At 40.3% G+C, this 144179-nt stretch overlaps 10 protein-coding genes and 2 long non-coding RNA genes across 14 annotated transcripts; 2 read left to right on the top strand and 10 right to left on the bottom strand.

The window, feature by feature from the left end:
• Positions 1–9058: 9058 nt before the first annotated feature.
• On the bottom strand, positions 9059–16028 carry rpz4 (rapunzel 4). Its single transcript, XM_084053277.1, has 3 exons — positions 15948–16028; positions 11911–11974; positions 9059–11437 (listed from the first exon to the last, which is right to left on the bottom strand). The coding sequence occupies exon 3, from the start codon at positions 11403–11405 to the stop codon at positions 10221–10223; it is 1185 nt and encodes a 394-aa protein (XP_083909403.1). The 5' UTR covers positions 11406–11437; positions 11911–11974; positions 15948–16028; the 3' UTR covers positions 9059–10220.
• Positions 16029–16322: 294 nt separating this feature from the next.
• LOC311042500 (protein rapunzel-like) lies at positions 16323–19887 on the bottom strand. Of its 2 annotated transcripts, none has more exons than XM_084053275.1 (2): positions 19743–19887; positions 16323–18077 (listed from the first exon to the last, which is right to left on the bottom strand). In XM_084053275.1, exon 2 carries the CDS (start codon positions 18007–18009, stop codon positions 16825–16827), a length of 1185 nt encoding a protein of 394 aa, XP_083909401.1. In that variant the 5' UTR covers positions 18010–18077; positions 19743–19887; the 3' UTR covers positions 16323–16824. The 2 variants fall into 2 exon arrangements, with proteins under 2 accessions (XP_083909401.1, XP_083909402.1); XM_084053276.1 differs by having other exon boundaries at positions 19748–19783.
• Positions 19888–30571: 10684 nt separating this feature from the next.
• LOC311041682 (protein rapunzel-like) lies at positions 30572–31846 on the bottom strand. Its single transcript, XM_084052164.1, has one exon. The coding sequence runs from the start codon at positions 31788–31790 to the stop codon at positions 30603–30605; it is 1188 nt and encodes a 395-aa protein (XP_083908290.1). The 5' UTR covers positions 31791–31846; the 3' UTR covers positions 30572–30602.
• Positions 31847–44148: 12302 nt separating this feature from the next.
• On the bottom strand, positions 44149–47140 carry LOC311042683 (protein rapunzel-like). The gene is made up of 3 exons (XM_084053578.1): positions 47005–47140; positions 45810–46306; positions 44149–45579 (listed from the first exon to the last, which is right to left on the bottom strand). Exons 2-3 carry the CDS (start codon positions 46301–46303, stop codon positions 44892–44894), a joined length of 1182 nt encoding a protein of 393 aa, XP_083909704.1. The 5' UTR covers positions 46304–46306; positions 47005–47140; the 3' UTR covers positions 44149–44891.
• LOC311042685 lies at positions 47068–62996 on the top strand. Of its 2 annotated transcripts, none has more exons than XR_014600534.1 (4): positions 47068–47255; positions 54718–54789; positions 55451–56509; positions 59492–62996. It is a non-coding gene; the product is annotated as an uncharacterized lncRNA (long non-coding RNA). The 2 variants fall into 2 exon arrangements; XR_014600535.1 differs by lacking the exon at positions 47068–47255 and adding an exon at positions 47278–47542.
• On the bottom strand, positions 49750–55910 carry rpz (rapunzel). The gene is made up of 3 exons (XM_084053579.1): positions 55853–55910; positions 53229–53305; positions 49750–52207 (listed from the first exon to the last, which is right to left on the bottom strand). Exon 3 carries the CDS (start codon positions 52165–52167, stop codon positions 51487–51489), a length of 681 nt encoding a protein of 226 aa, XP_083909705.1. The 5' UTR covers positions 52168–52207; positions 53229–53305; positions 55853–55910; the 3' UTR covers positions 49750–51486.
• Positions 62997–69052: 6056 nt separating the features above from the next.
• LOC311042787 (tubulin beta chain-like) lies at positions 69053–75485 on the top strand. The gene is made up of 5 exons (XM_084053791.1): positions 69053–69186; positions 71982–72090; positions 72372–72482; positions 74143–74387; positions 74536–75485. The coding sequence occupies exons 1-5, from the start codon at positions 69130–69132 to the stop codon at positions 75346–75348; spliced, it is 1335 nt and encodes a 444-aa protein (XP_083909917.1). The 5' UTR covers positions 69053–69129; the 3' UTR covers positions 75349–75485.
• Positions 75486–77439: 1954 nt separating this feature from the next.
• Positions 77440–82031, bottom strand: LOC311042115 (uncharacterized protein). The gene is made up of 4 exons (XM_084052674.1): positions 81427–82031; positions 80472–80774; positions 79673–79769; positions 77440–79438 (listed from the first exon to the last, which is right to left on the bottom strand). The coding sequence occupies exons 1-4, from the start codon at positions 81800–81802 to the stop codon at positions 78979–78981; spliced, it is 1236 nt and encodes a 411-aa protein (XP_083908800.1). The 5' UTR covers positions 81803–82031; the 3' UTR covers positions 77440–78978.
• A 1607-nt stretch (positions 82032–83638) lies between these two features.
• Positions 83639–87347, bottom strand: LOC311041780 (uncharacterized protein; the record flags this gene model as incomplete). Its single annotated transcript, XM_084052267.1, has 7 exons — positions 83639–84856; positions 84950–85034; positions 85162–85246; positions 85635–85794; positions 85910–86052; positions 86906–87102; positions 87304–87347. 7 exons carry the CDS (start codon positions 87345–87347, stop codon positions 84365–84367), a joined length of 1206 nt encoding a protein of 401 aa, XP_083908393.1. The 3' UTR covers positions 83639–84364.
• A 732-nt stretch (positions 87348–88079) lies between these two features.
• Positions 88080–88838, bottom strand: LOC311041486. Its single transcript, XR_014600419.1, has 3 exons — positions 88726–88838; positions 88295–88363; positions 88080–88174 (listed from the first exon to the last, which is right to left on the bottom strand). It is a non-coding gene; the product is annotated as an uncharacterized lncRNA (long non-coding RNA).
• A 2664-nt stretch (positions 88839–91502) lies between these two features.
• Positions 91503–104508, bottom strand: il21r.1 (interleukin 21 receptor, tandem duplicate 1). Its single transcript, XM_084051822.1, has 9 exons — positions 104413–104508; positions 103335–103450; positions 102249–102357; positions 101174–101343; positions 100439–100584; positions 100162–100345; positions 99905–100004; positions 96756–96849; positions 91503–92762 (listed from the first exon to the last, which is right to left on the bottom strand). The coding sequence occupies exons 2-9, from the start codon at positions 103393–103395 to the stop codon at positions 92145–92147; spliced, it is 1482 nt and encodes a 493-aa protein (XP_083907948.1). The 5' UTR covers positions 103396–103450; positions 104413–104508; the 3' UTR covers positions 91503–92144.
• A 3630-nt stretch (positions 104509–108138) lies between these two features.
• On the bottom strand, positions 108139–117932 carry LOC311042372 (uncharacterized protein). Its single transcript, XM_084053068.1, has 7 exons — positions 117484–117932; positions 115876–116139; positions 114746–114842; positions 114069–114268; positions 112619–112765; positions 109658–109754; positions 108139–109175 (listed from the first exon to the last, which is right to left on the bottom strand). Exons 1-7 carry the CDS (start codon positions 117776–117778, stop codon positions 108917–108919), a joined length of 1359 nt encoding a protein of 452 aa, XP_083909194.1. The 5' UTR covers positions 117779–117932; the 3' UTR covers positions 108139–108916.
• Positions 117933–144179: the final 26247 nt, after the last annotated feature.

Here is a 144179-nt window from a genome sequence, read left to right as displayed (position 1 = left end):
TTAGACTTTTTTTTAATAATTATTCACGGAATTTATTTTCTCATCATACAAACAAGAGCAGAATTACATACATCAGAACACAGTTGGCCAGATCTACTCTAAATATCATACTGACAAAAGAACAAGACAGCATGGCTTCCATGGATCTCAGACGGCAAATGTGGCCATTCTATGATGTCAGTCATCCATGATATCAGTACTATGACATCAGTCATCTCCAAATTTTGGGCCGATTTTCAGTCCAATCCCAGTTTTTTTTAACTTGGTGTATAACATTTTAGTTCTAAAAAGTCAATGATATCCACAGTATGTGGAAAGAAATACTACTTCCTGCACAATACATTTGGGCCCAAAGCCCCACTACTGCCTACTACAGGTTGTGTTGCTCAAACCGAACCAGACCAGAGTTGTTTGAAACCTTAAGGTTGGCAATAGATACTGTGTAAGGCTGACCAAATCCTCTTAAGTGCATGAAGGTGCACAGGAAATTCCATGGCAATCCAGCCAGTAGCTTTTGAGATATCTTGCTTGAACAGACGGACGGAAAAACATTGAGAAGTTAAATTTTGGGGATTATACAGTATATGTAAATACATTCTGTATTGCACAATATTAACCTTTCAAAATATGAAATATTTGTTTTGGTAACAGCACTGTAGCCTATAGACAGGAATACAGTATATGATTGAAATACCACTTAACATGCTGAAAAAGAGCAAAAATATATGACACATGGGGCCTTATGTCAAGTTATCTCTCTCAACAGACCCAACAGCTTCCTGTTCGGCAACAAGATTTAAAAAAAGCCTGGGTATACCCAGGCTAGGCAACAAGTGACTCATACCAATGTCTTGGTGCCTATTATTAATATTAATGTAGTTATAATTTTAGACAAACATAGCCTGTATTGTATGTGGGTGCTTTTGTTTATGTGAGATATTTGTCTTGGAAACTCCAGTGTGATTGTTCAGTTAATATGCAATAAACAGGCATGCACCTGCCAAACATTGTGCATATTAAAAACAAAGCTCTACTATTGTAACATTAATCCAGTGTCTGCAACAGGTGCTTCACTTAGACTTGTTCATGCAGTCAGAATTTCTGTAGCACAATGAAGTAACAAAAGCAGGTAGAGCGGCTCAAAGGCAAGGCTTAACCACAGGTATGTCTGTGTTTTCCATGTAGTATCAGTCCTGAATGGGAAACCTGTATCTCTTACGACATTTATTTATCTAGAGAGGGTTGCCCAAGCTTGCATGCTCTTTTCTTCTTTTTTTACACAAGCTTTGAATTCCTACAAATTCACACCAGTGAACTCAAGGCTGTGTCCAGTATAGCCAGAGTATTTAACAGATTGTCAAATGTTTCTCATGATGATTTCTCCAGTCCTTTCCTGCAGATTCACAGCAGCAAATGTATAGTCTGGTACCTGCTTCTCTAACCTTTAATTTACAATTGTCCCACTGCCATATGTTACCTACAGTAGTTAATCATGTACTGCCAGAGAGGGTGTGCAGAATGTTTAAAATTCTGTTGTGTGTCTGTGTTAGTGATCTCTTCAGAGAGAACTGGTTATTTAAGGTGTCCTGACACCACGTACTGCTGTTACCCACAGGACATTTACAAATCAATAGCTTCAGCTTGTTAATCATAACTGAGTGGAGAAGTGGAGATAGTTACCTGAATATAGTTTTCCATGTCCTGGAAACAGTTTTTGTTACTACAGCACAGTGGAGCAAGAATGAGGACACCGTTAACTCAGTATTTGAAAGGTAGAAAGTCTGAAATGTATGAGTGACAACAGCTCATGGTGACAGAAACTAGAAAATTCCATTGAATAGAATTCCGTTGCGTGTAGTCTGATGGTAGTGCCAAATATGCTTGTCGGGTCTTGCACAAAAACTGGTATGCAAAGAGAGACCAATGTGACCAATATGAGTGGTGCAGACGTTATCTGAGAGCAGATTAAAAGTCCAAAGAGCTTACCATTTTCAAGGCCTCACAAATTCCATTTCTCTGTTTACAAAAAACAAAAAGGCCAAAGTCATAACATTTTCCTTCTCTGAAGATTTTCTTCTAGTCAGTATTAAGTGGCAGTACGTGGTTTTGAAAGGTTTTGGTTGGTTTGGGGAAATGGAAGAGATGATGTCTGTTGTATAATCCATACAGACAAAACAGTGTTATGTTCTTGAAACAGATTGCTTTTTCCTGTAGGTCCCCTGGGATATCCCAAAAAGTAAAAAACAAACAAACAAACAAACAAACAAACAAAAACCCTATCATTATTTGTTTGTCTTTTAAGTACAAGCAAATACATAATGCTTTAAAATGCAAAAAAGTTATTGAATGTCTCATCTTTCGGCCAATCTATCTTCATCATCACCAGCCTACCAGCATCCAGCAACCCTGGCAGAACTTCCAAACATCAAATGGCATGGGAAGAATCTACTGTGAGCTAAATGACTTAATGGTTGTCCCTGAACATGTTTTGATGTTTGGAGGCCAGAGGAGGAGCTTGGCAACTAATTAACTTTATCGAGTTTTCTTTGAGGCATCTCCAGTGATGCTTTGCCTCAATTCCTTCAAGCATCAATGAACGCCGTCAGGTTCCTCCTGTTCAGAACCAAATATATTCTATTCCTACCATCTAATTTGTAATAAATCCAGTGTCCAGAGCACATGATACATCTCAGAAACCCTTCCTATGCTCAGCTCCTCCCAGCGGTGAGCGTCAGGCCCTTGTGATGCAGCCAGCAAATTGCTGGAGCCCACCACCTGATAAAGATTTGTGCCCACTTTTTTCAGGGACAAAATGAATGTTATTTCCATTGAGACCGAATTAAGGGTTACGGAGAGGTGGCGAGTTGGAGTACAATGTATCCCTGCATGGCGGCTGAAACTTTTCGTTGCCTCGTGATGTTTTTCTGCGTTCCTAAGGTCACCTGATGGGCCGGGCTCAATGCAGGACTGTGTGGCCAAATCATATTCATGGAAGAGTAATTCTGGTCTGATTAAAAGCATCTCTTTGCCTATTCACTAGTTTTATATGGTCAGCCCACATGGCTCCACCTGCAAGAAGCAGAGGGTGGCTTCAGAGGGCCTATGAAGATGGAGGATAAACAAAGATAAACTGAAAGCACAGTGGAAAACCTTCTACCTGCAAGTTTAATTGGCTGAAAATGACTAAGACTTAAGGGTTATATGATATTATTTAGGATAAGGACACCTTGGAGATGGTAGCAGAAACATGGATAAAGATAAGCCACTTAAACCCTTTATTCTTAGTAAAACATGTAGTTGGAGCGCTTTTTTCCCCTCACCAAATGTCTTTGGCAAATGTTCCCCCCAGACTAGGCCCGCTGGGGTTCAAGATGCTGTGATGACTCTCTAGACCACCATTGGTCTCCAGTACATCTCCAATCTCCATCCATCCGACATTTACCAAGGAGTCATTCAAATGTTCCTTCATGCCATTTGATTGTTCTATGCTTCCTAGCACACTTCTTCAGATCACTTACAACGGCCCAGTTCCTATGCTCTGGTCTACATCTGCCTGTTTGTACACTATTAAAAAAACTTAAGTGTTCAGATAACATTATTAGGCTAACAAAGCTGTATTGACGTAGCGCAATACAGATCCACTGAATCTGGCTGATCAGCTTTCTCTGTTAAATCCCTGTGCAGAGGAAAGCTATCAGACATAATCAACATAAACTAGTATAGTCAGCCAATCTCCTGATCAAAAGATTGACATGCTTGCTTGTCAATCTTTTGATCAGGAGATCATTTTGGCTTGTGAGGCAAACACGCCTCCAGTCTGATGATGTAAGACACTGGGGCACTTTAAATGCTTTGGGAAAATTCATTATTTAGTCTCTCGTGAGACTTAAAGATAATGATTTTGGACCACTAATCTACAGTATGGTCAATCAGAAAATAGTGCTCATGCGTGAATATGTGAACGTGTGTGTGTGTGTGTGTGTGTGTGTGTGTGTGTGTGTGTGTGTCACACGCACGCACGCGAGCGTGCACGCACCCACGCACGGACGCACGCACGCACACGCACACGCACACACACTCACACACACACGCACAGCATGCTTGCATGCACACTTCCACACTGAACTTGATTTGCTTTTGTCATCTCCTGTTCTGCATACTAAGCCAGACACTATCTTTTAATAACGTGCTCTAATAGTAGATTTGATTTCAAACAACTGGAACATAAATTCAGTTTAAGGCTTTCACCAAAGCAATATCAATCTCAAGTTGACATATCGTTGCCTATTTTTGCTTAAGTCACACTAGGGAGTTAGGCCATTATACTAAAAGGGGAGGGAACAGCATGATCCTTTTCAATTAGGAGGAGATGGGCGATTTTACCAGAGGTGGCCAGTGTCATGAGGAGCTGACTTAGGCAGAAATAACATTTTCCTAAAAAATAACGTAGGCCATTAGTTTAGCAAGGTGACGATATCACAAGTTGCCAGATGGTTACTAGATCAAAAGCATGCAGTGCGGAATTTAAATATGAGTTTGCCACTAGGGTTGCAGTACTGTATGTCTCCTGAGATAGATTAGAGTTAGAGATTCCTCTGTAACTGCCCAAAATGAAATGACTATACTACTCTGTTCACAAAAAAAAAGTATGTTTGACACACAGCTGTTGGTGCACTTGTTCAATGTTAGGATATTGACCCACATGTGTTTACAGGCAAAGAAATCTACTAAAAATAGGCAAGACCACAACCACAAAATTACAGTGCATGGTGGGTGTTTCCAAACTAGCAAGCCATAGCATTCCTTTTCTCAGTTTCATCTGTAAGGGCACGGCCCCACCGCACTTTTATTTTACCTCTGGGGCGGAATCTGCCAATGCTTTGTCAATGCATATGTGTGGATTCATGGTCTCGCACATTTTTCTGGAGAATCCACGCATTTGCATTGACAAAGCAGATTCCGCCCCAGAGATAAAATAAAAGTGTGGTGGGACCGCACCCTAAGGCTTTGAAATCCTTTTTATTTTCCTTACAAATGTAAGGTTCAAGCATTCTGCTCAGTGCTGGTGCCTAAACACTACTTGTTGAGGGGAACAGAGAGCATTACTCATTTACTTTCTCTATCAAGGACTCCTGAAAATCAAACAGGAGAGTCAAATGAGTAGGCTAGTATCTCCGGTTCACCACACTGGTCTTGAAAACGTTAACATTTTACTACAATAGCAGGGAGGATACATACAATAACCTCCAACTGCTCCAGTGGGGCCACTCTAACCTTGACCAATGACAGTTTGGCATCATCATGTCAAGCCTAAAGCCCAATTCATACTTTGTCGCATAACGGTGTTGCACATTGTGAGTTTGTAGTTCTGCTATTTCGACACGCTACAGAAAGTGTAATTTCCCCCCTTAAAATGTGACTAATTTAACCCCCTCAGATTGTGGGCTCTCGTCCAAAGTGTGAGGGCTGATAGATTGACAATGAAAATAACAGCAGCAAGAAACAACCAGCAAACTCTCCTATCAGCTTATCTAATCTGCAATGTCTGGACTCCAGGTCCACCTCTTCCATTGTGATTGCCTGATTTAACTGCAGTGTAGATAAACTGGACTTACTGTCACAGGCTGTCACACAAAATAAACTAATATAGGCCTATACATGTAGCCTAACCTTGATCCCAGCATTATCTCATCTCATGAGGAGAAGCCTGCATGTAGAATGGTTTCATCTAACATTAGAAAATGAAAGTGTTGACGGATAATTGTGGTCTTGGCTGTTACTGCAATACAGTTCATTTATATCACACACAAAAACAAGCTGCTAGTGTCACCATAGGCTTACATCAACATAATGCCTAATGTTAGTCAACTTTTAGCTTGCTAGAAAACTAGCTACTTGCATGATTTTGTGCAAGACAGGCTAGTTTATCTGGCTGCATGCAGATCTGCAGTTCTGGACAACTGCCAATCCAACCGACTTCGAGCCAGGCACTGCACTCCCTTGGTTGAAGTCGATCGGTCGGGCGGTTCTCGAGATGTGTGAAGGACAGGTACGCACACAAGATTTTATCCATTTATAGAAGGATGCTGGTACAATCAGCAGGGCAGAAAAGAGAGAAGTGGAGCAGAAATGGGAGGAAGGGTTTAGTTTGAAAGTGGTCTGTAATGTTGATCATGTTAAGGCTTTTACAAAAAATGATTCCACTGGGGGAAAGTACTCAAGTCATTTTGAGGTACTTTGACTTTACTTGAGTATTTCCATTTTTCCATACTGGATCTCAGAGGAAAATATTTTACTTTAAAGTTTTTCCTCCTCTACAATTATTTGAACTTAATAACTTAAGCCCTTTGGCTACTGTATGTTTGAAAACATTTATGAAACGGGCCATTCATAATGAGTACTTTTACTTTGGTACTGTGAGTATAGGTATTTTGATGCCAGTACGTTTGTACTAATAAGGCCATTTACTTGTAACAGATTATTTCTACATTATGGTATTGCTACTTTTACTTAAGGACAACGTCACCCATTTTCAACCTATTCTTCATTAGTCTGGAAACCAGACAAATCTGAGACTGCCAGGGCAGATTAGTCTGGCCATGCCAGGCTAAGTCTTCATATAATTTGTTCTCACTAATGCTCATAATAATATGGTACCATTTTTGTCTACTCGGTCTGTGTCTCAGAGGAGGGTTGTGGACAGTTCAGAAACCCGCCTATCTGTGACATCATCGCTAGGCAGGTTTGGACATTTCAAACAAGAACAAATAGCAAGCTAACTTTCCAGGAATAGAAAGCCGGTAGTTTCTATAGCTTTGATTCCCCATCAATGATTTCACTGGTAGACGGGTTTCTGAACTGTCCACAATAGTACACAACTGTAGACAAAGATGTCATATTATAATCAACCAATTACATGAAGATAGGTTGAAAATGGGTGACGTGGTCCTTTAAGTAATATTTCTGAATACTTCTTCCACCACAGATCTTTTTTCTTTTAGACACAGTCAGACAGCAACAGAATGAAGACAGAGGGAGAGACAGGGTCTCAGATGAGGTCTCTCAATGGCTAATGTTCTATTCTCATATATAGGAAGTTGTTTCTGGGCCCGTAATAAAATTGGTTGTAAATTACGAAGCTCTATCATTTTGTTTAGTGAATAAAATGTCATTTTGCCAAATCTGTATGGTAGAATATGTGAAAACAATATAACGTATAGTCTTATACAATTGGGGTGGTTGTATTTGGTCTCCCTGCTCTTCTATTGAGACATTTAGATCCTGTGTCTAGGTTGGACATGACCTTTGACACAATCCTGTTTCTGGTTTGACACAAATTTTTACCTTAAGGTCAAAATGTATTTTCTCTACTGAGCAAGCAGGCAGGCTCTGTTCGATCAGTAGTAAAAATGTCAGCACTTGCACAGGAGACTAGGGTTGTTACATAGTGCAGCTTTAAGCAAGGGAAAACTATTTCCTATAAATGTTGAAACCAAACCTATGCCCTTGGGTACCCCCTACAAACACACACACACTAAATAAAGTCTGTCTGTATGACAAATTGCTATTGAATTGAATCAGTTCAGTGCTGATGCAATTACTGTGATTTTGCATGTTCTCTCTTGTTACAGAATCTGGAGCAGTGGTTCTCAAATATGTACCAGTCAAGTACCCCCCAACCTGATCCCCATTTGAAGCAATTTAGGAAAACCTGTTTGTCAAGTACAGGGTGAAACTACCGTATTTCAATACTCCAAGTATTCAAGGTAGGGTAGAGGGAGAGGTTACAGAGGTCGCCCCAATAGAGCTCCCCAAGGCTTACGACACAGAACTCCTCAAAACTGGCAACACGGAATGCCTCCCCCACCTACTCCAAGGAGCCGATGGATGGGGGGCCACCAGCAATAAATGGTCCTGAGCAACCCTCCTCTAGCTATGGAGATAAGGGACATACCAGGTCCCCAGTGAACCCAGGAAGAGGTGAAGGAAAGCCATGAATCAAGGGCAAGAATTTGCATCCACAATTTCTCAGAAAACAATGAGACCATTCACATTGGCCTGTGCAAACTGCTCATAGGAGGGTTGATTCACCGACCAAGGTCAGATCCGTCTAAAGTAACTACCCACAGGCAGGCCCCCAGGAACCTACTATGGCCGACGGGAGGATACCACCGGAATGAAGATAGGATACAACTAGACGAAGATAACAAGAGAGCAATTACTTTATGGCCTTCATGGGCTTTCAGGAGCTTAATATCAGACACATTTATTTTGCCAACATCATTTTGGGATTGCTTGCCCATATTGAGTTCTGTCTGGCATAAGTGAGTTTGTGACATGGATGTGTAATGAGGTGGAAGCCTTTCTTTCTCTCTTTTGCATTTAATTCACATAATAACGACATGTATTTATGTCTTTAATACCTATAACTATTATTGTGGGGGCAGGTGCCAGTCAGGGGCATGTCGAACGCAGATCTCTGCCTAGGAACTACATAGTACTCAGATTTTTGACTTAAGTTAAGTATAACTATACCACAGTAAGAATACTTAGTATTCAAGTGACTTACTTAAGTCCAAGTACAAAAGTAATAGCAACAAAATATACTTAAAGTTGCCAAAGTACTCATTATGCAGAATACCCATTTCAGAATCATAACTATCATTTTATATTGGCTATAATTATAGATCATTAACAACTTCCTATCTTATACTATCTGAAAAGATCCGATCTATAAGCTCACAACGTGTGGGGATGCAACGTGTTGCGAGCTTGTAGATCGGCTATTTTGGATATACAGTAAAAAGTACATTTGCCTCCGAGATGTAGTGGAGTAGAAGAATAAAGTATCAAGAAATGGAAATACTCAGGTAAGGTCAAATTACCTTGAAATTGTACTCAAGTACAGTACTTTACACCACTGCATATCTCTGTTGTTAATTAAGTACACTCCTAAAATGGGTATGAATGCATTTAGAACAATATCACTTCAGCTCATCATTTCTCAAAGGATTAACTGGTCTGCTTAGCTTTCCTAAAAACACACCACACAATGAAATGTTATAAAACTGGGTTTATTTGTAAAGACTGGGACATTCATTGGCATTGTGCTTGTACCTATTCAAGGCATAATAGCAGATATATTCTGATGTAGTATCTGTAATGGGTCATGGATACTGTACTGTATCGTAAAATAATTCCCATTATATGAAAAGTGAAAAAACACAATGTAAGCATTCTATAAAATATTATTAGATTGTTCCTACTCAATGGGGCAGGACAGAAACATAGAATCAACATTAGCCAATTGAATTATTAGCTAATTGGATTATCCTATGTTTTTGTATCCCTTACTGTAGGCCTACACCTTGTAGTATGGAAGTACCAATGCACTTCAACAAATAATCTTATTTAATTTAGATTTAGAATTTAGAAAAATCATCTCAATAAACAAGATGTGATATGATATGCAAATATCTACAATTAAGGACAAGAAGAAGAGGATACATGTGCCATTACACTGCTATAATCTTTTATAGAGGCACAATGTGGATTCAAATATTCATAAAAAGACTTACATTCCACTCTCTATTGTACAACATCACAGGTAAAGATGTGACACCTGTTCTAGACATTACTCAGTAAACAGACATTCCTGCGATCTTCATACCAACATAAGCCTTGACATGCCCTTGGTGTAGGTGGAGCAAATGTAATGGAATTATCGCTTAAAAGTGACGATAACAAAAGAAAGAAAAGAAAGGCACACTGAATTCATTGTAAGTGGAAGTAAACAACTATATATCAAATGCATTTACTATGTGAGATGTTAAAACTGTACAGCACTTATATACGTAAAATATACAGTATACGTAAAATAGTGGTCAACAAAATAAAAATATGTTCAATATAATTGAACATAAAAAAAAAAAAATATATATATATATATATATATATTTATTTATTTTTTCATTTGTTTTTTCCCCCATTTAAAGCGTTCCTTTGGTGTTCTCTAATGAGGTGGAATCCCATTGACACTATTTTGGTCCTGGTAAATGTCTGTTATCTTCTTGGGGGAAAGCGATGCACTGATTACATAGAAACATTGAAGCAAAAGGTTGTATTATTGTTCTGCTATATGAGAGCAAAGTGGGCAAAGGTGCTCTGGAAGCCTGTTAGTTTGATTGTATAGCGTGCTCCTTTTTGAGCTCATCAAAACTTCAAGCAGAGTGAGCACAGACGTAGAAGTTCTTCCCAGTGAATTCCTCCCAGTAGTGCAGCTCATCTGTGAAGCTCCAAGAGCAGGCCAGGTCTTTGCAGGTCTTGACCGTGTGGACCACACAGGGGCCAGGCAGCTCTGCAAACAGGAGTTCTGCTACACTCACCAGAGTAGCTTTCTTCTGACCCTGGATCAGACGCTGGATGTTGTTCCTGTCCACAGGCTCTGGCGAGGCACTGTAGGATACCATAATATTTAATTTCTCATCGCTTGAAGGCACCTGGAAACGACTTTTCCCTGTTCCACAGTGGAATTCCCCCCTTTTGGAAAACAACCCTGAGGGCGACCTGTATATGCGAACAGACCAAAACACCCAGTCATACTTCTTCTTCAGCTTCTCTATGATGGCATCAGCCAGCTGTTGGTTGGTTAAGTCAGAATGGTCTCTGACCAAACGACGGGAATCCAGCTCGGACTGTTTGGGAAAGCTAACAATGCAGTCCTCAATGACAGTATTCATCTTGTTTTGCACATCCTTCATCTTCTCGCCCCAGGCTTTCAGGAGCTCTTCCACCTCATCATCATACCCTTTTAGGGCAGTGTGGCCCATCAGGGCAATGATACCAATACAGAAGAGCTTCTTTAACCTGAAGCAGAAGTCCTCCATTACTCGCCGACTTTTCTCCTCATAGTTAAGAGTGATCTCCAGGACAGATTCACCCGCAAAGTTATCTCCTGTCACTGCGTTGTAGAGGACATGAAGGTTTTTGTCACCACCGGTCTTCTCAAAGTGATCCAGGAATTGCTTTTTCTTGGCTTCCCGAAACTTGGGCTTGGCATTGAGAATGTCCATGTACTTCCGGAATTGGTTAGTGATATTCTCCTCCACTGAGAAGTACTGGGCATCCACACCACTTTTCTTGATCTCATCAGAGACCCGCTGAATCTCCTCGGAAACAACATCCAGACGATCACGCACCTTCTGGAACTGCTCCTTCATGAACACAGCCTCTTTGCTCTCCACATTTTCCAAGCACAACCTTACAATTGGTGCAGCAACGGCAAAGACAGGGAAGAGGTCACCAACAATACTGGCTGCTACTTCAGCTCCTTGTTCAAAAACCTCCATCACAGACTCGACCAAGCCCTTCTTCTCTGCAACAAATTTCTGTAGCTGGTCAGCCATCTTTGTTGACACGGTGAGAATCACAGGAGAATCTAATAACACAAACAAATTATGACATTAGAAGCAGCTATGTGTGATTTTGAAGATATGACAGAACAAATCAGATTGAAAGTACAATAGTAAACATTTAGAATAGGAATGTTGACAGTTAATCAAACTAATCAATTTAATCGATTATACAAAATAATCGAAAATCGATTTTAATATTAGCAAATATAAAATGTCCCTTTTTTAACTTTTTTTAAATAACGAAAATAGCAGATCGTGACGCACGATGTGACAAGTTGTGAGCTTGTAGAACGGCTATTTTTGTCACAATGTGGTTAATTAGACTAATCAATGTTGTTGATTATCAAAGAATAGATTTTTTTTTTTGCATTGATTCGTTGATATATAAAGAATGAAACAAAAAACAATATCAAATAATCACAAAGGAAATGATTTACAGTTCCAGCCATAATTTAGATTAAAGTAAAAAGCACAAATACTGTCTTGTTTTACTTACAGAGTTATCGAGGTACAGTTGGACTCTGGCCTGCTGTCTTGCTCTTCAGTCTTCACAGTGAATGCTGATAAGGAAAGACAGAGACAAACATTGAGTTTCAGTGTGTAGAACATGCAAAGCTTGCTGGGACTGTAGCTGGACACACCCAGTGAGTAATGCATGAACAACACAAAGGGAATCCACCAGTGAGAGAAGACCAGTAAGGTACAATTACATGCAGGAGTTGCAAAATGTTTGTCAGTGATCTAAAACAAAGAATTTGCTAGTTTTACATCATCAATTTCAGCGGAGTTCACGTCAGGATATACACAGCATTCCTTGTGACAGTAACCATGTGGAAAATAACAAAACAAAAGGTAGCTACTAGGCAGCATAAATGTCTTTATTTTTGTAAAGTTAACCCATTAAGATCCAAGGCCGATTCTACAAATGCCTTCTAAATTAGTAGTTCTCACACTTTAAAGATTTTTCAAAAATGTTCAAAAATAGCAGATGTACAAGCTTGCAGTGCACCACAAAGTGACGCGCTGTGAGCGTGTATATCTGCTATTTTTGAATAGCCAACACAAAACTGACACAGATGCTTTCCCGGTTTTAATGGAGGCAAATACGTGGAGCATTTTAGAATAAACGTCTTGGATCAGCATGCTGCTGTGCGGAACTTTATCGAATTTATGGATTTGACTTTCTCTTCTCCTCCACCAGTGTGAAGGTGGAGGCGCATAGCCTAACATGAATCATTATTTTGTCCTTCAGCATGTCAGAAAAACATTTTACATTTTGGAAAGTCATTATACAAATGGAGGGAGTTACATTACATCATTAAAACGTGTCATCTATTTAAGCAAACATGGTGCTGCTCCTTCCTCTCTGTCACCATACTGTACGTTTCTCTTTTTCAGTTTTCTTGTCATCTTTGTTACATAATATAAAATGTGAGGGCATTGTTAATTTGTCTTTAAATATAGGTAATTCTCCCGTTTCCTTTGGAATGTGTCATCTGTTGAATACATTTGTAAAAGAAATGGTTACATCTTTAATTTGATTGTTTTCATCTCTGGTACATGCGAATCATTTATAGGTTGATAATAAATCATTATAATGATTTCCTGTCCAGTCTGATGCAAGTGCAATGAGAGGTAATACCCTGACCTTTAACGGATCTAGCCTACGTTTACCAATCTCCTCTGCCCTTTAACCCATTAAAACCGGGAAAACATCTTTGTATACCACTTTCTCCATTATTTTATACTTTGTCTATTCAAAATAGCAGATGTACAAGCTCATGAGCTTGTAGATCTGCTATTTTTGAAAAATAGTGAAAAATATATTTAAAAAGCAAACATTTTTAACTCAAATCTTTACTTCTGGGGGTCCCTGGAACACAATATTTTGAGATGGGGGTCCGCGGCCAAACACATAATTTTGGGGGTCCTTGGGGGTAAAAAGTTTGAGCACCACTGATATAGCAATATACGTTTTTTTGAAAACTGATAGCATTTAAAGACATTTTTAGAATTGGCCTCATGTCCTAATGGGTTAAACGATAGTGCAGTCCAGTCCAATCAAAGACGGAGCAGCATGTGTGGGAAGTGATTAACCGTAGGAGGTTAAACTTGCTGGGCAAGGGTGAGTTTTCCATTGCAACTCAGCAAGTAACCATGGCAACCAGACAATGGAAACTATTTTGTCAGCTCTCTGGTATATCTGCTGAGGCTTGTCCCAAGGGGGGTTTCACATAGCACAGATTGTAGTGACAGGGCATCCATTTCTCCACGTCATACATCACACACCTTACAGTTGTCAGAGAAGGCTGCCTTCTCTCTCTAATTGTGAATAGATGATATCAACAACACTGCTTTACATTAACCTATATACATGTTGGTGGAGCATTAGTGATTTGATTAGGCCATGTTAAAAATGAGATATTTCTGGTTTGATGTGCTCTCTCACTCTCAGGGTCCCAGGGGTAGTTTAACTGCATTCTGAGTGCTTGTGAAGCACCATCACACAGACATTACAGACAGTATATAATTCCACTAGGAGGAAGTGCTGGCCTGGAAGAATTCACATTTTCAGAGACAATGGACTTATTTGCAGTATAAAGAATCATTGATGCCATGCCAGTCCACTAACAAGAACCATATACACGTATACAGTGGGATTTGCCTTTTATATTCAACAATAGCATACAAACAGCATCATGTGTTTGTATGCTGACAGTAGGCTATATAATTTCCATGACATAACAAAATACACAATGTTACAGTGATTCTCAACCTTTTTAAATATTTGGAGTCCCAATTTGATATGCATTAAACAAATGCTGCAATCTAAGAGCAAGAGAGAGTATCGCTAGACATGATTTGGTCCGATATGGTCCAGAATTCCTTTACAGTCCATGTACTGCAGGTGTGTTACGTGTAGAGATAACAGTGAAACTCTGATTCACTAGACCTTGTATGTTAACTGTCAATCATTTAGCTGGTGACTCCCTGGAACACCCACAAGGACCCCTGGGGGTCCATGGACCCCATACGTTTAGAGAACCACTGACGAATATCAATAAACATCCATAAAATATATAGGTCCATTTTCACTTCTAATACAGCCGCACGAATACTTTGAAAGTTAACATGTTGGTCCTACAATCTGTCATTTATTAATTTCAGCCATCGTTCGCATAAAACAGTGGTTCTCAACCTTTTCAGGCCGTGACGCGCGACCCCCCAAAATAGTAATCATATTTTAACTGGGGACCCCCCACCACCCTGACAAGTACTTGGAATTATAGGAGTTGATAGATTACATTTAGTTTGCCTCGGTTCCACAGACAAATATTGTGAAAATAGCCGATCTACAAGCTGAGCGTGGTGAGCTTGTAGATAGGCTATTTTCACAATTGTTGCCTCTTTCTTATATATTTGACAAATTGGACAATGTTTGACCAGCTTTTATAGTATAGTTTGTTTAAAAGTCCTTAAATTGTCACTTCACTGTCATCTGGGGACCCCAATCCCAAACCATGACCCACAGGTTGAGAACCACTGGTATAAAACGAAGGAAAAACTTGAATTATTATTCAATATTCATGTCTGGACTTGTCTCATGACAGGCCGTCGCCCTGGGGAGGAGGAGGAGGAGACAAGTGGCTAGAGAGAGAGAGGCGTTATTATGAATCCCACGCCGCGTCCTGGATTTAGACCCGCCTTACGTGTCTGATTGGCTCCCCGGCAGGCATAGTTTTACTGAGGTTAGGGTTAGGGTTAGGGTTAGGTTTAGGCATAGTCTTACTGAGGTTAGGGTTAGGGTTAGGGTTAGGTTTAGGCATAGTTTTACTGAGGTTAGGGTTAGGGTTGAGGTTAGGTATAGGCATAGTAGCAAAAACGAGAACTGTCAATCACAGCGACTACTGACCAATCACAGCGCCCGCTCAGCGGGTTTGCCACGACGCGGTGTGGGAATCATAATAACGCGAGAGAGAGAGAGATTGTCCTGAGCTCAGATGGAAGTCAAGATCAACTTAACGCTCCGTTAATGCGTCTCCCTAATGGAACACATATCGATCAACTCAAAACAAGGGCTCTAATTGTATCATTTGACCCGTGTTAAAACAGCGAGCTATAAACAAACATCGCATTAAGATGGCGTATTGTTACACACGCACCACCTACGTCTTTAATAAATTGGGACACTTCCTGGATGAAAACGGAATGCTTTTCCTCGTTATTTTAACCAACGCCCTTTACATAACAAACGTGTTTGCAGCCCATACATTAACTTATGTCATATAAACATCTACTTAGAGATGTCAACAACGAACAGTCTGCTCTGTACTATATCATATTCAAAGAGAATAACGCACAATCTGTCGTGCAAAAAGTTTTAGGCTCGCTTATGTAACCAACGAGCTCGACCAGAACATACATGGTCATTGAATCTTTATCCTTGAAAATTAGGAGGACGATATTTGAGTCCCATAATAGTAGCCTACTATTACAATTACAAACAAATAGTCTGAGCTGATATGGACTCACCTTAGAAAGTTTGCGGAACAGCTATTGTGTCTCGGGTTACAGAGAGGCACACCCACAGTGAGTGACACGGGGTAAAAACTAGGGCGGTGGAAAAAAGTTGATGCCCAGATGGTCTAAACGAGAAGCCTCCACCCATTTGATAAATATATGCGTGTTAATATTACGAAGCTTATGGTGAACACATGTGTAATAATATGTCCCTCAGAAATAAAACGGCACAACGTTTTGACAGGCAACCAAATGTAAAACGCCTATCACAGGAATAGAGGTTTCAGTCATTATCATGTACAGTAGGCCTATTTAGTCTGTAGCTATCTGAAGGCAACATCAATTATCATTCTAACTGTATAATGAAGACCAGTGATAGCAAAAATCATTAATACATTTGGTTTATTACAAATTAAGGCAGAAAAAATGTAGAATATATGAGAAGATTGTCTGCAGTAGGCTGCTAGTACTGCCCTAAATCTTTTGCATGTAAGCAGCTTGAATGTTTGGAATGCAACTCATTTTATCGCAGTATTTGTCAATAGAAATATGTGGTTTTCCCTAACCCTGAACACTATTACATTAAGATATGTAGGCTCTGATCAACTGAAACACAGATGCAAAAATGTGAATTTGTTGTAAAAAAAAAAAAAAAAAAGAGTAAAAAAAGGAATTAACACACAAGAATAATATTTTTTTATCACTAGAGAAAAGAAATATACATTTATAATCGTAATGTAAAAAAAGAAAGACAGCAATTTACATTCCAGCCTCAACACAGAACAGATTACAAGCATACTGTATAACATTACAATTCAGGTATAAACATTCATGAATTGTATTTGGTACTTTCCCCATTAAAACAATCTGCATTACTCTGAAGTGTGCACTACTCAGGGTGAATGCAGAGGTAGGCTCTTTTATGTTTTCCATAGTAGTAACAATCCTCATGGAAGTTGTTGGTCTCCACCACCTCCTTATAGTGGCTGACAGCGTGTACCAAACAGTTGGGGAAGCTTGTGCTCAAAGATAGGGCCACATCCATCATGTTCCCCTTCAGCTTTTGCCTCTCAATCTGCTCCTGAATCTGGCTCTTGTTGATAGGCTTTGGGTTCACACTGAAAGAGATCACCACTTTGATGTTGTTCTTGGTCAACACATCAAAGTAGTTGGCTCCTCCCCCACTGCCATGGTATTTCTTCCCTGCCAACCAGTTGAAGAAGAAAATGCGCTCCTTATCATTGAAGACTCTGATGGACCAATTCACCCAGTCATATTTCTTAATGAGGGAATCCAAAAGGGATTTGGTGAAGTCAAGGTCAACACTGCCAGGTTTCTGCTGAAGCTGGTGCTCCATGTCCAGCTTGGCTTGATCTGCAAAGTTCTCAATGCAGTCGTCCACTGCAGCTTTCATACGCTTCTCCACATCCTCCATGCGCTCCTGCCACTTCTTCACCATGTCATCCCCAACTACCCCCTTCGTTAGGGCAGTATGGCCCATGACTGCAATGATGCCCACCACGAAAAGCTTCTTGAGACTCGCACAGAAATCCTCAACTGCTCTCCTGTTTCTCTGCTCTGTTGCAACTACTGTCTCCAGCATGGGATCTCCTGACATGTTTTCTCCGGTGACAGAATTGTACAGGGCATCTAAATTCAGGTCACGACCTGTGTTTTCATATTGGATGAGGAACTTCTCCATCTTCTTCTCTTTAAATTTAGGCTTAGCTTTGATAAAGTCCTGGAACTTTTCATACTGGCTGAGCATCTGGGCCTCTTGATCAAAGTTCTGCCTGTTCATGGAGGACTTCTGAAGCTCCAACGCAATTTTATCAATCTCATCTTGGATACCCTCAAGCTTCTGGTTGACCTGGTCAAACTGTTCAGTCAGGTAGCGAGCCTCTTGCCCATCCGGGTTGCTAAGGATTTCAGCTGAGGCCACAAAGACAGCCTCCAAGATAGGGTGAAGCTGGCCCACAGTGGCTGCCAGAACCTCAGAAGCTTGCCCCATGATCTCCACACCTTTCTCAATCTTGCCCCTGTTCTGTACGAGCCAATCTGCCACACTGGTCATCTTTAGATAATATGTATGAGATTTACTAATCCAAACTTGGTATGTCAACAGCCAGACTATGCAGTTCCCTGAAAGGAGAAGAAACATAAAACCACTGTAAACTTCATTGTAGTGTGATTATATGGCTTACAGCAACATTGCCTTTTCTTTTTTACGAAGCCGAGGGACAATGCAGGTTCAGTATCTAGAGAACATTCAATCTAAAGTAATATTTTCACAAGTGTTTCCTGACAAACAAAACCCCACCATAAAAAAACGGCCGGTCATGTCAGTACTTGCAGGCCTCCAGTTTCATGCCGCACCCTGCAAGTCTCATTTTAATGACAGGGACTTGATTAGACCTTTGGTGGCATTGTCACACATTACACATTGTACGAAAGTACACAGCGTACAGTAGGTACACAGAAAACCCATATGGCAATTCAGAGCAAATATCAAACATGGTATGTGTACACAAGCTAAATGACATCAAAATTGCGCAACACTGCAGTACTGGCCTTTTGGGATGTAATATACTGCTCCAACAATAGCCAAGACCCAAAGCAAACACAGATGTTCGCAACATGGGAAATAAAGGGGCTTTACTTGGGTGACTATATCGTAGTTTTCAATGTAAAATACACAAGAGAGATGAGCTCACACACATATATCATTCCCTGGTGTCCATATCCAGTTCAGAAAAAGGCACACCCTAGTCTGAGAAAAGAAAACCCCCACAACTGCACTTGTTCTGGTAAGAACCATAGTCCTCTTGTTTTTTTTTTGTGTGCAATAATTGATGTTATGATTGAAGCCCAAATCACCAAACCAAAATATGAAACACAAATTGTATTTGCTATTACAATGGTGTGATGACAAGTTATTTAGAAAAATACAGGTTTGAACATCACAGATCACAGGCTTACCAGTAATTGCTGCAGTGTTGAGATCAATGGTGTCATTTTACAAGCTGTCCTAAGGACTATCACTGCACTAATTACATTTTGCCTCGTGTAGTCAGATAATATCACTGCTTACACAATTTCTCACATTCCTATTTGAGCTAGCCGATCAAAAAATATGAAGACGTAGCTTTAATGGAATTTGGAATTCTAATTTTCCAATTTGAGCAAAAGGCATTCAATTATAAAATACATTTAAAAACACTATGAAGTAAAAAATACTTACTGATAGATTTTCTTTGTTTGTGCTAAAATCCAAGCAGTTTAGAAATTAAATTTAAAAGGTGAGTATCAGTTGATACACCACCCAATAAGATAACTTCTGGCCTCTCCTTCAGTGCGATATGTTTCTTGGCTTTTCACATAAGTGCTGCTTAAAACACCATTATGATCCGTTACTTTCCACTTAACTGGTGGCAGTACCAACCTATTGAGCTCTTATGGAGACCACATCCTCATGTCATGAAAATCACCCATACCACATCCGTGGACAATAAGATCTCCACATCTGCTCTACTTGAATTTAAGCTGTTTGTTTTTATAATGAGAATTTTATTGTGCAAACAAGTCAAATTGAGATATGGATGTCTCTAGAAGTCATGTCATCAAAGGTCTTCAAGCTCCCATACTGTAGTTCTTAGTCAAGGTCTGTTTGCCATAGTGATAATAAAATCTAACCAAACAAAATATACATTTCTAAATACAATTTACATTTCTTTGTTTTAATGCATAAAAGTCAAATAATAATAATAATAATAATAATAATTAAGCACATCAACATATCAAACTTACCTCACAAGTTCAATGCTGTGGATACAGTCCAGTTATCCAAAGGTCTAGCTGTATCATTTGAGTACTAGCCTGCATGAGATGTATATATAGACTCTCTCTCTCTCTCTCTCTCTCTCTCTCTCTCTCTCTCTCTCTCTCTCTTTCTCTCTCTCTCTCGTCACTCCCCCTTGGAACTCCTCCATCCCCTCCAAGCATTCCACGGGAACCCACTCGGAGAGATGGTGGGGGCCAGGCACAGACAGATAACATCCTGTAAACACTCCCCATGCAGGGACACCACAACACTCTGGGAAAATACTGGTTCTCTCTCTCTCTCTCTCTCTCTCTCTCTCTCTCTCTCTCTCTCTCTCTCTCCTCTCAGTCTCTATGTCTCTCTCTCTGTGGGTGAGGAAGAGAGAGAGGGGGGGGGGGGGGGGGGGGGGTAGAGGGAGTACAAAAAGAGAGAGCAGTCACACAGGGGCAGCTAAACGGCTCTGTGCCACATGCACAAAACCCTCCTTGTTGTGTCTCCACCAAAGTTGCCATGGTTACTGTTCTTTTTGAGCAAGTGTGCTCGACAAAGTCATCTCCTGCGTTTGTCACCTGATGTTTAATTCACAGTGCTGTTGTCTCAATGAATAAATGAAAAACTAAAATTAAAATGAGACATTTGAGATGGGTTGAACTACTGTACTTAGAATCCTCAGAATCAGAATCACAACTGAGGGAAAACGTTTGGTCACTGGACCCAGCTCCAGTAAAGAGCGTTGACATTTTGTCCAGCAGCAGTAAAATCACTCTGTCACAGTGCTGCGCAGCCCAGTGAAAGGACCTCTGTGTCTCCTGGGACCACACCAGCCTTCCCTTACCGCCTTTGTGCTTCAGAAAGTAGACCATGACCCACACACACACACGCACACACGCACACACGCACACACAGCCTGATGATGCAGATCTGATCATCAGTTTAAAGGAACACGAACGTCAAAGACGCAGAAAGAGGAATTAAGGGTTAGGAAGGGACATTAGTTGAACGTTAATGGTCAGCTGGTCAAAAGAGGGGTTGGCGTGCACGAGTAGTACCGCCCTGTTTCTGGGTCTCCCTGTGTCGTCCCGCTGTCAGATCTCGCACCATGCTAACTCGTTGCCATCAGAAAGCGGAGAATAGGCTTCGCAGGGACTCAACGGTATGTGGCGTGATGGCTGGTACAGACTGACACTGGTAAACACACTCACAGCAGAGGCCGAAGCATGATAGTAGCCAGCTGGAAGAACTCACTTCCTGTCTTCTGTGTCATGTGTTGCTCTCTTACAGTACTTTACTTTTCATCTCCTTCCTTTCCAAGCAACATGGTTCTTATGTGAAACACATACTTCAGTTTACACATACTGTACACACACACACACACACACACACACACACACACACACACACACACACACACACACACACACACACACACACACACACACACACACACACACACACACACACACACACACACACACACACACACTTTTTGCAGTTTGGAGAGCAGAATCAAAAGCATCGTACCTTTTTTTAACGAGACGCATTGCTTTTCATTTTATGTGGTCAAACTCTCCAGGTGAAACTCTGGGAAAACATTTAAGGTAATCACAAGCGGCTGTCAGAAGGTGTGGGCCAGAAAGCACTGTGGTACTGTTTTCTTGCTGACACACTAAGTAAACTTTCCTGTTGTCAGCATTTAGATGTGTGGAGAAGTTGAAATGCAAGTTTCCCTCTCATGATGTGATTTCGTGTTCATGGTGAATAGTTATTTAGTGTTATTTATCATGTATTTCATTGGGTACCGTACACTGTTGATGATCCTTTGTAGCTTTGTAGCACTCAAAATACTTCCAAGTATCCGCTAACCTCTAAAAATACTTACTCATTCTTACATTGTGGTGTATGATCAAATAAAAAACTGGCGGCTTAATTGCCTCTGGCTAAAACCGGGCAGGTATTTTACATTGTGTTGATCCTAGCAGGACATGCATCCTCTTGACTCATTTGTAATTCAACTTATTCAAGTCTTATCTCATCTCTTTTCCAGACAGTTACCACACAAGCTTGGAGTACAAGAATTCACTGCCTGCAATGTTGCTACCGATTGTATGTGTGTGCAACAATAAACACCTTGAACTTGAACTTCCTTTGTGTCCAGTGCAATTAATAACAGTTTTATCTCACAAGACTTAACGCCATCCCGAAGGTTGTGCTGTCTTTGCCTTTGGGATTAAATGATAAAATGATGGATCGCCTTATTATGCAGTCAAGCTATTGACCATGTTTGATCTTTTTGACCTTGGCTGATGGCTAGTGTTTCCTCCCCGCCACAAGATGTCACTTCAGTTCACAGGAAAAGCCCCCATGGCACATCATGATTTGGTGGACCAAGCCGACAGGCTGTGTGTTCAGTTGTCTGTGTGTGTGTGTGCGTGTGTGTGTGTGTGTGCGTGCGTGCGTGCGTGCGTGCGTGCGTGCGTGCGTGCGTGCGTGCGTACGTGCGTGCGTGCGTGCGTGCGTGTGTGTGTGTGTGCGCGCGCGCAGATAATCTCTGACACAGCTGGGCCGATCTAGCCTGGTAACCCCCCCCCCCCCCCCCCCCCCGGAAATCGCATTGCAATTAATAATTGCAATTGCCCAAGGAGGAGCCCCCCTTGTTTCAAATCAGCCTCATGGTGGCACTATAACAGCCCGCTTCACATTGTGCCCTATAACTCTTGAACTGTAGGTGGTACAATAAGATGTATCATGTGACTCCATATATAGGCCATTGACCATTTCTGCTATAATTATAACTATATAATTTTAACTATAATTGATTGTATCATTACATCATTACATCATGTAGAGTATGATGTAGAGCAAAATGGCCACCATGTGAATAGGGTCAATTGTCTTGTTGAAAAGGATATAGCCTGTTGGTGGACATACAGTACACTACTGTATTGGGTGTTTGTGGGAATTCACCACAATGGAAACAAGTCCCCAGGACTTTTTTTCTGTTATCATTTTAGCCTAATGTCTGACTGTACTTCGTACTGTTTACATTTCTGACTAATAAAGTATTCAATCTCTAAAAAATGTTATCCCCGATGTAACCCCATTTTTTACACCCAGTGCCAATTGTCTATGTAATCCTGGGCACTACCTTCCCTCTGCCAACCAGGGAGGCCAGGGCCAAAATGAATGGAAACTCAAATAAGGTGAAATAACGTTAGGTCCACAAAGTAAATACCATCTCTATACTGTAGATATAGCCTTAATTATAGATTTCCCTAAAGTAAGCAGATTATTATGAATAATACCAAAAGTCACATGATGGCAGTTAAACACTAAGCAGTAGTTGCATTGCAGCAATGAGTCAAGGTAACACAAAAAATAGAACGTTGTTACCACTAAAGACATGGCTTAGAGACTGTCATCCTGGATTTGAACTGCTCCCATGGGACAATGTGGGCTGGAATAACAGGTCCTAGGAATACAGTTAAGCCACAGAATTGAAAGTGTGTGTGCGTGTGTGTATTTAACTCTTTATTTATCTATAGGGAACAATCTTTCCTTAATGCTTTGCTTAATGATCAAATATTTTATTCACACCTCAAAAAACTGTTTTTAATACATGGCTACTGAGGAGCTCTAGAGATTCAGTTTGTGTTTAAATGACTTGTTCAGTTGTGTGTGTGTGTATTTCCATGTAACATTTTACTGCCGTGGAAGAAAAGCCTTGGAAACTTTCCCAAGAGCAAACTGTAACTTTTCATACTATTTGAGCTCCTATAGGCCTTTAGATCAAGCTCTAGCATTGTTTCATTAATACCCTCAAGTTTCTAGTTGACCGGTAACTGTTGAGTCAGCTAGCGAGCCTGGTATATGTATACAGCTTGTCTAAGCAGTTTCCTGAAATCAGTAGCATAATACCATTGTAAAGTTAATTATAATGTGATTCTACATTCTACAGCAAAGTTACCACCCAGTGCCTTTTTCTTTTTGATTGAGCCAAGGGACAATGCAGTTATCTAGACAACATAGAACCTGAAGTCATATTTTTCTGACAAACAGAATCCCCCATATAAACGACCAGTCATGTCGGTACTTGCATTCATCCTGCAAGACTCATTTTAATGACGGTGTCTTGATTAGATAGTTGGTGGCCTTGGCACACATTACAAATTGCATCAAAGTACACAACGTAGGTAGTAGGTACACAGCAAACCTGTATGGCAATGCAGAGCAAACATCAAACATGGCATGTGTACTCATGGCTTACAGTAAGACATAACAAACAGAATCCACCTCTAATAACTGGCATGTTCTGCAGGCATCCGGTTTCATGCACAGCTCTATTTCAGATTTATATATTTGTCATTCTTGATAGGCTGCAAATACATATTCATTAATCTATTCACTGTAGATTATTTATATTTACTGATAGACAGTACACATGTTCACTCATTCAGAGATCCAGTGCAGATATCTAAGGCCAGCAGCTGAGTATTATTTATTATAGTCTTTTACTCATGACAGTAACACAAATAGAAAGTTGTTAGCAGTAAAGACATGTCTTAGAGACCATCATCCTAGATTTGAACATCTCCCATGAGACAATGTGGGCTAAAATTACTAGAAATACAGTTGAGAGAGAGATAAATAGCTGATGAGAAGGTGCTAGGGGCCCGGGGGATGTGTGAGCTTTCATCCACAGTTCGGAAGCCAGGAGGAGCTGGGAGGAAGAAGATTCTAGGATGCTTGGAGTGTGTGGCCAGGGTGTTTAACTTCCTGTTAGATCAGCTAAAGTCCTGTGTTAGCTTATCTAAGAGAATGGTAAGGGGTACAGTAGGTGGGTGGATCATATCCTGATGAAGGCCTAAAAGGTTGAAACGTGGCACCCCTTACCTCCCTGAAGGTAAGGGGTGCCGTGCCATTGATTGCCTTGTAGGTAATCACCAGTGTTCTGAACTGAGTGCGAGCAGCATGAAGCCAGTGAAGGGAACACAGAAGGTCTTGTGCGACGAAGTATAAAATAATGCTAAGTGAGTAATACATTTGTTTATATATATGCTATATAAATGCGCTTCTCGATTATTAGATTATTCTGAAAATGTATCAATAGAATAACTACTAAGAACATAATTGATTGTTGCAGCGCTATTTAAATCCCAGACAATTACATCCATTCATATTATCATGCTCAGGTTTTCGCTTGTTTGAATCTGAACCCCAACTAATCATATCGGGGGAGCATATCGACGTGTTTAGTATTAGGCTACCTACTACTGTGTTTCAATCACAACTAATGCGATGAGACATCAGTAGAATGAGTTTGGGAACAGACGCCATGAGACAAAAAATACAACAAATGTTTTCATCATGTGGAATGGGAAATGTATTTGACTCATCAGTAACAACTACTGTATGCGGCAGCAGCGATGATTAAAAAAGGGAACTGGGAAACACACAATCTTAGACGACTGGAGAAGTCTTGTCAAATGATTTGTGGTTTGTCTGAACCACAAATCATTTGACAATCATTTGACAATGAAAGAGGGAAGTGAAATCTCAACCATACATATTTGTACCGTACATGAAACTAGTGCTGTCATCAGTATTTTAAGTGTGTATTTGTTTAATCAACTAGAACTTTGCAGTGATGTGTAAGAAAGAGAACTTGGAAAGTCACTTTCAGAAAACCTCAAATCATTTAACTACTTTTTTTCCAGCAGTGTACTCAGAGATTTCAGTTGCCTTCATAAAATATACCTCTGTATGTAGGGCGTTTTGGTTCAGCTTCTGAAATTCAAGGTCAGGCTCTGGAACAGTGGTTCTCTCAGTTGGCCCAATTTTTTAGAGGATCCCCCTGACCTTTGGGCCCCTTGGCCTGGGCCTGACAGGCGTTCAGGGATCTAGCAGATGAGTCGTGGAAAATTAGCTGGGCAGACGCCTAGGTGAGGAAGGATCTGATCCCCCAGATGTTGTACAGTGCAAACCTACAAGAGTGTGTGATCGCTGCATTGTGTAGGACAGCTGCCTGTCCAGGATCACTCAGGTTCTTGTTGGAACAGTTGGAACAGGATCTGCAGGGTGTTGGCGATGGAAATGGAAAGATGATGCAGGGGGGCAGGACTTTCCAGAGAAGAGCAGAAGCTCAGTCCTATCTGCTCTAGAGGATACGTTTGTGTTTAAGTGTCCTGCTCTGCTACAAGTTGAGGCACGCATGCACGCACGCACGCACGCACGCACGCACGCACGCACGCACGCACGCACGCACACACACACACACACACACACACACACACACACACACACACACACACACACACACACACACACTCACACAGCAGATGTTTCCAGGTCACAAAGATCTTGGCATTTGGTGAGAGATAGAGTGTTGCTTCATCTGACGAAGTTAAGGGAAAAGGAAGAGAAACATTGCTTCCTGTGGATTAAATGCTATAAAGGCTATTTTCACACCATATAAGGCACAATGAATGAATGTTTATAGATATCTGTCTTTTACAAGCTAAAAGAGTAATAGCATTATCCTGGAAGAGGCCGGACAAACCAAGCATTGCACAGTGATTCAGGGAACTGACTTTAGGTCTACCTCTGAAAAAAAAACATATTGTGGAGACTGAACCAAACCAACACTCGGAGACAGTATAAACATAAGCCTCAAATGTGCGTTTTATTTAGTATTGGCACAGGGGAAGGGGGGAGAGCCCCAATGGCATTCAATAAATAAATAAATAAATAACACAAAGTTCATCCCAGTCGGGGTTTCTGTGCCTTGCTTTGTCCATGCGTTTCTCCTTCATGCACACTTGTCATGGGTTACATTTCATGGTAATTTCCATAGCTTTTTCAGCCGGGTCCTAAGTTGCCTATAATAGAAAATACTGTAATTAGACTCTGATATAAAACACCAAGAAATAAGGAGGAGAACTAGAAAAAGTGCTCCTCGGAGAACAGGCCTCCGCCAGGTCAGGTAGGTTATTGTGGCCTCCTGGTGGCGCTATAATAGGCCAATGTGAAAAGGGTAGCATTTCTTCTTCGGCCTAGTGGGACTGTGTGTGCATTCATGATTTGAGGTATTTTGTTGCAAAAATGTGTTTTGCTAAATTAGACCTGCTGGTGGCGCTATAACAGGGCAATGTGAAAAGGGTGGCATTTCTTCCTCGACCTAGTGGGAATGTGCATTCAAATTTTCATGGAAATTGCACGCTGCGTTCATGATGTGAGACATTTGGTTCAAAACGGACCAATCCTGCAAACTTTGGAAGCCAACCTTCAGGATGGAATATAAAAAATCGGACAGATCTGTGTTGATCACATGACTATAGAGATACTGTGTACAGTGTACACACGGCAGAGGTTCTGAATTTGCATCCAGGGAGTGTGTGTGCACAGTTTCGCAGCGACCGGGCCAACAGCACCGGAGATTAGCTGCTCGCAGACAGATGGACGGACGGACGGACGGACAGACAGACAGACAGGGTGTAAAATATAATATCTCGCCATGCCTCTCGGCCTGGGGGAGACTTAGCGCCTGAGCACCCGTCTGGTCAACGTGGAGAGTCAGTGACATACTGAGGCAGAGACCCGCTTTTCTTCTTAGGGTGAGCTACCCAGCTGGGCAGCGCAGGTGCCCCCAAATAAGGTTGATTCAAGATGTAGATTGGTATGTAGCGTCCCTAAATGACACGGCCCAGCCGGGGGCGTGGCCTGCTTGGCCTAGCACCGCCTCTGCCCCACTGCCTCTCCCCGTTGAGGTGCTTACCTGACAGGCGGTTGCCTAGCAACACTTGACTTCACATATCCCCCCCTAAGCTCGCCGCTTTGGTCGGGAGCTTCAATTCCTTCCTCTTGTGACTTGGTCGTTGCGATCCTTATTTCTGGCCATCCACTTCAAGAGGGGTAGTCCGTAACCAAAGTGAAGGTCCGGCCCCACAGGTGGTAGAGCAGATGATGTATGGCCCACTTCACTGCAAGGCACTCTTTCTCCACCGTGGCTTAGTTTCTCTCGTGTTTGAGAAGTTTTCTGCTAATGAAGGTGACCGGGTGCTCATTTCCCCCCACTACCTGTGCGAGCACGGCTCCGACCCCTGTGCCCGACGCATCCGTATGGAGGAGGAATGGCTTTTGGAAATCGGGGGCCACCAACACTGGTTCCTCACATAAGGCCGCATTTAGCCTCACAAAGGCTGCCTCGGTCTCCGTTGTCCAGGAGACATTGTGGGGCAGCTTTTGGCGGGTCAGCTAATACAGGGGGCTGCAATAGTAGCATCATTTATTATGATTTTTTGATAATAGGAGATTAGGCCCATAAATTACTTTAATTGTTTTTTTGTTGCGGGCCGGGGCCATTCTCTGATACACTCCACCTTCCGGATGTGTGGTTTCACGCAGCCCCGTCCTATTGTGTAGCCCAGATAGTCGGTCTCGGCCAGACCCACCTGGCACTTCTTTGGCCGTGGTCCCGGCTCGTCTCAGGGCTCCTAGGACGGCCTCGAGGTGCTGCAGGTGAAGGGCCCAGCTGACGCTGCGTATGACGATGTCGTTTAGGCGGCGGCGTACTCGCGATGGGGCTGGAGGACCCGGTCCATCAGCCTCTTGAAGGTGGCGGGGGCCAGCAGGTGGACAGCAGGATGTGGTACTGGAACAAGCCCTCTGGGGTGGAGAACGCCGTCTTCTTCATCTGCAGCCTGGACTGCTTTGACTGAACAGTTCTGTTCATGGCTACGTATGTATGGGGCGGAGACATGGACCGTCACAGTACAGCAGGAAAAGGCCCTGGATGAGACCTACACAAGGATGCTCCGAATGGCACTTTATGTCACATGACCAGCTTTTATAGTATAGTTAGTTTGATTACTTTTGGTGCAGTAATGGTCGTATTTATTTTATTTTTTCCTTTCTTTTTGAGGTATTAAAAAGGTCTTAAAAGTCCTTAAATTGTCACTTCACTGTCCCCCCCCCCCCCCATCAAGACCCACAGGCTGAGAACCACTGGCATAAAACGAAGGGGAAACATTCAATATTCATGTCTTGTCTTGACTTGTCTCATGACAGGCCGTCGCCCTGAGGAGGAGGAGGAGACAAGTGGCCAGAGAGAGATTGTCCTGAGCTCAAATGAAAGTCAAGATAAACTTAACGCTCTGTTAATGCGTCTCCCTAATGGAACACATATCGATCAACTCGTGTACAAGGGCTCTAATTGTATAATTTGACCTGTGTTAAAACAGCGAGCTATAAACAAACATCGCATTCAGATTGCGTATTGTTACACATGCACTCACTGTCACATGCACGCACCACCTGCGTCTTTAATAAACTGGACACTTCCTGGATGACAACGGAATGGTTCTCCTCATTATTTTAACCAACGCCCTTTACAAAACAAACGTGTTTGCAGCCCATACATTAACTTATGTCGTATAAACATCAACTTACAGATGTCAACAACGAGCAGTCTACTCTATACCAGAGCTCTGCTCTGTACTATATGATATTCAAAGAGAATAATGTACAATACAATACATTAAATCTTTATCCTTGAAAATTAGGGGGACAATATTTGAGTACTATAATAGTAACCTACTATTACAATTACAAATAAATATTCTGAGCTGAAATGGACTCGCGTTAGTGTTTCTGTAGCATCTCGGGTTACAGAGAGGCACACCCACAGTGAGAAAACACAAAAATCTGAAAAAAGGTGGAAAAAAGTTGATGCCCAGAGTCTAAACGAGAAGCCTCCACCCATTTGATAAATATATGCTTGTTAATATAACGAAGCTTATGGTGAACACATGTGTAATAATATGTCCCTCAGGAATAAAACAGGCACAACATTTTGACAGGCAACCAAATGTAAAACGCCTATCACAGGAATAGAGGTTTTAGTCATTATCATGTAGGCCTATAATGTACTGTAGCTATGTGAAGGCAACATCAATTATCATTCTAACTGTATAATGAAGACCAGTGATAACAAAAATCATTAATACATTTTGTTTATTACAAATTAAGGCAGAAACAAATGTCTATAAATGATTATATGAGAAGATTGTCTGCAGTAGGCTGCTAGTACTGCCCTAAATCTTTTGCATGTAAGCAGCTTGAATGTTTGGAATGCAACTCATTTTATTGCAGTATTTGTCAATAGAAATATTTCTAGGTTTTCCCTAACCCTGAACACTATTACATTAAGACATGTAGGCTCTGAACAACTGAAACACAGATGCAAAAAGGTGAATTTGCTGTAAAAAAAGAAGTCTGACTTTTTATCACTAGAGAAAAGAAATATACATGTACGTATAATCATAATGTAAAAAAGAAAGACAGCAATTTACATTCCAGCCTCAACACAGCACTAGCCTGCATGAGATGTATAGTGTCTCTCTCTCTCTCTCTCGTCACTCCCATTTGGAACTCCTCCATCCCCTCCAAGCATTCCAAGGGAACCCACTTGGAGACCACCTGGTGGGGGACAGGCACCGACAGATAACATCCTGTAAACACTCCCCATGGAGGGACACCACAACGCGACCACAAGAGGTCAATACAATACAAGCAGTAATACCTTTAGCATAAACACCTTGCCCTCTAGGCCCTCGTATCTCATGCACTTTCCCACAACTGCTTATGGAGAGAACTCATTTTATCGCAGTATTTGTCAATAGACAGGAAAAAAAGGAATAACACACAAGAATAATAATTTGTATCACTAGAGAAAGAAATATACATTCATAATCGTAATGTAAAAAAAGAAAGACAGCAATTTACATTCCAGCCTCAACAAAGAACAGATTACAAGCATTAAAACAATCTGCATTACTCTGAGTTGTGCACAACTACTCAGGGTGAATGCAGAGGTAGGCTCTTTTATGTTTTCCATAGTAGTAACAATCCTCATGGAAGTTGTTGGTCTCCACCACCTCCTTATAGTGGCTGACAGCGTGTACCAAACAGTTGGGGAAGCTTTTACTCACAGATAGGGCCACATCCATCATGTTCCCCTTCAGCTTTTGCCTCTCAATCTGCTCCTGAATCTGGCTCTTGTTGATCGGCTTTGGGTTCACACTGAAAGAGATCACCACGTTGATGTTGTTCTTGGTCAACACATCAAAGTAGTTAGCTCCTCCCCCACTGCCATGGTATTTCTTCCCCGCCAACCAGTTGAAGAAGAAAACGCGCTCCTTATCCTTGAAGACTCTGATGGACCATTTCACCCAGTCATATTTCTTAGCAAGGGAATCCAAAAGGGATTTGGTGAAGTCAAGGTCAACACTGCCAGGTTTCTGCTGAAGCTGGTGCTCCATGTCCAGCTTGGCTTGATCTGCAAAGTTCTCAGTGCAGTCGTCCACTGCAGCTTTCATACGCTTCTCCACATCCTCCATGCGCTCCTGCCACTTCTTCACCATGTCATCCCCAACTACCCCCTTCTTCTTTAGGGCAGCATGGCCCATGACAGCAATGATGCCCACCACGAAAAGCTTCTTGAGACTCGCACAGAAATCCTCAACTGCCCTCCTGCTTCTCTGCTCTGTTGCAACTACTGTCTCCAGCATGGGATCTCCTGACATGTTTTCTCCGGTGACAGAATTGTACAGGGCATCTAAATTCAGGTCACGACCTGTGTTTTCATATTGGATGAGGAACTTCTCCATCTTCTTCTCTTTGAATTCAGGCCTAGCTTTGATAAAGTCCTGGAACTTTTCATACTGGCTGAGCATCTGGGCCTCTTGATCAAAGTTTTGCCTGTTCATGGAGGACTTCTGAAGCTCCAGCGCAATTTTATCAATCTCATCTTGGATACCCTCAAGCTTCTGATTGACCTGGTCAAACTGTTCAGTCAGGTAGCAAGCCTCTTTCCCATTAGGGTTGCTAAGGATTTCAGCTGAGGCCACAAAGACAGCCTCCAAGATAGGGTGAAGCTGGCCCACAGTGGCTGCCAGAACTGCAGAAGCTTGCCCCATGATCTCCACACCTTTCTCAATCTTGCCCCTGTTCTGTACGAGCCAATCTGCCACACAGGTCATCTTTAGATAATATGTATGAGACTTACTAATCCAAACTTGGTATGTCAACAGCCAGACAATGCAGTTTCCTGAAAGGAGAAGAAACATAAAACCATTGTAAACTTCATTGTCATGTGATTATATTTCTTACAGCAACATTGCCACCCACTGCACCCAGTGCCTTTTCTTTTTTAGCAAAGCCAAGGAACAATGCAACTGCTTACACGATTTCTCACATTCCTATTTGAGCGAGCCGATCAAAAATGAAGACAAAGACATGGCTCTAATGGAATTTGGAATAATATTTTTTTCAATTTGAGCAAAAGGCATTCAATTATACAATACATTTAAAAACACTGTGAAGTAAAAAATACTTTTACTGATAGATTTTCTTTGTTTGCGCTTGGAAATATAAAAAACAAGCATTTTTAAAAATTAGAAGGATAACTTCTGGCCTCTCCTTCAGTACAATATGTTTCTTGGCTTTTTACATAAGTGCTTAAAACACCATCATGATTCGTTACTTTCCACTTAACTGGTGGCAGTACCAACCTGGTCTCTTACAACCTGGTCTCTTATGGAGACCACATCCTCATGTCATGAAAATCACCCAGACAATATCTACCAATATAAACCAAGTCCGCTCTACTTGAATTTAAGCTGTTTGTTTTTATAATGAGAATTGTATTGTGCAAACAAGTCAAATTGAGATATGGATGTCTCTAGAAGTCATGTCATCAAAGGTCTTGAAGCTCCCATACTGTAGTTCTTAGTCAAGGTCTGTTTGCCATAGTGATAATAACATCTAACCAAACAAAATAAAAATGTCTGAATAAAATGTAATTTTTTTTATTTTGATGCAGAAAAGACTAATAATAATAATAATAATGATAATAATAATAATAATAAGCTCATCAACATTTATCAAACTTACCTCACAAGTTCAAGAATGCTGTGGATACAGTCCAGTTATCCAAAGGTCTAGCTGTATCATTTGTGTAGTGTACTAGCCTGCATGAGATGTATATATAGTGTCTCTCTCTCTCTCTCGTTCGTCACTCCCCCTTGGAACTCCTCCATCCCCTCCAAGCATTCCAAGGGAACCCACTTGGAGACTACCTGGTGGGGGACAGGCACCGCCAGATAACATCCTGTAAACACTCCCCATGGAGGGACACCACAACAGGTCAATACAAGCAGTAAATACCTTTAGCATAAACACCTTTAGCATAAACACCTTAGGCCCTCTAGGCCCTCGTATCTCATGCACTTTCCCACAACTGCTTATGGAGAGAGGATTCTTTTTGGTATATTTGAGTTAATTTATATGTTCACATCTCAGACTTATTCAACACTGTTCAGAAATCTGGTGCATATTGCTTACTGTGGTATCATGATACACATTTATGGACTTACAGTATATAGAGCCCAATTTGAACACACACACACACACACACACACACACACACACACACACACACACACACACACACACACACACACACACACACACACACACACACACACACACACACACACACACACACACACACACACACACACACACACAGAGAGACATAGGCTGATACTGGTCTACAGCGCACATTCCAGAGAACCTACAATTGTCCAGTACAAAGGATGCTTCCCAGAGGGCATCTGACCTTAGCTGACCTCTAGGATCTTGGGGTGTTGCTCTTCTGCACAATGGACACACACACACACACACACACACGCACGCACGCACGCACACACACACACACACACACACACACACACACACACACACACACCAGCATTACATTCCCCTCTGCAGATGTTTCCAGGTCACAGAGATCTTGTTATTTGTATTTGGTGAGAGATAGAGTGTTGCTTCATCTGACGAAGTTAAGGGGAAAGAAAGAGAAACATTGAATTGTGTCTTCAAAGGGAAAAATGTAATATATTAAATATATACCTGTATCCGTGTTTATTAATCATTAGTTATCTCAAGCTATCGACTGAACTCCTATTCATCTCACTCATCTTGTAACATCTTTGTTTAAACACGTGTAGTATATAGGCTACCGTCTTCATGGAGGAATAATCAATCATACACTTCAGTGTGCTGATCATTAAAGACAAGTAATCAGAATCAATTTGACTCTTACATAGATCAAGCTCTACTTTTAGCACCATAATCCAATGTCATGCATGACATACATTCAAAATGCATTGTTTTTTTATACGAGCCTGTCCAACACACTAGCTATAATTCCTGTGTCCAGACTGTTTGGCTGGCAATTACATTTCCTAGCGCGACCTCTACATTGGTGATATATTGGTGTCCCCCCAAAATATACTCTTGAGAAAAGTCCTTGCTTCTTGTCCCCCCTAAGATTTTATGAGATTGACGCCCTTGCACACAGTGCAAGGACGCAAATCTCATTACATTACACGTGTGTGTGTGTGTGTGTGTGTGTGTGTGTGTGTGCGCGCGCGCACACACACACACACACACACACACACACACACACACACCCCGCGGGGTACGTAAATGAAGCACAGTCACATCCCCTTGAAATCAAATATTTCAACAACTTCTCAGTGGTTGACGTTAAAACTGCATTTATTTTAAAGAATAAAATGTAATTTGAACCAGTCTGTATGGTAGAGTACCTTAATACAATATAATTACATCTGTAGCCTATGGTAGAGTATGTTAATACAATATAACTGCCACATCTGCATGGCAGACTATACGTTAATACGGTAGTCAGAGTATGTTAATACAATATAATGTAAGTAGTACATCTGCAATATAGTATAACTTGTATAATTGGCCACGGCACGAACAAGGCCAATTGTGTTTGTTGGAGTGCCCGGAAAGGCTAGAGGAAGCGCAGAGGAAACTACGGATCGAACACCAGTCTCTATGTTAGTTGGCAAGAACTTTACCTCTCCACCATCCAGACGCCCACAATTAAAAGTCCTGTAATCCAGTGTTGATGTATGGTTCAGTTGTATAGTGCAACATAGGAAGAAGCTGTTTGTGTGCCTGTTGTTTGTGAGAATTTCAAACAGCTTGTAGCCAGGATGGGAGGGATCAAAGATGATCTTTCCCACTCACTTCCTGGCTATGGAAGGGTATAGTTTGTGGATGGGGGCAGGTTGAGGCCGATTATCTGAGCTGTCCCACTCTGTGTGGCTGTGCTCGGCGATGGAGGTGATTACAGATTAAATGATGGCACTGTACATGAACTGGACCATGATAGCTTGTGGCATGTTTAATTTCTTTAGTTGCCACAGGAAGTACATCATCTGAGCGTTTTTGACGGTGGAGTCTACAGTATATTGGCGTCCCATTTACAGTCCTTGGAGTTTGTAAAGTTCCAAGAAACTTGAATGTGTCCGCGCTCATGACTGTTGTGCTCTTGATGGTGATCTGAAGTCTACAATCATCTCCACTGTCTTGAGCTCCATGTTGTTCCAACTGCACCAGGACACCAGCTTTGCCAACCATAATGAATCAGTCTGATCGCGTGTGTGCTTGGCACGTGATGGGCGCCCACTTGCAACCAGTCTGTATTATGTAGCTAGCTAGCTACCCTGCTAACATTAGCTAGTCTAACGTGACGTCATTGTCCAGTATGTGCAATTTCAAAACGGGTGATAACCTATTCCACCCACCGGCTTGCCAACTTGGATGCCGCACTTGATGAGGACACTCACTCGCCTGGCGGTTCACTCGAGCGCAACTCACAAGCCTCAAGGCCTCGTTGTCGACGAGCCTGCCTTGTTGTCAAGTGATCACTGCGATGGGGCCGTAGTTTTAATTACTACATTTGGCGAAAAGCATAGTCTGATCAGGCCATGCATGTCATCTGAAAACTTGAGAAACTTGACAGAGCAGTCCATAGATGTGCTGTGGTGTAGAGAGAGTAGAGGAAAGGGCACACATGGTTCCCCTTGTGCTTTCCCAGCCACACATGCTGCTTCCTGTCTTTCAGGAAGTTGATGATCCACTGAGAGAGCGGTTCAGGTACAGTCAGCTGGCAGAACTTGTACGGCGGGAGTTCTTGCATTGATGGTATCGAACGCAGAGCAACAAGTACAAATACGAAAGTCTCCAAGACACTATTTCTACATGTTTATGAAAAGGTTAACTATCTGGAGTTAGGGTTATTGTGTATATCTATTTATTTTTTTTTGCAAACTGCGAGATACTCAGCCAAAATGTCTTGTGAGTTGGCTGGAGGCAGACTCTGGACATTCTTCAGTCCCATGATACAATTTGTTACAGTTATTCCAGAGTAACTTACTGTATCAACTCTTCTTGATTAACACAAATGGCTCATCTTCCTTAAATAGTCACATCTATCAACTCTGAAGAATACTGTACATTGTTCACATTAGGGTTGTCTTTACATTGCAGTTACTTTTTATCCTACATACAAAATGACTCAATATGTATAAGTCAGTCAGTCTTAAACAAATACTTATATAATAATAAAACCCTAATGACATTGTAATGCTAAATTATGCTGCTATGTTCAAATAGTTTATGATCCAAAATACACCTGAACTTTGACCTACTGTATCTGATACCATCAACAGTCACTCCAATGAGGCACCCTCATCTGTCCTTCCAACCAGAGGAAGATACAAGCCCATCTGTCACTCATGAATCGATACAAACCGTGGCTTAGATCAGAGGAAACAGATTGGGGCTCAGAGGCTGAGCGAGGGCAGCTTATTGATTGCAGTCAAATTCACCCCCTGAGTCCATTCTTACACCTACAGATACAGAACCAAGTGAAACCTTCAAGCATTAAGTTCCAATGCAAATTGTAAACTCTGTTACTCTACCAGGCACTTTGTAGAGTAACATATAGTTTTGCTCCCATTGGCTCTTTCTGAAAGCTTCCACAAACATAGCTTGACGTGTATTGTATTGGTACACCTACTTGATCTATTTCCTTTACTGCTGTGATGGATGATGCACAAAATATGCATATTTGTGGTCAGCTTTCGCCTCATTGTTCCATTGGCTATCTGATGGGACCTCAAACTGGACCCAAACCCACGCTTCGCCAGCCACACAGCTACTGCCATTCATAACGAGAATGGAATCTCTGGTGAATAGACTTACAAACATTTTAAATGGTTTTTAACCATAGGTATAAATGTAACTTTGAATTTGGTGTGTGTCAGGACACAGTCCGATGGGGTAAGTCATTTCTTTTTAAACATTAAAAAATAAATTTAAACATGTTTTGCAGTATGGTTTGTATAATTGTATGTTGCATACTCTACGTGTGAAATAATGGGATGTGTATGCTGTAGTAGGCCTATATGTTTATCAAAGTTGTACTAGAGAAAAAGTACAGAAACCACATTTTGCCAAGCATATCAGTGCAGATCAATTTATCGATTACAGTTGTAATTCGCTAATGGATTTGTGGACCGTAGAATTAACCTGAGGGACTAGAATGTGAGGGTGGGGGTGCCTGGCTGCCTCAGCCTCTTGACTTGCATTCAAATCTGTCCCCCTTCCTAAAACAAATCCACTCTGTTGTGTTTATAGGGAGAATCTCAACAGTGTAAATCGGTGTTGTAGAAGTGCAGCATAGGTGAGTGTAAGTATTGATGAATGATTCTGGAACACCATAATTTACAGTCGAATCTTGACAAGGTGCGGTTGACCTAATGTTGCCTTTTTTAATGAGAGGTTCCCCTTCCATAACCCCAATGGGCCTACTCTCACCTATCCCCTACCCCTGCTTTCAAACAGTGCAAATCAGGTGTTTATATTGGCTATAATTCTTATTTGATGCCACACTGAATTATCATGACAGATTCAGATTGTTTATTGTGGTCCGTGGGAATTACTTGGAGATTCTAAACTGTAACTTCCTGTGTACAGAAGGTAATTGGTGCCATATTTCTTGGGTTTCCTATCTTTCATCATTTCCCCTTTCTCATGCTTTTACTTACAGTTTCTATATCCCATGGGGACTTTATCTCAGACTCCTCCCCACACTGGACAATCCTGAGTGTTAATTTATGGGTCCATTTGTACACTCTCAAGGTTCTGCAGTGCAGTGGTGTTTAATAACCTCTCTCGCCCAGTTCAGTGGTGGTTGCTCCCTAAAGACTAAAAAACATACAACAAAGTAAACCAGCTACAAACATCAAGTAAAGTCAATTCTGTATTTTGTACAGAACACTTTTAATAAACAGTTTGATACATCATTTAAGTTAATAAGCCAATATGCTAAGTTCAAGTTCAACTAAAAACAAAAGAGCACAGATTTAATAATTGGTGTTGCAAAGGTAATTGTTTAAATGTAATCCCTTACTGATTGCTTACACCTGTAAATGGTAATGTCAAAAACTGTTTTCATGATAATATTTAAACTGAACAGCTAGTGAGATAGGAAATGTTTGGGTTTTTGCAGTAAAACCCCAGAATCAATCAAGAATGCGATTATTGTTTCTTAAGTTATTGTTTCTTAAGTTAATAACTGATGTCAGTTAGCATTTTTGTAGCCTAATTATATATTCTGTTGAACTTAATTTGTTAACTGTTGGTAAAATAACCACATACGGTTCTGGTTTTACCATTATAACATTAGCGACACAGAGAATGATTTGAAAGAGTGAGATAGGAGTGATTGGAAGAAATGAGGTGTAAACAGAGAATGGTGAAAGACAGATTAATTAGATGTGTGACAGAGAGGGAGGAAGATCAGAGAAACAAATGGCAAACGTGTTCACATTCCTGAGTGCTGACAGGACTGTGACCCAATTCATGGGGTGAAGAATCCAACTGGGGGTGTGCGTGCGTGCGTGCGTGCGTGCGTGCGTGCGTGCGTGCGTGCGTACGTGCGTGCGTGCGTGCGTACGTACGTGTGTATCTGTGAAGGGTGGGAGTGAGAAGGGGGTGGCGGGGGAGAAGGATAGACATGAGACAGACTAAGAAGGACAGATACTCATGACAGAGTCCTTACTCCTTATCAATCAGTCCAAAGTGGACTGCTAATCCTCCAGCCAACACAGTGATAGTATAGGAGCCAGGAGAAAAGGGGAGAGGAGGTGAATTTGCCCCAGTGAAGGACAATGGACAATTACCTTTCTCTCCTTCACACAGACACAAGCCAGACAGGCGCCCTATGGAAGTACACTGATTGAATCAACAGTGGGATTATTAACATGGATTTAGCCAGCGTCAAGACGTCTGAATTAGTTGATCAGCTATCCAATGACAGTTTGCTAGTTGTGTGTGTGTGTGTGTGTGTGTGTGTGTGTGTGTGTGTGTGTGTGTGTGTGTGTGTGTGTGTGTGTGTGTGTGTGTGTGTGTGTGTGTGTGCGTGTGTGCGTGCGTGCGTGTGGGTGTGACTTCTTAAAACTAGTTACATAAAACTCAATTGAAAACATCTGTGACAACTCAAATAAAAACAAGGAGAAGCATGGGGTCACCAGACAACCAGGAGAAACAGGAAGTGTTGTCAAACTTAGAGTTTGAGACATGCCAGGTGGTCAAGACATGCTTGACCACACACAGATGTGTCCTCTAGACCAGTGGTTCCCAAACTTTTTAGCTCAAGACCCAAAAGAGTAATTAGACGTTTGCCCGGGACCCAAACTAGTGAGAATAGCAGATCTACAAGCTCACAACACAGCGCGAAGCGACACGTTGTGAGCTTGTAGATCTACTATTTTAATTACTTCTAAAACTTAAAAAATATATATATCTATGGAAATTATTTGATTTTTCACATTTTATTCATGAAATACTTGTTTAATATATGAAAAGTTGTAATTTCTTTATTTGTGTTTTTTAAATCTTTTGATTTTTGAGTGGTGCCAACCACTCCTATATTTGACTTTGTCCGTGTGTCCGTATGTCCGTCCGTCCGTATGTCCGTCCGTCCGTATGTCCGTCCGTATGTTTGAGCACGGCTGATTGGTCAAGCTTCACGCGACACGTGACAATATGTTGTCACGTGTCACGTGACAACATATTGTTGCTGATTGCAACACACGGATGCAAACAGTTACACTTTCAAAGGCACCACTCTCTTCACACTGGGTGTGATTTTTTTTTTAAGTAGGGAAACGAAAAAGGGGGATATTTCCTCCCTCCCGACTCACTATTTGGGAAACAGTGCTCTAGACTTTCCACATGCTATTATATTGAGTCAACACACTATAAGCAATTGTTCAGTATAACCCCAAGGATAAATCATGGAGCTGCTGACCACCTTCATTGTCTTCCAAAAAGCTTTTGACACCATACACTGGGGGAAACTCATGAACATTCTCCGGGCCTATGGCGTTTCTGAGGAGACGGAGCAGATGATGGCGGCAAGCTATAGTCAGACTTGAACCAAGGTTCTTCAGACCCATGATGGTGAGACTAAAGAGTTTATGATTATCATGGGAGTCCTACAAGGTGGGTGATACCCTTCCTGTTGGCAAGGGACCATGCCCTGAGACTCAAAATCAGTGGCAGGGAGGAGACACTGGGGTTCACGCTGATCCCGTGGCAGACTAAGCGAGTACATCCCATCACAATCACCGACCTCGACTATGCAGATGACATTGGGATACAGCAGAGGAAGGAAGGGTACTACTACTGGCAGTAGAAAAGGAGTGAACGAACATCGGCCTTAAGCTCAATGCTAAGAAAACAAAAATAATGGCATTTAACACAGAGGACTGTAGTCGAGGATTTCAAGTATCTCTGTGCCTGCAGCCTGCACTGCCTTGACGGAACAGGATCTGAACGTCTGCAGGGCACTTGCCTGGAATGCCTTGTAGAGGCGGCTGTTCATGGCTATGTATGTATGGGGTCGAGACATGGACGCTCACTGTAAAGCAGGAAAAGGCCCCAGATGCCACCTACACAAGAATGAATGGCACTTGATGTCACATGGCCGGACCACGTAGACCTCTACGGAGGCCTCCCAGCCGCAGGTCGCGCACAAGGTCAGGGAGAGAAGGATGAGGCTGGCAGGACACTGTGTCAGGCACCCAGAACTGGTGGCAGGCCCACTGACTCTGTGGGAGCTAACCTAAGGCACAGCTGGGGAAAGTGGTGCACCACCTACAGTACATAGACACACAGCAGAGCTAGCATCCCTGCAGATGGAGCTCTATACACTGATCCTGGATAGAAGGGAGTGGAGGGTGGACTGCACTCGGCTGGACCGCACTCTCGCTTTGCATTTTTTTATATATTTATATTTTTGGGGTATTTTTGGGCTTTATACATAGTCTAACAGCAGAGACAGACAGGAAACAGGGAGAGATAGACGGGGAGAGACACGCAGCAAAGATTGTTGGGAACGGGACCCGAACCCGCGACGCGCTGCCAGGCTACACCGGAGTCTAGGCGCCCGGATCGCCACGCCAGCAGTCCGGGTCGACGCAAAATGTTTGATTCCCACTTTGTACATGTACAATACAATGTTTTGGATTTGGAAGTGTCCACCCGATTGGCATGTATTGTTCAAGATAGAAGAGATGAATAGAGCACTTAACCACATGAACCCTACGGTCTCTTTTCTGGACATGCATGTCATAATAGGTGAATCGTCTGTGAAAATAGGTGATCTACAAGCTCACAATGCATCGCGATGCATCATGTTCCAAAGTTGTAGATCAGCTATTTTTGGTGAAGAGATGTAGAGGGAAAATGGAGGGGACCAAGTATAGACCCCAGAGGGATCCCGGTCAATTAAGTGTATAATATGGTTTAAGTGGTTAATTTCCTGTAATATAAATAGAGCTGTGTTAGTTTACAAGGTCAATTGAGATATACAGTATGTCACAATGCAGTGTCCACCAGAGGCGGTTACAGATTCAGAAGCTGGCTGTTGAGGAACCTGACTAAAAATGGGTCTAAAATGTTACTGACAGATCACCTTGCCAGGAGGGACTATTCAAAGGGCCAGTCCAGTCCAGAGTGCGGGGATGGACCTGCAGCTGTGTGTCACAGAACAAATGTTTTAATGCTTTTTATCGGATTAGACCACTTAAAGAGCAGCAGGCTGGTCGATGGTCCACTCGGACTGATGGGTAATAGCATTATCCTGGGGCAGGATTGGCAGACACCAATGGACAGAGCTATCCTACCATTGATCGACTTTTCCCTTCAGGGCCACTCTGATGCTAGCTTCCATCCAGTCTTTCATTTGTTTATGAAATATTGATATTGGCTGCTATCTTCTCTCTGAGATTAGGAGATCTTGCTTGATGGATAAGGGGAGTGTTTCCAAGACACAAGCTATTTTGGGTTTTGTGTGTTTTTCAGTAATTGGTTTACAACCACTAGAGAGGGGACAAATCTTTAGCTTTTGCCCTCGATGTCATACTGCCATTTGTTACATTCTGACTCAGGGTGTTATTGATCTAAATGGATCTCTGTCCCCTGACAGCTTTGACATTGACAAGAGCCATGTCTTTACACACAACCTGTTTGTGTTCTGATTCTGATGTGGGTCTGAATGTGTTAAATAATATCAATCCAGACTGCACTATTGTCAAAACTAGATTTTTGGCATCCAAAAGTATGTAACAATGGGAAAAGGTTAATCATTATGAGAGTGATCATTATGTGGCAGAATCAGTGAATCTGCCACCCTGCTAGTGGCATAGAATTAGCAGTTTACATAGCTGAGCTGAAATCTCAGTATACTGATTTGTATGTTGACAGTGCCCCCTGTCTGCAGAGCAGCTTCATCACCAATTCTTCATCAAAATGTTGAAGAATTGTTGTAGACAGAAACAAACCGATATAATCCCCTGAACCACAAAACAAGCTAACACTGGCTCTCTCTCCATAAGATGGATGCAGGCAGCAGTTGATGATGTCACTAAGCATGCCTTGGTCTTCCCATAATGACAGAGAGGATTGATGCATTACCACAACCAGAGCCTTTCTTGTAGGGGAAGAGCCTCTTGGATCAATAGTTGTTACCTAGGCAAAGCCCACACAACCACAAATGAATCCACTGGCTTTTAGTATAGGCTGCCACTGCTGTCCATGTCTACAAACCTGCGGAAACAAATTAGACAGCTGTAATAATGAATGATTTCCTTTCAACTATACCCAGTACATACCCTTTCCATCACATCAAATCTACAGTGATCAAGGGCACAATTATCTCCATAATTTTCTTTTTTTTTCCTTTTTCTTTATAAAGTGGACATTATAGCAAATAGGACAGAATGCCTTTGAATGCTTTAGGATACCAGTCACACCAGATACACATTTAAGAATTGCGTGTCCTGTGGCTTTGTGACACCTCAGTGGGACAGGTTCTGTAGTGTGTTTGAAAAGGGATTGTTTTTTACCCTTAACTATTGTCTGGCACACCCATCTGTGTGTCTACCAACATTCTATTTGTTTTCAACATAGGATTAGTGTCATATCATTTGTAGTCATGCTTGTTAGTCACCTGTCTGTCTGTCTGTCTGTCTGCCTGTCTGGCTGGCTGGCTGTCTATTTTGTTAAAAGCCATTATGTCTAGATAGCAAGTTGAATATTGTGTATTCTATTAGACCACCCGATATAGATAATATTTTTGAAGGAGTATAATACTATAAATGGTGCTTGCATGCTGATGCTGCAAAAGCGCATCTCTTTTGAGCAAAAGCCTTGTGTAATCGCAACTTCATCTTCTCAACATCCCACTATAGAAGCCTTCGCTGCTTCATGCAGGGAGGCCTCTGGATGATTCAACAAAGACCATTTCCTCCTCCTGCACTGTATATTATAGATAGTACCTGATGGACCCTGACAGGCTTGATTTACGATAGGGAGGCACAATGGCTAAACACCCTACTGATCTATAGAGCTATGAAATGATGGCTGTCTCCCCCTGCTCTGTGTCTCAAACAGGCATAATGAGTGGTTCCTGCCTGCTGAGCCAAGCACTTTGCAGCTCGTCTTCAGTATATTAGCTCAGCCAAAGGTTATTCATAGCCTATCAAACTAAAACTGTGGTCAGGAATTGCTGACTTTAGTACAAATATCAATTAAATTAGTCGAGGCCCCTGTTTCTCAGGGTGTGTTGGCTTGCCTCAATGGCCACACACCAACAGTGGTTTGTAAATCATCTTTATAGGGGAAAGAAGAGACAGATATTAGATTACACTGCTATATATGTCTGTTAATCGTTCATGTATAGTTATTAATTGCTTTAAAGGAAAACAGTTACACAGGACAATTGTAAAGTTTTTATTTTTTAAACATGACTCATTTTGTAGGAACTATGAGACAGGTGCATACTGTACGTATGAAAGAAAAAATATATATATAATCAAAGGCACTGTGCTGGCAGTGCTAGGGTTTAATTGTTGCAACATGCCTGGTTTAGATTCAACAGTAAATGGTTGAGAGTAGTTGGAACACAAGGCACATTGCAGAGATCTGAGTGCCAACTCCTCGCCTCTTGTTTTCACGGTTGAAAAAGTAACCCCCATGCTCCCTTTCAGTGTTATGTAGGCCAGCCTGTCTTGCAGAGACAAAATGGGACTACAGCTCAGCAGCAGATGCAGTATCAGCAAAACCATCTTGTTGGAGCGGTATGGCTGCAGGGTTATTTCTCTTAAGAGCTTGGGGGGTGCGTCTCTGTGCGCAGTAAAAGCATGCACTATTATAATTTTATACATTATAGGCTAGAGTGAAATATACTGTGGGAAAAAAGTGGTTTTGAGTGAGGTGGTAACTCTTCAATATTATAAAGATGAATAGATGGTAGTCTTTACAGCGCTAGTGTGTAAATAATTCAACAGCTAACACAACATACATTTATAACATTGAAATATTGATGTTTTTGTTCATAATTACAAGCAGTAAGTAAATCATCAAATGATGTTGATCATAAATTTGAGAGCCTGTTTATAAAATTCAATTCTCAGTGAGAAGATAAGGAACCATTTAAAGTTATGTTATTAGCTACAATAAATACTATTTCTTATCAATACTTTTCATGGACTTGGATAGCAAGTCTGTTCTACTTCAACAATTAAGCATAGTTAAGCAAGCATTTTGGTATTATCATGGTATTTTTTATAACACAATATATTATTTATTGTTCCCACATGGTGTTATAGTATTAATATTTGTCATTTTCACTCAGAATGCACACACACTGCTACATTCTTGTGTCTTTCCCAGTAGTGGCAGTCTTCTGGAAAGCTCCATGCTGCCACACTTTCTTTGTGGCGACTAATGGCGTGAATGACAAACCCACAGAACTGCTTCTCCAACACCTCCACTATCGCCTGGGAACCTTTCTTTGACAGGCCCTCCATTACCTGCTGAATGCAGTCACGAGGCACCGGCTGTGGACTAGTGCTGTAGGACACCACCAGGTTAGTATTGTTAACCTGGAGTACCTCAAACTTGTTCTGACCAGCTACATGATGGAAATGCTCCCCAGCTCGCCAATTCCGGTAGGTGCTTCCGGAGTCGTTAATCACTCGTACCGACCAGCTGACCCAGTCATACTTGCCTGTCAGAAATTTGAGAAGTTCCTGGGCATTATCTTGAAGATTTGGGTCTTCTTTCTGTTGGAGGAAACGTTGGGCATCCAGTTCGGCTTGCACTGGGAAGGCTGCTACGCAGGCCTCGATGGTTGCCTTCATTTTGGACTCTACTTCTTCAATTTTGCTGTTCCAGTCTCTGATTTTGTCCTGTTCATCATCAGGACAGTCGGGCAGGGCACAGTGACCCAACAGAGCAATCAAACCCAGGCAGAACAGTTCCTTCATCTGAACACAGAAGTCTTCCAGCAGGCGCCTGTTTTTTGCAACATACCTGCAACATGGTTGGAATCGTTTTAGACTGCATTCATATTTTAGGCATTTAACTGATACTTTTGCATTGTATTCAGGGTCCAGGGACAATAAGAATACATCCATGTTGTCATCATTACAAGCAACCAACATAAAGGATGTTCTGAGCCAATGCAATTGCTGTAGATGATATTAGTATTGACAACAAAAGTTAACACACAAGGTAGCAATAGTTGCATAGTCTAATTTTACCTTTCCACCACCTCCAATACAGACTCCCCAAAGGTGTTGTTTCCCATCAGAGCATCATACAACACATAGAGATTCTTCTCTCCTCCTGTGTTGGCGAAGTGTTCCTTAAAAAGCCTGATCTTAACATGTCTGAACTCATGTCTGGCCTCCAGGATGTCCATGTACTTCCTGAACTGGTTCCTGATGTTCTCTTCCACAGAAAAGTACTGGGAATCCAATCGCCCTTTCTTGATCTCGCAGTCAATGTCATCCAGCTGGTTGGAGAGCACATCGAGGCTGTTCCGCACAGTCAGGAACTGCTCCTTGACGTAGAAGACCTCTTTGCTCTGAACATTGTCCATGGCCAGTCTTAAGACAGGTGCTGCGGCCTCGCATATGGGGAAGAACTCCCCCACAGCGCTGGCTAGCACCTCAGATCCCCTCTCGAACATCTCCATCACTGCTTCAATGGCTTTCTTCTTCTGGGCCACGACCTCTTCCAACTGACTTGTCATGGTCTGAAAGGGGATTATGAAGGTCAAATAATATTGTATTAATAGTTCACATAAGTGTGGTGGTATTCTTCTCTGTAATAACAGGGGGGGGGGGGGCAAATACAATACCAGCAGGGTTTCAGTCAAGCATATCATGATTGATTGATAGATGACTGTTATTATGTATAAATATTCAGTATATGACCATGACACATCATGTGACATGAATTGCCCTTGTGTCTGTCTATGACTTCACTGCAGAGCAGACCAAGGCCAAACCATCTTTAAAAATCTCCTTTCATCCTTGCCTGCAACCTGTCATAAATCACTGTGTCCTCCCTGACCAGACGTTTGCATCAACATGGTACCACAATTAAGAAGACAGAGATGGACGCCTGCAGACGCTGCGTCATGGCGATATGATGACATGACATGGACATCACATTTCTTTACAAATCATATTGTAAATATATGACAAATTTCCATTATTTTAATGAACACAATCAATGGCTCAATTGCACCCAAATTAACTAATCCATTCAAGTTAGGACTACAATGAGCAAAAACAGCTTTGTACATTTGTGAAGGAAAAAATCCAAAATATCCCGTGTCAAATGCATGCGCACCTAAAAGAAAGAAAGCCGCAGTGGAATTTTACGCACGAGTATCCTGGGGGAGAAACAGACACACCTCACTATTATTTTTTTTGTTTTTTGTTTTACCTCTCTTGGTGGATGAGAAGTCCGTTCCTCTGATTTCTGTTCCTGAACGAAATGGGTCGAATTTGTCCTTCACGCCAGATCAGCTCCAACAACAGCTGCAGTCAAGTTTCACCCCCAAGTTTAGGGACAATTCCCACGGTTCTCCTTTTCGCCGAGGAGGGGTCCAAAAAGCAGATCCACTGAGAGGAGGGGTTCAAAAAGCAGATCCACTGAGGAAGATGCACAGATTGCACACCCTATATCTGCAATATGTGAGTATGTGCAAAGGAGAGAGAGAGAGAGAGAGAGAGAGAGAGAGAGAGAGAGAGAGAGAGAGAGAGAGAGAGAATGTAAAGAAGAAAAAGAGCGCACTATAATGTTCTGCCATGTTCTGCTTCTGTCCGTCTGTCACAAATGGGTGATTCTTTTCCTTCCCCAGTGATATTTTTGTTGCCATAAATACTTTTTTATTGGTTTATTTTTGTGGTATTGCGCACTTAACGCAAGTCATAAAAATGGAATTTGATGTCTAGCTTTTGGATTATTCAACAAATTTGAGGTAAGAAACAGAAAACTATACTGTAATGACATTTTCCAGCATTGGAATCGATTGCTTGATAAGCTATATATGTCAATTTACAAGTAGTATACAATTACTGCCATAGCCTACAATCGTGCGTAATATGATGACATTTTCTACGAACACCTGTTTTATTTAAATGTAGGGCTATATGTATGTTTAACCCATAAGAAAAGAAAACACTTTTTTATTATTTTATCATTTTATTATTCTTCAGTCATAATAGGAAATATGGCTCTAGCCAAGGCTATGCCAAGGCCATGTTTTTTAATATATTTTTTTATCTAAACGGCTCATAACTATCGATCTAAGCCCCCCCCCCCCCCCCCCCGTCTCTGTGCGCACACGACGCGCCCTGTGAGCGTCCAAGCAGAACCAACCTCATCTAAAAATCTAAAAGAAGAAATGATTTACAATGGGTTACTTGCTTTGCATTATTATAGATGCGAATTCGACTCGTGAACATTTCGTTGTATTTTAGGTCTAGCTACTATCTGGACCCTTTGCCCATTTTGAGTTCCATCACAGGTAGATTATGGCATCACATCACGGGCTATGCGCATGCAGCCTACTGGTCGTGTAGGCACTAGGCAGTGGTGGAAAGTAATTAAGTACATTTACTCAAGTACTGTACTTAAGTGCAATTTTGAGGTATTTTTTACTCTACTGGAGTATTTCCAATTTTCAGTAGCCTACTTTTACTTCTACTCCACCAGGCCTACACCTCAAAGGCAAATATTGTGCTTTTACTCCACTACAATTATTTGAAAACTTTAGTCACTACTACTAGTTACTTTGTAGATTTTGATTATTATTACAAAACATACATTAACCATCTACAAGCTCACAATGCCTCAAGATGCAAGCGTTGTGAGGTTGTAGATCTGCTATTTTCAAAAGATATTTATACATTTTATACAGCTAAAAACGTGTGAAATGGCCAAATGGGGCAACATTATGCATAATGAGTACTTTCTACTTTTGGTAGACCTACTTTAAGTACATTTTGATACGTTTGTACTTTAATTCAAGTAAATGTTGAATTCTGGACTTTTACTTGTAACAGGGTATTTCTACATTGCAGTATTGGTACTTTTACTTAAGTAAAACATGTGAGTACTTTTTCCACCACTACGTGTAGGTCGACCTCATAGCGGTCGTCAACCCATAATGCAGGTTAGGCAGGCACTGCAACCTTTTATGTAGGCCAGCCAGCCAGTGCCATTTGTAAGTGAAATGCTTTTTAAAACGCAGTTCGTTTTGCTGAACTAGCCCATTAAAATTGCCTACTTGGGTCAATAAATAGCATACCAAATACCTTCCATAACCCCTTCTCAATAATCGAAAGGGGATTTTGCTTTGATTATGGATGGGAATAGCCCTACGGTCCCCACATGATTTTGGAGGGGTTCCCAGATGACAGTGAAGTGACAATTTAAGGACTTTTAAGACCTTTTTAATACCTAAAAAAATAAATATATATATTTCTACATCAAAAGTAATCAACAAACCATAGCATACTATAACAACTGGCCAAATTATCAAATAATATACACATTGTGAGCTTGTAGATCGGCTATTTTCACAATATTTATCTGTGGAACCTAGTCAAACTAAATTGAATGCCTCAACTATATTCCAAGTGCTTATCAGGGGGGTCGCGGCCTGAAAAGGCTACACCACAGATTAATCACTGGTTTTGGCAGGAGATGATGTTTGTCTGGTCTGGTAGGCTACTGGGCTGATCAGCCTGGTTACTAGTAGATTGTGTTCCAAGTTGATAAATTCAGTGCGCAAGGAGAGTTGTTCACAATAGTGAGGTAATAGTTCCACCTTGTGGACGCGTTGTTGAACTGCATCATTGCTTATTTATCTCTTTTTGTATGGATGTAGGTAAATGCAAATTCCTTCCCTGCATGCAAATTACATCCTTTTCTTTTGAACCTCTTTCTGTTTCGGGTTCCTCATCTTGCTTAAAAGGAGGAGTAAATCTACAGAATGTATGCTGCCACTAGATAATAATAGTGTCCCCTTTCAATCGATTTACTATTTGCCAATTAAGTCTGCTAATACACTTTTGTTTAATGCTTTCATTTAGACTGAGATCTAAATGTTTGCTCTTTATTTGCATGATGCAAACTGATGCTTTTTTTTTGCATACAAATGAATGACTCCAACTTCAAACATTTCCCTAGGCTATATTTATTTATCTATATCGTTCTGCATAGTATACAACCAGGCAACATAGATCCATTACAAAATTGGCAAAATATATTCACAAACTTAACATTCCAAAGAGCTCCATACCCTCCCCCCAGCATTTACATAATAATTATACTTAGCAGTTGTCACATTATAAAGCAATGCCATGTAACATACAGTATAGATATCAGAGTATAGTTGTGTATCATGACAGCATTAATGGATCACAAAGTAAAGTTGTCAAACTGTACTTGTAAAAAAAAATAAAAAAATGTCAACCTCTCACTGATGAGGGATTAACAGTAAAACCTAAAAAGTGGAAAGCTCAATTTCTTATCAAGTTCCGCAGCAAGACAAAAATCCTTAAATTACATCAAAATCTAGGCAGATGTATTTAGGCACTGTTGGTCTGACTGACAAGCAAGTGCATGGGACGATTATGAAATACGGAAACTGATGTTATATTTATCCTAACGACAAAATAACAAATAGAAATAACAGTCAAATGGTAAATTCCTCTGATTAAAACTGATCAAATCAAATAAACCACACCTCATACATCATTAGTGTTAAACTACAGTGTTCTGTTACAATTGAAATCTTTATATGGGGCAACGGTTACCACTGTGGATAGATAAAAAGAACAACAATGGAAGCACATTCAAAGCAAATGTATACTTTGACCTATTGTTTTACAAGACATGTTCAACTAGCTATTGTCCATATGTATCTTTATGATATATAAGTGTTTGTTGTGGCTGCCATATGTCTAGTATGTATTAGTGTTGTAATCAGCTATATGTAGTGTCAATACACAAAGGGAAATCAGAAACACTAAAATAATGTAAAATGTTTTTTTTAGTGTTCAATGACAGTTAGATATTCTGACCTGTAAATAAAAGCAAAATTATACAAAATATCAAACTCTGTATATGCATAGCACAGTGAACATTAAGAAGCTCACTAAAGTTACATTCATAACTTTGAAAACTTTGGGATGATGATTTTAAATTCCTTTTTTCTTTTGGTCACAGCATTTTATTAGATTGATTTGCCCATAAAGCCAAACCCAAAATTCTCTGTTCCTACTGTACTGCTGCCCTCTAGTGGTTGTACATGCATTTGACAAACGGCCTCTTGTTAAATCCTTTGGTGAGGACCATTTCACTGAATAATTGTCAATACAAATTACATTGAATTACTTGAAAGCAATGTGACAACTTTTTTTAAAGTGCATTTGTTTCTTTAGTGAATCATTTCTTCACCAAGTTATCATAGGTATTGAAGCGTAGATATGTGGATATGAACCAGTAAAATAATGTATTCGCAATATCTAGCTAGCCAAACCAAATACGTACAGTATATGCCCTGGTCAATTGTCCTATGTTAGTGTTTAATGAGTTTTGTGTAAGCACAAACATCTCATGTACTGTATCCTGTGTCATCTAAGAATTCAATATGGAGATAAATGACTGTTGATTATAATTGAATAAGAAAACTTCATAAACTATACATATACATATGAAATAGCATTCACCTCTATGATTAATATGCTCATTCACACTAGTTTTCTTCTAGTGAGTGTGGATGCATACCCAGTACTCAGTGAGGGCAGAAGATGGCAGGATATAGCAGAAGGAATCTGCAGGATAGATGGGAATGTGGACAAAGTCCTAAATATCAAGGACAGGTAGCAGAAGTGAGATAATGCCTCCTCTTCCTCACTTGCACCTCTGCAGAGCCTCCTGCATCTTCTCCTGCACATGCTCCATCTTCTCGGCCCACTCCTCGCTCAGGCCCTCTTCGTCATCTCCAATGATGGCGGCGTAGCCCATGAGGGCGATGAGGCCGATGCAGAAGAGGTAAGTGAGGCGGGTGCAGAGGCGCTCCATGGTGCAGCGGTCACCCTGCGAGTGCTTCAGGTACACTTCCAGGATGGGTCGGCTGAAGATTTTACGCTTGCCTACCACGCCCTCGTAAAGGGTGTGCAAGTTCTGGTCGCCGAGGTCGTTGCTGTAGCTCGCCTCAAAGTCGTCTTTCTTGCGCTCCCGGAGCTCGGGCCGCGCCTCCACCATCTCCATGAACTTACGGAACTGGTTCCGCAGGTTATCCTCCACCTTGGAGTACTGGCCATCAACTGTTTCCTTCTTGATCTGCAACAGGGCATTGTGGTTCTGCCGGGACAGGTCGTCGAGGGCACGGTTGACACTGCCAAATTCGCGCTTCAGAGTGCGGATGTCTTCATCATCCACGTGGTGCAACACCACCCGGATAAGGGAGCCAGCCACGCCGAAAATAGGGTTCACCACGGCTGCTGCCGAGGAGATAGTGGCTACACATTCCAGTACCTTTATCAGGCCCTGCTTCAGCTTGGCCTTATCATCCTCAATCTCTTCTGACATGATGGCGAGGTCACCTATGCTGCGATGTCAATATGAACCTCTATAAGACACAGAGACATGAACAGAATGATGTGCATACTAATCAGTTACCGTTCACCACTCATTCATCAGTGGTGCATTCCTTTTGTGAGATCACAATTTTAACCACCGTCATGTCCTCTGACACGTCACTTGATGACGTCGCGTCTACGTAATTTCGGTTTCGTGTTATGTCAGATGCAGTTGCCTCTGCAACAACCACAATTTGAACCATACTTCATCATATGTCAAACAGTGAAAATAGCTGATGATCAGCTATTTTTTAAGATTTAAATTTGGATTCTTTTTTATGTTGGACATTTTCACATAAAGGTGGTCTTAAGTCTTTAGGTGCTGCTTTCTCTCGATCAGAATGTATTCTGCTACATGGCAAACGTTTGTCTATGGATGCCTTATATGGGGAGGGCCTGCAGTGTGTCTCATGAACAGCTGTTTCACAGCAGCTGCATAGAATCATTATGACAAGACCAACCCAAGAAATAGCCACATTTCTTTTTTTATGGGGGGATTTCTTTATACTGTAGTACATTTTAGTTTTATTTCTACGCAAGCAGGTTTATTTGCAAGTCAGAATGCCTTTATTGGGAAGCTGTGTGGAAGTCCTTGCCACGACCACCCCCCTCCCCTGTTTTTGTTGATTAATATTGAATCCCCCAAAAACCAATCAATTGAGAAGCCTCTGTAAATTTGTAATTGGCATAATTCAATGCCTCCTTTATGTATGCAATTATTTTATGGAAGTTTTACTGATTTACTTGGATGGTACAATGGAGACACACAGGATGGCAATGACAGAGAGAAGAGATTAAATGCAACATATACTGTCGGTCTCTGGCAGCCGGGAATCGATTCAGGGAAATTTCAAGTACGTGGTTGTCATTCTACCAAGACACCCTAATTTCAAATGGACAATGACAGTCTACTCTACTTAAATGTGCTATACTGAGATGGACATTAGCTTTATTTTAGGTGAAACTCAGGGAAGAGAGACAGAGTAATCTTTTCCTGTTGTAATGCCTTACATTTAAATTCTTTTGAAGCTCACAAAGAGGTCTTGTCCTTTGGATGAGGAAGGGTTTAGTCTTGGGAAAGATGATGCCTAAAACACAAAATACATAATAAGAGAGAGAACAATTATTTCACATCAAGACCAATGTTTTTTAATTTGCCTTATACTATCACCAAATGCTGTGGCCACGTCAAATGCATAATAACAAAAGGAATACAATTTAAATGTTAACCATTATGAAGGCATCTCTGAAGCAGGAAGTCAACTAACTGTTGTTCCTGACTGGATGCAGACTTCGGCAATGAAGGAGTTAAGTTATTTTTGTTAACATAGCAGCTGTCCACGGAGCACTGGAATACTTCAGCACCAGGCAGTTTTCAATGAGTTTCTATGGAGGGAACAGATAGCTCCCGAACAGCGATGGTAGCATCAGTAGGCTAGCAATGGCATGTTGAATGAGTAGTAATTCTAGCAGCACACAGATAGCACACGACTACAGCAGCCCCTACGCACTCAAATGCTGAGTGTTAATTCAACTCTTTAAGTGTAAAATTGTTCTTAAAGAGAGTGAAATAGTCAGTAGGGTTAGTCAGTAGGGATTTAACCATTTAGCCTAATGTTTACAAAAACAGGCCACTGCACTCAGTTGTCTCGACAGTAAATGTACTGGTTTTATGCGGGTCAGCTATGTGTCTGGTGGCTGCAGGGCTATATTTAGCCGGCCACAGGAGTGTTAGTAGTGCAGAGAGGAGTCAGGTCTGAGAACATGCTCATTCATTACACCTCACTGACTTTGACTTACAATTATAGCATACAGAGCAGTGCCATGCTTTATCGCAGCTATCACAAACACCTACCACACTGAGATTACAACATGGTTGAACACATGTGAGCCTTGACTGTGGGCTCAGGCAGTGAATGACACACATAGGTTGCAAAAGTTCAAGCAGGGAGCAGAAGCAAAGCCCAGTAACGCAAGGAACACCCTGCTTTGACTTCAGTGGGCTGATGTTGCTTAATATGCATGTCCACCAGAGGGGGCAGTGATTACACTTACAATGCCCCACAACCCCACCTGCCTCTTATGTTTCAGCACCAGTAGAATGGACTGAGAAGCAAGGATGGTCCTTAAGGATTTAACCCTTTATCTTCAAGTTAATATTAGTTGATGTGCTTAATAAGTTATCAGTGGTAGTATGAACAGATTTTTATTGACAGATTTATTGGTGGTGGTCGTGGAAGAACAAGGCACTTGCGAAATGATGTAAGGCCTGAACCCATACTCATGACTCATGAGATTTGTATTTAAGAGACTTTGCTTAAGGTTAAATATTGCTTTTCTATTGCCCTCTTCTGCTTTCTACTATCAGAGTGGTTTACTATTTATTTTTACATGGCCGCTACTAAATGTGTTTTTTAATTTGTAATCAAAGTATTTTAATGTCATGAGGTTAAGAGATTTTGTTTTTGTGACATATCTTTTTTTGTTAATGTCTTCACAGATGGTGTTCCACATGAATGAACATGCATCCCATGGATTCCTCAACCAAGTACCAGAACCCAGCTGTTTAAATGTAGGTAATGAAAGGGTTAATCGTTTGTTTTTGTTTTTTTGCCTGTAGGGCCTGTCTGAAACTTCAAAATTGTCAGGTATATATTTAGCACCAAGATAATCTTTTTGCAAATTAGCCAAGATTTGGTACTGATGTAGCACAAATTGGAGAAAAAGTTGTTTAAATAAGCAGAATGTGTGAACAGTGGTGTAAAAGGCAACTTTTACACCACCTTTCTCTTTGGGACAACCAATTACTGGTGTGTTCAAGTCTGGGCCTTAAAGTAAAATGGATACAACAGCACTTCTAAATCTAAATCCATAAATCCTGGTTTGATTCATATTGTACTACAATTATATCTACCAAAATTAGATCAAACCAAAGTTAAATGTTGTTATATATGCAATTATCTTACTCAAATAGGAATTGTTTGTAAACAGAGTTGCTGTAGTTCACTAATCAGGAAGTAGCCAGTTGTTTTCACCAGTCCCCAGTTCAGTGGAGAGGCCATCTTGAATTATTTTCTCTCTATGATCATATGCTAAGCTAATCGAAATCCAGATACAATCTTACATTTAAAAAATAATAATCTAAAAGTATGATTTGCATGTTCATGGCTTATTTGAATGTTTTTCCCTGCCACCCAGGCTTGTACCATGACAGTTCTCTCTTTATTTTGCAGTACTGACTTCTGGCAGTTGAGACACTTGAAGAACAACCTTGAGCCAAATAAAGTTCAAACAATATATAACCTAAAGTAGACTAAACTCAACAACAGACGTTCTTCCGTAGGGTTTGATGTGTTTGAGTACTCAAATCAAGTCAACAGGCCCTCTCCCAACAGCCAAGAGGCAGAAGGCTGCCTTTCCCATGCTAGCAATGGCTCCCCCTAGCCGTCTTTCCATATTTCCTTGTTAATGCACACCATAATGCTCTGTCCCACCCTTATGTATTACACTGTACAGAAACTTAAATACACCTGAAAACCTCTCTTTTGTCGGCTAAATTTGGAGTATACATTGACCATTTGCCTTTTGTCCAACATTGGGCACCATTGGCCATGGGAAAAGATAGGATTCCTTACCTTTTAAGTATCTCTCTCTAATACACCTCCCTCTCCAATGTCCCAAACACGAATGCCTCTTCTTCTTCCCAGCAATCCCTGCAAAAAAGGAAACGTCCATGTAGGTTGAATGTGTAGGGGTGTTCAAATTTGACTAAACCATTGCCATACACTTCCAAGGGCCCAAAATGTCCAGAAAGGGCCCAATTTAGCACATAGTCACACATGCTCAAAAATGCCCTTTTAAAAGGTTTTCAATGGGCTCAGATAGTGAAGCCCACTCCTCAAATACATTCTGACCTCCCCCTAAGATTTCAACTTATTCTGGTCCATCCAGTAGTCATACAGTCCATACTAAGAAGCAATTGTCAGTCAGTACACTGCTGCGTATTCAGAGACTTTCCACTGCATCTTGTGCATTTGCCAAGCCCTGGAGCATCTTTGGGTGGACCAAAAGGCACCATTTTGTGGGGAAATTATTAAAAGAGACCCTTTCAGAATGGATTTCACAAAGAAAATTAGAAAGAAAACGTTTTCTTTTAGATAGGACCCAAGAAAACCAATGGAAATCTACGTTTCCAAATACACCTCTCCAAAAGTGCACAGGTGTATCCACAGCTGCAGAGAGCTCTCCAAAAGCTCTAGAGGGAAAAATAGAAGATTCTTCTGTCTAAAAAGGTAATTATTGAACATTATTTTACCATATGATAAAGGTTTTGGGCTATTATCACATTTGAGATGCATTTAAGAACAAAAAAAACAAAAAATGTAACCAAAAGGCACGACCTGAAATGCACCAGTTATTTATCACTGAATTAAAAAAATATTTGTTTTGTAGTGGGTTTGATATTTGTTCAGTATATAGCCTAAACTGAACACTTATCAGAATAATGAGTTTCAAAATCAAGTTGGCAAATAACGTGGTGCCGCTGGATTAATTTAATAGGCTGCAGCTTTGCGCCAATGTGGAGCTGAAAGGAGAATACTCCTGGATAATAATAGCCCTACTCACTCCAAAAAAAAATACTCAGACCAGTAAAATAAAATGATCAAATAAAAAAAAGAAAATAGGCCTAAATGGAATATAGGCAAAACCGAGCAAAATCCTTCCGAAAAAGAACCCCACGAAATGTCAAAAGAGAGCATGTGATCTTCGACGCCTTTCAAAAATGCCCAATGCAAATTCTGTTAACACCACAAGCAGGGATTTGAATGAAACCCACGGAGAGGCAGAATGCTACTAGTATTTCCACAGCAAAAACATAGAGCAAAATAGATAGGCGTTTGTTTTCCTTAATGTCCAGATCTGTCTCCAGTATGTAGTAGGATAGATCCATCCGTCAACTGACAACATCTAGCCTATAGTATCAGCAGCCTTGTTGTGGACGTTAGAGAATTGCTATTTGAAATAAAACACGAGTCTGCATGTTAAACTACATAGTCGTCCACATACCTGCTCGGAAACGAAGTCAGTGACGTATAAGTAAGCAATATTTCTTAAATAAAACGGGCGCTGTGTGTGTGTGCGCCCGTTGCGCCACAGTTTCCAAATGACAACCACAGAGTGTAGAAGGTGCAAGGCTGCACGGCACGCGACTCACTGGTAGTGGTGGAAAAAGTACTCAAATGTTTTACTTAAGTAAAAGTATCAATACTGCAATGTAGATATACTCCGTTACAAGTAACAGTCCGGTAATCAACATTTACTTGAGTAAAATAACAAAAGTACTGGCATCAAAATGTACTGTCAGTACCAAAAGTAAAAGTAGCCTACTCATTGTGCAAATCTTTTGAAAATAACAGATCTACAAGCTCACAATGCGTTGCAACGCATTGTGAGCTTGTAGATCTGCTATTTTCAAATGGCCGAAATGTATGCAGGGCAGAAGAGGTTAATGTGTCTTTTTGTAATAATAATCAAAATCTACAAACGTTAACTAGTAACTAAAGTTTTCAAATAATTGTAGTGGAGTAAAACGTACAATATTTGCCTCTGAGATGCAGTGGAGTAGAAGTAAAAGTACTGAAAATTGGAACTACAGTTAAGTAAAAAAAAATATCTCAAAATTGTAATTAAGTAGGCTACAGTACTTGAGTACATGTGTAGCCTACTCCGTTACTTTACACCACTGGTGCTGTCAGCTGCTGCTACAGTCTGGCGCACGGCTGTCGCTATTGTTCATCAGCCGCTGCAGCTGTTATTCCATTCCACAGACCTTGCTTTCACAACGACAAGTAGACAAGTCAAAGCATTAGTAGTCTACACACGTGACACGATGATAAATAGACTACGTAGATAATCCGTTTGATGATAAGCTTGCCTTGTGCAAGTTGAGTTCGTTGTGCGGTCAACATCATGCGCAATATTTATGTTTACCAATGCACCCTCTGTTGCAAAACGCCATTAGCGTAGCCTAGGGGGGCGGCAGACAGTAGGGCTTGTTTGTGGTTCCTCATCTCTATCTCCCAAGCGTGTTTTAGGTTGACACAGCAGACACACTCAGTGTGTAAACCTCAAACACGCTTGGGAGATGGCGATATCTAACAAGTTAGCCAGTTGTCAGAATGCACATCAACTCAGATGAAATTCAGAATATATATTATGTAAACTGTCTTTATTAAAGGCTACAATGTCAAATTGGATAGAGACAGGCAATGCCAAGACACATTTTGTGGTTGATTATTTAAAAAATCACACCTGTGTGAAGGTAGCGGCGCCTTTGATACATTTTGTCATCAATAAGTGTTTATAATGTGTTTATAGCCACGTGTCACGTGAAGCTTGACCAATCACTTTGTTGACGTGTCTGACCAATCAGAACGTTGACGCAAAAGCCAGGTATAGAGGGCTAATATCCGCTCGCGCCGCTAAAAATAATTTATTCAGAGATGAAATTTGTAATTTGTTATGTTTATGTGCTATCAGTGGCTATTTTATTTTTGGTATCAGTTTTTGGTTAAGGTGCCCAAAGAAGAGTTTACAGAGGTCTGATTGAATGCAATTTGTAAATGCAAAAACAATCTTTACACAATATTTGCTATATCAGGGTTTATTTAACCACTAGGCCTATTTATTGTAATCATTTTACAGCAGTTGTCTCTAACTGATAAGGAATGAATTATGATTATGATTCTAGTTGGTATGTTAAATCATTCACTGATTTGTTGCTGGATGTCCTAAAATTCTATAACATATCAATAAATATAATATTTAATCGATCTATGAAAAATATTTAGCGAAATTCTGTGTATAGAAGTTTATATATTATTTGATTGTAGGTGCATGGCATCAGAAGTGCTCATAGAATGCTACGAGCAACCCCAAAAGCATTCAAGCAGTCTTTCTGAGCTACATACTGTAACTTGAGAGAATATAGCAAATCAATGTGAACACATTGGCTATTCTTAGCCAATCATTATTACATCAGTGCACTTCATTAAAATACAGCAATGCTCAAATGCTCAAATATATTTTAAGTTGGTATTCAATAGGTTTTATATACTGTATATAGAGTATATATATATCTCCAGGGACACCAGAGGGTAACCATTAAGGATTAGCAGAGAGCCCCCCCCCCCCTTATTTTATTTTGTGTATTACAATAACAGGTCAGTAACCCATATTTCCTATCTCTCAATTTATCGATTACATTTCCGTAGGGTTCAGGTCATCCTGCCCACAGGAGAAGATGGCTTCAGAGCGGTGCATATGGGGCGGCAGTAGCGGTGCAGAGCGGCCGCTTGGGAACCCGGAAGGTTCCCAGTTCGATCCCCGGCTCCCCCAGAGTTAGTGTCGAAGTGTCTTTGCGCAAGACACTGTACCCCTAATTGCTCCCGATGAGCAGGTTGGTGCCTTGCATGGTTTCCTCCGCCATCGGTGTATGAATGTGTGAATCATTGTAAAGCGCCTTGGATAAACGTGCTATATAAATGCACCATTTACCATTTTATGGGCATTACACATACTCCACACAAATCTGGAGCCCCCCAGGGCTGTGTGCTCAGCCCCTCTTGTACTCCTTGTTCACACTTGACTGTGTGGCCACAATCAGGTCAAACACCATCATAATGTTTGTTGACGGCACCACCGACATTGACCTGATCTAGAGACAAGACGGCTTACAGAGAGGTCCGCCACTGCCCACAGGGTATGGGACTTTTGAACTCATACGCTGTGACCCCCCCAAAACAAACCCCCCCCACACACACACACACACACACACACACACATGCACAGGCTGTCACCCGCTCTGCCTCCCTCTCATGCCTATTGACACACCCACATACTGACAGTATTCATCATAGATATATAAAAGTGTAGATACTGTACTATATCATAAACAACCTACTTCTGTGTTCATCTACTTTGCAAGGGCACCTGATGCCACTTATTGCTATGGAAACAAACAAAGCAGCACGCACATCCGCTCAGTAAAGTACCAGGTGCCGGGCAGAGGTCAGAATCCAAAAACAATAAAGTCCGCCCACTGGATCATGCTCCAAAGTTACAATGTATTTAGCCTCGATCTCCAGGCTTTCAATGTATTGGTTAGGCGGGTGCATATATGAAAAAAAAGCACCTTACCCAAAAAGTATTTTGGTAGTATGTGGTGTCCTGAATAACATACTAAAAGTCTACCAAAGTCTGACCACTTTTAAGGTGTTATTTTCAAGATGGCGTCCAAGATGGGCAAAAAAACGTTAAAATAGCTTAATTCCTTCATTATTTATCCTAGACAAGTACTTTTTGTGTCTAAACCCATGTTTTTGGGGCTTGGGAATCCATTGGACTTGTCCACATTTCAGAGATACAATTAGATCATTGTGAAATCCTATATTTTGTTTGAGACTCCCCTTAATACCCTCTAAAATGGTCACCCGTTTCAAGTTAACTTAACTAATTATATAATAAATGTCCAACAACTTATATTTATTTTTTACTGGAACAAGGCTTTAAGATATCCTCAAAACACAACACAACTAATAGTCACAATTTGCAGAAGGTGGTGGCAGAGAATATTGTCAGTTGCAATATAGTATTGTTTTCAATATCGCCCAAACTAAATTCATCTTTGACTATACATCCCATCCAAAAACAATTTCTTGCATTTTGAACCAATCTCTCTGCACCCCCCCCCCCCCCCTTACCCACCCCACAGGAACTTCATAACTCCTCCCCTACATAAACGAGAATATTAATTTTTCTCGTGGACAAGCGCAGTGTCATCTTGTAGACACACGATTTTGAAAAACATTGAATAGATGTTTATAGAACCTTTTAACACATTAGGAAGGCAATCAGTGTGAGTGTGCAAAGAGAGGGATGGGGTGGTTATGGAGGTTAGTGTAGAGCTGTCAGAACTGGGTGCCTAGACAGAGGGGAGTATGCGGGGGTGGGTCTGGTCTAGAGTTTAGTGGGCCTAGGGTTCCCCTCAGGTCGGAAGAGGGGAGTATGGGGGTTACTGGGTTGCTCCCTGGGCACTTGGAGCACAGAAGAGCAAAGTTAGGAGCCAAGGAGACCCTGAGCTTCTGATCTCCCCCATGTCCGATGTGCAAAACCTCCAACAGAAATGATACGCCATTTCAACAAAGACAGTTCTGCAAACGTTACATGAAAGATAAACTTCTTTGCCAGATCTCACTCCAAGTGGCTTAGAGAGCCTGCGCTCTCCTCGTTCTCAGCTCCTCCAAAAGCAAATTAGCATTTGGGATGCAAACGATTCCCCCCCCCCCCCCATAGTGGTGGTTGTAAGACCTCCACGTGGTGGTGCATGACTGTGTGTCAGGCAGATAAGGGTGTCTATGTCGGACTGGCTCACTGGAGTTGGTGGTGGCTGACCATTAATATTCCCAGGGGCCCCAGTGACTTAACATTATGGCTCAGAGCGTCCTCTCCAGAACAGCTCCAGAACAAACAATTGGTGTATGCCGAAAGCAATGCTTGTTTGTTGGATAGCAGCAGACAGCCCCTTATGGGCGTGGAGGTCGGTTAGATTGGGATTCTATGGGGAGACTGGAGCCCAGGGCGTCATGGGCTGTCCCCTATACGTACCTTCTTGCTGTTACAATTATCCAGAAAAAAAGATCAAGGTTCAAGCTTATTGCCAGCAGTACCAATCATAAAATAAAGACATGTGAAATTAATTTTGCACTACTCACACAACTACTCACAGGAATAAGGAGATGTCTGTGACAAGCAAATCTGAACCTTATCCACGCCACACTCCTCTACCACCCCTGTCTAGACACCCAGTAGAAGACACTAGCTACATGTTGTGATAGCTCTGTACTGACTTGCACACCCTCTCTAGGCCCACAAGTGGCCATTTTTTTCCTACAGAGTGTAGCGTTGTGAGCTTGTACATCGGCTATTTTCACAATGTTTGCCTCTTTCTTACCTAATATTTGAGATAATATATATATAGATAACATAGTCTTAAGAGTAATTCAATTGTAACTTTATAAATGTGCAGATACCCTGTATACACTGCATGTTGGTTTGTTTACTGTTGAGTGAGAAAACAATGTTGCACATTAAGCTAACCATCTGGGGACCCCCCAAAATCATTTGGGGGACCCCCAGTTTGGGAACCAGACACATTTACAAACAAATTGGTGAAGACATTTCTCGGTAAGGAATTTCTTCCAAGATTTGTGTAATATTCCCAGTCTATCACTTGGCAGCCATGTTCTTTTTACAAAATGTCACAGTACCACCCAGTAATAATGAATTTATTCCTTATTGGTATCCAAAGAAATTTTGAAAGCTTCAACAGAATGTGAATTACATGTATAGGTGATGAATTCACCAATCCTGGGCATTATGGCATGTAGAAAAGGGAGAAATGTCCAATTACATTGTTAAATATGCTTATAACCAATTGCTTCAATATTTAATTGTACTTATAATCACTTGACTATAATGTATATATGCTAATTGGATTCCTAGATCACCAAAACATGGGGTTAGGCACCATAATTACTTGTGTAGGGCAAATAATGAAGGAGTAATGGTCTTTTAAGGAACTGGTGGCGGCCATCTTGGAAATTTGACATTTCTAATGATCAGATTTTGGTAGACTTTTGATATGTTATTAAGTACACCTGATACTACAATAAACCATTGAGAAACCTTTTGTTCCAATTTTTTTTGGGTCAAACCATATTTGCACCCGCCTAGGTTTCCACCATTTGGACGTGACGTTTCAAGCCTCACCGGCTGATGAAGAGCCGGTGAGGCTTGAAACGTCACGTCCAAATGGTGGAAACCAATACATTTTAAGTTAAACTTCGGAGCATGATCCAATGTGCAGACTTATTTCTATGGATAATATAACCAACACATCATGGAAGCTCCCATGGATTGATTTAAGTGAATTGATTTATTTTGATTCAATAACAATTAAAGGTAGTGTAAGTAACATGTTTTTGGTTAAAACCAAATGTTTTGTGTGAAAAAGTTAAAGCTCTATATTCTGAATCAAGTATTTGTTCAGTAACAGGGGTCTTTGCAGGTCTTTAATAAACAGAAAATAGATTTTCAGGTGGGTCACCAAATTTCATCCAATTATTAAAGAGTACCCATTTATCAGCTTCAATTTTGATAGTGTTCCAGTTCCAACTTTATTCACTTGTTTATCCTGTATACTGTATGAGTTCTCATACAATCAAATGAACTTGGTATCCCAACCTGAACTTGTTTTGTTTGGTAAAGAGCTGGAGAGGCAGGGGGACTCCTGTTACCGAACAAACACTCTAGAAATGATTCCTAGAATATAGAGCTATTTAACACTTATTTTAACCAAAATATATCACTTACTGCACCTACCGTGTATCACCATGTTTGACACTGGCACTGAAGGAATGGAAAAGTATGTTCTATACATTCATAGATCTATATAGATCTATACATTTTGCACTTTACTGCCACGATGTGCCATCATTGTTGCCAATTTAGTTGTCTCTCTCTCTCTCTCTCTCTCTCTCTCTCTCTCTCTCTCTCTTGTTCTATCCTTATTTTATCTTGCTAATCCTAACCTCTTTTTGGTCTTACATGCCTTGACTTAAATATTTTAACAAGTCTAAATTTTTACTCTAATGAGGAACGCTTAGAGTAAAATCTTTTTACTGCCTACAGTAACTAGTAGGCTACTGATTGTATTGTGAGCACAATAATTAAACCTTGAAACTTGAAATCTGGTGGTATGGCCTGTGTGAGCCACCAGATCTTCCTCTGGGACTCTGATTGGGGCCAGTGTGCCAAATGTGACAAGTGACTCTGAACAAGATCTTGCACACCGCCTTATCCCTTATGCCTAAACCTTTTTTTTTTTTTTACTATTTTTTAAAAACATTTTATTATTGTTCAAATAGAAGATCTACAAGCTCACAATGTGTCGATGTAGATCGCTATTTTCACTGTTCTAAAATGTTTTTCAAAATATTAAAAAACGGCAAGAAAGTATAGGCATAAGGGGTAAGGCAAGATTGGGCCTGTCTTCATGTATTTATTTAAATGTATGTACATTTTTCTTAGTGATGTTGTTCATTAAAATGTGTTAAATGAGCACAGTAATTATTATTATTATTATTATATATTTGTGGTTCATTTAAGGGTTTCATACCCAGGCCAGAGGTCAATCTGCTGAGCTCCTCAGAGGAGATGTGAAGAGGAATTTAGTCTTACTTACCAAATGGGTTCAGACTTCAGAGCGATGTGTAGATGTAGGGAAAAGGCAAAACACAAAAAAGATTCTCTTCAAAGTATTTACTGAAAAATCTTCAGAGCAATACAAATACAGACTGGTTCCATGGAATGATTTTATCAGCTAAATTTAAAGTTGCTTTGTGAAACAGAGACTTATACTACCTATCGACTTATACTTCCTAGCACCCTACACATTTGGACCTCCTCACAGAGTATGTAACTCCGTGCATGTGAGTGTCAACAAGGCAACAAGGTCAATGAAACAACTCACACTGATGTTGTAAACTGATTCAATCATCAGATACTGTACCAAAGAAAACTGTGATCATGTGTCTGTATGCCATTAGAATACAAGGACCCTTACGGCAGTAGGGCAGTTAGTTACCCCCATAACATATATCTGACGAAGCATAATGCATTGTATATGAAAATTAAAACCTATGCATCACAAAATAATATGTTAAATGAAACCTGTCAATCCTATTCGGAGTCTGGACGGCAGTTCTATTTTTCAACTATCCATGAAAATAAATGATAAATTGTGCCTACCTGCTTGCTAAATTACATTTTATTCATAAAAAAAGTACATACCTGTAGTGCCGCTTTAACTAAAACAAGTCACAAATCATTATTTTTTAACAATTCTTGGACAATCTGAATGCATTCTCCAAACTCCTGCAAGTGTTAACATCAACCTGGAGAAGAGGATGGACCAGAAGGGGTTATTTATCTTTTCCCAGTGATCAAACTGAACTGGGAATTAGGGATAGTACAGTTTGATTGATTGAATACTTTATTATCAAGTTTGACATGTGGTACAGTCAAAAGTTAAAAGGATAACACAAAATTCCTCAGGGGCTTATTTTCATTGTGGTCCAGTGTACTCAATTCATCAGTAAAACATACAATACAATACAATACAATACAATACAATACATATCGGTAAAAGCTCCAGTAGCAGCAAAAGGTATATTTACAGAAAAAGGAGGGGTGGGGGCCGAGGTGTTCCTATGTTCTACTAAGCCCAATTGTGTTTCGAGGTCAGCCACTCTTTTAGGTTTGTTTTGAGTTTGGGTAGGGAGTCGAGATCTTGAGTAGAGTACTGTACATAAATTGGTCATGCACAGTATGTGTCATGCCAAGATTAGGCTACAGTACAGACTATTATTATGCCATTCCCAAAACAGTGGGTCTTGACTTAATGGTTAACCCAAAATTCAGGTTCAGTTAGCTTCACCATGGGTGTGAAGCTATTTGCAATCAACTGCTCTGACATAGTGTAGCAGAGCTGTTTTATGGTTATGTTTGCAGTGTATGTTATGTGAACAGGACTGGTGTTTGGGAACGATGACAATCTGTCCAGTTAGCAACCAGGAGAAGCGACAGCTGGGTATTCCTGTTTCTATTCTTTTTAGTTGTCTAGCCTCTTTGTCATTTAGTTTTTGTATTCTTGTTTGAACTTTCTTTAAATTATTCTTTGAATTAGATATTTTCCTTTGCTCTGTCATCATGCATATGAGGTTGATCAGCAGGGAGAGGAGAGTTGGAGGTAACTAGTGTAGGAGGATGCTTTCAACTGGAGTGGAGGGTTGCCATTAAATTGTTCTGTTAATGTTTTGAACTCTGTGTCATGCGAGAGTGATATATTTGATGTTTAATTTGTTCACTTTGGTGGCAGGGCTGCTGATTTGATTTTTAAGTCTCCGCATGTGCTTCCTGCCGGTCTCCACACTTGCAGGAGATCTTACTGGCATCTGCTGGCTGTGACTTGTTACAACACATATGTCACATCATTTTAGAATTATTTCAGCAGCTATGCTAGACAGAGGGCATAGGGAGAGACTGAGGATGAGAGCCGTTGGCTGTTGATTGTCTGGAATGTTTTTTGGTACATTCCTTTTTCAAGTCTGTGTTGAAGTTACAAGAGGCTGAAGAGAGGAAAAATATCTACACACCATCTTTGGCCTCTTACAGGAGGCTTCACAAGGTGGTTTGTCCTGGTTTGGCAGGTGCAGGATGTTGGGAGTGTTATGTACTGATTGGGGCAACATTGCTATCATTGACATCCTTAGAAGGGGGGTCAATAAGTTGTTCACTTGGGTTTGATGCTTTGATGCTTCTTTGGCACCTTTCCCTTCATGTGGACTGTTCCCCTATTTTCCACAAAGGAACTACTTTTCCTTTGTGGATCTACGATGTGAATTGTTACCATGTATAGATTGTTACCTGATTGTTAACCCCATGTACATACATACCTGCTGCTTATTATGCTGTGTATATATGTACATTATGTAGATATCATCTTTGATTTAGATATTTCTCCTGGCTCTCCCTCTCTCTGCCCCCCCCCCCCTTTATTTATTTCCTAGAAAACAACAAAATGATGGCGCTTGCACACGAACAATTTCACCCTCTGATTTACAACTGTAACCCTATAGATCTGACAACAAAAAATGAATCAGATTTTTGGTGACCCATTTCCTGTAGCTACCTATATACTGTAGCAAATGCTTTTTGTCATGAAACTGCTCTGCAGGGACACCTCAACACATATGTCAGGGTCGGGAAAGTGTTTGTTCAGTAACAGGGGCCTCTCTAGCTCTCTATTAAACAGAAAATAGCTACCTACATTTTCAGGTTGGGACAACAATTTTATCCATTCAGGAGTGAGACTAACACATATTTGTAGTCTGCACATAGGTAAATGATACAATGCAATATTATACAATGCAATATAACTAGCTGAGTTTACGTATGAATTCATTCATCAGGACATACAATACGATACAATACAAATCATCATCAATTGGGGAGGGGGGGCTCAACTTGCGGATGGTACTCTCTGGTGGCAAGCTAGAGGACTTATCTATAGGTCCATGTTGCAATTGTTGAACAGTTGCTCTGGGTGGTTTTAAATAAGGATAGGGAGTCACAACGTTTGATGGCGGTAGGACATTCCACATTTTGGTGGCAGAACTAGTAGAAAATTACACTGGATGAGGGCTCCAGCTAGGGTCCTCAGTGCACTCTTATTGATAAACAACAGCTTTAGTTGCCAGTTATTTTGCAGAATTAGAATATGAATGACAAAGTTACAAAACATACATTAAATGATAAATGATGATGTATTATTATAGGTTAAGCTAAAACGTTAAGCTTAAAAGTTAAACAGAAAACAAATAAATCATGGCCACCTTTACAAGCTACAAAATGAATGTGATGAACACATTAACTCCAATAATATGATTGTGAAATGAGTGAATGAGAGTCAAGTCAATTTTTTAAATATATTATAGATAATATAAAAAATAATACATACATTATATATGTTTTTACTTCCACATTAGTATTTTTACAAAAACAAGTACTTCTCTCTACACTGGTTCTTTACATACTCATATCTAGTGAATGGGACACATTTTCACCTCAATTAACAACTTGGCTCTCAGCCCACCTACAGTAACTGCGTTGAGAGGTCCACCCACAAGAATTTTTGTTCCAATTCTTAAAAAACCTTATGGGTTTACGTATGAAAGGCATGTACATTTTGAATTTTGTGTGCTGTGTGGGCACAAAAGGGGGCATGCCCATATATAGACATACTGATGAGGGGTCTCCATATATGGGCATAAAAGGACAAGGACTGACAGATACAGAGATCTCCATATACAGTCTATGGGCATATCGGATCGGCGGTGCAACGTAGATGTGACTCTAGATGTGAGGGCCGCGTAGCGCCCCGAACCTCTAGTATATGTATCTAGATAATGTATTGGTATTTACAAATTGCCAATATTTGGCATAAAGGCCACTGTGGCCTTAGAGCATATCATTTTTTGAGGGACATACTGTACTGTATATGGTGCATGGTCCCATCAGTTTGGCCTTTATGGCCTCCATGACATTCCTGCTCTTTGGCCTCCAGGCTCCATTTGTTTATTACTGCAGACACCCCTGTAAGCAGGTGACCTGATGAAAATGATGAATAACAGGACATTCACAGCCAGTAAGACTCTCATCATGGACAGCCAAGCATCACCAGACACAGGGCCATTAGAGCATAGTCTCAGTAAAAGATTCTTGAAATATATATTTGCTGCTCCATGCAAAGCTTATGCCCCGATTTCCTTAGCATAAACAAACAAATCTAATAAAATATATCTGTAAATAAATTATATAGGTATTTTTATTTTCAATATATTTCTTTATATTTATTCATATATGCATTTTTAAATGTATATTCATGATGTTTTGCATTTGTTCGTAGGTGTTTTTATTTATTCAAGTATTATTTATTTATTTATTAGACGAGCCCCCTCTGTAATTTTCGGCACCGTCGTACGGCTCTGGTACATCCTAACCCCGCCTAATAGCTCTGGGGGTCATCTCCTCTGAGCCAATCCCAGTCCACAACTGCGGGGACTACAGTTGGCCACGCCCCGTCTCAACCACAGCCAGAGATATAAAGGCTTTGTCCTCCCTCCTAGATGCGAGATATTGGTCGGCGGCCGGTCGTGGTGTGGAAGCATCCTAGGTGTCTGTCTTCGTTCTGTATCTGTTCTTCGTTGTTCAAACACTTTTTACAATCACAATGAGGGAAATCGTGCACATCCAGGCAGGCCAGTGCGGTAACCAAATTGGTGCCAAGGTAAGGAAGAGGTTACCCTCCCATTTAGGCTATAACATATATATAAATAAATGTTAACTTTTCTTCCAGCTGTTGATACGTGTCAGAAAAGAGCATTTGATTAATTTGTCTTATTCTTTGATTCTGGGAATAAGGCAAAGCTGGTATATTTTCCTCAGACACATATATTAATTTAACACAGTAGATTAAGTAAATATTAAATAAAGTGACAGCCAGTGACTTGAGCTGTCACTGTATTGTGTAAGCTTTTGCTCTGCGGTAACCGGGTGGATGGATGGGGCCAGTTTCAGTGTTGCCATATTTTGAGAGAGAAACAAGCAACAAGTCTATGAAAACAATGCGATGCGACGCGTTGTGAGATTGTAGATTTGCTATTAAAAATATATAGGTATATATTGAAGACATTTTGAAAACATGTGGAATATTTGAAACATTTTGACAACACAAATCTTGTGAATGGGGGGTTCCTGGCATAAAACATTTCAGTTGAGGAGTTATAGGGACAGTTATAGGGACAAATAATTTGGGGGTCCATGTTTGAGAACCACTGTTTTAAATAATGATTCAAATATATTTGGGAAACAAGCTCAAATAAGCAAGTACACTTTAGAAACAAGCCAAAAAAACGCAACCCGCAACTACCAATATTTACAAGCAAGTTAACTTTACAGCAAAACAAGCCCAAAGTCGCTTATAAGTGGACATGGCAACAGTGGTAATAACAGTAACGTTCTCTAGTCTCCACGGGTTTTGTTCACACTACGGACCGGGTGCGTGTCTGCATTTCGACAGTAGGGATTCATTCAGGCTGACCTCAAGACAAAAAGTCCGGAGAAACCAGCCTATTGTTGACTTGTCAAGGTCCGTCAGACTGTCAGTGTATGTAGCGCTGCCCTGGTCCCTTTGTCTGCCACAAGCTCCTATTATTGCTGTTTAGGACAACAATGTGAGTTAGAATATGCGTTCCAAGTCATTTCACCTCACAATATTGGTGGATCAATATCCTATATCGATCACGATAATTATTAATGTAGACTGCGGATGTACAGTAAGCGCTCTATTAGTGAGGGGGACGGGACAGGGGAAGGGTGGGGCAGCCTAATTAACAAAGACACTATTTTCCCTTTTTAAAAGGTGCCATTTTGCAATGGATATCATGTTTCTCATAAAGTAGAGAAACACATTTATAACAATCGTTTTTACTAGATGTTGTCTTTGTCATCTTCCAGTCTACTGGTAGGATAGTTTGTTTTTCAGTCTACCAGAAGCCTCAGTGAACAATATAATTATACACATAGTCTGTCATTATGGATCATTATTTTTTCCCCTTCTTTTATATATATATTTAGGCCTAGCTGATGAGCACTATCAATGGCCAACATAGAACATACTGTATGGATGAGCCGGGTAGCCAAGCATCTTTAGCCATTAGGTAACCACACTTTTGCAAGGCCCTGTATTACAGGATGCATCATTATCCCACAATCTGTGCTGACAGAGATTGTCCAGGAAAGTGGGGTCTGACTTTATAATCATGTCTGCTTTCCTCTGCTCACTAAACCAAATTAGGGATGGGGTGGGGGAGGAACAGGGGAAACAGCTGATGCCCAGTGTGGGTGAAATCACTGGTCTCTACTGGGCTGACTTAATTTTCCATTACTGAAGAGAAAGAAACGCCCCAATAGCAGAACAAAGACCATGTGATAAAGAGTTCATGTACTACCACTATGTACTACTTTTTTTTGTAATTTCAAGGTATCTGCATTGAAAATGAGAACTGTTGTCTATCACTGTATATCAAGGCCCAAGAAACTGCAATGAAAATGTCACTAGTGTCTTGTATTGAAGATGTATTGGGGTCTTTGTCAGTACGGTGTTAGAACAATACTATTGATAGCCCCCCCCCATCCAATCATATCCAGTGGATATGATTGACAGGCTTGCTGGAGTGCTAGTGTAGTAAATTAGGGTCAGGATGTGGCATTGCTTCCTGCTTGTCCCCATTATTTCACTATGATTACTGCCCCGATCTACACTTTAGCTGTCCATAGTTTGCCTCTGACTCTGTTATTGTTTGTCAATTGCCATCTCTCTCACCTCCTCCCAGCACTTTGTGTAGTTATTGCCATCAGATTAAGGTCTCTACTTTCTCCTTAGATGGTTTTAATAATGTGCAGTGATATTATGTTGTCTACAGCTGACTCCACTCTCTTAAATACGGAGCTGAAATACAGCCTGCTTATCCAGATTACTCTAAATCCCTTCCTTAATGCTGCTGTCCACAGAAAATCACAGTGCATACATATAAATGCATGCATGCCTGCAAATGGTTGCCTGCACGTCAGCAGTCACACCAGCCCCTATGAGAAAAACACATGAAGATCCAAGTGTGGTCTTTTAAAGAGTGAACACGATGTGAATACAGATCTTAAGACAATCGGCTTCTTCAGTGTGGTGTCAGTGTGACCGCCTGCAAATAGAGTTCATTTTAAGTTTTGCCCCGGGACTGATCTATAGATCCTTTGTGCTTTCTCACTTGCTTTTTGAGTCTGAAAGAACCATTCACCGCTGTCAACACAGCCTATGAATATGGAAATATACAGCTGTATCGGTTTCAATGGTTAGATGATGTTAGCAGTTATTTTTCTCAGAACCCCCTAACCCTAACCTCAATAAAAACAAAGTCACTGCTGTTTTCCTCATCTAGTCCTCCTTCCAGTAAACCACATGGCTAATGGAAAGATACTTTCAGTGTTAGTAATTGTCATGTGATACCTTCCATGTTGTGTCTGTAGTTCTGGGAGGTAATCAGCGATGAGCATGGCATTGACCCTACTGGAACTTACCATGGCGACAGTGACCTGCAGCTGGACAGGATCAGTGTTTACTACAATGAAGCTACAGGTAACCACAACCTCTGACACTTGGTACTTTATATAAAAGAAAGTCAAAGTCAAGGCCATATTAAGCCTGAGTTATACTTGGTTGTACGCCGTGTCATGCACAGAAAATAGCCGATCTACAAGCACTGCGACGCGTTGTGAACTTGTAGATCGGCTATTTTCGGTGCACGACACAGCCGTGCAAGTATGTATAAATCCCTCATTACTGTCTACTCCCGTCAGAGATGTTTGCTTAGTCTTGTCTGCTGATGGCTACTTTCTCCCATTCTCTTTCTCATGGAGGAGGTAAATATGTACCCAGGGCAATCCTGGTGGATCTGGAGCCAGGTACCATGGACTCTGTGAGGTCTGGGCCGTTTGGGCAGATCTTCAGACCCGACAACTTTGTATTTGGTGAGTGGAATGAAAACTTAAGGATACAGGACAAATAATATGTTCCTAAGAAAAATACCCCAAAGTGCATGTAAAACATGTATTAGTGTCTACACTACAAATAAAATAAAAACAATACACTATAGAGCTCACAAATGAAATAAAAATAATACACTATAGAGCTACACAGCGACCGCCCACGTTTTGACCATGTGCTAATGCCAGAAGAGAATTTCTCATTAATTTACTCCATACGTCTGGAATCAAGTCAGCCAGTGAATGTGATGAATCATGACCATAAAACATTTGATTAGGGACGAATTGGGAAAACGCAAAAAAGGCGAAGGCACAAGACTGTGTACTGTAATAAATCAGTGTTATTGAACACCCTTTACGTTTGTGTGTGGGTTTTACAAATTTGTAAAAAGCGCTTCTGACTAAACCTCCTAACTCCATTGGATCATCAAACTGTCGGTCAAACCAGAAACCACCTAACTCCAACTTGTGGAGAGTTGTTTTTGCCACCATTGATTAGAATGACAAAGTCAGACGGAAAATAAACTCCACATTAATGCTAAAAAACCATATAACTCCACTTGAGCTGTATTTAGGCCTTTTTTTTTGGCTTTATTGATATTACACAGTAGAGAGAGACAAGAAACCGGGAGAGAGAAACAGGGAGTGACACACAGCAAAGGTCATCAGGCTCGGGAATCGAACTTGGGACTCGCTGTTAGGCTGCATTAGAGCATAGACTAGAGCCTATATACGGTATGCGCTTAACCACTAGGCCAGTGGTGCCCCAACTGTATACATATTTTAAGAATGGAGGAACTACTCTTCCCATAAATGATAAACCACTGTGCACACCTTTCCAATGCTTCCAACCAAAGGATAATTTAGCTTGCTTCTTTTTAACTTTAACCGTTGTCGTTACTATCAAATAAAATACAATTTTATTTATATAGCACATTTTACAACAACCAAAAGCTGTTACAGTGTTTACATTGTACGGTGTTGTAAAATATTATAGTTGACTTTTCACTCACGTGACATTCACAGGGAGGTAACATTTCCATGGTAACATGAGCTCCACCAATCAGAGACGTTGTCGTCGTTGCTGTTGCACTTTAGGATTGTGGGTAGTATTTCTCGATGACATCGCAGATTATTCATGTTTTTCTTAAAGCTAGCTTTTCTTAATTGCATAGATACAGATGTGTGGCTTCTACAGGAGCGTATAGCATTGTTTTACAACCATGTTGCTTGTGGTAAGAGTACATTGGATTGTTATGACAGCTCATAATACAATTCTCTATGCAGAAAATTAATGGGACTTTTACTTCTGACACTGCAACAAAAACAAATGTCTGAAGCACTGGCACACACTGTATGCAGCACTTTTATATAAACTATTATGCATAAACACATTACAGTGAGTACAAAAGAATAATAATTTCTAACAAACATGATGCGTCTCAGCTTTCCCTGGGGCCCTGGTGAGAGCCCATATTTACTATATTTGACATGAATAAAGGCAACTTCTCTACTGCCACCAATGTTTACACTCCAATAATGTGGCTTTTTAAATTTACAATAAAAATCTTACATTTAAAAAAGTGATGGGTGGTTTTGAAGTTTTTGTTTTTAATTCCATTTTGTTTCTCTCCTGCTCCTTCAGGCCAGAGTGGTGCTGGAAACAACTGGGCCAAGGGCCACTACACAGAAGGAGCAGAGCTGGTGGACTCTGTCCTGGACGTGGTCCGCAAAGAGTCTGAGAGCTGCGATTGCCTCCAGGGCTTCCAGCTAACCCACTCTCTGGGCGGTGGTACTGGCTCTGGCATGGGAACCCTGCTCATCAGCAAGATCCGCGAGGAGTACCCAGACCGTATCATGAACACCTTCAGTGTGGTGCCCTCCCCCAAGGTCAGCTACAGCTACGCATGTGATTAAATGTGATGGTTGCATGATGCTAGTTTTTATTTTTGGATGCTTTTTTTTCCCTGTCATGGTTTGAATTAGTGTTCTAAGGAACTGAGAATGAATTCCTTTCTCTGTTCATTTTTGTCTCCAGGTATCAGACACAGTGGTGGAGCCTTACAATGCTACGTTGTCGGTCCACCAGTTAGTAGAGAACACAGATGAGACCTACTGCATTGACAATGAAGCCCTCTATGACATATGTTTCCGCACACTCAAACTGACCACACCTACCTATGGAGACCTCAACCACCTGGTGTCGGCCACCATGAGCGGGGTGACCACATGCCTACGGTTCCCCGGCCAGCTCAACGCCGACCTCCGCAAACTTGCCGTCAACATGGTCCCTTTCCCCCGTCTTCACTTCTTCATGCCGGGCTTTGCTCCTTTGACCAGCAGGGGGAGCCAGCAGTACCGCGCCCTCACAGTGCCTGAGCTCACCCAGCAGGTGTTTGATGCTAAGAACATGATGGCTGCCTGCGACCCACGTCATGGCCGCTATCTGACCGTGGCCGCCGTGTTCCGCGGACGCATGTCCATGAAGGAGGTGGACGAGCAGATGCTTAATGTCCAGAACAAGAACAGCAGCTACTTTGTAGAATGGATCCCCAACAATGTCAAGACCGCCGTCTGTGACATTCCACCCCGCGGCCTCAAGATGGCCGTCACCTTCATTGGCAACAGCACGGCCATCCAGGAGCTGTTCAAGCGCATATCTGAGCAATTCACAGCCATGTTCCGTCGTAAGGCCTTCTTGCATTGGTATACTGGCGAGGGCATGGATGAGATGGAATTCACAGAGGCAGAGAGCAACATGAATGACCTGGTGTCAGAATACCAACAGTACCAGGACGCCACCGCTGAGGAGGAGGGAGAATTTGAGGAGGAAGCTGAGGATGACGCTTGAAGAATGCGCTGTGAAGATGAAGAGATCAAAGTCCAAATGAAGCAGAATCAAAAATGGAAAAAAGTGACCAGAGCAGTGTTAGAATTGAGAAAAGTCTAGAGCACATTAGGAATTATTTTTAATTGACTGAGAATAAATTGGCGATTGAGAATTTCTTGTCTTTGTCCTCATTGTGTTTTATGTTGACTAATGATAATGGATCCTCAGATTTTGTCTGTAATATCTTTTGAGTCATGTAAGGTTGCACTCTTTCTGAGACCAGTATATTAATGCAGTTCTCTGTTGTGGTGCACGGGTGAGACGATACCTCATGAAGCTATACACTCACTTTCCACTTTCTTAACCCATTCAATCCAGGAAAGCATCGCTGTCATTTTAGATTACATGGCTATTAAAAATAGCAGATATACAAGCTCATAGCGCAGCACAGAGTGCCACGCTCTAAGCTTGTAGATCTGCTATTTTTGAAGAATCATGAAAATGTGTGCAAATCTTTGAATATACATTTGTTGTTTTTTTTCTATTTTTTTTTATCCCACGATTTTGTAACCCTTATTTCTCACCCGTGCCAATTTTCTAAGTGATCCTGGGCACTACACTCCCCTCACCAGCCTAGGAAGGCCAGGGCCGAGCTCATGCCTCCTTCAATGCATGAGAGCCAACTGACCTTCTTGTCACCTGACAGGAGGGAGTTTCCCTGGTTGGACGTAGCGCGTGGAAGGAACACGTTATTCCAACCAGTTCCCTTCCCCTCCATCAGGCGCCCCGGCTGTCATGGGGGAGGAGTTTAGTGACCAGGATTACTACATGTTTTTGTGAGGGTATCAACTACCCTGAGAGACACGGGGAGAACATGCAAACTCCACACAGAGTGGGCCCTTTCGCCAACCCCACCTAGGGTATGGGCGCTGATGACGCGGAGGAGGAGACACGCCCCCAGCGCCCACAATATACATTTGTAAAATATTTTGTTCCAGGGACTTCCGGAAGCAAAGATTTGAGTTACAAATGTTCCCTTTAAAAATAATATATGTATTCAAAGATTTGCGCACGATTTAAAAAAAAATAGCAGATCTACAAGCTCATAGCACGGCCCTCAGTGCCACGCTATGAGCTTGTAGATCTGCTATTTTTAAATAGCCTAAGTATAAAATAATGGTTATAGCTAAAATCTAAAACTGACAGATGCGTTCTCGGATTGAATGGGTTAATACTAATCAGTTCAGTTACTAGATAATGGGTCGTTTTGATACTACAAATTAATTTGACTACAGACAGGAAGTCTGTTGTATAATTACTTACTACTCACTGCACATAGTATTCAACGAGCACTGGCAAACAGAAAAGCAGGGTTGTTGCAGCTCTCACAATATGATGTGCATAGTTTAGGTCCACCGATCCACTTAAAAGGTGAGTTTAAGGCTAATTACTCTATGATCACCAGGTATTTCTATCTTGATGGAAGCTGTTTTTTAATAAGAGTGCTTATCAAGCAATGAGTTGCATAGACCATTACCATAACTTCATGTTATTAATATCTTGCACCCAATAAAACAGAAGAGATTCTGGAACTGCAATCACTGAGACAATATTGGTGTCTGTTTGCTTCACTTGCCACTTATCCAAAAACCACACTTAGTGTTTTAAGGATGATATTGATAGTCTGTTATCAGTAGAATTAAATGAAGTACCTGCAACTGGCTACTAAATATTCAAATGTTCTGTGCAATTAAGAACCTGTGTGGATAAGAGCATCTGCTAAATTCCCAATTAACTCACTGAGTGCCAGGATTGACAGAATTATTTCAGAATTGATTCTGAAAAGTGCCAGAGTTTTTTTCACAGAAAACAAAAAGTGCTTAGGAAGCGAGATACAGCCTTTTTCAGTTCTAAGTTAAACAAGGAGTGGATGGAGCTGCACATCTTCAGATGATGATATCTTGGGTTCTGAACATGTATTTAATTTTTTTTAAACTATTTTTTCAAAAACACGTCAAACACGTTAATGGCACCCAGCGCCATAGCGGTAAAAACACGTGAAACACGTTAATGGCACTCAGTGAGTTAAATAACTGAAATTCAGACTTAAAGTAGAACTGTTAGAACTTCAGTTTAATTTGGCCTATCTGTGAGTGACCATCAAATGTAGTCATATTTTGTACACACATGCGTGGAACATAATACAACAAATCACTCAAAAATAAATACTTCAGTCAGTGGCAAATTTTAATGCAAACAGGCTGAACCCAAAAACAAAGGTGGCTTACCAGTATTTTGACTCATATCACACATTACCTACAGTGTGATTCCAGGTCTAACCCACCAGTGATAGAAGAATCACAACCACTTGAATCAACGTTTAATTATAGCTGCTGTGCAGCAGTATGTTGGGTCGGCCATTTTGGGGAGGAGATATGAAAAATAGGAAGAAAAGGAAGACATGAGGGTCAATCAGCAGAAATGTCCTGATCAAGATTATTAACCACTTAAACACTATATACTTCATTGACAATTAAGAAACCATAGATGACTTCACACTATGACATAGGCAATCACCAGGGTTGCGTGTAAAGGCAGATTTCACACTAGTGTCACAAATTCAGTTAGGTCAAAATTCTAAATACTTTTAAATTTTAAGGACTGACCAGGTCGACCTATAAGGGTCTATTTGGTTCCATTTGTATGCTCTCAGAGCTACAGACCTGTAAGAGTCCATAAAGGAGCCCTGAGGGTCCCTGGACCTCTTCTCAGCACTGTGCAGTTTCAGTGCTCTCGGCCAGCATTTTTTGGTGGAGCGCCCTGGGCACTTCAAGTAGAAAACAGTTCAAATATTGGAGGGGAGAGCCGCTCATCAATGTCACTTTGTTTCTCCTGGCTGTGTGTGGAGTATTTCCCCCTCAGCATCAGGAGGGTGGATCTACAGAAGGTCGGTGCTATGTGCTCTGACTGATAGGGGCGGCCGTAGCTTAGTGGGTTAGAAGCCATCTGGTAATCCGAGTGTCACTGGTTTGCTTCTCGGCCCCGGGCTATGTGTCAAAGTGTCCCTGAGCAAGACATTTAACCCCTAACTGCTACCCCCCTCCAAAACCTCATAACCATCTGAGCAGCCGTCAGCTTGGTGAAGCTCGAAACTTAACTTCCCCCACGTGGATTAATATAATTAAAAAGTAATAATCAAAAATCTATTTATTGCAATAGTTTACACAGATTAAAAAAAGATACAATGCTGACATTTACCACACTACATCAAAATGTTGTCATTTCTTTTCATGAACAGGAGATTCATTTAGCAAGAATTTGCTGTAGTTTACAGTAAAACATTTGAATGCACTATGAATTCAAGTTTTGAGAATTCACAAAATCTGTCTGGATCATTTGTGGACAGTAAAGAGACACTGTAGCAAATTTGGCTACCACTGTCAATCGATAAAATAAAATAAAACAATTGTGAGGGGGAAATAGGTTTACACTGAAAAACAGTGATGATATAATACCTGCCAGGTTGAAGCATGTGAACATGCGTCATCATCAGCACTACTAGCCCACACTACCAGTTGAGGACGTTTTTCATAGGACAGGACCTATGTGCAACGTTTTGTTTATTTTCATGCATGGGACTTAATGCTCTTATTAGCTACACACTATTCCTCCAAGCCCATTGTTGTTCTGCCCTGAAGTCCCTTCAGTTGTGTCTGTATTCTGTAAGAGGTGGTTGAGCTGGGTGGGATCTGCCTGAAGACGAGCCATTTTCCTTGCATAATACCTTCTGGATGCTGCTCTCCAGGCCTCCCTCTGCATAGTCTGAGTGTCTTTGGGCAATTCGGATATCAATGTCCTCCTCCGTTTATCCATGAAAGGGACTGGCAGCGAGCATGGAGTGCACTGAGGAATAAAGCCAGAAGTGCACTGAGGAATAAAGCCAGAAGGGCACTGAGGAATAAAGCCAGATGGAGATGCGTGTGTCGTGGGCGTGTGTTGTCGGCCCACTTTTCGGGCATAATAGCGTCTGGAAGCAGCTCTCCAGGCGGCTCTCTTCTGCCTCTGGGTCTCTTCTGGCAGTTCAGACATCGGTACACTCCTCTTACAGTTCCTGGGAAGAGACAGGAAGTCAGTATGTATACACCACATACATGTACGTAGATCCTAAATGGTAGCAAATTCTGGCTTTGATATTGTTATACAACCATGGTGGCTGTGTCTAGACACCCGCCCCCAAAGAGCTTATTTTGCTTTACATTATTCTACCACTGTTGCAAGCCATCAATCAATAACAATACATTGTCACAATTCCAGTCAAACATGTAAAGTTGAAAAGCCAGCTTACCGAAGTCGTTCCCTCTCCTTGAAGACACGATGTTTTTCAGGGTTTGCATATAGTTTCTCCCTGAACTTCTTTAATCTCTCTCTGTTTTCCAGTCTTCCTAGAGGGGGAAAAATGGAACGGCTCACAGTACAGCATGCACTCACTCCATTGCCAAGTTTCTTTTTAAACCATGCCACTTTAACCACGCCCCCATGTTTTCACCTGCCTTCCGTAGTGCCATCTATATGCATTGCCACTTTTTCTTTTATACTGGACTTTGTATATTTGATTTGACTGTTCCTTCCTGTCATTTGACCTGTTCTGTGTTATGTTCCCTTCTCTCATTCTCTCTTCCCTATTTTAACTCTTCCTGTAACTGCAATGGTAAGAGCTTGATGAAGCAAAATTACACCATTTTGTATCCCATCCATTAAACTTTTTTAAACCCGTTATATCGTGTGACAGGACAATGAAGTTTGATTCATGAACACAACAATGGTGCCCTGAGCAACAGAGGGGATTGATAGTTAGACACAGAGCTGGGAAATCTGAGTTAGCCACTTAAACCCTCTAGACATTTGGCCGAGTTGACTCTGTACTTGGATCGCTTTTTTCAGTCTACACTAAATCTCTTTGCCAAAAATAGCCGATCTACAAGCTCACAAGCTACAAGCGTTGCGAGATTGTACATCTGGGATTCAAGTGGTAAAAGAATTATCAGGAAATACTCAAAACTCTATATTCAATCTCTTCTCTAAATCCCTAAAAAAAAAAAAAAAATCCCTAATTGCCCTGTGAAAAAGAAATGAAGATAGCTTACTTTTTATGCTGGGAATCTTGTCATTCTGATGCAAATCACCTACAGTTTCCTGGTGATCGTCAGTATTGTGCTCACTCATCTCCCATTTAATTAAGACAGCCTGAGTGTCAATATCACAAGGTTCTTCCTTTACTATTAGGCTGCTTGTTGATATGGACAGGTCACTTGGTCCCTCTGGTACAACTGGAGCCTCCACAGAGTTTGAGACACAGATCTGTTCAATGCTCAGGCTGTTGATAGATGAAGAGAAAGCCAGCTCATGGCTTTGAGAAGAGATCTGCGAAGGGGTTCTTGCAAAAAGGCCTGTTGTGAATGGACAGGAATGGAGGGGTAATTAAACCAGACACGTTTTGACCAGTGAATCATATTGTTGCATGTGTTCTCATATGATCTACTATCAGTGGCGTAAAGTAACTAAGTACATTTATTCAAGTACTGTACTTAATTACAATTTTGAGGTATTTGTTGTACTTTACTCAAGTATTTCCAATTTCCAATACTTTTATACTCCACTACATCTCAGAGGCAAATATTGTACTTTTACTGCACTACAATTATTTGAAGACTTTAATTACTTGTTACTTTGTAGATTTTGATTATAATTACAAAACATACATTAACCCCTTCAGCTCTATATACATTTCGGCCATTAGAAAATAGCCGATCTACAAGCTAGATCTGCTATTTTCAAAAGATTGTTATACATTTGAAAAATTGTGAAATGGGACATTCTGCATAACGAGTACTTTGTGCTTTTGATACTTTAAGTACATTTTGATGACAACACTTTTATACTTTTACTCAAGTACATTTTGAATTCCAGACTTTTACTTGTAAGTAACATAGTATTTCTACATTGCAGTATTTATACTTTTACTTAAGAGTTAAGAAAACAAAACAAAAAAGTGAATACTTTTCCCACCACTGGATCTACTGTTACACAGTCAAATCTTACATGAGATGTTCATCTCGGACTCTTGCCCTCTTGTCATCTCGGTGTCAAAGTTGATGTCTCCCATCATCTCCTCCTGAGTGTCAGAATGCTCTCCACCGACATGATGACCCACTTCATCTCCGAACAGTCCACAGCTGCATCCGTCCTGTCGCAGTAACTGCAACTCATGTTCGACATCCTTCGACCTGCACTCCAGCCGTTGGATCTCTTTGTCCCTGTCGGCCACCATCCTCTGGTATTCGTGCGTCCTGGCGGAGTTGACGCTGTACAACACGTTTATGATGGAATCTATGGCTATTCTGATGGCATTCTCCATCACGAGAACTTCGTCCTCACGTAGATCTGGATGCATGGTTCTGTTCCGAATGATGTTCATAATGAAAACAACAACTGTGTCGTTTACCAAGCTAGGGTAGCTACTAGGCACCACTTAGATAATAGTGCACCACACTGAGCTAATTTGAGTAAATCACACTGGATTAGTTAAAAAAACTAAAACGCCGAATACCTGGCTTTCGTACTATATCACATACAGGATTGGCAACAATACAACAAGAAAACAGGGCCAGATTCTCATTCTTCATAACAACAAAGATGGTTAGTAGGATGCCGCTTCCGGTCTTTCTTCCTCTTTCTCATCACATTTATTTTGGTGCCGTCTCTAAAACAGGAAGCCACAGCGCTCTCTAGTGGTTGAATGTGTCATCTATATAGGCCTATAGTTGTTTTCATGCATGTTTTACCTCAGATATTGTCCTCTAGTTTCATATCCATTTGAAAGTTCTGCCAGAAAACGGGTGTTAATTGTCAAATACCTCCAATTTCCACAAGCTGCACACGGACGACTTTCTGTACGGGCGAGGGGCCTGAACTTGAGTGAAGGACCGAATGTATCAAAACTTCCTCTGATCACCACAAATGACATCACACATTGACACAGGGAAGCACAAACGAATGGGGCACGCAATTGACAAGTGCGTTGTGGTTAGTGGGGGGTAATGAATCACACCACCTGCAATTGTGCGTCCCAAAGGAAGTTTAGATAAATTCAGTTCTGCACTCATTCCAGGCCCCTCGCCCGTACAGAAAGTCGTCCGTGTGCAGCTCGTGGAAAAGTGGAGATATTTGACTAAACACCCGTTTTCTGGCAGAACCTTCAAATGGATATGAAACTAGAGGACAATGTCTGACTCCAAGTCTTATGAATTCATTATTGGGTGAGTACAGACGGAGTTTAGAGCAGTTTTACAGCGCGTAGATCGTGCTGCTCACGACGCGGCGGTTAGAGCAACCTATGACTGTGTATTTGGAATACATGAAAAGGGGAGGCAGACATTCTACTCTAGGGCTTTATTTGCGAGAGACGGCTCACGTTACACAGTCTTGACAGCCCATACTTACAAACGATGTTAAACTCACCAACATTTCAGCAGTATGGAAAGCTTAAATGATCCTCTTTCTATGAGCTACTTTCTGTCAATAAATTCCGTGCAGGTGATGGAGTTTGGAAGCGCTCGTTTTCAATAACGCAACGTCCTGCTGCCTCCTGCAATATTTGCAATTTCGAAACCTGCACGGAATTCACGGAATTTATTGACAGAAAGTAGCTCATAACATGTCTACGGTGGATTTTTATGAAACAAAAACTTTGCAGATAGAAAGAGGATAATTCAAGCTTTCCTTACAGCTGCAATGTTGGTGAGTTTGTTGTTTAATACAATCAGATAGGACTTTTCTGTTTGGATGTATGGGCTGTCAAGGGCAACTCTAGATTCCAGGAATTAAAAATAGAATCTTAGAGTTGCTTGTGGCTAGTTTTACCCTACAATTGTATTATTATTATTTAATTACATTTTTTATAACACCACTTAATGTCAACACCTAAACCAGTGTGAACCAGCCTAACTTAGCAATGTGTGCTTGAAGTTCCTTGATGTATGTGGTTTTGGCAAGTTGATAGGCCAAAGAAGTAGTAATAAAGCTATTCTCATTGCATAACACAATCCACATAGTATAGGCTAGCTAGCCTTTCAAAGTTTTGTGAAGTTAGTTGACTCTCCATGTGGTCCTATGAGTCGAGACTCCCTCACTGTTCAGTTGAATGACGAGCTCGGAGACAGATGACACCAGGCAGTCTCACACGACAAGTTCTGAAGTTTATTACACACAGAGAATATATAGTATATACAGTAGGCCACTGGATACTTGACCAGAAGATATGAGACATGGAAAAGAACAGAATGAGTAGGAATAGAACACGCATCTTGTATCATTGAGCACAGATCAGTCTGATAAAGTATTCGATGTTCATGGTATCAAAGTGTATCAGTATGTGCTTACGCAGATGAGAGTGATTCAACACATGTATGTACTGGGTCAAGCAGATAAATGTCAGTCCTAATCATAACACTTTTTTTTTTCAAATCAAAAATATAACTAACACATGTCTCACTTTATACTCTGTGACAGGCATTTATTTAATAATCCACACATGATCCAAATATCTGTACAATATTTTTCAAAGGCTTGAAGACAAAGTTTTGCTTAAAAAACAGAGAGGCCACATTGGTCAAATATACAGTACATGGGGAGAGGTCAGAGCATAAAGGATATATTTGAGTAAAGTCTTTCATTAGCCTTTTTAAAGGCTTTCATTATTTAAAGATCTACCTGGGGATATTGTCAGATTTTGTTATAAACCTGTGTATAATGAGGAACCACCTTTCTTAATTGTTTTAAAAGATGTCATTGCAGCTATATAAAACAGGCGTGTGTGTGTGTGTGTGTGTGTGTGTGTGTGTGTGTGTGTGTGTGTGTGTGTGTGTGTGTGTGTGTGTGTGTGTGTGTGTGTGTGTGTGTGTGTGTGTGTGTGTGTGTGTGTGTGTGTGTGTGTGTGTGTGTGTGTGTGTGTGTGTGTGTGTGCGTGGTGCTTTTTAAGTCAGGACTCTAGTGGAACATTTACACTCATTGCTTTTGGCACTAAAATTCCTTCTGCTGTTTTGCTAAGAATGCAGTAATCAGTACAGAATAATTTGGGGCTAGCATGTAGAGGACTGTTTGGGGCACTGCAGTCTGTGCTTAGGCTGAGCTCCTCACTCCCACACCCAGATTCAGCATGACTGGTGGTGTCCAAGACGTCTTCAGCCAAAGAGGTAACAATGGTTAACTCAAGCTCAGTGGTGAAGCATGGAAGAGGAGTATAGGTAGTCTTCCTCTGACAGTTTGCATGTAAATTAATGGAGGTCAAATCCATCCCTGGTAAGCCAACGTAAGGCGTTTGACCTGGAGTGAGTGCTGGTGTCATGGTGTGAAAGTCCTGCTTGTCGGGATCTTTGTTCATGGATGTTGGCACAACAAACAAAATATCAGTCGTCTCAAACTCTTCTGTCTTAAATGATGACATAACGCTGCTTGGTGATGAAAGCCATTCCTGGAAAGAGTAATTATAGTATTCAGCTGATGACCAGAAGGTTCAAATAAGGTACAGTAATAAAGCAGGGAAACCGTGACATTTAAAGCTTACCTGTGGATTCTCCTTATATTCCTGAAATAAATGTTGGAAGAAAGGGGCTGGTGATGGTATATAGAACAGAGCTTTAATCTTCCTTCTGCAGAATAAAAGATCATTTCAAGCTTATACTGTCTACAGTCATTGGAGGGATACAGCACGGGAGGGGGCTATTGTAAATGTTAGTCTTACTAAGGGCATTTATAAAGTACAGACAGTTACAGTACCTTGTTGCAGGGATGTAGAAAAAAAACAGAACAATGCCAACAGCCACACACACGGATGCCACAGACTTGGTGAGGAGTGAATTTGCTTGATATATGTAAAAAATAGTAACAAGAAATAGTGAGCCCTACTGTAGAAATGACAGATATCAAGTAGATGGTATAGTACAAGTCAAATAATTATTCAAATATCAGTATGACAGGGGTGGCAAGACTTACAACAGACGGTACATTTAATATATTATAGTATCAAAGTGAGACAAGTTGTCTCAAGACACTTTACATATAGAGAAGAAACCTGACATTTCACCCCTGGGCAAGGATTTTGGGCAGTGGCAAGGAACTTCAAGCACAACCATTTACTAATGGTGGGGGCCTGGGCGGCCATCTGCCTTGACTGTGTTGGGGGGCAGTAAAGTATCCAGTGTACCATGATATAGTTCAATTAAAATGAAATGAGCAGCTTTTTACTGTACCTTCACTGGCTTCGGTCTTCCAACATTTCAATGGACTCCATTTACTCCAGTGTCCAGCAAATTTACGAACAGGATGTGACTTTACTTTTATGCAATATTCTGTGTCTAGAGCAAATTGAGATGTAGCAATTGAGTAGAATTGTTCGTTGACATCGATGACCTAGATAATCAGAGAACACTTTTTTTTAGTTATTAAGCAAAATCGAGCTACATTATTGGTTGATCTTTACTAGATTAAAAACGGATAATTAAAGTTTCATGACAGCAGAGCTTACCGGATTAGGAAATGTCTGAATCCAGAGTTGATATTTCAGTTTATTTTTAAGGTGGCGATGGTTTTCATACCCATTCTTCCATGTAATATTGTAGACCTCTGGAGTGGCATGGACCACAACATTGACTGGTGGTGTTGGCTCAACTAATAACAAAATGAATTGTTGAACACATGCTATATATATTATTATGAGTTATTTTTTCAAATCAATATTACACTTTCGTGCCATCGATCATTTTGTGAGAGTAGGAGCCATATTTACGACAATCTAGGCTATCACTCAGAATCACGCCTTCCTCTTGTAGCCTAATATCTCCTGAGCCGTGTCCAAGAGTCGTGTGTGATATCCTGACATATCAACTTAAAAATCACATGTTCATTCTCAGTTATGTAGGTTCTTTATTTGAAGCACTTGTTAAAACATAACAGTGATACTGTGCTTCTGTGTCGAAACTCCAAAATGGATATTGACGACTGTCTGAGACATATGAAGAAAGCAAAAAAGGCTATGGATTCATGACATTCTTACACGATGGGAGGTATTTGAGCATTTTCTATCGGCAATAAACTGTAGGCTAATTACTGAAAATCTCTTTTTCTCTCCCTTTCTCTTCCTCTCTCTCTCCTCATCTCATCAGGACATTTGGGGGTGCAGGAGCTTCCGAAAAAAAACGATCAGAAATTCTGAAGGACGTCAAAATGTACGTAGTTATTTCACAAAAAAAGTTTGGATGTCGGAACGTGTATTGTGCTTTATGCGTAACCTTTCCCACACTCCCTAAGATACGATAATACGCCGATGCACCAGACCACACCTGTTATACCAATAACACCCATCAGCACACAGATGAGCCAAGGTCATTGGGCACTGGGCGTAAAAATGACCACGGCATCGGTTGTAAACTAGCAAAGCAAAGAGTGTGTGTGTGTGTGCGTGTGCGTGTGCGACGTGTCACGTGTGTACAAAACAGAGTCTTCAAACGCTATTGTCACGTACTGTTCTGTGATGGTTCAAAGCTGTTTGTTACATCATGGCAGTCAGCATCATCACAAAGCTGTATAGTCAAATTGTGAAGATTTGTGAATGATTCCTGGGACTGTGCTGACACATTCTTGGCAGCAACTTTACAGTTGTAACTGTACTCCAGCTTCACAAGGGAACAGATGAACTGAATAAACTTCTTTCTTCTGAGGCTAAAACAAATCGCATATGAAACATTAATTTTCCTTATGTTACAGATTACACTTTGCACCAATCTTAATACTCGTCCAATTACCTTTCTGTCCAATTGAATTTCAGCCAGTAATTGGTCTTTGTAGCATGTCCTACTGGTTTGTCAGTGATGTTCAAAACACATGTAATCATAAACCAATAATCAGTTACACACATTCGACCTGGAGGTGAAGAAAAAGATGCCATCTTTAGAAAGGTGTGACATTTTCACATATGCATGTCTAATTATGATTTGGCATTAATTTACAGTTATTACAAATGAAAACACATTTGTGTTCAGTTTTCTCAACCGATGTCGATAAGGATATAAATATTTAAATATATTGTTCATACAGTACAATATACTATATCAAATTCATATAAAATATTTGCCACAAAAGCTCTATTCACAGTTAGAAATAGCAGGTGCTGCCTGTGGGGTCCATTGAATCATACAAATTGTGAACTTCAAACAATAACCCCCACACCCACAATCCTCAATCCTTTGGGGGCTACATTACAAAAGGAAGCTATTTCATTTGTGTACAGCATAACACCGGCACTGCTGAATTCAGCTTGAATTAAATTTGAATGTTTTCAATTAAATACTTATTTTTCTTATAGCAATTCTTCTTCCTAGAATTCTTATACTGTATTTATTTTTAATAATTGGTAAAATTGACATTTTTTTCAACACAGACACAGTTGGTTGACACTTCAGCTGGTTCAGGCTCAGCTTAAATAGAAGTACATACTGTGTAAAAAAAAATAAAAAAAATAATAAAAGAAGTACATACTGTAAGCAGACATAGAGTCAATAAATAATAACCGGAAAACTGTTACCGTATGATACTGACATACTGTATATCAGCATTGCCATAACATGACATAAAATAACATTATTAATATTATTATTATTATGAAATTAGTAATTCAACTATGAATTTAAAACTCCCTCACCAACAGTAGTAGGACCAACTTGGGAATGCAATGCTGGGTCTTGTTGGGTTGTCACTGTAGCTGGGTCAGGCTCAGCTTGAATAGAAGGACCTACTGTGAAACATATACAGTAAGAGACAATAATAATCAGAATACTGGCCTACTGTATAACAACATTGTCAGACATGACATAAAATAACACAGGTAAACTATTAACTATTAATTGGGCCTTACCAGCAGTGGTAGGAAGAACTTGGGTTGTCATAGCAGCTGGGGGCCCACTCAAAAGTGTCAACATAGCTCCTATAAGATAGAAATACAGCCGACACATATATATAGGCATTCTGTACCATAAGTATACACACATGTATACAGTATTGTGCCCAATTTTATTTCCCAGTGAATGGATTAATTATATTTCTGAACTGGAATGCAAATGCAAAATTATATATAGTGAAGTTGTTACATGAAGCAACCTTTGTTGCTTAAAGATAAACAGGCACAACAACAGCTTTAGACTTAGCCCTATTGATTCATGAAAACAATTATGTAACTGCGCTAACATTAATGTAACCATTGTAACAAATATGTTATATTTTTACACTTTCAAGAGTTCTGGACTGTACAGTAGGGTTTTTGCACTTTATACCACAATTGAATACTACCTCCAACATGGTATCTTTGAGCAAATAGGATGGAGCTGCAGAGAAGAAATAGTAGCTGAGGAGGTTTCATATTTGTGTAGACATGTGGACGGGGTTTAGGACGTCATTTTCATCATCATACAATAGGCTGAATAAACAGATCAAATGCATTACTATAAAAATCCACATCAAACACACCCATTACCCTCTGATCATAGACACACAAAAATGCTAAGCAACCCCAAAGTAGGTACAGTAGTTTAAAAAAGATGACACTGACACATTACTTCAAAAATGTTGTTCTACGCAATAAACTGATTACAGAGAAAATAATGTTACTCTACCTGGGAGACCATCCTGGCCATGTTGACATCTCAGAGTATGAATGAATGTGACAACTGGTCGTATTTATCAGTGCGGTTGCGTGACAGGATGTCTTTCCTCTCTCTGACTTTCCTCCCCCTTTCATGTAATGCATTTGCATTCAGTATCGGTGTTTTAAGACTACCGGTAAATGTCTTTAGATTATTTTGTGATATATTTTAGGCTTGATCCTTATCTGTTTAAGTGGTAAATATACGGAGTCACTTTCGTCTGTGTAAGTAAGCACACAGATAAAGCAGTGATGTTTTATCTATATGGTTACAAAAAAAAATCCCCACTTGCATTTCTGCTTTATTTTGATAGCAACAGAGAGTAAGACAGGAAAGGTGGACAGAGAGCAGGGGAATGACACACAGCAAACAGCCCCGCCGGTCAGAAGTTGAACCGGGGACACACTGAAGGGCAGAGAATAGAATAGAATAGAATAGGCTTTTATTTGTCATTGCACACAAATGCATACACAATTGTCACAACGAAATTACTAGGGAGCTCCCATGTACCCGTAGCACACACACAACATACAACAATACAACACAGAGTATAAAGTGCATGGTGATATTTTAAAGTGCATGATGAATGAATAGAGAAACAGAAACCAATAATAAATGATCACAGTCCGGTTGAAATGCATATGAGGGGGGACAGTCAATGTTCATTTAGCAGACGTACTGCGTACGGAAAAAAGCTGTTTTTGAATCTTGAAGTGCTAGCACTGATGGACTGGTATCTCCTCCCTGAGGGGAGGAGATGAAAGAGATGATGTGCAGGGTGTGATTGGTCTGTGATAATGCGCTGGGAGAGGCGGAGGCAACGGGAGGTGAAGACGGAGGTGATAGATGGTAGAGGGGATCCGATGATCCTGCTCGCTGCCTTCACCACCCTCTGCAGGGCCTCCTGCTCTGCCCTTGTGCAGCAGGAGAACCACACAGCCACACAATATGTCAGTACACTCTCTACTGCACAGTGATAAAAGTTAGCAAGGAGATTTTGTGGTAAGTCAGCCTGTTTCAGCTTCCTTAAGAAGTATAAGCGTTGTTGTGCTTTGCCGATCACACGAGTGGTGTTGTTGCTCCAGGACAGGGTCTCACTCACACTGAGACCCAGAAACTTGAACTCCGAAACCCTCTCCACTGCCTCGTTGTTGATAAGCAGAGGTGTGTGGTCAGGCCTTGACTTCCTAAAGTCCACTATGATCTCTCTTGAAGTGCACTTGTGATTGGAAAAGTAAAGAATTAAACTACCGTTGAGGTTCACTTGAGCAAGTCACCTGCAGTAGCTCACAAGCTGCAGTAGTACAGCAGGTGATGAGGTAGCAGTAGTGGCTTAACTGAACAGTGACTTTATTTGGCAGGTGTGAATGTCTACAGCTGTATACAGAAAAGGAGAATGAATGCTCAGTTAACCTGTCCTAGAGAAATAAAGGCTTAAAAATAGGAAAGAATGGTGTAGATCAGTGATTGTCTTTGGGGAATGCAAGAAGTCATGCTTTGCTTTGACTAATGTATTATTGTGATAAATCTCATATACAACTACACAAGAGTACATTTATTTGGCTTTGGTTCCTCAACATTGTAGCAGCAATAACAGCAACAATAGAAGGTAATTGTTTGTACATTAATCATAGGACACTTTGAGGTGTGTGAAAGTGCTGTTTGCGAGGGTCTACTTCTAAATATTATATCCATATGTGCACTGCACAGTATATGTGTACACTGTAAGTATCAATTTACAGATACAACAGCCTCCTATTTAAAAAAAAATAAGAAAAGAAAATAGTGGCATTACTTTGTGCGGATCATAATGAGGCAAAAAAGTGTAGACTACCATGGAAGCCTAAAATGGACACAAATTTGCTGTGGTTACTGATAACCGTGCATGTGCACAGATTGCTGGCATATTATCAGACTACAGAATCTTGATTATGTGCCATTGTGCCAAGCCAATATTGGTGTCATCAGTTATTGAAACATGCAAGACTGTGAGACCAGTACATGCGGTTAAATACAAATACTACAATACATAAGCATGAACAAACTATTAACTTGATGCACACTTGCCTATTTGGGGTCACAGTTTTGACCAGACAGATTATAATTACAGTACTTTGTAGGTATGATGACTTGAAACAGCAGAAATACGTGGAAAGTGCACAAGTTAGAAACTTAAAGATGAATGAAAGTCTTCAATAACCGTGTTTATAGAATGGTAAAGATGATCAGGTTTGACTTGTTTTTCATGCAAACAACTTACTGAAGTCATTAATTCAGGGAGTGTATAAGGTCTATAACGCATCCCTCTGGCCACCAGCAGTGTCATGTCCTGCAGTTTTCGTTGAGCAATAAAGGAAATGTAACCTCCAATCTTATGTGCCATTGTCTACAAACTGAGGTCAATTTTATTTATATAACAAATGTCATACAGACTCAATGTTCTTAAAATAAACAAAGAATAAAAACATATACAAAGATATACTACAGTACAAGTACATTAAGTCTTAACAATATATACAAAATGTAATACCTTTATATAAAAAAACACATGACACTGTAATCTCTCCCACACACACACACTTAAAATAAAGAATGTAAAATGACATCCATCCACATGCCCTACCCCACTACAACTCATGCATACACCCACACAGGATCCTGCAATGCAATGTTACAGTTCGTTCCAGAAAGAAGAACCATAGAGACTAAATGCACCTTTACCAGAATTACATTTCCTTCTACGTACAGTTATGAGATCAGTATCTGATCTAAGAGGTCTGATTGGTTTATAAGCAGTAAGCAGTCTGAGATGTGCTGTATTCAGGAGCTACTGTAAACCACTTCAATTCTGTACTGAATCAGGGAAGTCATTCACATTACTGAGGTAATCAGGGGAAAGTGAGCCGTGCAACTGTTTATTGTCAGCATAAGAATGATAGGATAATTATGTTTCTGTATGATGTTAGCAATAGGGAGCATATTGTGTGTAGATTAAACAGGACCAGTGTACCAGGATCAATCGTTTACTGGACATGAACTGTCTTTAACTACTAGACAATCCACTTGTCAGATGGGTTTTGGAAGTTCATTCCCTGAGTCACTGGTGCCACAGATCATCCACTGCCTGACGTAGTTTGAGTTTTCTTGCTTATTAAATACAACAGAGTCCATACGGCCCTCTGCGTTGGACTCGGCGTTCACAGAACTGCTGCATTCAGACTCTCCAAAACCACTATCAATGGTGTCCAAGTCCACACAGGGGTAGCCGTCCTCTGACTGCTCGTTTGAAATGAAAGAGTCAAGTGAAACCTTCTCTGGTTCAATATGTTCTTGGTTCTCAGCACATTCCTTTTTGTCTTCTGGGTATGGACTGAAGCCTGCTCCAACTTGATAAGTTCTGAAGGTGTTTGTAGAGCCCCCTGACACAGACTCCTCAGATGCTTCTTCCCCAGACAGAGTGACTGTGTGTATTGAAATGTGACCAGTGGAGTGGCCTGTCCCCTGCCAAGAGGCGCTGTTAAGGGGGAAACTGTCATTGTAAAAGTCACATGGATATTTTTCTTTATCCTCAATGAAGCTTTCTTTTTCTGTATTCCAGCCAGGGAATCCCTGCTGTTTCTCAGCTTCAACAGGAGTGTTGATCATCTGGATGTCAATCTCACTGAAGTACGGCTTCACCCAGTCCTGCAAGGAAGAGCAAACACAAGGCATGGATGAGTATAGTATACTGTACACACTGCCTGGAGTCTTACAAAGAAACAGTAATCACCATTAACCACTTAAACCCTATTTACTCAGTTGACTGCGGTCCTCCAGGGCTCTATACTAGGTCCGCTCTTTTTTCCTCATCTCATTTTTGATTTTGCAAACTTTCTTATCCAGAGCAACTTTACAAACAGCTACTATATTAAGGACTTTGATGTTCAGGTCCACTGCAGTGAGATAAACATACTGTACACACTACAGTACAGTATATAATACACATGATTATATCCTTAGAATGATTCCCTGTAATAGTTTCAGGATCACACAAATGATTGTTTCAGGATCACACAAATGTATTTTCACACAAAAGCAGATCATCTCAGTCCAAGAATAAAACCAGTAAATACAGACATTTCTCCTCTATTTAACTTTACAAAACAATGTAACCTGTACATAAGTACAGTATGATATGTACCCAGCCAAGAGTGCTGTTTCAAACAAGATGCTTCTCAGATAAGCACAAAGTTCATTCTTCATCAAAAGAACACCACATCCTCAGGTGGAACTTCTCAGCATAATTTAATCAGCTCTCGTCATCATCCAAAACTGCCAACAATCACCACAGAAGTGAGATTGTGTGACGGTGAACACCAGTTCTGGGTCACATGGATATTTTTCTGGGCTTATGTATGTATTACATGTGTCCTTTAAACAACTTTGCTATCAGCTTTGGATGAGAACTATTTAGCTTAAGTACCCCAAACGATCAGCATCTTTTTACTTCTTTGTAATTCTCTCTCCTCTTTTGTTGATATATATATATATATATATATATATATATATATATATATATATATATATATATATATATATATATATATATATATATATATATATATATATATATATATATATAAATAAACTATTATTTGTTTGTTTTTTGCAACCATTGAAAATGTATTACATATTACAGGGAAATTATGTATGCATGGGTTAAATTTGATTTAATTGTACCCTTTTTGTTTAGTTTATGAGGAAAGGAACAGAGGAAAGGATTAAAGAAGCAATTGCATATAGAAATCGTGAATCATGGCATGGAAAGAAAAGTGAATCACATCACTCATCTATCTGTACATTGTTATATTATATTTATTGCTATAAAGTAAGTCTTATGTGAGAGTATTAACCATAAGAACCCTAGTGTCCGTATTCTGGGGTGATCATTCGGCAAAAATAGCCAACATACAAGCTCCGAGTGTTGTGAGCTTGTAGATCAGCTATTTTCAGCAAATATATTTAATGTACAGCAAAAACAGGAGCAGACTTAATATCCGTTGGGGACTCTGGTCAGCTAAGCATATAGGGTTATACCACTTAAACCCCAGCATTCATATTGTGGGGAAAACCTTGTAGATCGGCTATTTTCAACAAATATATTTAATGTACTGTAGAAAAGTCACTCCGCTCAACAATGTAGGCATATGGGATTTAGGAAGTCTGAACAAGGCTAAAGAATGTGATTCAAATCAGATTTGGGCTGGATTTGGGCTGCCAGTCTGAACAGGGCCTTAAGTAAAGTCAGAACAGTTCTTTTATTCCTTACACAATAAGCAGTCGGACTCATCAATAGCAATAATGAAAGTCTGCAGCTCTGTCAAGACAGTCTTTTTTACTCTGCAGTGGCATTACTGATAGCTACTCATGAACATTTTTCAGGACTCAACATGCCTCATAAACTGAAGTCAGTCAAAACATTTGGATTTCAGTCTTTGAATAATGGCAATAGTGAATATAATAATAATACAAATATAAGCAGGTGGCTTGATGTTTTTTTCTGTAAATTCATGAAGAATATCTTAATTTGTATTTGCCTATACCAGTTGTTGCACGTACTGTATGTATTATTTTGGAGGGGTGACTGACGTTTTGACTTCAGAGTCAAACAGAACAAAGGCGATTATGTCAATGTCAGCACTTTTGCATAGAAAAAAGTGAGCAAAAAAAAAAATACAATATAAAAAATAGATACATCCTCCACCATAGACAACCAACTGTATACATGAATATACAATATATGCATATAGCTTTCAACAGTGTTTCCCCTTTTGTAGGGCAGGTGATTTAAGCTTTAGACTTTAGAGTGTATATTACCATATTTTTCACTTTTTAAAAATAACGGTTAAATTTAACCCACCTGATAAACACTTTAGGCTAAAAGACAAAACTAATAAATGTGAGTATTATAAACCTTGTTCTGGGTATTATTTCCACAAAAGAGCCTAAAAGTACCTGGATAGAGAAAACTAGAGATCACAAGAAACAGGTAGAGTATGCATTAGGGGTATAAATACAAAAGGCTTCCCTTTGCAGACTTTTTTTGATGATGCCTCCCCTAGGGGAACCATGGTTTGAATCCACATAGTGACATGTCATAGCATAGTCATACCAATTTTGCTCACCAAACAAAACATATTGATTTGCTTTGGCCTTTAGCCTACAGTGTTTATCAGGTTAAAAAAAAAACTTAAATCACCTGCCCTACAAAAGGGGAAACACTGTTGAATGCTACAGTATATATTGTATATTTGTGTATTTATACAATTGGTTGTCTATGGTGGTGGATGTCTCTATTTTTTATATTGTATATTCATTTTTTTCAATGCAAAATGGCTGACATTGACATCATCAAGGGAGAGTCCTCCCCTCTCTCCTTTGTTCTGTTTGACTCTGAGGGGGACGCAAGTTGAAACTTCAGTCACCCCTGCAAAATGATAAATACGTGCAGACCAGTCAAGTACTCCAGTATTTTATTTGGGTAGTGTCTCCTGAAGTGCCCAGGTATTATTCTCTCTGATTCAAGGATAAACAATCCCTTCCCTCACCCTGAGACCAGAGATAGCCCCAACACAATGAATAAATTCATATTTCACTAATACATTCATCACTAGTACTTTCAGATTTCTGACTACCATTGAATAATATAATAATAATCATATATATATATATAAAAATGGACAACAACGTCAGTTTCACCTGCACTTTGAAAATATGCATATGTCTGGCTAAAATCCATATTACAGATTATCATAATAATATAGAACAGTCCTACTTGTAAAACAACAAAAGATGTGTCCTACTGATTTTGGTGACCTCATGGCCTTTCCTCTAGCGCTAAACTTAGGCCAAAGTTTCCACAGACAATGTATCTACAAATCAAAGGGGTAGGTTGCCATGAAACTTGCTCCATGAATAATTGAAAGGAAACAATTACATGAGCCTTCATTTGTGATAGCACACATAACAGAAACACTTACAATACAATTGTACGATACAATATTTCCCCCATCATATTAGCACCATCTACTGGGTGTCTTTGTAACTGCATGAGAACACAGCTCTAATGATGAATTTGTTTTTAATCCAAATTAATACAAAGAAGGAACAATACAGTACCAACTACTTAAAAATGTCAAAGTTAAAACCTTTAACCTTGAAAGCAGTCCATGTCTATACAAGTTTCTGCAAATGTGTGACCAAACCCGTACCATGCTTCCACAACACCCGTGGAAGCATGGTAAATAGCCCTCAGTTCAATAACAGTTCAACACAAATAGACCTAAATCTTATATATCGTATAAAACACACATTGCTCACTCTGTACTCCCAGAGTGCACAACAGAAACTTAAAGTTGAACATTTAAATAAACACGGTATTTTCCATTTGGGGGATATCAGCTCTGGTGACTCATACACAATCATCTACCCACAATACTTTAGGCAGCTGTTTTATCTGCCTCTTGAAGCCCCCATGCGTATACTGACTCAATCTCCGCTCAACACTCATCTATGGAGTCAGGGAAATTCCCAAGAGCCCAGATGTGCTGAAGTCCCCTCATGGGCAACACCTGCTGGGCAAATCTGGAAATTACATAAGCACTTTTGAGCAGTTTCTATATAATGCATGTCTCTTACCTTGAAGTTCCCATCATAGGTGTGGTAGAGGGGCGAAAAATAGCTGTCTGCCTTTGGGATGTATGTCAGCATCTGGATCTTTTTCAGCCAAAATCTGAACAGAGGCATGATTCTATTATTATTATTTTTGTCATTGTAAGTAGGCAACAGAATGTCATATGATAATACAAAACCTTTAATTTACTGCATACTGGACCTCTGGAAAGAGGGGTCAGACCACAGCTTAAAGGAGTATTTTACCCAAAAAAGTACTAATTTTCTATCAATTACACACCCCATGAAGCCTTGAATTCATGGAGATTTTTTTAGTTTTTGTCCCATTCCTAAACCAATAATTTGATGACCGGTGGTCTCTCCGGTAGGAGACTCAAATGCAGGTCATTTCAGTCTCCTACCGGATACATTAGCATCTTTCCGCCGGTCATCAAATTATTGGCTTAGGAATGCAACAAAAACAAAACAATCTCCATGAATTCAAGGCTTCATGGGGTGTGTATTTAATAGAAAACAAGTAATGTTTTGGGTGAACTACACCTTTAAATCCTATTTGATCTGAGACTCATTGTAAAAGAACATTATGACTAGGCATTGTGGGAGGCTGTAATACTGTATAATGGTTCTCAAACTTTTCAAACCGTGACCCTCCAAAATAATCATATTTGAACTGGGGACCCCCCAAAATAATGTGAACTGGGGACCCCCCAAAAAAGAATCATATGTGAACTGGGGACCCCCCCCCCCCCACCCTGACAAGCACTTGGAATTGTAGGAGTTGAGGCATTACATTTTGTTTGACTCGGTTCCACAGATAAATATTGGCCATTTTCGACACAGTAATTAATAAGGTCTTAAAAGTCCTTAAATTGTCACTTTATAAATGTGCAGATACCCTGTATACACTTATACTGTATGTTGGTTTGTTTACTGTTGAGTGAGAAAACAATGTTGCACATTAAGCTAATCATCTGGAGACCCCCACAAAATAATTTGGGGACCCCCTGGGGTCCCGGCCCACAGTTTGAGAACCAAAGATATAGATGATCAACAAGAATCAAGAAGGTTTATTTGTCCATACTCATACAGGTATGAGCAGTGAAATGCAAGTGGCGTAAGTTCTGCAATACTGTCAACATAACAATAACAATATTACAAATAAGGTAATACAATAACTTTACGATTGTTATAGTATGGTATCAGTGGAAATAGCTTCACAACAACCAAAATTGTCAATCTGTGCTCCTAAAAAAAACTGCATTCAGAAACTAAAACGGTTTGGAGTTAAAAGAGGCAGCTTATTGTTAACCGTATCTCTAAAACGCCCAAGGCAGTCATTTTGAAGCTTTGTTATTCCAAATTGAAAGAATTGCAGACAAACTATAAACTAGCTATGCATTTGAATACGATAAACACAACAGAACAGACACAAATATATCAGAACAGAATGTCCACAAGAGGAAGAATTTCACAGAGGCTTTAGTCAAGCTTCAGGCTGGGTCGGATGGGATAGTGACACTGATCCATTCTGTGGTTCTGTATTAATTAATACATTTTCACATTCATTAGAATTACGATTTAATGTCCTGATGTTTCTTATTACCCGTCCTAACCTGACAGATGCATTTAATTCTTTATTTTATATTTATTATGGAAAGTATATGCAAATAATTAGTGAACAGTCAGAATGACTATGCTATGAGCATTCTGGTAGTTATGGAATTGTGGTCGTTCTAGTGTTAAAAGTAGCCTTTAGCATAGCTAAGTTTGTGGAAATAGTAAGTGAATGCGAGGCTATTTCCTCTGTGATGTGGTATCCCAGTCTGCACCCTGAAAATAAACGAGGCGTTCCACCGGGTAGAGTGAGGTTCGTGTCAGGTTTTTACTTTGCTAGTTGCTATATATCTGTAATTAAGGATTCCTATTTGTGTTAGTACTATTTGGATTATGAGTACTAAATGTAAAGGCATTTCGGTTTTCGTATTTGACATATTTCTATACCTCATATCAGCAGTTACACGATCATCAGATCATATAAAAAAAACATTCATCCGTAGATTAGTTTAACTTTAACACATTTAGTGACCTCAATATCAATAATGTTCTCTCAGCGCTGGTGTAATATAGGTACTTTGCATGACTTCCTATGCTTGGCCTCCGTTGGGGTGCATTACATCTCTGCACATAGTGCACAGCAGCAGTGGTTGATTGTTACATTTAGTACTGTATGTGGGAGGAGGTGATGCCGGGAAAGTGTCAATTGAAAAGTGAGAAACTTCACAGTTAATTTACTGGAAGAACAATGGGGTGTCATATGATTAGATTTAGTTTTCATACAAAAAGGCACATTTATAAGAACATTAGCCTGTTATTACTGTAATATGATGACCGAGTTTTCATTTCTGAACAACTGACAACTGCAATTTAGGCATTCAACAGATGCTCTTATCCTTATCCAAAAGTACATGGTCTGAGTCACTGACCAAAAACTGACTAGAGAAAAACACAAAAGCTAACATCAAGTGGGAATACTCTTTTGATGATGATGATGATGTCATCAGTAAGCAAACTCTCACATTGCTCAACTGATAGTGAATAGGAAACCAAACTGGTGGACATAACAGCATTATACTTGATGGTTGTCCAACAATATGAACAGCTTCTGGTTAAGTCGTATTACTGTAAAAAATAAAAAATAAATAAAGCTATAGTATATAAGCTATATAGCTATAGCTAATCTCTTCAAAGGATCAAATTAAAATACTTCCACAGTTAGTCCCCAAATTACTTTCCAATGGCACAGCTACCATTTGTATCTCTTGGTGACATTACAAATCAGAGCTTGTGAGAATAGCTTGATCAACCTCTATGGTAGAGTATGTTAATACATTATAATAACTAACTCTCCCTGCTCTTAACTGAGAAATGTATATGCTGTGGTCGGGTAGGACCACTACTGGTTGACAAATGGCATTACATGAAGCTCAAAGGGCAGTTTATCCCCTGCCCAAAGGTGATTTCAGTATTAGCTTGGCAGTCGCCGACATTACGGATTACAGCTTTAAGCTGAACATGTTGCAGACAAATTTGACTTGCATGTAAATGTGCAGACGTTTTCTCTGTGAGAGACACTTTAATAAAGAACTACTACTCACGGCTTCTGGAAGTAAAGCAGAACCAGGAAAGCGATGGCTATGGAAATGGAAATGGAGATGGCAATGACGATGGAAATGTACCCCTGTGATGAAGAATTTCCTGCAAAAACAATTAAAATATATATATATTATTAATTAATAGAATGTTCATTATTGTCATTGACAAAGGTAACGTTCTACAATAAGATCTACATCTTATTTCTCTAACTTATCCAGAGTGTCTCACAATAGGTGTAATAGGGATAGGGAAAATGTACCTTCAATCTCTGCACTTTCCAAACTCCTAAATTCTGTTGGGAAACTCCATTCACTCCATGGCCCTTTTAAGTAGTCCTCTGGGCATAGTGAGGCCTTGACATCCACTGTATACTTAGTATGTGGTTGCAATGTATCACTGTTTATCACTATGTATTTTTGGTCCATTATGGGATATTCTGAATCCTGTCAATATAAAAAGAACAAATGATAAGTAAACAATTAATGTTTTATGACAGCTGTGTAATATATCATTTTCAAAGCACTTATTAGTATTACCTTTGCTAAGGTTTGGTCCATCCTTAGCCGTACCACATATCTGAGACATCGAGGTGTATCGTTAAGGGAGTTGTTTACGTCCCAGGTAATGTTAAAGGACTTGTCATTATTCGTCACTTGCAGGTTGAAAGGCTGTGAAGGCTTCACTGTGAAAGGTGCAAAGTGGCAGATAAACAGTTATGCTTAATTTATACAGAGTCACACACTGAACATGGCAGATCTAACTGCTCAACTTGTTAATTTTTGCCCGCAAAACTCTTGTACAATAAAGCATAGATCAGGCATTAAATGCTGAATGTATTGTATAGTTTCCTTCCATCTAATATCTAACACATTTGCACTAAATGTGAGGTCCTGTTGTTCCTGTACTGTCAGATTGTAATATGTTGTTACTTTGTAAGTTTTTGATTGGTCTCTGCACCAACAGCACTGCAGCAAATCCTGGGTATCCTCAGCAATAATAATGTACATAATTAGAGGAACCTTTATTTTAAATAACAAGGCTCAGGTTGGCTATCTCTTCACACTGTAACATTCACTTAAAGTTGTTGATTGGAAATGTATTTAGCAACACATACATAATATATATTGCTATTATATATTCTATTGCACTTTCTTAATCATCCTTTTGATCATATATACTTTGGTTTTATCTGTATCCAATTATCAGTTTAATCATTTTATGTAATGCAGTGTGATGTATAAACAAAGGTCAAAGCTAATTTATTGTCTTACCCATATCACAGAGTTTCCAGCTAGTCGACTCACTGCCTTGCTGATTAACTTTTGCGGTACATTTGGTGTCAACACTTGTGATCGCTTCAAAATCCTCTGGTTCCATCAGACACCAAGGCTCTTCAGGCACAATTTCACAGCTCCCAGTAATTTCATTATCATCATAGTCACTACATGAGATGGATGCACATGATGTATTGCAATTAAAACAAATCCTTTCTTAGATCTTAGAGTTTTAAGTTGGTGCTTAATTGTCCATTTTCCATGTAATTAATCGTTGTGCCACTATTATATATATATATTAAAAGAGGTAGAGCCCACACACTATTAAATAGAAACATAAATAATACATGACTTTTTATGACTTTTAAATTGTCTCAGCAGCTCCCCCCCCCCCCCAAAAGGAAAGGCTTGGGCCAGGAGTAATTTTACTCAACTCTATTTGACCATGTGGCTCACTTTGGCACATCATATTTGCCCATCTCGTATTCTCCAAAATATTGCTATTGTCAGGTGTATTTCTGCCTTAATTTACAAAATGATTTACAAATAGCCTACAAAATACCAAGTAATAAGCGAGGCTTATTCTGTAAAATGAGAACCAGCTCAAAGCTTGTTTCTGAAGCCACCAAAGTATTGTGCTTAATTTATTCTGTCGTACGATGGTGTCCCACACCGAAAATATCAGATCTCCAAGCCAAGACTTACGTCGATTAGCTAACCCCCCCATAAACAACACAACTCAACACATGGCACTAGTTTACGCACACATTTACACTCAAGGACCACAATTGAAATAAGCTCTCAAGATTTTTTGTTGTTTTATCCTTTTGATGGATATGAACAAAATAATATACTGTATGTTCATGTACAGTATATGCATTTTTGTCAATAAAAACTTCAATCAATCAATCAAAGCTCGCATTGTGAGATTGCAGATCGGCTATCTTCGGCAGGGGACCCCCGTGTGCAACTAAACTTAAGTTAGGCTCCATAGTGAGTGTCACAAGCCAAACAGTGACATAATTTTTGCAATATATGTACAGTTCATAGTAATTTTCCGCTAACACAATACCTGCATGTGGCCTCTATCTGAATTCGATAATTAGGGGCCGTGTCTGAGCAGGAGCAATTCAGTCTAGATTCATAGTCCGTTGTGCAGGTGACGTTGCAGAGGGCTCTAACTGCAAAAACAAAAAGTATGGTTAATTTTACAAATTTGCATTTGTTAAGTCATGCTGTCATCCACTGCCTTTCCAACATAACTTATTAATAGAAACACTAAATGTTAATTTAGATTTTTTTAATACAAATCTATGATATGCCGCATACGATCTTGAATCACAATATCACTGTTCACAATACGGTAGAGGTCAAACTCTTTGGAATGCCGTTAATACTGTATTTTTTGTTGTTAAGCAAATTGATTCCTCCCCACACACATTTCTGTGTTGTCACTGCTCTTGAATCCTACTGGCTCACCTACCAGTGAGGAGCCCCCACCGGGAGGACGTAGAGCCTTCGTCCTACTCCTCCCGCCCAACAGGTGCAGTGACTATTATCTATTATCACCCTCCCCGCCCGGCTGCCCTCCCACGAACACGGGCCAATTGTGTTCCATGTAGACGCTCGACAAAGCCGGATGCACTATTGGAGGATTTGAACCTACAACCTCCGCGGTGTGGGCAGGGACTTTACTGCGCCACCCAAGCATCGTTAATACTGTATTGAAGAAATCTCCATCCCTGTTAGTGTTTAAAGCAAATGACCAAACAAAGCACATATCCAACAAGTAGAAATAGGCCTTATTCTCAACCTCGCCTATGTATGTAATCTATGTAGGTAGGTAGTAGGTTTGTATGTATGTAATGTAGTATGTGCAGTACCTAGTAGGTATGTATACAGAATAAAGTATTATGTAGGTATATACTGTAGTTAAATCTACATGGATGCCTTTTGAAAGTATTGTATGCATTTATAAACATGTTGTATACACATGTAGTTATATTATTGTGATTCTATAATTATAGGAGAGGTTCTCCTCTAGCTTTCTGATTTCAACTGCTTTTGTATTAATAAATAAAACTCAAACCTCAAACTAAAAAAACACAATACACAAGATGACAAAATACTGACAGAAATCTATGATATGCCAACGTACCATCTTGAATAAACCAAGTGAGATCCAACAAAAGCAGCAATGACACAACTTTAACAGCCATGGGGATACCGGCAGGTTACTCTTCTCATCCACTGGTTAGAACAAAGGCAACATCACTGCAACCAACACATTTTTTGTTACAAATCTTTAAATTATTATTTCAAAAGATTTAAAAAAATGTTTTATCAAAAGAATAAAGAGTAGTCAAAATAACGGGGAGACTCCAACTTTCTCCTTTGGGTCTCGAGCAAGAAAGTTTGGGAACCACTGATCTAATCCTGTGGTTCTCAACCTGTGGTTCGGGAACCCCAGGGGGGTCCCCACATGATTTTGGGGGGGTCCCCAGATGACAGTAAAGTGACAATTTAAATTTTAAATAAAAATGAAAGTAATTAAAAAAGACAATTACTGCATCAAAAGTAATCAATAAACTATACTACAGTATAAAAAATGTGTCAAACATTGGACAAATTAACAACGGCTCGCGCTGCGAGGCGTTGTGAGCTTGTAGATCTGCTATTTTCACAACATTTATCTGTGGAACCGAGTCAAACTAAATGTAATGCCTCAACTTCTACAATTCCAAGTGCTTGTCGGGGGGGGGTTCAAATATGATTATTTTGGGGGGTCCCCAGTTCAAATATGATTATTTTGGGCGGTTGCGGCCTAAAAAGGTTGAGAAACACTGATCTAATCCATTCCATCCAGTCCAAGCAAGTTAGAATATCCCCATTAGCTTTGATAGTGTATGTTAGTGACATATATGTCAGAGCTTTTTGCTCACAAGAATCATCATTTAATTATTTTTAATTTGACACTTTATGCTAACAAATATTTCACACATAGTAGTACCAAAGTGCTCATTGCCAATTTCAACCCCATGCTTTACTGAACCCCATAATAATGTCTACAGTGTGGAAATTCCCAGAACAAGTTCACTGTTTTTCGATCAAATTATTTAGTACAGTACATCATGGGGATAAAATAATATTCAAAAGCCCTAGTAAATGTATTCATCTTCTTTCAGTTAATTGGCAAAACACTCAATTTGAAATTAATTTAAGGATATCAATCTTACCTTCTCTTTTATTTTACTAATAATTAAGTTCCATGGACCACCTTGAAGGCAACCAGGAGTGCATTAGCGAGTTCATCTGAGCATGTTCAGTGGAACACAGCTCCTCATCTCTGAAACTGAGAGCGTCATAGTTGTGTCACCAAGGATGTGGTTTGAACCCTTCTGAGCGAGTCCCTTCAAGCCACAGCCACATTGCTTCTGAATATAAACTAGCTAACCATGACAAGAAAGATAGAGACATACAAAGACTTCCGTTTGACAAGTGACACCTACCCTATCCTACAGAATGACAGATCTAAAACTAAAACGTTTATTTTACATTAACTGATGTATGTCAGGTTGTAAGGGATACAGTATATTGAAGTTTTGGGAATTAATGATTAAAATATACTGTATACTGTAAACACTACAAGATACTGTACATATTACCCATACAAATGTCAATGAACAAGATTGGGTCTAAAACGGAATGGGTTCTGTGTGGATCTCAGACATCATGTGGCCAGTCTGATATCAGTTCTATAAAGTAATCTCTATATGTTTGGCAAAATGTCAGCCCATTCTCTTCTCCATTGACTTCCAGTGAAATATGAGACCCTTATCTGACTGACTCCTACACACAGTACCAAGTTAATTAGGGACTTTTTAGCTAAGCCTGTCTGTCGTTAAATGACTCCTACTATTACTCACATATGGCTGTGAGCCTCTCATAGCCCACAGTGACCTTCAGGTGTTAACAACAGCTTCATAATGTTACATTAATGTATTTAGCTTTCAAGTAGTTTCTGTATTTTATCAGGGTCATGCCATTTCCCACTATGATCTGTAATAATGACACTCACATATCATCTGATAGCTCTGAGAATCTGGTGAAAACAGCTCAAAAGAAGAGATGAAACTTCTAATTATCATATTCACTGCCAGGGGCTTTCTAATGCTGGCAGGTAGCTTCTGCCAGCATTTTTAAGCATTCTGATACATTTTTCAAGAACAACAGAATATTTATCTCCAGTATGATCGATCCCCTGATGGTTGCTAATCACGGAGGAAATCACTGTGCTTCTGTGAAAAAAAAAAAAAGTAATTTCTCCCGTTCTCCCGTTCCCGTTCTCTTGATATACCCAGTTGAAAATAGCATTTTTCGCCAAAAATATATAGTAAAACACAGGATTTTAAAGTAATAAGTTAACCAGGAAGTGAATGGAGCAATAAATATTCGGATCACGTTAAAAAAATAATATATATATGTATTTATTTTTTGAAATGACGGACATATCCGTCAATGGCGGTGAAAGGGTGGATTTTAAATGACGGAGATGTCCGTCAATGGCAGTGAATGTGTTAAAAATAATGGAAAGGCTTTATTCCAGACAAAGTCTCTAACAAGTGTCGAGATAGTTTCTGAAGTTTACAAATACAAGCATTTATACACGTATTGTGGTAAAACAGTTCCTTCTCTTCATAGCGTCGTTGCAGCATAGTTATAATATATCTAGAGAGTGGACGGCCCTGCCCCCACCTATTCATTTAAATGAAAGTTGCTCACAAGCGCATGAAGCACCCGGAAGTACACACTTCTTCCAGGATTGGCTCCAACGTTGGAGCCAATAGAGCAGGCGCAATAGCGTTTCAGATGATAGAAGCATGCGCAGTAAACGCGGAAGTCCTGCAATATCCGATTTTGCCACCAGCTGGTGCACAGACGTCACAACCTTTATTTTATCATCTCCAAGCAATCACCCATGTCACCGTGACTCATTGCAATATGCACAACAACGCAATATGTGACTGGCACCCTGCTATCTTGATGGGGCGAAGTACGTTAGACACTCAGTCTGACAACTCCGCCATCAGTGTATGAATGTGTGTGTGAATGTAATGCACAATCTATGTAAAGCGCTTTGGATAAAAAGCGCTATATAAATGTACCATTTACATCTTGGCTGCTACAGGCTACCAAATATCATGATTGTGATGAGACAGAAATGCAGACACATACAGATTTAGGTCTATCATCATCCATTTTAGTTGTTTTATATCCCTTTTTATTTTTATATAACCCAAACAAATCCTTTGTCTTTATTATTAATCTCCACCTGGAGATTCTTGCATTCGGCTCTGGGGGCTCTCTCTAACCAGCCCAATTAGTGTAATTTCTTCTACATGCTGCTGGCATGCCAAGGACCTCAATTCCCATTTCCCAAATATATATTTTTTTAATCAGTCTACGAAAACAGTCATATTTTGTGAATTAATAATGGTAGAGCAATAGTCCTTCCAGCAGGGGTCTGCAACCTGCGGCTCTGGAGCCACAAATGGCTATTTAGCCCTCCCCTTGTGGCTCCCTGTAGCTATAGAAAACCTTTTTTTTTCTTTTTTTTCACATTTAAATTTGTATTTATCGTTGCTGTAATATGAGACATAGATTCTTACGTGCTCCAATACTGTAAAGATGTGTAGAATAAATGAGTTTCAACATTTCTGTCAAATTTGCGTCAAAGCCTGCAACACATTTATTGGCGCAGCATCGGCATTAGTGGGCTAAAATAAGTTTTGCGGCTACAGACAGATTTTGTACTTATTTTTTGGTCAAAAATGGCCCTTTTGACTTTAAAGCAGGGGTCTTCAACGTTTTCAGGCCAAGGACCCCCTAGCTGAGAGAGAGATGAAGCAGGGACCCCCTCTATATCGTATCAAATAGTGTTCCAGATTCAACATTTTTTGTTTACGTGGTCTGCTCTTTTTTCCCTCTACACCTATGCCTCTTTGCCAAAAATAGCCGATCTACAAGCTCACAACGCCTCGCAGCGCGAGGGGTTGTGAGCTTGTAGATCTGCTATTTTTGGCTAAAGTTCTCCTCAGAAAAGTGATGCTAGGGTTCAAGTGGTTAAGGTAAAATAAAAAATCCTATCCCCCCTGTAGTAACTCTGAGGACCCCCTAGGGGTCCCGGACCCCCTGTTGAAGACCCCTGCTTTAAAGGTTGCAGACCCCTGTTCTAGGGTAACCGTGAGGCTAGGCTCACTAATTAATTGGCTGCCTCCGAACTGCAATGCCCGTCCATCCAGCATTTGATTTTGCACTCCATTTAACAAGACATTGCATTTTCTAGTGCTTTCACTTCACTTAAATGTTTATTTTGTCTTTTTTATGATTGCATTTTTCCTTCATTTAACTTAAATATTCATCTGTGAGTACATAAACAAAACCAAAATTAAAATGAATTACAATACTGTAGTATAACTTACAAGCTCCTTCATCCTCGGGTACGAAATGTATGAGAGCAGGAGACTAGGGCTTGTGGTGGGTATTTCCTGTAGAAACAGCATGTAAATACTGTTCAGTGGTCGTGTCACATGACCTTTTATGACCCCAGCGAAATGAAGAACAGTTTAACTATTTATTTCACCGGATAGCGGTTAGCCCAATGAGAGAATGAACAATGACTACTCTGATCATAGGTTTCACTTTCTACACTGTTATCTCCCTTACAAATTCTGTATGAAATCTAATTCAACAAAGATCTTCTCTTATGGGGGTCCCTGGAACAAAATCTTTTTTAAATAGTTGTATGCAGCCTAATGTATCAATTTGGGGGTCTTTGACATGAACATGTTTGAGAACCATGGAGTAGAGAGTTCACCTCCAACTACTGCAGATGTGCTAGTTATAACATACTTTACCATTGGTTAAAATAATGATTTATTCATTCAAATACATCCCAGATTTCATGTTTAAGACTGAGAATGACTACTGTTCAGTTAAATGCATACTATGCATTCTGTAATTTATTTTCACACTGAATCTTTGTTCACTGAAGTGTTTTCACAAAACAGACCTACGCTTTATTCCACCAATTAAAATGTAAAACGATCTCATGAATACTCAAATTGATATGCAAATATGCAAAATGCAGACCAGAAAAATGAAGAAGCAGAAATATAAAAAACATAACTGCAAAATGAAAACTAGGTGTAAAGATAACAGTAACAACACAATAGCCTTCACAGAAAGTCTTGGCAAAGCCGTATGCAAAAGTCAACTTTATATGCAAGCCCCAAAGATCCCTCAAAGGATTTGGAATTCCACCTCTATTGATTTATTGTTTAGGCTTTTAGCTGACACTGGCCTGCCTTTAGCTCTTATCCTGAGCAACAACTAAGTGTTCAGCATCACTGTAAATTGGCAAATGAGATATAATACTGTGTGAGGATGTAACCTGTCAACCATTGTATAGAAACTACCCAAGAGTCTCTTTTAAGCCATTACAAGCGGGAAAGCATCATCAGTCATTTTAGATTTTAGCTATACATATAGCAACATATTTCAGAGCATACCGTGAAACCTCTCGTATGTAGCAGATATACAAGCTTGCGTGACGCCCTGCCATCACATTTTACAGTGTTTGAGGTCCCAGAGATAATAAAAAAAAGGTATCAAATGGGGTCAGTGGCCTAATGCATATCAAACTTGGGGTGGAGAATCTCTAGGTTTAGAGGTTGACCACTAAACTACTACCTCTACCTGTCCACCCAGCCTAGGCCTGCCTCTATGAGGGGTACTACCTTCAGGTTTGGCTGTGTTGTCAGAGAGGTGGTGGGGGTGAGAGTGATCTGCCTGGACAAAGTGACTAGTAGCTTGTGAAAGTCCTTCCTGGAACATTTTGCGGTCACGAGAACGCTGTTGTGCAGCCCTCCATTTAGCTCTTTTCTGTCTTTTAGCCTCTTCAGACATCTGCGATACCAGCACCCTCTTCTTGTAGTAGCTGAAAGAAAACGAGAGATAAGTGCTTAACTCTGCATTCATTATGGTAAACTTGAAGCATCTCAATCTGCAGTAGAGTCATAACCGGCCACCATCATGCACTGCAACATTTTTAATGAAGTATTGTAAGAAACAGTAATATCTAGGTGCTACAGTTTATCGATTTAATCGACTACAAAAATAATCAATAATCGTTAATTTGATAAAAAATAATCGATAAAAAATCTATCCCTATTTTGAGCATGTCCTTATAAGTGAAAATCTTCAAAACATATAGAAACATTGACACGTTGTAACCATGTAGATCTGCTATTTTCACATTTTTGCACAAAGCATAAAATAGGACTTACAGGACTGTAAGTGGTTAATCGTTTTGTTGATAAATGAAATTATAGACAATCTAAAAATATTTCTATACAATAATCCCTAAGAAATTAATTGATATCCTTAAGCAATCATAATTGTATGAAGAAAAAAAGCTACCTTAGACGAGCCTTCTCCTTCAACATCTGTACACCTTCAGGTGTAGAACGGCATCTTTCTCTGTACTGCCTTTGATTCTCTGCATTCATCACCTTTCCTGAGATTATGGAAGCAATATTATCAGCACTAATGTGCAGCCTAGGAATAAACATCTACTATATTTGAACTCAGCAGTTTTTAATATTCAAAATTATAACCAGAGTTCAAATCATAATCAATAATCTAATACTCAACAAATAATTTCAGTAATTCGGATCTGATTGGAATCTTGATAAGTTAAAAGGATTCCTGGCTATTAAGCCAAATATGCCTTAATACATTATAATTGCCCTCTATAACTAAAATTTAAACACCTTAAATATTTTATTTATTTTAGAAATAGTTTATCTTTTACTGAAGAGGGACAACACCTCGCTGGTTGATTTTTTTTGTCCATGCGTGTTCCAGCCTTATGGAACGCTAATAAATAAATAAAAAATACATATTGTTTTGATGTTCATATTAACCATAGGAAGTATCAAGTTGTTTTTTATTAGGACATGCTAATAACATTCCTTAGGGCTGGACCACACATGGACAAATGACATCATCAACTTGTGTTGGGCATTGTCCCACTTGAGTTAAAAGATTAAACATTTCTAAAATAACAAAATTATTTAAGGTGTTTTTTATTTTACATTTTAGCTATAGAGGGCAATTATAATGCATTAAGGCATATTTGGCTTATTAGCCAGGGATCCTTTTAACAAAGCTTTATACGTATCATCAGAATTAGAGCTGTCATGATCATTACATTTTAATTAAATTTAATTACATAAAAAAGAAAAATAAATTGCTATTAACGATTTGTGTTTTTGGCATTGAATATTGGAACATATAAATAACAATTACTTTTCTGTTCGGCTTCCAGGCTTTGCAAACAAAAATTGCACAAAACAAATATGACAAATTACTTCAATAAACAAATAATTACTGGCAATGACCGATAGCCTACCAATAATCAAAATAAATAATGTAGTATGGCCAAAATAGGCCATTAATAATTTTATACTTTAATTATAATGATTTTATTTGTGGAAATAGCCACTCTACAAGCTCACAACATGTCACATTGTGACGCGTTGGGAGCTTGTAGAACAATTTTTTAAAATGTTTCAAATATCGGAAAATGTTTCAACATGGAAACGATTCTGACGATAATGCAAACAAATGATAGCGATTATCTCAAACCTGCAATCAGGCGATTATATTATGTAGGTGTAAACAATTTGACACCTAGGCGCTTGGGTGGCGCAGTGGTAAAGGTCCCTGCCCACCACCAGCAGTGTCATGGTGATTTTTTTACTGGCAGGACTGTATTTTAATGACGTCACGCGAGCGCGCACGGCACGCACACACCGCGTGCATTTTATTTTACCTTAAATTAGGAAACATGTTTGTATAGGAAATGTTTTTTAGCTTAGTTTTAGTCTTTTTAAACTAATACAAATTCAAGGAATGCCATGAATTATAGAGCTGAAACTAAAAGTTTGCTTTGAACGAGTATCTTTCTCTTCTTCGACGGTGGCTAAGGCATTGTTGCGTGCAGATAGGATACTGGCAGCAGCCCTACTGAAGCCAACATGCTGTGTTGCTTACTGTGTAGCCTATAGATGTGAGGAGTGAGGAATCTGAGGATACATTTTCACACTCACTTGTAAACCTGTTATATTATGGCCATTTGGGTACTTGGCTCGTGAATATACGGGGGGGGGGGGGGGGGGGGGGGCACGTTCTAGTGTGCATGTGTGTGCACGCACGTGCCGTGCACTGTACCGTGCCGTACCTTGCACGTGAAAGAATTACTGGCCACACGCCGTCCCACTCCGTGTGGCCTCCACGACACCACTGCCCACCACCATGGAGGTTGTGAGTTGGAATCCACCGTGATGCATCCGGAATTGTCAGGCGTCTATACATACACAATTGGCCCGTGTTCGGGGGAGGGTGATACTGATCACTGCAAGTAATCCTACGGGTTGGGGCGGCAGCGGGGAGTGTTGGGCGGGAGGAGTAGGATGAAGGCTCTACGTCCTCTTGGTGGGGGCTCCTCACTGGCAGGTGAGTCAGTAGGATACGACAACAGTGACATCACAGAAATGTGCGTGGGGGGGAATCAATTGGCACAACGACTAAATTGGGGAGGAAAAGGGGGTAAAAATAATTGGCTGCTCTAAATAAAAAAAAACTAAAAACTATTTGACAGGCCTACACAGAATGAAATCATACTTTTTCTGTTGGGAGTCTTGAGACGGTCTATGTGCTGATCACACCTCTCTGACTTGATATATATATTTTTTAAATATATTTTTTGGCTTTTTCTGCCTTTATTTCATAGTATACAGTAGACTGACAGGAAATGGGGAGAGAGAGAGATGGGGAGTGACACGCAGCAAAGGTCGTCGGGATCGGGATTCGAACCTGTGACACGCTCTGCCCAGACCGCTATGCCAGCCGTCCAGGCCCACCTCTCTGACTTGACGAGCACCATTTCAACAGCAGCAGGCTCCTCTTTTACGCGTCATCCCAAAGCCTATACCACTTGTGCAAGGACATGCTGTGATTGGCCAGTAGCCCCTTTGAGTGGCAGTTGGGGCAAACGCTCAACCCAAAAAATTATTTATGATTCTGTGCCTTCCAGTACATAACTCGAACGGTGCTGAGTTGGCTCAAGCGAACTTCGCAACGTTCGGCACTGCGACTCGCTCGCTTTAGCTTGCTCGTGGTGCCTCTCGTGGCTCAAGTTCACTTGAGACGGCGCGCCTCCGCTGCGGTAAAAAACAATACTTTACGGGCAAAACAATTTGTCCGCAGTTGTTGTAGGCGAGAGCCAGTTCCGCGCGCGTCATAGAAGCGGGCCGTGGTTATAGCACAAGCGGTATAGGCTTTGGTATGTCGCCTCTTTCACCACAGGACTGGTACCTAGTCTGGCTAATGAAAGACAATCAGTGATTCCTGTCTGTGAAGAGTGTGACATCTGGTGTTCAGGGTCCTCTTGGTTGGATGGCTCAACAGCCATACCATCTTGACTCAGTGAGAAACCCAATGGAGACATTTTAGCTCCAACACCTATGGAGTGAAAACAGTGGTGTAAACTAAAGTAACTAAGTACATCTACTCAAGTTAAGTACTTAGTCTGTAGGCTACTTGTTAAAATGTTTAGGTGCTTCTTTTTGATTGATTGAATACTTTATTAACAGTTTGCAAATAGTACAGTGGTACGAATACAATGATGTTAAAAGGACACAAAAAGCCCTAAGGGCTTGTTTCAATTGTGGTCCTGTGTATTCAATTCATCAAGACATACAATACTATACAAGACATCATCAACACTAGTAGCAATACACGTATATGAACAGAAAACAATGGGGGGGGGGGGTCTAAGTGTGTTTAGTCAAATATCAACACTTTTCCAGATTCACACAGAGCACATTCTGCTACCCAATGAGTGTAAAGCTTCCTTTGGGGGGAGCAGACGACAGGTGCGGGCCGGGGTAATTAATCACACCTGTGTGCCCCATACGTATGTGCTGCTCCCCAAAGGAAGTTTGATAATTATGTTTGTGCAATCATTTTGTGGCCGCCGATGGTAGCTAGATGAATGTTGTCCGTGTGAATCTTGTGGAAAAGTGGAGATATTTTACTAAACACACGTTTTCTGCCACAACTTTCAAATGGATATGAAACTAAAGGACAATTATAACACAATGCCGCCACAATGAGTCTGCTACCCGGGAGGGCATAGGATAGGGGTGATCTATGCCTATGGCTGTGTATCTGAAATACATCATGAAATGTATGTAATATCAGTATCATTCACAGCATTGAAGGGCTAACATTAATATAGACATTAATATGATCATGCAATATATATGCAATACCTGCCTTTAGCTCTTATCTAGAGCAACAACCAAGTGTTCAGCATCACTGTAAATTGGCAAATGAGAAACTGTGTGTGAGGATGTAACCTGTCAACTATTGTATAGAAACTACCCAAGAGTTTATTTTAAGCACTCTTAACCTGGCGTCCCCATTTTGAGCATGTCACTCACTCACTGTAGGCAAAATTCCCCCCAAAATCTGAAATGGACCACAAGTGGATCTGCTATTTTAGCTATTTAAAAAAAATAGCCCTTACAGGTCCATTTGGTTCCATTATTTTGTACACTTTCAGGGTACACATTTCACAAGGATTTTACAGTGTAGATTGAGGTCCCAGAGATATATTTTTTTAAAGGTATCAAATGGGGTCTGTGGCCTAATGCATATCAAACTTGGGGTGGAGAATCTCTGGGTTTAGAGGTTGACCACTAAACTACTACCTCTACCTGTCCACCCTGCCTAGGCCTGCCTCTACGTCGTCGATGGGTACCTTCAGGTTTGGCTGTGTTGTCAAAGAGGTGGTGGGGGTGAGAGTGATCTGCCTGGACAAAGTGACTAGTAGCTTGTGAAAGTTCTTCCTGGAACATTTTGCGGTCACGAGAACGCTGTTGTGCAGCCCTCCATTTAGCTCTTTTCTGTCTTTTGGCCTCTTCAGACATCTGCGATACCAGCACCCTCTTCTTGTAGTAGCTGAAAGAAAACAAGAGATAAGTGCTTCCTCTGCATTCATTATGGTGAACTTGAAGCATCTCAATCTGCAGTAGAGTCATAACCGGCCACCATCATGCACTGCAATATGAGCATGCACGGCATATTTTTTAAATAAGTATTGTAAGAAACAGTGATATCTAGGTGCAACAGTTCATCGATCTAATCGACTATAAAAATGATCCATTATCGTTAATTTGATAAAATAATCGATACAAAAATCTATCCCTATTTTTTTTTAGAAAAGTGAAAATCTTCAAAACATATAAAAATGGACACGTTGTAACCTTGAAGATCTGCTATTTTCACTATTTTTGCACAAAGCATAAAATAGGACTTAAGTGGTTAATCAATGTGTTGATATATCAAAAAATCAAAAGAATTATGGATTCAATAATCACTAAGAAATTAATTGATATCCTTAAGCAATCATATTTCGTATGAACATAAAAAGGCTACCTTAGACGTGCCTTCTCCTTCAACATCTGTACACCTTCAGGTGTAGAACGGCATCTTTCTCTGTACTGCCTTTGTTTCTCTGCATTCATCACCTTTCCTGAGGTCATGGAAGGAATATTATCAGCAATGATGTGCAGCCTATTAATAAAAATGGTAAAAGGTGCATTTATATAGTGCTTTTATCCAAAGCACTTTACATAGATTGTGCATTACATTCACCCATTCACACACCGATGGCGGAGGAAACCATGCTCATTGGGAGCAATTCGGGGTTTCAGCGTCTTGCTCAAGCAGACAAGCACACTTCGACACTAACTCTGGGGGAGCCCGGGATCGAACTGGGAACCTTGTGGTTCCCATCTGGCCGCTCTACCGGCCACTCTACCCCTGAGCCTCTGCCCCATAAACAGCTACTATATTTGAACTTGGCACTTTTTAATATTCAAAATTATAACAAGAGTTCTAATCATAATCAATATACCGTAATCGAATACTCAAAACTTCATTTCAGTAATTCGGATCCGATTTGAATCTTGATAAGTTAACAAAGCGTTATTAAAATGTAATGATCGTGACAGCCCTAATTTTATTTGAAGTATAACGCTATACTTCAAATAAAATTAGGGCTGTCACGATCATTACATTTTAATTTAATTATTTTTTTTTACAAATAATTTCAATTAACGATTAGTGTTTTTGGCATTGAATATTGGTAACATATAAATAACAATTACTGTACATTTCTGTTAGGCTTTTAGGCTTTGCAAACAAAAATTCAAATTGCACAAATAACTTCAATAAACAAATAACTACTGACAATGACCCTACATACACCTACCAATAATCAAAAATAAATAATGTAATATGGCCATATTTATACTTTAATTATAATTACTTTAATTGTGGAAATAGCCACTCTACAAGCTCACAATGCGCCACATTGCGACGCGTTGTGAGCTTGTAGATCTGTTATTTTTTTTAAATGTTTCATACATCTGAACATTGTTCAACACGGAAACGATTCTGACGATTTTGCAAAAGGAAAAGATTGCGATTATCTCAAATCTGCAATCAGGCGATTATGTATAGGTCTAAGAATTGTGACAGGCCTACACAGAATGAAATCATACTTTTGCTGTTGCGAGTCTTGAGACGGTCTATGTGCTGATCACATCCCTGCTCACACATCTCTGACTTGATTTCAACAGCAGGAGGCTCGTCTTTGACCACGGGACTGGTACCTAGTCTAGCTAATGAAAGACAAGCTGTGATTCCTGTCTGTGAAGAGTCAGAGTGTGACATCTGCTGTTCAGGGTCCTCTTGGTTGAATGGCTCAGCAGCCATACCATCTTGACTCAGAGAGAAAACCAATGGAGACATTTTAGCTCCAACACCTATGGAGTGAAAACAGTGGTGTAAACAAAAGTAACTTAAGTACATCTACTCAAGTACTTAGTCTGTACTTAAAGTAAAATGTTTAGGTACTTCTACGTGTGTTTGGTAAAACATCAACACTTTTCCACGAGATTCACACAGGCAGCACATTATACTAACACAATGGGTAGAAATGCTTCCTTGGGGGGGGGGGGGGGGGGGGGGGGGGGCATGACAGGTGCGGGCGGGGTCAAGTGTCATACAGTGGTGGAAAGAATGCTCACATTTCTTAATTAAGTAAAAGTATCAATACTGCAATGTAGATTATACTTCATTACAAGTAAAAGTCCAGAATTCAAAATTGACTTGAGTAAAAGTACAAAAGTATTGGTATAAAAATGTACTTAAAGTAACAAAAGTAGAAAGTACTCATTATGCAGAATGTCCCGTTTTAAAGGTTTTTAAATGTAAACAAATCTTTTGAAAATAGCAGATCTACAAGCTCACAATCAATGCATTGTGGGTTTGTAGGTGGCTATTTTCAAATGGCCGAAATGTAAAGGGCTGAAGTGGTTAATGTATGTATGTTTTGTAATCATAAATAATTGTAGTGTAGTAAAAGTACAATATTTGCCTCTGAGAGTGAGTGGAGTAGAACTAAAAGTACTGAACATTGGAAATAGTCCAGTAAAGTAAAAATGCCTCAAAATTGTACTTAAGTATAGTACTTGAGTAAATGTACTTAGTTACTTCGTTGTTGTGGGCCGGGGTCATTAATCACACCTGTGTCTATGTGCTGCAGTGCTTCCCAAAGGGAGTTTATTACGTTCAATCCTGCAATCATTTCGTGGTTGCCGATGGCATAGATATGGTAGGTAGCTAGATAGATGAATGTCTTCCGGACCGTCCGTGTGAATCTCGTGGAAAAGTGGAGATATTTCACTAAACACAAGTTTTCTGCCACAACTTTCAAACGGATATGAAACTAGAGGACAGCTATAGCTGGTCGCAGCAATTAATTATTGGGTGAGTAGTACACACGCAGCAGACCAACTTTAAATGCTCTCAACTACGCGACCCTATTGGTTGGGAGGTGTATTGCACTTTGACATATTATGAGAAAATGTCCGCCGATCGGATTAAAATGCTTTTTAATGAACAATACGGAAGATACGGGGGTACTTATACCCACCCGAAGTGAATTGTAACATCCGTGGCCATGGGGTAAGCACTTTATATTTGAAATTTTAACGTTTATGTAGATGTACGGGCTGTAAATGTAGAAAGTGCAAAAAACAGGTTGAAGTGTTGTCATGTTTCAGGGCTATAGCCTAGTACTAATATAGAAATATTGCAATACTCACAGGGAAACTCCACTTCTTGCTCATTTGTCCCACTGTAAACACAGTTTGTGGTGAAGGTGTTAGTATTGACTTTACAGAATAACAGTTCGTCTTCAGTCTGTTTCAACCTGAGCTCCAGTCGACTGATTTCAACGTCTCTGTCATCCAGCATCGTTTTATATTCCCTTATTGTACCGTTGTTGACTTTGTAAATGATGTCCACTACGGCGCGTATGGCATTTTTAACGGCATTTTCAACGACACGCGAGTCGTGAATACTCAGATCTGAATTAATAGTTCTGTTAGAATAATTCATTTTACTAATAATGTTAGCACAACGCAGCGATACCCTCAAGAAGAACAACAAAAGGTTAACTGAAGGAAGAAGCTTGCAGTAAAATAATTAGAATAATTAGATCAATCAATTTATAACTAAACGTTCAACAAAGATAACAAATTAAAGCGAAATGAAACATGTGTGACTGGACTGTACAACAACACGCAAGCCGTGTTGCCATAGTATGTGAGAGAAATAAGCAATCAGGTCTAGGAAAACAAGCCCAAAAGAAGCAACTATGGCCACAAGAGCACTTTATTGGCTATTTGAAAATAGCCGATGCAAGGCGTTGTGAGCTTGTAGATCTGCTATTTTCAAAACTGTGGAATATTATATTATATTATTAAATTCGGACGGTTATTACGTTGACATTTTAGTGATATCCAGCTATTTTGTATTACTAAGTGACTGTTTCCATAGTGTGATGGTATTTGTAAAGACATGATCATAATGAACATAAAAAGCTTTTTTTTTTTCTCCATTATTTTAATAAAAATGCATGCAAGCCATGGACTTCAAAAGTCCCGCAATTATATCCCTTTTCATCATGAAAATATTTGAGAACCACTGGTTTAAATAATAATTTTAAAAAAATGGAAGCAAGCCTAAATGAGCAACTACATTTAAGAAACAAGCCCAAAAAAACGCAACTTTACAGAAAAAGAAGCCCAAAGTTGCTTATGTTAACTTAATAAGCTGACATGGCAACACTGGTTTACGTCTATTATAACTGGTTTACGTTATGACAACTTCCGTGTGCACTAGCTTCTTTGGGGCTACAGTGCCATCGTGTGGTGATGTAATGTCAGTGCAGCTTGGGTACTTAGAACTCAATACAACACAGCAGCATGCATGATTTTAACAGTTAACATTTTAGAACAATAATCCATCAATTGTCTTTCATGGATCTATGCTCTGCTTCCTTGTCCACACGTCTCCCTCTATTTCCCCTTAAAGAAGTAGTTCACCCAGAAAATGACTTATATTCTATCAATTACCCACCCCATGAAACCTTGAATTCATGGACATTTTTGGGGGTTTTGTCGCATTCCTAAGCCAATAATTTGATTACGTCTCCTATCTGCTAATGTATCCGGTAGGAGACACAAAGGAGTGCGACAAAACAACCCCCGCCCCCCCAAAAAATCCATGAATTCAAGGCTTCATTGGGTGTGTAATTGATAGAAATAAAATGTATTTTGGGTGAACTACTCCTTTAATTCTAGAGGACAGTGGGCAGTCCACTCCACATCTATTCATTTCATTCTTTGGGTCAAATCACAGAAAGTGAGAGGGAGACGGTGCAGGTGCTCTATGTGCAGGTGAGGCACAGGAAGACTTGATCCAGTCCAGCCAGTAAGAGCCATGGTTCCAGAGCGAGTCTCTTATCCATACAGCTCTTAGGCTACCCAAGACACTGCTGATTGGATTCAGGTCGAGTGGGCAGTGGGAACCTCATTGTTAAATTGGCGTTTTCCCCCCCAAAAAATAAAAAAATCACACCCTGTGTGAAGGTAGCGGCGCCTTTGATACATTTTGTCATCAATATGTGTTTATAATGTGTTTATAGCCATGTCACGTGAAGCTTGACCAATCACTTTGTTGACGGGTCTGACCAATCAGAGCGTTGACGGGTCTGACCAATCAGAGCGTTGACGGGTCTGACCAATCAGAGCGTTGACGGGTCTGACCGATCAGAGCGTTGACGGGTCTGACCGATCAGAGCGTTGACGGGTCTGACCTATCAGAGCTTTGACGGTGAACACGGACAAAGTCAGGTATAGAGCAGGATCCGCTCTATAACGAAAGGTATAGAGCGGCTAGCGCCGCTAAAAATAATGTATACTGATAATGAAAACGGTCGGAAATAATATAAAGTATACATTATTTGAATATGCACGGCAAGCTACATCATTAGTACTTCTTATCCTACCTTTAAATCTGAAGTGGAATTATATACAAGCCTCATCAAATGATCACTCATAATGTTAATGATGATCTTTAATTCCATTGTCCTAATACCACACACGCATCACAAAAAATCACACCCAGTGTGAAGTGGGCGGTGTGTGGTCATCACAAAAAAAGCATAAATGGCTTTTTTTAAGTCCATACTGCTATTCATAGGGCTGCACATGTGTCATGTGTTTCGCTAGCCAATCACAGTCCTCAATTTGCAAAGTCAGCCAATCACATTACAGCTAGTGGTGATGACACTAGCTGTAATGTGATTGGCTGACTTTGCAAAAGTATAGATTTGCATTGACTGTGGAAGGGTTAGGGTTGTAGACTGCGTTGTAGACTATTGGCCAATCACGGTGCAGGATTGGTCAGTGTCCAAACCTCACTTATAGGGGGGCGGTTACACCGCCCCAAAAATTGTGGTCTGTGTTTCTCCGAAATAAAATAAAATAAATAAAGAAAAACAATAGTAATAAATCTTCACTTTCCTGCATGCATACTCAGGGACCACATGCAATACCTTGATGGACCACCAAGTGGTCCACAGACCACCAGTTGAAAATGGTGTTAATTTCGTCGACAAAAAACGAACTATGACAAAAAATGTTAGTCGAATACCTTTTTTCACAGGCGACAACTAGAATCAAATCAATACATGTCATTTTATGCTTGGTTGCACACAGATGTCACACTCCGGAAATAGCCGATCTACAAGCTCATAACTTGTAGATCTGCTATAACACCGCTGGCATGCAGCTAAGTATAAATCAGATATTTCACCATCATGGCCTGCCAAAATGCATTTTAGTCTACTAAATCAATTGTAGACGTAGCCAACTATAACATTTCATATGGCTAAAACTAAATTGAATGCTTTTCAAAATACTATGACTAAAACTAAATCAAAATTTGCCTAAAAACAAGGCCCCAGTCAGACATCCCAAAACAAACTGGTCGGGCTACTACTTGGTCTCTACTTGGTCTCACACCTACAACTCATCTAACCCCTGCTCATTTTGCTAGGGTGGGATGGCTCAGGGTAGAGGACAGAGTACAGCAACTTGCAATGGGCCTGGTCTACAAGATACGCTACACCACAAAGACACCCATGTACCTGTCAAACCACTTCAAAAACGTTAAAGACGTCCACAAACACAACACCAGAGGGAGCTCCACTAATCACAAACTTGTTCTAATGCTATGCCACCAAAATGTGGAATGCCCTACCAACAGTTATAAAAACATGTGAATCCTTACTCTCCTAGTAGTGTATATTTGTCTGCCATTAAACGTTTTGATGAATTGAGTACAAAGGACTAGCCTGGCGTAGACAGACTATATCACTGCGTGGAGTGCAATTTGTTTTTGCACTCGCAGATTCTGGTCCCAGGCTAACAAAGGACCCCAATGGAAACAAGCCATAGTGCTTTCTTGGGTTTAAAATCCTCTTAACAGACCTTGTATTGAACTGTACTTCCCTGTGCTTGTCTTTGCAAACTGATATAAAGTATTCAATCAATCAAAGAGAGGGAGAGAAACATGAACACTTGTCATGAAGTGGAATAATTCCTCCACTAGAGGGTAGCATACGTTAGATTATAAAAAGCTTCTTTAATTTAAAATACACCTCTGGATGTGAGGTGTGTGTGGGTTACTGTACAGTACTACTATACTAATGTGCAGCAATATGATTTAAACTATTCCAAGGAAGCAACTGGAAAAAAGTTTTCCATTTAGATGCTGGTTATATTGTTGCGTGTATGCACTTGACTGTACCATGTTCTTTGCTATTTTACTTGTTAGAATTGAATGAATTATTATGGATTACATTTTATTTTTTCTGTATGTCAATGGTACCCCCCCCCCCCCCCCACAGTTTAGTTTTCAGTTTAGTTAAAAAGGTCCTCAATGCAGGCCATCAATGCAAGTTTTAATACAAATACAACGTTTCCTTCATCAGGTATCTGGGTCAAATAAGCAGCGGACACATGTATATCATAGCACTCAGAGAGGCGTAAAAAATACCACCCATATGGTGTTTTTTTTTAAATGTGTGTAAAAAACATGACAACAATTTCAATAGCAAAATATTATATATATATATATATATATATATATATATATATATATATATATATATATATATATATATATATATATATATATAATTCTTTTTTTGAGTGAGAGTAGGGTCTGTCTACTAAGTCACAGCAGAAAAAATATTTAAATTTCTAATTTAAATAATTGAAGTAGGCATAATCTCCAAGTTTACACACATTTGCACTCTACCACAATGGAAATAAGCTATCAAGCTTCTTTGTCTGTCCTTTCGACAGATATGTACAAATATGCATGTTTTGTCAATAAAAACATCAAGCAATCAAATGAGCAACCAGGGTACAGTTTGTGGCTAGTAGGCTAATAGGTTTAATGTTATGCTAACAATTCGAACAAGCAGTTTTAGGGAAACTGTTGCATGTTTTGACCCATAATGTCACAAGTGGAGAGAACACAAGTGAAAAATGTTGATACATTGCTTTTAACATAGTTTTGATCAACAAATACCCATAGACTGAATTTAAGAACAATGAGAATAAAATCCCTGGATATCACAATAATAATTAATGCTTTAATACTTTATGGTTTGGTGAACAAATCATCTACTTTGTGGCATGCTACTTAGAGAATCCAGGGAAGAAAGGCATTTATGAAGGTTACTATCACAATCATGACATGCACATACTTGTCCTTTTTGCCACCTTGTGTCTGTTGATTGATTGATTGAATACTTTATTAGCACATATGAAAAACACCACGGCAGTACAGTTATGCAAAACTATGCCATAAGGATAACCATTTCCATTGTGGTCCTGACCTATATGTACTCAATTCATCATCAAAACATACAATACAAAACATGTTACTGTTATTTTAAGTATTTGGGGCTGTTTCTGGAGGTATGCTCTCTCTGCTGATTGAGAATGACTGAAATAGCTTGCTGTTGGTTGAGAAGGTTTTGTATGGCTCTTGAGGGCTGCTCTTGGTGAATTGTTCTGTGAAGTGACCCACACACTGAAGCAAAGTGGTGAGGTGTCTCTACTGAGGGGGTGGAGGAGGGGTAACTGGTGAGGTGTCTCTATACTGGGGGGGGGGGGGAGGGGTGGAGAGAAACCTTGCATCTCCATATTTCAACTTTTTATTTTTTCATTTTCTTCCATAAATGAATGCCATACGTCGTCATACTACAGTGTCACACAAAAGTATCAAAAATAGCCGATGTACAAGCTCACAAAACACATCACGACGAGCTTTTTTGCTATTTTTGAAAGTGGTTAAGTCGGTCTGTGGATTTTATAAACATTGAAACAATGAACAGATTGAAACAATTAACAGATAATGACTACATTGGATCCATTGGAACACAGGTTCTTTCTACCATTTCCTGAAAAGTAATGGTTTTGGACATACAAGGTTTCCACCCGACAGTGACGAGTGGTGTGTTCATGTTCAGAGCTGGTGGTCGGGGGTGAAGTGAAGCCACCCTCTAGTCTAGCGCGCGCGCGCGTGCGTGCGTGTGCCATGCAGGGGTATATGTGTGTGTGTGTGTGTACATATGGGTTTTAGAGGGCGTATGCAGTTTTGCAGCTGCATGTTGTCTGCGTTTGTGTGAATAAGAGAAGAGAGGGGGCAGAGAAGGTTCAGAAGTGTTGGAGCAGAAAATCTCTCTCTTTCTCTCCCTCTTTCTCTATCTCTCTCTCTTTCGACTACCTCTTTTCTCCATCTCCCCCTCTGTCGTTGGGCCAGACGTAAAGCAACAGCAATTTGTGCGATTTCACAGCTCACTGGGTCCCTAAAGCTCTGACAGCCTTGCACCGCGAGAGGCAGAGGAAGGGGGAGAGACGAGAGAGAGGAAGATGGAAGGAATGAGGAAGAGGCCAGAGAAGAACAGATAGGATATCAGATGTGGTGAATATAAAATTGGCGGTGAAAATGGCAGGTGGAGTGACGGGAGGAACAGCAATGGAGATGTGACAGTTGATGGGCTGGAAAGGAACAGTGTCTCACAGCATTCAGTGATGGCTTACCACTCTCCTGTACGGCATCTTCTGCTCCATCTGGTACTGAGACGTTATGTATTCATTATTAAAAAGGACACACATCTTTCTAAACAGAATTGACAGCAAACGACCTGTCAAACAATATGTGTTAACATGTATTTTGTTTAATAGTTTCTGAGATGTGCTGTGCCCCAAACTACTCTTACACCCAAATATAATTCTAGACAGCACATCCTTTTTTTGATCATGTTTTTACTTTGGAAAACATGAAGCCTGCGCCCACCAAAGATGGCACTAATGAATAACTGTCTGAATATCTCATCATCAGTTCGGCCTATTCTCGCAAGATCTGTGAGGGTCTTTGTTGATTGCAGGAAAGCTTAGATCGTGACCCTGAGTGATTTAATCCATTCATCAGTCCATGCACTCTTAGCATTCGATGGGTTCCGTTTGGGTGGCCATTATGCCTCTAAGATGTGAGACTTGTGCCCTTACAATGGGGTCACTACCTCAAGACCTCAAAGGACTACCATGGTCTGGTCGTAATCTTAGTACAGCATGGGATGGTAAAGGGTTTAGAGTTAAACAAAGTTTTTAGACGATAACAGTTATGTCAGCATGTGGTGCATTTCAAATGTTCTGACTTGTGGCTAAAACACTAACATGTTTTATATAATACAGTCACAGTCACACACATACTTTGTTGATGTGTTTGCCAATTCATCTTGACCTTCAATGGCTATGCTAAAACTCCCTGTAACCAGAAGCCTGCAGCAATTGTGAGCCTGTTTTCCATTCTTAGGTCAGAAACCTGACAAGGCATCATGCCAATGGATAGTCAACAGAGAGAGGGAGAGAAAGGTAGAGAGAGAGAGCGGGATACGGAGAGAGAGGGAGGGAGAGATCCACAGACACATAGAGATACCAGTGATGCTGAGGTGGAGGGGTCAGAGAGAGAGCGCTTGTGATAAGACGTGTCACCTGAGTGCTTTGTCTTGGTGGCAAGGGGTCAAGTGAGAGCTTGAGTAAAGGGGGGGGGGGGTCATCCAGGACATCTGGGCAGTCTTTGAAGGGGTCAGCCACGGGACAGGAAACCTTCTTAATCCCCCCAGATGGGCCTGTAGGAGAGGATTTGGACCTCCGCTTGCTCTCCCACCCACAACAGTAGCTAATTGAGGCCCAGTACTCCAATCGCAGCACTTCCACTCAAAGCCCTGCATGCTTTCACAAGGCTTTGGAGCTTGACTGGGAAATCCTTTTTACCATATACCTGCTGTCACTGATGCTACCAATATAGGATTATCTCACTGTGTGTAGTACATGTACACATACAGTATGTAGACCATGTGGTATTGCAATTGTGATTGTAAATAGAAGGATACTTTAGATTTATGGATAGACAGACTGACAGACAGACTGCATACTGTTGAATTCACAGTTTACTAAATAACTGAGCTTGCTTTATAACATATTTTCACTTGAGTTTTCAGGCAAATGACTCAAGTAATATGAGCACATACCGGTACATATATTATACTAAAGCAAGGGTTGTTGTTAAATTTTGTGGCTAATTGCTTATATAAAATGGTTACCAGATGCAACATGAAAACCATAGACGTATTCCATTTAATAGTTTTAATAACAAGTTTACCTAAAGAATAATTTCTACAAGAAGTTTCTATGCAATGTTTACAGTACATTTAGAGGGACTCAAACTACAGGGAGCTGTTAAATGAATCAATACTGAGCTAGCCTGGCATCACCAGACTAAATCACTGAGATGATTTCACTCAGAATCGTTTGGTTTCCATGCTAATACTTAGCAACCTAAAATGTTATCAGATTTTGTTGTGAATTTTGATTTACACTGTAATTTCGCACTGTAATTTGATGGCATGCGGTCGCAGGTGTGTGTTTACTGTTTAATAAAGCATTTTACAAAGACAATGCTGATTGTAAGTCTAAATAGAAAATCTGTAACCTGAAATGGGCTATATTTTGAAAGTAACGTTCCCATCTGTGATGTTATATTAACAAGACAGACACTACAAGATCTCGGACATGGACACGTGTGCGATCTCAGATGTCCAGACTGTGACGTCAGTCATTTATGATGTATATTTGGCGTTTGACACAACATTTGGGCAAGGTTTCAGCCCAATAGAGACCCATTGACTTCCATATAATGATTCATAAAAAATAATACGGTATGTGGAAAAGAAAGTGCCTCGGTGGGTTAAATGCAGAGGACAAATTTGCAAATTTACTGTGACAAAGATACTACTTTTAATCGCGCTGGCAGTGTGCACAAGAAATTTGGTGTTGATTATGAGATTATTTCCAGAACAAACGGACACACACACACACACACCCACACACCCACACACACACACACACACACACACACACACACACACACACACACACACACACACACACACACACACACACACACACACACACACACACACACACACACACACACACACACACACACACACACACACACACACACAGACCCTCTTATAGACGGCTAGCCTCCTACAGAGCCTGTCGTAAAAATGTTAATTCAAGCTAGAAAGTTTAAATTCCAATATTGAGTTATGTATTTTTTTCTATAACAGCAGTGATTATTTACAGCAAAATCCTCACTGATATTTCACACTTTCAGTTAAATGAACACTGAAGATTTTATTGTATAGACTAGAGTATAGACTGAGAGTGGGGCTACTGTCCTTGTACATGTCTTTCTTTCCGATAAGGACCCCTCCTCCCATATAACATTACCATAAAGGCCGAGGGGGTCAAGTGAAGGTTCTTGCCCTGACCAGCCAACTGGAAAACTCACAGGTTCACAGGTCATGGATAAGCCGCCCTATTGGCTGATTGGTCAGACAAATCAAATTAGCATCCCCTGGTGATCCCCTCTTAAATCACCGCCCATGAAGAATTAGAAGAGGTGGTCATACGATGAATTTGATTCGTACTTGAGCAGCACATAGCTATATAGGACGGATATCTTTCAGTGTTATTGAAAAGACTACAATTTTGATTGGACGTTTCTAGAGAAATATGCATATTGTATCCATATAGTATCTTTCACTCTTGTAACGTTGTTTTTGAATTGGTTTCTTAAGTCTGTGCATCACAACTGTGAATTGTTTTAAGTTGTGAATATTTACTGAACTGTTTTATTTAGCAGGATGATTAAGTAGGTACATCATAGAATGTAGATTTGAACACACAAGAAATATTTAATGGACTACAAACACATCCATGTTGATCCCAATGATGTGATGGAAAATAAAAAAAACATAATTATCCCCCCTCATGTACAGTATGTGGAGGTTTGGCAAGAAACACGGAAAGAAAAGTATCCTAAAAACACTCACGTTTATGACATTAGGACATTTCATCTGATGCTGCTATCACCGCAATTTCATTTCCATCCCCTTCCATGACTTTGACCTTCCCTGCTCCTCCTGCATTTGATATTAGTGATTTATCTGCCAGATAAATTTGTTGCCTCCATTGAAATGTGTTTAAGATGGGGAAAGGGGTGGGTGAGGGGCGGGGGTGTCACACACTGGGTCAAAAATAGCGGCTCATAAATTTAAGGTAAGTGACTAAAAATACTGAGACAAAAGGTGTCAATTGTGGTTTAGGGAAGAGTGGGTAAAAGGTGAGTTCAGGATTGGGTCAGAAAAAATGGAGGGGGAAATTTCTGAAGACAAACGAGAGAGGATTTACTTCTGAGATGTTGGAATGACAAACACAGAAGCAGCCATCATGGGAGACCTTACCTTGAGTGAGATTTGGCATTAAGACAGCATATCAGTCATTTTGACAGTTTGAGGTTAGAGGGTCCATCTAAGAAGTGAAGGGCAGTGCAGCCCCCCTGCACCTTGAAATCACAAGGCTTTAGTTACAGCTCACCTGTCCAGAAAATGGTACCCACGTACTTCATAAGTGTGAACTTAGCAAAGTCATAATGAATAGCAGTGATTAGAAAGACCGCCGTTAGTGCTATCATTTCCAAACATATTTAACTTTTTAGGGAGATTGCAATAACATTTCTTTTGCCATCTTCAATTACCAAAACTTGGCCTGTTTGACATGTATCTCAGAATAGGGTCACAACACAACGCGTTATAAGGTTGTAGATCGGCTATTTTTGCCAAAGAGATGTTGAGGGGAAAATGAGCATACCTAGTAGAGCCCTGGGGGACCCCGGCCACCTAAGTATATAGGGTTGAAGTTGTTAATAGCCACCCATTTCTGTGCTGTTCCATAACAAAGAGGGTTGTTCCTTTGCAATTTGGAATTTCAATCAAATCAATACATTGTTTGACGATTCTTCTATAGCTTGCATCTTATTCATTTTCATTTTTGCATGCGTTGCAGGCGACAATAACATCTATGCCACTCCTTTCCTAACACTAAGGCACCGCTTTGGCAAGGTAAGCATAAAAGCTTCATAGTATAAGCATGCACAAAGGAATAGAGGTGAAGATGGCTCTGAATTTCAGTGTTTTTTCACCGACAGTAAATCTATTATTTGTGTATTTATCAATGGGTGATAACAATGTGAATAAAACAAAATCAGACTAGCTTATCCCATTTAGACCAGGAACCCCTATACGTAACTACAGTATACCTTTCAATCCGGGAACCCCTTTTGGGGTTGTTGTTGCTATGTACAGTATATACTGTAGCAACATACTTTTTTTTTTTTTTTCTGAATAAATATTTGACGTTTTTCGGCCTCAGGTCTAAATGGGTTATAGTAGTTAAGTAAAGTTCATTTATTAAGCACTTGTAATAAGACGGCAGTGCTTGTACCAAATAACACATGAGAGAACAATGTAACCCAACCATATGTGACTGCAACCTAGCAACACAACTCATTTCACTCTTGGATTTGACAAAAGCCCACAGAATACAGGACACTGAGTCCCACATATTGTACATGGAGTTTGTTGGTGAGCGCTCCAACTCAGTCTGTTGGTGATTGGCCTTTTGTGTGGATTAATTCGCCACCTGCAGTTGGGCCACAAATGAGGTGACTAATACCAGTGCCAAGGGTCGCTTGGTCAGACTCGCACAGCTCAATTTGGATTGCATGGTTGTGGGAGGAGAGCTGCAGCGGTCAGTACACAGAGCAGATGTGGGGAGCTCACCATTAACGATGCCTAATCACTAATTAGGGAGGAGTAGAGAACGAAGCCCCTGCTGAGAGCCCCGGTGAAGGGAACAGTCTGGCAAAGGGGAGGAAAGATAGCAAAATAACTGGAGTCATACAAAAACGATTAACAGGATTCATGGGAGTTTGTTGTACAGTACATAAATACATATGTGCTCAAGTATTTCCTAAGTTCCTGCTGTAGCCTTATGCTAATCTAGCAAAGCAATATATAAAGTTCTGATTGAGGGGAACGCGAAGGAAAGAAAACAAAGCTAATGTGCTCCATTGTTGTCTTTGGGTTGAGTCACAGTGGCTGTGACCGGCTGGGATCTGAACTGTACATGACCTTGGGGTCAATCCCAGTGTTTGTTTGTTTTGGAATATGACTAACATTGGTCTGGTGATGCATTTGCCCTGTGGACCTTGCACAATGAGGAAATCAAAAGGGAGAGAGTGAGAGAGGGGGGGGGGTGAGACAGAGACCGAGAGACGGACAGAGAGAGAGAGAGGGAGAGAGAGGACCAGATGGGAGACGGAGATGGATTGGCCGGGCTAACAGGCAGATGTTTATGGGCCATTATTTACAAGCTCTTTAATCTGGGCTATTTCCTCGCCCTTGGCAATGGATAGGTCTATGGGTCATGCTGCCTGAACTCCTGCACCACTGGTCATCCATCTCATACTGTAAGAGGGGCAGCGATAGAAAGCAACAAGGAAAATGGGGAAAGAAGCGGGCAGGGGAAGAGAAAGGGAGGGAGGGAGGAAGAAAGAAAGCCATGGAAGAAGAGAAATCAAACAGGGAAAAAGTTAGAGAGAAGGCAGATGAATGAACAGAGAGAGAGAGAGAGAGAGAGAGAGAGAGGAATACATAGTACAATGTGAGATGACATGCTTATAAAGGGTGGATAGAGGAAGGAGAAGGACAAGGCACATCGCATGATGATCAGATGAAGAATAGGCCATAATAGAGGAAGAATAATTGAGTGTCTCTCCCTTCTAAACGCTTGTCACAGCTATTTGTAACTTTTCTCCTTCAGTCTTCATCTTTCCCATTCCTCTGCGTACATTTCAATTAGATGGAATTTGTGTGATGCTACTGTATGAATGCAGCTCGTCTGCCTCTCCATCCCTCCAGACCTACGCCTAATTTTCCCATCTGCTGCTCAATGAATATTAGCCCAATTGCTGTTCATATCGATTCACACTGAGGTTAAAAGCTTTCAAGACCTTGGCTTGGCTATGGGTTGCCTGGCAACAGTTCAATACAAACCCTCAACGTGACCCCACCCCACATGGGAAGATTCAAGTGGGATGGGGTAGTAAGGTGACGATGAGGGTAATGGGAAGGGGGGTGTATGGGTCCGGCCAGATAGCAGAATCTCAGGCCTTGATTTCTATCCCCCATCAGTGATTAAAAGCACCCCCTTTAGCCTGACATGGTGACCTTAACCCTTGGACCTCTCAGCTCTGGGGTCACTTAACCTTGAACCCAATTACAAGATAAGGTTATTTAAGTGTGACCCGGGTTGCGCGCCTCACTCAGTTAATAGGACAGGCTCGAGGAGAAAAAGGCCAGCACAGCTGATACGCTTCTAGGCTAATTCACCAGGTTGACAAAGGTCGCGGCGGGGCCCATAAAGAACGGGACGTAACTTCGATTTCTCATGCAAAGTGAGACTCAGCAATACGATATGGTGGTGAGGGGGGGGGGGCAAATCGCAGAGACAGCAAAGCTTGTATTCAGATAGGATGGTTTCATCACCATCACCAGGTGCCATCGCTGAGTCTATAGTTTGATCTAACTATGCACAAAACTGTATCTGACCTTTCCACACTGTAAAATCCACAGTTTTGATTTGATTTGACACTGGGAGAGTCTCGTTGTTAAATCAACCCTCCAGATTTTCCTGTGCATGCTTTCAGCATCGTTCCCCTTCAGAATACAGTTTGAAGAGTTTATTTTCATAACGCATCCATTTTGGGAAAGTTTGTCATACAGAATCTCTGAGAAAGCAGTGAAACTTTTGAACTAGCACTACGCTCCTGCAAGACTTTTGTTATGTTCAGTAAGTCCCATTTTCTATACTAGTGACACGTCACATTGCAGCGTGTTGTGAGCTTGTAGATCTGCTATTTTTCCGCAGAATACGGATGCTGGGGTTTAAGTGCTTAATGACAAGCATTATTTTATAATAACCATGCATCCCACTACTTTTTGTGAGTGTTTATCCAATTCTCTGATAACGTGTTCTGTTCCTACTGAACTGAAATGTGAAGACACTGACTGTAATTATATCTTCCAGTGAAGACTAACAACCCTACAAACGTTCCCTGTTTAGTTGGATATTAAAGACTGGATCTCAGTTGAACTCTATAAAAACTGAAATTCTCATAATTGGCCCAGATCACTTACTGTGAGATTGTGCATCTTCCTATATTAACAATATTTGGCTCCGGTCTGACAAAGGCTATGGCTGATGATGTAGCCGGAAGTGATTTCCTTCCGGAAAAAGCAGATCTGCAAGCTCACAACGCTGCGACGCGTTGTGATCTTGCAGATCGGCTATTTTGGTTTGATTATTATTTCTACAGCGGTCTCAAACTTGCATTCCCTTTGCATTTTTGGAGTGCTGGATCACTAAAGGAAACCATTTCTTGTTTCTTCTTCTTTTATCTTATGGCGGGTTTATACCGCCACCTAATGTATAAAGTGTTTCTGCTTCATTTGATCCAAGCCTAAACTTTGAGAGACACATTAACAAACTTGTTCAGACATGTTTTTTTTTCATCTATAGGGAATATATCCAGGATCAGGTCAATTTTAGAGACTCCATGAAACACTGTAGGCTTATTGCAAATACCATCAGTTTATTGGTTGAGCATTCGGTACAAGACATTCTTCAGAACATGTTGAGAGTGAAATGACACAATCCAAATATAAATAGAGTGGAGGCATTAACAAGTGCAGAAAGGTGCATTTGATCAGGCATCATCAATTTAAAGTCATATTGACCAGAAGTATACCTTATTTAAATAGCCCCATATACAGAATAGACATTAAAATAGGGAGTATTATGTATATAAAAACACAACTCAATCAAACATTGTCACCAGAGTCATAATGGCCATCCGTACAGAACCTCAAGGTAACATAAGAGATGTGAATATTCTTAGACTACAAATGGGAATATCAAAGGAGTCATGACATGAACAATAAGTAGTGTAAGGCACAAAATACTAACCCCTTATCAAAGCACTACTGTACATCACAGAAATAGTAGATTAATACCACAAGACTAACGTTACTTTTAAAGACAATTTGGCATTGAGTCCCTCAGTCCCATTGGTTGCAGGGTAAAGGTCCAGGAAAGCCTCTCTATTCGTTTTTGCAAAATATCTATGTTGCCTCCTCTGTGAGGCAGTCTCACTCTTTCAACGAAAGGTATATCATGTTTATCATCATTGAAATTAATAGCCTCTGGCTATTCTATATCATTCCATCATATAGAACGCTTATGTTCACTTATCAGTTGTTTTAAGGCACATGCTGTTTTGTCAATATAGATAAGACCACAAGGACAAGTGATCATATAGCCTACTGTAGATGACATGAGTAGTTGATCAGGTGATGGCATCCCTTATGGGGAACTGTTTCTGTAATAGGTTGGATAAATATAGTAGACTTTACTGAATGATGACACTGGGAATAATAGCCACAACGATAAATTCCATTTGGAATCGGCATGAACCACATAGTCATGTTCTGTTGGCCTATTTGTTTTCCCGTTTGTGTTTGTAGACAAATCGAGGGAAATCCTTAAAAAAATATCTGTAAGGGAGGGGTCGGATATGCCAGTGGTGTTTCATTCTATTTTATTTCATATGCTTTTGGAGTATAAGAAAAAACATGTAGGGATCTTTCTCTACCTTTCCTTTTTCCTTAATAAGTCTAGATGTGACTTATTCCGAGCATGTAGGTAAGCCTCTTCAACCCAGGTGGTAGGATGCCTCTTATCTATGAACTTCTCAGAGTATTGATGCATCGACTTTTAGGGAGGCAGGATTAAAACGACACTATGTAACTTTCCTCTTCCACCCCGGTTTTGAACCTGGTTTACTGCTTAAGTGCTGAAATGTTTACCATTGAGCTAATAGATCCAGCCTGCTTGCTCGTTGATAAATTGAATTTTGAACATCAGGTCAAAATTCGTGTCAGATCCTGTGTCTAGGTGAGACAATTGTATACGTTATATTGTATTAACATACTCTACCATACAGATGGGACAAAATTACATTTTATTCATGAATTTCACCCACTGTTTTACACCTGTAAACCTGTGATGTGACAATAAAGTTGATTCTGATTCTTTAAATGAGTTGGCCATAAGAAGAGTGTAAATTTATTTAGTACATAATGTAGCATTCATTCTGGTGCCTTTTATAACTCTCATATAAAAAAAGCTATTAATGTCACATTTAATGGAAGAACCTGGAGAGGAGTAGTGCCGATGTTGTTCTCATTGTGTGGTCCTTTTGTTGTTATTTTGTGTGATTGTCTTGTAATGTTTAATGTAATTGACCATTTTGTTTTGTTGTAATGTTACAAAAAATGTATAAAAAAAAATAAGAAAAATAAGCTATTAATGATAAAAACCCAGCTGTAAAATAAAGATTTGCATTTTGTTGTTAAAGGGGCACTTCACCCATATTCAACCGTATGTTCATATAATTGGATCCTCACTACTGCTCATTATGGTACATTTTCTGTCTACAGCATCTCATAGGGGAGCTATGGACAGTTCAGACACCTTACATCATCAATGGGGATTCCAAGCCACACCTGTCTATCGATGATGTCACTGTTTGGCAGGTTTCTGAACTGTCAACAGCTCCCCTTAAGATATAAAGTAAATTGCATAAAAACCTCCGTAAATTGCATAAAAACCTCAGTTGATCCCAAAAGAATACATAAAATTCGCAATCTAAACCGAGAAATTATGTTTTCTCTAGGGATTAATGGCTAATACTATTAATATGCTCTTTCTCAAATCAACAAACGCAGTATATTTAACATTTTTGGGGGCAAAAATGTACTACATAGGATTTCCCTTCTGATGAAGATGGATTTAATTCTCAAAACTGAAATAGTTAGAAAATAGGATGCTAAATCTATGATGAAACCGAAGGACGGAGTCACATTATATTAGGCTCACGATCTGACAGGGAATGGCAGAGAGCATTAATACGACCTTCATGGAATATTTGTATATAAAATCTCTATATCAAAACGGGCCAGAATAGTGTTGTTAGGCAAATCTGGTAAAAAAGAAAGAATGCATAAAGTCCATTGAGTCCTAGGAAGGCAAAGATTTAACATATGGCTAAATGGAAAAGTCTACAAATTGGAACAAGGGTTCTAGGATTGAGTTCTTTCTGCAGCACATATTGTGTATATAGGACAGGGTGAACAGGACATCTGTTTTCTTTTTTTTTTTTAAATGAAAGATTTTGCAGTTAACCGCATTAGTGAACACTTAATTATTTTTAATTTCTTAGAAATTGTCACCTAAAATGGGGACGCCAGGTTGAAAGTGATAAAGCCTAATTTACTTCTTTGTATGATGGTATTACTGGCCGAAAATAACCAAGTTTAAAGCTATTTCTTCTTTAGTCAGACACAGTCGGACAGTATATTGAGACTGAAAATGTCTCAACTTAAACCTACTAAAGTCTGTCCGTTTGGTTTTGCCTGGTGCCACGTATCATGTGGTTAACTTTTACCCTGCCTCTCCCCCTACAATCTGGCATTATTCCTCTTGGACCAAGGCCAGCAGGCAGCTTAACAAGCTGGGCTACATCCGAGCAGACAGGAGGGTGAGGGGTGAACACAACAAGCCAACATGAGCAGTATATCTTGGCACATTGGGATGAGATTTTGGTGAAGCTGAAACAATGATGTTATGTTTTTTTCAACTCAATGTTCAGGTATATTGTGCTTGATATTAAGCTTTATATCAAGACTTTTCTTCAAGAATATTAGCGGAAGATTTGAAGAAAACCTTACAATAACACAAAAGCAGTAGGTCTAATATCAACAGCTGTACAATCAAAGGGCATATGTCTACTTAGTCTTATCTATTTCTAATAGTTGATATGTTGCGATATCAATAGCTATTAATTACAGTAAAAAATATGTACTTGAGGATACATTTAGGATTTGGCTTATTAATATTGTTGTTTCATTATCATTATATGTATTAAGATTATTTACTATGTACTTATAGATCATCCTTTATATTTAACTGCAGTGGGGTGGGGGGTATTGGTGTCATGTCTTGTTGTGTGTGTAGCGTAGAAGCCACTCAAACGAAGCCCGGACATTCTCTGCACCACTGAATCACTTAGTTTGAGGTCAACTGTTGAAATAGGTCACCATTTTCCTAAAATGAGAGACAAAGGGGTTTCTGATTAAATTTCGCAGATGTAACAGATTTATCAGGATCACATCATGCTAGTCAAGCAGAAAGGTATGGTACAGCCTCATCAAAATTCCAGCCATAAAAACCATAACAGAAAAGCTTTCAAGTTCATTTATATGATGTGGTTACATGAGTCCGTCAAAGTCAATTTTGCAAAAGTTCCCTCGAAAAAGAAAGAAAGTATTAATGCAGTGTCAAATCATGCAACGAACACAAACCTCCATCAAGCGCACACAAGACAACCGCCTTTCCTTTTCACTTTGCCTTGCCTTTTGCCTCATGCCTCATGCCCTTAAAGCGCGAACAGGGGAAAATATACATATATCCTGAGTGTTAATTTAACTCTTGAGAGTATAAATAGTGTTGAAACACCCAGGATTTCACAGTGCATGTACCGTATGTTCTTGTACCACTTTCAAACTGATATCCCTATTTTGGGCATGTCATTATACAGTAGGTGAACATTTTCAAATCATTTACAAAATATTCAAAATATTTACAAAATTCACCAAACATTTCCATAAATAGCGAAAATAGCAGATCTACAATCGCATATCATGTCACAAGTGTATTTTGTACTACCGTATATAGGGCCCTACAGTACATGGGGCTTAAGTGAAACTGCAGTTTCATTCTGGGTCCCCGTCAAAGGATGACAGAGACAACAATGCATCAGTTGTTGCTGCACATGAGAGTAAATATAACACAATCTCTTTGTTTTTAACTCACTGAGTTTGAACCGACTGATTGCCTCGCGGCCGCAATGCAACACAGGCTAGAAGAAAAAGAAGTGAAAGACCAGGGAAGGGGGAGAATTCCATAAGAATAGTGAGCCGGATGGAGAGAGAGTGAGGAAGAGGGAGATGGGAGAGAATAGAAGGGAGGGAGAAAGTGAAGAGCGACAGTGGTGCCCTGGCAGTGGCACGCTGACCGCCAGTTGAACCTCACTCTGAACTGCGGGTGAACTCTAAACTTGAGGATCATTGGTCACAGATTGCCCTGGGAGCTACAAACCAGGGCAACATGCCCCCGGACAAACACATGCACTCACAACACTCACTCGCGCACCATTCACATTTTGCATGTGGATGTGAACATGCACGTCATCCTATAATACAAAAATAAAAACGGTTCATCCGCCACAGCATGCACAAATCCACTCACTCTGCATGTGTGCACGCACACACACATGCACCCCCCCCCCCCCCCCCCCCCCCCCACACACACACACACACACGTCACACGCACAAGCACACACGCTTATCCTCTTAATATTATCTTGACCTTGTTTGACCTGACAAATGCTGCCTGTTTGCAGAAGTCTGCATGTGTGGAGCAAATCAACACAGTGTAATTGTGTAATTGTGTATACTTATGTGACGTACCTATAAATATACACGCCGATAGAGCATAGAAGTGCAAGGCCAGTTTATTCATATAGCACATTTCAACAAGAGAGTTCAAAGTGGTTTACATAAAACTTTAAAGCATGGAGACATTAAGACGCAGAGCATTGAGTGTACAAACGCATTATATAAAAGGACATTTGAATATAATAATACATCAGACTTATATAGCGCTTTTCTTAGTACCCAAAGTCGCTTTACAAATCAAATCAAAATAAAGTGCGAAAAAGTTAAAAGGCTAAAAAATACAAGAATAAAATTACAGCACAGAACACAGGAGGGCATGCAAACAAACACACTTGCATGCATACATGCTATTGTGCTTACAACAGTAACACCAGACATGTCAGAGGTTGCTCTAGCCAGCTAACCACCCCCACTTTGGCACGCCCAGGAGGGCACAGCAGAATGCACTTCGGGGTCATGGACAGGTCAGCGCGGAGCATACCAACCCTGTCCCTGCGTGACGCTTCGCTGAAAATGTCACATACAGCAAGTTCAATGAAGGAGAGAGAGAGAGAGAGAGAGAGAGAGAGAGAGAGAGAGGAAGGGGTAAATGGGGGCACTGTTCCTGCACATTTAATTCCAGAGGTAGAATTATATTGTCTCTGATACTATGAACGTCCGAGTGCCAAGAGTGGAAAGTGCTTTTTCTTTTATTTGTTTCTTCCACAGTATTTACGAGCTACTGTGTCTGGTCTGGCATAGCATTTGACTTGAGCCTATATTATACTCTTGTCACTCATTGGAAATGGAGAGACACCGTCGTGTAGCAGTGACACAAAGTGATAACGGAGGTGTTACACATACTATAGGGCTGTGTATTAACCATGTATTATTTTCGTATTGATTACCTTTCAATTAATTGAATAATCAAGACGTGCAATATTCAGTATTTTTTATATATCAACAAATCAACATGCAAACAGTTCCTTCACATTGTTTTAATCAACTAACTGGATTAGTCTGATTAACCACTTAAGCCCTACTTTGCTGTACACCGGTGGCATGTAAAAATAACCGATCTACGCTCACAACATGTCCTGAGCTTGTAGATCGGCTGTTTTCGGTAACTTATTATTTGATTGAAATCACTGAAATTGATTAGTTTGATTAACTGTTGCACCCTATACTACGTTGTCCTCTCCCACTGCTCAATTTGACTTTTCCCTTTTCCCCCTGTAACCATCTGGTTAAACACATTGCAGTGTAACAGATCTGCAGCTGAAATCAGATTAAAATGTACAATTAATCATTCTTAATGATATAATGAATGACATATTTCATTCCAGACTACCGTATATTTTTTCAACCACCCGATAAATGTGTTAAAAAATATCCCTATGTTGTCAAAGCAGAGACATACGTAAAGCTATATACAATAGGCATGAAGTGTTGAAAAAAACTATGGTCATGAATCAATAATTCATATCCCATAATGTCCAATTCCAGATGTCCACCTACTAACACAAGAAAAAAGCAAGCATTTCATTTAAATAGCAACCTTCCTATGTACATACTACATATTAAATGGAGCATCTTATAGTCAATGGGATTTTGCCTCTGCATTCGAGATATGGAGTATTTTGAGGGTTGCATTTACCTTGCTGATGAAATAATGGACACTCCGACATTTCCTATGATGATTTATTTATATCCCACAGGAGCAATGAGAAGGAGAAAAGGGGTAGGATCTGTGCTTCTATAAAAGGGTCTTCCAGGAGAAGGGAAAGGCTGCCCTCTTTTGTTAGTGTTAAAAGGCACTTCACTTTAACCTTTCTTTAACTAGGGAGGGAATCCCTGTGCATGCATGGCTGTTTCCAGTTGCAGCCTGCTTCACATTCATCCAGTTACACATATTCCCACCTGGGAGCTGCACAGTACATCCACAGTCAGCTGTGGATGTACTGGGAGCTGCCCAGTACATCCACAGTCAGCTGTTGTTGTACTGGGAGCTGCCCTGTATATCCACTGACAGCTACGGTTGTACTGGGAGCTGCCCTGTATATCCACTGACAGCTACGGTTGTACTGGGAGCTGCCCTGTATATCCACAGTCAGCTACAGTTGTATAGGAGCTGCCCATTACATCTACATCTACTATTGTATTGGGAGCTGCCCAGTACATCCATAGGCATATACTGTTTAGTTTGGGAACAGGAATACATATCTCCGGGTGGGGGTGGGGGGGGGGGGGGGGTGTCAGAAGACAGAGCCAGAACAAGTTTAATAATCATTGATTAATCTTGCTAGCCTGAGCACTGATGTGAATGTTATATTTATGTCTCATATCTTGAAGTAGCTTTGAATTTGAATTAATTATAAAATACAAAAGTGCAATGAACAGAAGTGCTGCCATTACACATTATACATTAATTAGTACCTAGAAGAATAGTTCAACGTTATGGCATGGTCAAGTTTTTTTAGCACAGCTTTTGACTTATCCATCCAGTCTATTTACAAACTGTAATGCTTAATTTATACTCCCTCAAGTGCTGGAAATAGCAGATCTAAGCAATGTGTTGCATGTTCAGCTATTTTTGCCATGCAACACGGTTCAGAATCAGAATCAGAATCGGCTTCAATTGCCTGTTGTGATATATAACATCAGCATTTCTCATCAAATTAAAGCACATGAATAAATGTTCTGTAAACTGTTGAATTAAAGTTAGCAAGAGCTAAACCCATTTCGTTCATAAATGTGGGCCATTGCCCCACAAGGAGACAAAATGAATTGATATTTAAACTAATATGCCTTTCTCATTGAAAGGGTTTACTCCAGACAATAGAGATGACAGGCCCCAGTTAATCCCAGGTCCAGATTTCATCATTTGTTAGAAATGAAAACAAATGGCTTGTACCACATCATTCCTGAAATGAATAATATTATGGTCAAGAACTGCAATCTATTTAATCAAAGCTGGCATTGTGTAAGAGGGGCGATTCAAGCTAACTGACTAAACAATAGATTTGTTGAAAATTTTGGGGATACAGTAATTTGATCAATTTGTAACAGGACGCTTTTAAACTTGCAAACTTGTGTAAATGGCCATGACCTGTGTGTGACCCATGTTCACAGCTCAATGTAAATTGGCCCAGACAGGGGTCGACCCATGTCAATATCCACTGTTAAACCTGAGTCTGTGGTGTAAAGAGGATTAATCTGTGCCTGGAATATCTCCTGTTTATCTCTCATTGGAGGATTTTGAACAGAGCATGCTATACTGCTAGAATGCAAGAGAAAAGCTTTTCAAACATCACTCACATCGACGCAATTATGATCACCTGGAGAGAAGTTACCACCTAAGGCACATTCTGTGATATCCTACTCTTTTGACTCCACTATTCAAAGGAAAACAGCAAAAACTCCATGAGAAGCATGTGACTCAGACCTCCCTGAGGTTATGACAGGTGCTGGTATCCTGGAGCCACGGCAGTGGCAACAGCTGCCATGAAGACCTGTCTATGGACTCCCAGGCAGGGTTTAGACTGACAGGTGGTGTAGAGCTGTTGTCACCGTCACCTATCATGACCTAGGATGGGGTTTCACCTCCGGGGCCAAGGAAAGATCAACATTTCCAGATCTAACACTTCCATTGTTAGGAGCTGTACATGTTTAATTTAGGCGTAGTCTTTTTGTATGTGCGCTACGTTTTCATTTATTTAATTGTGTTTCTTCTAAATCAATGGTTCTCAAACATTTTCATGTCAAGAATCGCCAAATTGATTCAGTATGTACTTGGCCACGGACCCCTATTTGAAGATTTTGTGCCAGGGACCCCAATAGGAGAAGATTTATAAAGATATGTCAAGATTTTTTGAAAATACCAGATCTACAAACTCGCAATGTGTTGCATCGCGATGCATTGTGAGCTTGTAGATACAATATTTTTGTATAGCCAAAAAATCTTATGGGGCTTAAAATGTTTAAACTGTCCCTCACTTTGCCGGGGACCCCCTGGAACACCCTCGAGGACCCCTGGGGGTCCCCGGACCTTAATTTGAGAACCAGTGTTTTAAATGTTCTCATATCAGCCAGAGAAAAGTTTACTTTATGTATAAAGTCACACAACATGGTGTCCAGGTATATTTGTGTTCTCAGCCCTGAATAGTCTCTGGATTGAATTATGATGGCAGTCATAACACACATGGAAGCAGCTGAGCTTGATCTGACAGAGGGAGTTTTCCCCTTAATGCTGTGGATGTGTCGTGGGCATGGTCATGGCACCAAACAATGCAAATGTGTACCGTACAGTTACAGTATGATGGCCTGTTTGAACCAACGGTTCAAACAAATAAAACTAACACGGTTACTTTTATGTTTTCAATTCCAGTTTAGGGACCTCAGGCAGATTCTACAAATGCCTTCTAAATCAGTAGTTCTCACACTTTCACGCTGTGAGCTTGTAGATCTGCTATTTTTGAATGGCCAACCAACGCTAAAATCTAAAATTCTTTCCCGGTTTCAATGGGTTAAAATCGTTTTTAAAGTGGGTGTGCAAGTTTTTTTTTTTTTTACATGGCATGGCTTAGTTTTTGTTTAGTTATTTATTAGTTTTAATGTTGTTTGTTTTTTATTGTTATATAATGGGGTATTTGTCAGGGGTGACATTCAAAAAGGTCAGAAAGGGTGTTGGGTAACACCATTTTAATAAACGTGGCTCTGCATCGTTTATGATATTCATTCATATTTCATACAGCCTGTTTCTGGCGAAAATGGAATTATTTCTGCCTTAAAGGGCTTAAGAACTACTACTTCCGGGTCTGATATCACTGTCCCTACAGCAGCCGCTTCATGGGAAATGTAGTCTTTGGGTTGTTTGACTCGTTTCTAGTGTTTATATTGTGTTACTCTTTTGGTAAATGGGTACATTTACACCTTCAGTCGATGCTTCATATCCATAAGAGTATATAAAATCGCCAGGGTGGTGTGTTTATTTTTGGAACACAGTTCTTATATGAAGCGATCTAAGATTCTCCAATGAGGATATCAACACAAAGAGTAAAGCCACGAACGTGTGGTAAAGCGCCCTCTACTGGCAGTGACGTCAGGACTGTGGTGCTCTATGACGTAGCCTATTTGGGCATGGTTTTCGGGCTGATCTGACTACTATTGATTTCTATTATGAAATTGAAGTTAAATAGTCTTGTGCTTCTCACTTAGCCTGGGACCAGACGAATCTGCCAGTGCAAAAAAAAAATTTGCCCTCGGCGATTGGGGTCTGGCACCGCTCTGTTGTGAATCCATTTCCTGCTCCAGAAGTCTGGGGTGGCCAATCAGGGCCCAGTATTTGAATATGGGAGACTGTGATTGGTAGTCGGTTGTAGATCTAACCAATTACGTCAAGAGCCATTGTTTTGATCCCGCCCCCTTGGGAAAAAAACGTCCTCATAGAGGCACTAGACTCATATCCACGCAGTTATATAGTCTGGCTACGCGAGGCTACTTCTCACTGCCTGTGCCCCACCATCATTCATCTGTTTGACTGTCAGTATCCCTGTGTAGCCACTTGTGTTTCTTGCTGCCTGTGCCTGATGTCTCTTTGACTGTTGGTGACTCTTTGCAGTATTTTCGTCTGTCCTGCAATACACTTCTTCTTGTATAGACTGTTTGACTGTCAACATTCCTGTATGGCCTCATGGCTCATGGGGCCCTGTGCTCCACCATGACTTGTCTAGCTCACTGTCGTCAAAGTTGTGCAGCATAGTTGTTTCTGTGTGGCACAGTGCTAAAGTACCTGCCCATTACTGTGCAGTCTAGGGTTTCGAATTCCCCACAGTGCATCCGGCTTTGTCAAAGTCTACATGAACACTAGCTTGCTTAAATTAAAATTTGACATAAAGTAAAGTTAAATAGTCAAATAAAGTTTGACATCAAATTTGAGGTCCAAATTGGAAATTAGTGTTATTTCACACTTTCATTATCCTAACTTCTGGTGTGACAAAGCATCTAAGGATGCTTTATATGTCTGTATGACAAAGAAATAAAAATCAATCAAAGAAAGAAAATGGATAGCTATATTGTGTGTTCTGGGATATTCTGACAGAGCAGAGGCAGAGCACTACAAGTCAATACGTTGATTAGGAGACTGCACTGGCATATCTTGGCAAGTGATCCATCATTGGCTGAACCCCCAGAATAACCTTCTGCAGAAGGACAAATTTGAGAGACAAAATTAAGCTCTCAACATAAAATAATTTCAAGCATGAAGACAACTTCATTCAGTCTCGCTTTACACACTGCATGGGGCGTCTGCCTCTTATTTATTACCCAATGATAGGATCTTATCCCCAATAAATCCTCAGCGACGGGGTCAATGCCAAAGGTACCAATATTTTAATATTATTATCAACATCACTTTTGGTATCTTTCCTGAACCGTTGCACTCATATTATCTATATGAAACAATCTCAAGTTGTATACAGTACCCATACCAGAAGGGAATTTCGAATGTGATTGATGTGCTTCTCCCAGTGACAGGCTATCAGTACAGGATGTGTGGCTCTATCACATGCACCACCACTGGAGACATCTACCTCATTAGATGCCCTTGTGGAAAGCCATGTGGGACTGACAGCCATGTCTTTGAATTAGAATGGCTGTACTGTAGGTCTGTAATGAAAAATGCTAAACAAGAAAGCCCAGTTGCAGTACACTTTCACCATATGGGACATTCCCATTTATCTTCCTGGTACTGAGGTATTAAAGAAGGCCCATCAGGGCGACCTGAGTGAATGTGAAGTTATCCTTCACATGAGGCTGTCCTTCAATGTGAAGCTGTTATTCAATGTGAAGCAGTTCTTCAATATGAAGCTGACCCTCAATGTGATGTTATCCTTCACATGAACCTGTCCTTCACATGAAGCTGCCCTTCAATGTGAAGCTGTCCTTCAATGTGAAGCTGTCCTTTAATGTGAAGTTATCCTTCAATGTGCTGTTATCCTTCCTTCAACGTGAAGCTGTCCTTCACATGAAGCTGTCCTCTACGTGAAGCTGTCCTTCACGTGAAGCTGTCCTTTACATGAAGCTGTCCTTCATGTGAAGCTGTCCTTTACATGAAGCTGTCCTTCATGTGAAGCCTATGATAACAGAACTAGAGTCTTGTGCACCAGTAGGGATAAAGAACTGGATTTGAGTGTTTTTCTATAAGATCTCCAATTACAAGGGTCAAAAAAGTATACAGTATATACTGAATGTACTGTATATTATACAGTACCGTAATAGAATATTACAGTCTGCCATTTTGAATCATCATTCATATTATTGAACATACAACTGTATGTGCATGTT

The sequence above is a fragment of the Gymnoscopelus microlampas genome (assembly GCF_963454915.1).
Source record: "Gymnoscopelus microlampas genome assembly, chromosome: 3".
Classification (NCBI taxonomy): Eukaryota; Metazoa; Chordata; class Actinopteri; order Myctophiformes; family Myctophidae; genus Gymnoscopelus; species Gymnoscopelus microlampas.
This window is presented reverse-complemented; position numbering and strand designations above follow the sequence as displayed.

What these genes read in the sequence shown, in the direction of transcription:
- rpz4 (XM_084053277.1), bottom strand. Translation starts at nt 11,405, where the DNA reads ATGGCTGACCAGCTACAGAAATTTGTTGCAGAGAAGAAGGGCTTGGTC.
- LOC311042500 (XM_084053275.1), bottom strand. Translation starts at nt 18,009, where the DNA reads ATGACCAGTGTGGCAGATTGGCTCGTACAGAACAGGGGCAAGATTGAG.
- LOC311041682 (XM_084052164.1), bottom strand. Translation starts at nt 31,790, where the DNA reads ATGACCTGTGTGGCAGATTGGCTCGTACAGAACAGGGGCAAGATTGAG.
- LOC311042683 (XM_084053578.1), bottom strand. Translation starts at nt 46,303, where the DNA reads ATGACAAGTCAGTTGGAAGAGGTCGTGGCCCAGAAGAAGAAAGCCATT. An exon ending in GTATTGGAGGTGGTGGAAAG is followed by an intron (nt 45,580 to 45,809) that starts GTAAAATTAGAC and finishes ACCATGTTGCAG; the next exon opens with GTATGTTGCAAAAAACAGGC.
- rpz (XM_084053579.1), bottom strand. Translation starts at nt 52,167, where the DNA reads ATGTCAGAAGAGATTGAGGATGATAAGGCCAAGCTGAAGCAGGGCCTG.
- LOC311042787 (XM_084053791.1), top strand. Translation starts at nt 69,130, where the DNA reads ATGAGGGAAATCGTGCACATCCAGGCAGGCCAGTGCGGTAACCAAATT. An exon ending in TTACTACAATGAAGCTACAG is followed by an intron (nt 72,091 to 72,371) that starts GTAACCACAACC and finishes TTTCTCATGGAG; the next exon opens with GAGGTAAATATGTACCCAGG. An exon ending in ACCCGACAACTTTGTATTTG is followed by an intron (nt 72,483 to 74,142) that starts GTGAGTGGAATG and finishes CTGCTCCTTCAG; the next exon opens with GCCAGAGTGGTGCTGGAAAC.
- LOC311042115 (XM_084052674.1), bottom strand. Translation starts at nt 81,802, where the DNA reads ATGAACATCATTCGGAACAGAACCATGCATCCAGATCTACGTGAGGAC. An exon ending in CAAGATTCCCAGCATAAAAA is followed by an intron (nt 79,770 to 80,471) that starts GTAAGCTATCTT and finishes TTCCCCCTCTAG; the next exon opens with GAAGACTGGAAAACAGAGAG. An exon ending in AAGGAGAGGGAACGACTTCG is followed by an intron (nt 79,439 to 79,672) that starts GTAAGCTGGCTT and finishes GTCTCTTCCCAG; the next exon opens with GAACTGTAAGAGGAGTGTAC.
- il21r.1 (XM_084051822.1), bottom strand. Translation starts at nt 103,395, where the DNA reads ATGGCTGTTAAAGTTGTGTCATTGCTGCTTTTGTTGGATCTCACTTGG. An exon ending in GGAAAGTGCAGAGATTGAAG is followed by an intron (nt 100,005 to 100,161) that starts GTACATTTTCCC and finishes TTGTTTTTGCAG; the next exon opens with GAAATTCTTCATCACAGGGG. An exon ending in CCTATGATGGGAACTTCAAG is followed by an intron (nt 92,763 to 96,755) that starts GTAAGAGACATG and finishes TCTTCCTTGCAG; the next exon opens with GACTGGGTGAAGCCGTACTT.
- LOC311042372 (XM_084053068.1), bottom strand. Translation starts at nt 117,778, where the DNA reads ATGAATTATTCTAACAGAACTATTAATTCAGATCTGAGTATTCACGAC. An exon ending in CAAGACTCGCAACAGCAAAA is followed by an intron (nt 114,843 to 115,875) that starts GTATGATTTCAT and finishes CCATGACCTCAG; the next exon opens with GAAAGGTGATGAATGCAGAG. An exon ending in TCTTTCATTAGCCAGACTAG is followed by an intron (nt 109,755 to 112,618) that starts GTACCAGTCCTG and finishes CCATAATCTCAG; the next exon opens with GAAAGGTGATGAATGCAGAG.